Source organism: Cyanistes caeruleus, chromosome 3, assembly GCF_971803275.1.
Source record: "Cyanistes caeruleus chromosome 3, bCyaCae1.hap1.1, whole genome shotgun sequence".
Classification (NCBI taxonomy): Eukaryota; Metazoa; Chordata; class Aves; order Passeriformes; family Paridae; genus Cyanistes; species Cyanistes caeruleus.
In genome coordinates this window covers 9,510,512-9,640,995 of record NC_141703.1, presented here as the reverse complement: position 1 = coordinate 9,640,995, position 130,484 = coordinate 9,510,512, and the positions used below count along the sequence as shown (strand labels likewise).

The 130,484-nt window shown below is 39.4% G+C and overlaps 1 protein-coding gene and 1 long non-coding RNA gene across 2 annotated transcripts; both read right to left on the bottom strand.

Moving 5' to 3' along the window:
• Nucleotides 1–29,804: 29,804 nt before the first annotated feature.
• Nucleotides 29,805–32,084, bottom strand: LOC147653942 (uncharacterized). Its single transcript, XR_015284095.1, has 2 exons — nucleotides 31,954–32,084; nucleotides 29,805–31,876 (listed from the first exon to the last, which is right to left on the bottom strand). It is a non-coding gene; the product is annotated as an uncharacterized LOC147653942 (long non-coding RNA).
• Nucleotides 32,085–55,681: 23,597 nt separating this feature from the next.
• Nucleotides 55,682–78,842, bottom strand: TMEM47 (transmembrane protein 47). The gene is made up of 3 exons (XM_086879779.1): nucleotides 78,367–78,842; nucleotides 65,234–65,374; nucleotides 55,682–59,494 (listed from the first exon to the last, which is right to left on the bottom strand). The coding sequence occupies exons 1-3, from the start codon at nucleotides 78,590–78,592 to the stop codon at nucleotides 59,316–59,318; spliced, it is 546 nt and encodes a 181-aa protein (XP_086735905.1). The 5' UTR covers nucleotides 78,593–78,842; the 3' UTR covers nucleotides 55,682–59,315.
• Between the last annotated feature and the right edge of the window lie 51,642 nt (nucleotides 78,843–130,484).

Sequence of the window (130,484 nt, the reverse complement as noted above, 5' to 3'; positions counted from 1 at the left end):
TGCCATGCTCTTTATAGGCTTACTAATTTAAATACAGTGCCACAATACATGTTTGGAGCAGAGTTTTCACCACCCAGCCTAAAAGATGAGTAAAGAAAACTTGTATCTGCTACAAAATATCTGCTACTAGATATATATTTTAATGGCATCTGTGTACACAATGCTAACTCTAATGTAACTTTTTGTCTACTAGATTACTATTCTGACTTGGAAGAGACAGGAGAGGAAGATGGCATCAGAGAACAAATGAAGTGTTATTCATGGAAAATAACATATAACTCAGTTTCTCTTAAGAGAAGATGGAAAATTCTTGAGCTGAGTAGGTGGAACACCTTCAACTCATTAAAGCCACTGGCATTTTGTGAGGGTGATTCTCTCATTTCTTTCTAATCATCTCTTCTCCCAACACCTCCATCAGCAGCAGAGCTGATTCACAGCTCAACAGCTCCATGTGAAGCATGATTGGCTCCTCAGGAGCCCACTGGAAATAGGGGTCAGCTTGGGGTCTTCAGAGGAATATCTCTTGAAAAGAAAATTGCATCAAATGATTTATTGTCAGTATCCATGTTAAAAGCCAACGGAACAAAAATCACTTTTAAATAAGAAAAGGCTCCAGACTACAAATTCAACTAGATCCTTACTCACAGCTTCAGTGTGTGATTTCAGTAAGCATACAGCAGATCTCTAAAAGACATCTCTTAGTAGGACATGCAGGGTACAATTTTAAAGCTGGTTCTACAAAGAAAAGCACAGCTCCTGAGAGGGAACAGATTTTGCAACCACAGAAGTACTTTCTCTGTCTTTAATGAAAAAGAAGACAAGAATGTAGGACAGTAGCTTTCCATTAAATACAAATTTTAAAAATATTTCTTTCTCTGAGCAGCAACAGCAATTAAACATTACTCTAGCCTCACTTGAACTCACTGTTCATATATCTTACTTTTCAATGCATTAGGAGCTTCTTTCCCTCACTGTCTTGACAGCACAGAGCCTAATGAAGTTTTAGCCCATGACCTAGGCTCCTGGATACTACCTGCTGATGACTCAGCTAGGTGTGTATTTCTATCCAGAAGAATATTTTAATAAACACAGTGTTCCAGTTTAAGAATATGGGCAGAAAAACTGAAACTTATAATCTGAAACAGTTCATAAAAAAGGTTGTTGTGAAGATGAAGAACCTAAAAGTTGCATATTAGTATTTGTTACTAAGTTACTAGAGGAATCTTCAATAGGTGGCTTTACTTACTAGATTAAAGTTGTGATATGAGGGCATGACAAAGAAAGAGGGGCAAATGGATTTTTAGTTAAATGGTAAGAACCAGCTGAAAATGATCCTTTGAATAGGACTGGAAAGAGTCCACAGTTTCTTGGGCTGACTAAACAGTGCTCTTATCTCTGTCGGTTACCATTCCTACGAGAATTTTTCCATTTTTCAAATAAATCCATCCCAAATATTTCAGATCTGTTTTCTAACTGTGGACTGTAGCTCTTTGACTGGGTAGAGCTTTGCTGAAGCCCTGACCTTGTCCTGCTGTGCACTGCACAGTGCTGGTTTTCACCCCACCCACTTACCTGGAGATCCTCTGCTTTTTCCAGCTCTCTTAGGAAATAAGATGTAGACACTTATTCAGCACTACTTTTTATCCTATGCTTTGTTCCACCTTCTTATCACCCATTGTTTCTTTCTTCCTTTAGCTTTTTTGTCTGGGGTTTTTTGAACACAAAGAAATACTTGTAGATGCAACAAAATACCAAATGTACCCAGAACAGCCAAAAGGTTGGAGAGTCAATATAACTAAATTTTGGCCAATCAAAACTCATTGCTGCAAATTTGAACTACCTGTACAGACTTTATTGCTCTGTTTAGAGTCTGTGAGAGGTATTTGACAAGGAAGGGTGCTCAGACAGCTATTCCCTCCTCTTTTTCCTGTTCCTCTGAAAGTGGCTTTAATAGATTTCTCAAAACAGCACTGGTGTCAGGCACCCACTCACCATTTATCTTCCCAAGCAATTAATCACAATCATGTGCAGTTTAAAGCAGTTCCTGGTCTTTTTCCCTGAAAGAGTCACTCTTTTCATGGATATTATTGGTCATGAATCACAGTGGTTTCCAGCCATGCCATCAATTCTAAACGCAGCTAATTGAAGTGCCGATAAAGGTGCCTCTCTTCAGTGAGACTTCTGCCGTGAATTTCACTGGCCATCAATCACTGTATCATCAAAGAAGAGACTCCCCTTCACTCTCCTCCACTGACCTAAGGCCAAGGCACCAGTATTGGCTCCCTGAAGTTACCAGGCTGTGTGATGTCATAAATACACATCTAATCAGTTGCCCAGGTAAAATGCTGCCTCTCTCTGTGCCTATATCGCTTTCAAATCTCAGATCAGGTTGTCAGATCTTTGCGTTAAACTGGCATCATCAGGGAAATCAGCAGAGCTTCCTCTCCAGCCTTAAGATCTCATGTCAAGTCAATATTCTCCACATTTTTTTAAAGGGGAGGGACACAGATTCAGCTGTCTAAAATGTGATTCTGTTTTCTCTCCTCAGACACACAAAAAGTGCTGCCTCCAAGCTGCTGGTGAGTGCTTTTGGGATGTACACTGCTGCACAAATACTAGGTAGAAGCCAAAATCTATCACTTGTTTTTTAGTGATAGAATTCATGGGAAATGAATCTTGTGCTGGACTGTGAGCAAGGAAGAGGAAGACTGGAATTTGAATTGTTCCTAACAAAAGAACAAGAAAATGAATTGCCTCTTCTGCCTGTAACTTTAAGCACAAAGCAGTGTGAAAGCACAGAATTCAGTAATTCTTCTGGATGTTGGGTAAGGGAAACCACAGGGAAAAAACAAGAAGCTGAATTATTTTCCTCTTTAGATGGTGAAGTATCAATCTTCAAGTGACAGAGGAAATCTGCACTAATGTGAATGAATTCATCAGCTCTTACAACACCCACTTGTCACCCACACAAACACATTAATTGCAATGCAACAAATTTTACTTTCATAAATTGTGTTGATACACAATCAGCCTGTCACTTTCAGAACCAAGACTACCCAATAATGTCACTTCCTACCCAGTTCACTGCTTCTGGTAGCTAGTCACTTCCATCACTTTCAGCTGTGATCTTCAGCCAGGTGTGCATGATCCTTTCCCTGCTTTCAGGTGCCATTGATTGTTCCAAACAAAACCAGCTATCAGCATCTCTGTTAACCACCAAAGCATGACCTTTACTCTTCACCTCTGGTTTTCATTGCCCAAGAATTCTTCCTCATGACATTACCATTGATTCCTTCAACTACTCCAGTTCTCTTAATCATTCCTTCAATAGCTGGAAGTCTGAGGCTTGGCCCTCATCCATCTAGGATATCTAGTCCTTACAGGTACCACAGGACTGCAAGACACCTGTGGTGCATCTTTAATGTCAGGTCTGCAGGGTGAGACATGGCATGAGTGATCTGGCAAAGCCAGGCCCCTGGTGTCTGAAAGATGCTTGGAGATGCACCTGCTAAAGAGCCATCTCACCAGGGACTCCTTTGAGGTAGACAACACTAATTACAGATTTTAACAAAGCTGGAGTAGCTGGTTTATACAGGCAGCTGCAGAGCTGTCTACAGCATGATGATTTTGTCCTGACTTTAGAGACCTCACTTCTTCTCCTTCAAAGCTCATCCAAACACAGTTTACTTCTGGTCCTGAGTGTTCTACTTTTTAAACTTGGACTTGTCTGGTCCAATTAATCCCTGTACCAGCCCAATGACTCACAAATTATATTCTAACTGCAGACCCTATCAACTAGCAGAGCAAGTGGTCTCAGCTGAGTTAACCACAACAGTCAGCAACTAACAAAATTCTGACTTTTCCTACTGCAGTAGACCCCCAGAGCAGCATGAGAGCACTTCTCTCTATACTATCAGTACCTCGTGCTTTTTGGTTGGCATTATTTGGGGAAGGGGACAGGAAGGAGATTTGACAAAAATAATCTTGGAGCCATTTTCTTGGGTGAATGAGAATAATTATCTAATGTGAACTTGGAAGATGATCAGGCAAGAAGTACAAGTCCACTGCACATGCATGTAAGAAACACTCTGTACTGACAGGACAAAAAATGCCAGTATTTCCAGTAAGTTGAGCAGAGTGAGTTATGACCATCCATTATGAACAAAAGGACCTCTGGTCAGCTAAAACATTTTCCAGTGCCTAACTTAACCAATTTCCATACCTTCAAAAGTGATTGAGACAAAATTGTTCACTTTCCCCAGAGAAGTTCATGGGAGGCACTGTAACTATATCAGAATACAGATTCAGAAATGACAATTCATGTGACCTTTTCCTCCATTTGCCTTGTGAATAAATATCCATTAGTTTAACAATAATGCAGATGATCACAGACTATTGCTTGTTTTCAATTCTTCTGAAGCATTAAGCTTACTGGAAAAAAATACTCTGAATATTTTTATATATGAGATATGAAAGAAAGAAATCATTATTAGTCTAGGGATAACCTAAGTACCATATCTGACATATTTTGTATTTTGCTAAAGAAAGAACTCTTGACTCAGCCTCAACAAAGGGTGAATGACCTTATCCTTAATTTCAAATAGATAAGGTCCGTCAAGATTAGAATAAGATTACTGAATGTCTCCTTTCTTTTTCCTTGAATTGATATAGTACATCCCATGACACAAAATCAATAGTGTCTAAAAAATGAAGACTGAACAGTCTCCAAGAAAATAAGAGCACGAGGAATTATGAATGCATCACACGAAAGTCCCAGTACACACAATTTAGAAGTAAGAGACAATGTGCTTTGGTGCAGAGGTCATCACCAGACAGAACCCAGTGGATTACATTCCTCTGGTGGTGAAAGCAGCAAAATATTGGACAATAACAACTTCACTGAGAAACTGGGAAGGGGAAGCAGTGGGACCTCTCTTCCCAATGTTATTGCTCTCACATGTAGTGCCTGTCCCCCTAAGTCTCATCTGCAGTAATCCCCAAAAGTAACACTATTTCTCCACTATCCACCTGCTGCAAGGTTTTAACACATGAAAATTAATAATAAATGTTAGACAATGGACACTCATATGGAGGTAAAGAAGACCTTGTCCAATCTGCTTGAGTCTATACAGAAAATTTTCAATGATTACTTAGAATATATAGATTTATTTAAATTATAAACATACACAGAAAATCTCCTCTGTAGAAGTGCAATGAAAGGATGCATAGCTTTGAGAGTGACAGACTAAAATCTTATGTCCTGAACCTATTTTTGGTGCTACCAAGTTAAATATCCTGTCACATTCGTTCTGATGGATGCAGATTCCATGTTTGGGAACTACAAGCTGAAATTACTGTTCTGTTACTTTCTGTTTCTTTTCCTCTTTGTACACATGTGCACTTTATTTCCTTTGCTCATCAAATTATTTTAGAAAAAGGATTATGCAATCAGAGCTGATTTAATGTGGAGACTAGTGGTTTAAAACTTTAAAAAAGTGGTCTGTATTATATTGAGTCTGATCACTGCTCAGTAGGTGTGCCATAACAACATATCTACACTCATAAAGAAATCCTCTGTCTCCAGCTAGGTCCTGGGCCCTTCTGAGTTACTGATGATGCCAGACCATGATTAAGCTTTGATTTAGTATTTATTTTTCACTTGTTACTGCTCTCCCCTGTTCCCTTTGGCTTAGTTCACCCACCCAGGAAATCCAGAACCATCAAAGACATTTCCTTGCCTCCTACTAACCAGGCAGGTCTCATTACATGGCTTTAAGCTTTTCTGAGCTTTTGGTTACACATTTGAGTCAGGCAAGGGCCCTTTTGTGGGTAAGACAGCCTGCACAATAGGCTGTGATCCTGGCCTGCAGCTCCTCACAGCGCTCTAAGGTGGATAAATAATAGTGGTGTGAGTCACAGCACACAGGTACCTTCCAAACAAAGAAAAAATTCACAGAAGACTGCATTCCTTGCTGATTATTTGAATGATTTAGCAGCTGATTTCCCTTTACAGCAAGAAATGGCATATAACAGAGAGGCAGCTGTAGAAAAAAAACTTCATTTACTATATGCAGCACTGGAGCTTGTTGCAGATGTACATTTTTAGAAAATTATGTTCATAGCATTCCTATTTTTGTGGGTGTTTGTATAAGGAGTATTGTGTTCTAATTTATTTTTAATGTGCAACTTACCCCTCACTACCAGCCATTCTTTGAATGAAATGTTGATTCTTCATGAGTATTTCTGCATAAATATTTTACAACTGAACTAAATAAAAAATCACCCTATAACTACTTGAGGTTAAACTGCCAAAAAAGTGCAACCATTCCACTTTCACATTTATTCATTTATTCACATTTAACATAACATTATATGTTATTTTGTAAGGAAATCTCATTGAGGCAAGCTTTCAGTTTTACTCCAGTTTGCATTAAATGACAAGACAATAAGTTCATTTTCAACATGAATTTGAATGAAACCAATCTGTTACTGATACAGGGCACCTGTGTTATAATTTAAATTATGGAGTAATGGCTGCAGGTCTATTTAAACCTGGTATTAAAAAAAAACCCAAACAGCTTTCTACACCACACAGACTTTCTATTTCCTAAGTCCCTTTGAAATGAGGGTGTGCTAAACAAACAAACACATAGAATATTTTTATTTTTAATGCAAGAAAAATTACCAGCATGGAAGATGATCAAGAATCCATTTTATGACCAAACTGAAAGCTGCTTCAACACACTGTGAAAAAAAAAAATCAATTTTGCATCAGTAGTGTGTATCTGTATTTGGTTTTAAACATATATTTGGAAAGTGGGTCACTTACCATCTGAAATCTTGTTATATCAATACAAAGGAAGAAAAAGAAAATTATGAAGATGCAGAGGTGTTTAGGGAATACACCTGTGAGGGCTCTGTTCCTCATTTATATATCTTTATTACTGAGAAAGTCTAAATAAAATTATTTCTATAAAATTAGTAAGAGAATAGGGACTTTTAAAAAAGTTTCATTACAGATCATAAACAAACTCTGGAAACACAAGCATGTAAAATGTCATCAGTATAACAGCACAAAAGAAAAAAGATAATTGCTTCTAATCACAACTAATGCCAGTTGAGGAAGTCAGTTGCCACTGCTGAACAAGATCCTTTTTCTTCATCTATCACCAGAATCAAAATTCCGTAACTAATGTCTTTAATCACAAAGTGTAAATGTCTCAAGGGTCTACACAGCAATTCCTTTTAACAGGAAAGAGTTACTAGAAGTGTGATTAAATAGAACTGAAATATATTTGTTTTGCTCCTAACTATAGGATGAGAACACCATCCTCTTCAGAAGCCAGGAGAATCTGGGCCTCAGCCTCTGTAGACAAGGTCAACTACATTTCGTGATAAATAATTATAACAAACTCAGGGTACTTTGGCAAATTTGCAGAAGGAAAAATCTGCTTAATGTATAAAATCCACTTATGAAGAAAAGTCAGTAAAGATCATCATGAGCTCACTGTCTTGAGGAATACAAATCTCTCTAATCAGAGCAGAAAGCCTAACTGGCATGATGAAGACTTCCAGTATAGTTTGGAGTGCTACTTAATATTATGCAGACACACAAACACTGAAATGAAGCAGCTTTTCTTCGCTGTCTGCCTTGTTAATGAGCATGTTCCTCCATCTTGAATAATAACTACAGCTCCTTCCAGGTCTTGGATGACCTGGGTCTGAATTCAATGTGTCTTCCCTGAAATGCTAAACATCTCTCAAGGGAAACAGAAAATCATGGAATGTCTTTAGAAAGTGCCAAGCTAAGTAGGTGGGCAATGAATTGCACTGCATCCTTCCAACTAGTGGGTAACATGGGCTTAACCAGGCAGGAAAGGAGCTTTGCTCCTCAAAGGGAGAAAAATCCCCGACAGGAAAGCAGTGTGCCCCCATCAGACTAAACAGGTGTGGATTAATCCCCTTTCCTTGTTACAGGAAAGAGTATTTGCTGTGTGTCCGCCCAAGCACGTTTCACCCTGAAGCTGAATTGACAATTGCCAATGCCAGCTTGGGCTTCTGGGCAGGGAGGCCTCACTGGATTTAAAATGGACTTGACCACACTCAAACTGAAAGTATTTACTCCACTGACTCCTTCTGACAACTCCTGTCCTTGCTAGGTGTCCTCATTGCAATTCCTTCCACTGGTTCCTCATGTGAGGCCCTTTCCACAAGTTATTTCTGCTTCTCTGTCTATCCCTGTTGCCCCCTTGCTGCCTGTGCTGCTGTGATGGGATACTGAGTTTTCAAGGCAAGTGCAGCAATCCACAGATTCTTTTGTCATGTGAACTCTCTTTTGTCATCTTCACAAGGAGTTAGCAAGCCTTAGATTAACTGTTTAGCCCAGGCTCTCCAGGAATAGTTGGGTTTAATCAGTGTTTTGCCACAGCAAGAATAGTTCATCCAAAGTTTTAACTTTCTTTAAGAGCACAATAGTTCTGTGTGAAATGCAAATGAAATGTCTTTAGTTTAGCTAATTATTCTTAATTTTCTTCATGTTCCTTTACTCCAACCACATATCCCTAGCATGTGGACTGCCTCTCTGTGGGATTTTTCTAGTGTTCTTTTTAATCCTGAAACATAAAAACATACATGAACAGCTGCAACAAATAATGTTAAAATGCAACCTTATAGGCAGCAGTGTTAGCACAGCAAAACACAGGGTAACCCGGGGTGTGGGAGCTGCAATGTGTAGCCAGTGAGGAAAACAATGAGGCCCTCACAAAACAGCTTTCCCAAAGAAAAAATTGCTTGAAGCTACACTCTCCATATTCTGTACCTGAGTGTTTCAGAAATAGCCCTGAACTCATGGCACCACTAGGAAATTACAGCCATAAAGTAGTTTCCAGACAACTTTCCAGACCTGAACATGCTTTGAATTTATCTCCAGACCTTTACACATACTTTGGAAACATTTTGGAGAGGAGGTGCTCAGCAGTGGGTCTTTTCCATAAATAATCTCCTGGACATTGTGGATATACAGAATCTTAACACTCACTAAATTGCTTTCATGTGTAGCTGCAAGGATTACGGGGCAGACACTAACAGAAGCACCACTGGCACAGGTGAAGCTGTCAGGCTTCAGAGTAGCTGGAAACCCCAGAACTAACTGAGCAGGATTAGCACAAATCTAGATGTTAACAGACTTGAAAGACAAGGCTCATTTGCTGGCCCTTCGGGCCCCCAGAGTTTCTCTTTGGAGAGGAGGAGCTTGTGCAATGAGGCTTGCACTTCTGAGGAAAATATATCCATAGGCTGCTGCACTGAGGAAAGCAGAAATTAACTCAGCAGCTGTAGAGCTGTTTAGAACTGTAGGTGCTGGAACAGCTTGTGATGCTACTGGCACTTGAATGGAGGTTTTCACACAGCAGTTTCAAAGCACCTGCTCGGTTCTGTGTGCCCGAGTTTCTGCTCTGAATGGCTCAGAGATGCCAGTGTCCCTCCAGTCACTGCAGAGACTTGTCTGGGTACAGCTCTAGGTACTGCACTGTTACAGCCAGGAACTCTCAGGTTCAGGTCTAGGTCTTCACTCCTGATCAGTCACACCACTGCACTGGTCTGGCTTCATTTTGGCACTTCAGCTGGTCCTCTGGGTGGAGGGAAAGGACATGGCTGCTGAGTGCAAGTCCAGCTGCAATGTGGATGCACCTGCACTGTGCCAGTGTCCAGCTGGCTGCCCAAGGTACCTGAGCACATCACTAAGCTAAACAAAGCTGTCACATGTACCCTCTGAACCAAATTCAGCTCTGTGCCACCCTTGCCATCCCAACACAAGCTGTACCTGACATGCTGAAAGCAGCCTTTTCATTTCATAAATTACTCACTGTGTCCTATGTATAGAGCAGAGTTAATGAAATATATATAAAGCAAACACTCTGCTGTGCAGTGCACATATCTGAGAAACTCTGCAGACTGCTCTTCTGTATGGCCACATCCCTTCCCAGCCCCACCAGTAACATGTTGCCTTTCACACAGAAAAAACTTCTTCACACAGCTTCTCCTCACTATATTGAAATGACAAAAGGTTTCTACTCTTCTCCGTTAGTCTAATGAGTGAGCTGATCATTTGGGTATATTTCAGAGCAATGTCATTTCTTTCACAGTCCTGAACAGACTCTTTTAGAGTTCTTGAAATAGCTGATTGGTCATCTGCTTCCAAACAATGTTTTGGGAACTCATTTTACGAAGTAGGTTTTCAGTCCATTTTTTGTCTTAGCCTAGTTAATCCATGATTTGAAACACATCTAATAAAGGTAACGTTTGATTCATATTTTGGGGGCACTGAGTTTTTTTCTTCTCTCTTTTTCTGAAGTACTTAGTGTTTCAGTTTGCTTCTGATTAATTGTTGTTCCCAGCTGTGTTTCTCTTTCATTCAGGCTTTGTAATAAATAGGAAGGTGGTGTAGTCATCAGGAGGAAAATCACCAAACAGCATAAGGAAGGCTTTGAGACATATTTTGTCAGAGGCATACCTAATCCAGAGGTCCAGTAGGAGCCTCTTAGTAAGTGTTTGTGTTCCCAGGATTTAGGTCAGCTCTCTGGCTTGAAATCAACTCATATGCTGTGGAGAAATTTGGAAGAAAGGAGAAGTGACTTAATCAAGGGCACTGTGGGCAATCCCCTCTATTCTGGTGTTTTACAAGTCTTTGGTCATTCTGAATGTGATCTGTCTATTGGCTGCCTGTGGCCCTTGTCAAAAACCTGTTAGCTGACAGTGAGCCAGTGGTCATGAGCTTGAAACTACTCAAATGAAATATAGACTATTTTAGGTTAAAAAACCTCTAATATCATCAAGTCCAATAATTAACCCATCAGCACTGTGTTCACTAAAGCACCTCTCTGGATGTCACATCTGCATGTCATTTGAACACCTGCAGGGCTGGTCACCACCACTTCCATGGGCAGCCTGCTCCAAAGCCTGACCACCTTTTCAGTGAAGACGTTTTTCCTAATGTCCAATCTGAACCTCACCTGGCACAACTTGAGGCTATTTCCTCTTGCTCTATCTCTTGTTACCTGGGAGGAAAGATTCCTTTGATGAAGCCTCCTTTCAGGGAGTTGTAGAGAGCAATAAGGACTTTCCTGAGCCTCCTCTTCCCCAGACTGAACAGTCCCAGCTCCCTCAGCTGCTCCTCCTCAGGGTTGTGCTCAAGACCCTTCCCAGCCCTGTTGCCTTTCTCTGGACACGCTCCAGCCTCTGATGGTTTTTTTAATAATGACAGGCCCTAAACTGAGCACAGGATTTGAGGTGGGGTCTCAGCAGTGCCCAGCACAGAGGGACAATCACTGCTCTGGTATGTGCTGCCTGACTGATCAACTCCACATCCAGGTTGGTGCCAAGAGCAATAGTGACTTGCCTTATGTTAATACACATTACCAAAATAAAAGAACTTTAAAGGCTATTTAAATACAGAATATTTAATCACTGAACAAGTGAAAGTTATCTGAAGTTTAATGTAAATCTCAAAATCTTTTTCCTACCTACTTTTTACTTTCTCAAACTTCAATATTTTGTCAAACCAGAAGGTATTCTTTGAGAGCTGGAAGTTGGCACAGAAAAGTGATACAGACAATTTTGCTGTAAGGCAGATCTGAAATGTAGTGCAATAAATTTAAAGGAAAAAAAAAATCCTCACTAGAGACTGTCTGCCCCTCCTTTTCAATTGTAGCCATGCTATAGAGCAGAGAAAGAATAAAATTCATTCTACTGCTGTCTCGAGGAGCTCCAATGCTCAAGGCACACCAAAAAAGAATTTAAAAAACAAAAGAAAAAATATTTCCTTTTTTTCTTGCCATTGTCTCCCATGCTTTTCTCCAGCTAACTGGTGCTTTTCTTTCTTCCTGAATAGTAGCATAAATATATATATTAGCATTTTATACATATATATTAGAAGAAATATTTTTCCATAAGGCAACTTTGTTTAAACCAGAGTTTTCTCCCAGATTTTGAAGCAAAGTGAGTGTCAGCCATCATCCAGAGCTCTTCAGTACCTCCTCAGTACTGCTAGCACTGCAGCTTGCTCTACTTTGCAGAGTTTCACTTGGTCACAGAGTGCACCAAATTGTTGCTGAAGTTCCCTTCTTGAAGTAAACAACTGTCTTAGTGCCTGGATTGACATTAAATTTACCTAGGCATGAAAAAGCAAACCACAACCTATCCTTCTCCCCCTCAAGGAACATTCCCTACTTCAATCCAGGCCCTTTGCAGGCTCCTTTGGGCAGCAGGAGTCCCCTGCCTGCTGCCTGATCCCACAATTTTCCTGGTGCTGCTTCTTCATCCATTCCCCAGATAGGGATGCATTTTCAGTGGGCAACAAGCATGTTCAAAAGAAGTACATTTAATTTCTTTTTGCTAGTTAAATCTCCCTATCTGAAATGATTTCTTAATCCTGGAATAAAGTATGATTTATGTGGCAGTGTAGTTTTAGAGTTTTGCTTCAAATTAACCCAGGAAACCTATACATACCAGTGATAATTATGTATATTAGCTGCTGCTTACACTGGTACAAGCTAAACCCAAATAAATTCTATCTTAGCTACTCCAGAAGTTTCCAAACGAGTGGACACATTTGTTTAGTTTTTTTAAGCAAGCGCAAAAATATAAATCATCTTAACTGGTAGCATTCTTGTTTACACAAAGAAAGTAAAAATATAAAGCAGATATGTGTAGTCTTTTATCAACAAAAACAAATAAATTGCAAAAAAACCTTCTTCAGTCTTTGATACAGATTCTCTTTTACTCAGGTTTTACCATGCCACCAGAACATTGCCTACTAAGAGATTAGGAAGAGCTGGAAAACAAAATTACAAAACAAGCTGGATGATTGCAGAATTCCCAGAGTATGCTAGCAGCCATCTTTTCCCTTGAACTGGACTGAAAATTATTTTTGATACATATTTCAGGGCATATTTCACGAAATACTGTAGATCCTGGAAGGAAATTCAGAAAGCCTGTCTTGATTCCCTTAAACAATTCAAAAAGCAGATAATATTTTTTATAGGATACCATATAAAATGATCACATTCATGATAAATTATCCATTGAACCTTCCTTACAGAAGAAAAAGGAACCGCTTAATGCGGTATGAGGTTAAATTTTACCCTGCACAATGTCAAAAATGTCAAAAATATTGAAAGCAAAGGAATCCAGTTATAAAGAGGATTATTTGTGCTATGAGCCCAGCACTAATAATAAACAACTACAACTATGTCAACTCCAGCTCTTTTAGAGGATCAGTCCTTGACTTTTGCTGAGCCATAGCTCGACCCTGGAGCAGAGAGCCAGCTTCGTACAGGACTGAATCTGACACTATGACCAGATAAAAGCAGTGCTCTGGATATTGACACTGCATTCAAAAGGTTAATTCACAGCATAATTTACCATCAGAGGAATAGATACATGTGCCAGCCCTGTTATCAGAAAGACAGCTTCCAGACTAAACCGACCTCAAATAAAAAATTAAGAATTGTAAATATGAATCTTATTTCCAGCAAAGATGATTTTCATTTGAGTGACAGTGCAAGAGCATTCAAGTGGGTATGAAATACATTTCCTACACTTTGAAAGCTTTTCATCTTGTCAAAATGGTATTAAGAAATTTCCATATAAGTATGGATCCAATATCTTAGCCAAGCACCCTGCCTAACTGGGTCACTTGATTTTTTTTCCTAATCGAGTGATACAAGAATGAGAAGGTCCAAATAGCTGCTTTATTGCCTCTAAAATGAATATTGTCAAATGTTTTCTTTTCCTTTTTGTCCATCCTTCTGTGAGAGAGGGAAGAAGGAAGGAGAGGACCATGTTCTAGTGCATTAAATAGAGTAATAACTTTCTGCACCCAAGGTTTGCTGCTGGAGCCACTGCAGTTATTCTCCTTTCTTAGCAAGGGTCAAACTGCATTTTTATTTTCTTCATAATCAACCAAATTAAACCGCTTTAAAAAACATTCAGGAAGCAAATGGTTCCAATGACACCTTTAGGGGTGTGGGGACTGTCTGACCTCAGGCTGTCTGGCCCAATAGCACAGAAAGGAGAGAGGTCCTTTGAAGATCTTGTCTGTGGGTTTTCTCAGGAAAGAGGCACAAGAGGCTGTTTGGAAAGACCTGATTTCCCAGCACTGCCAAAGTGGAACTGCCAGGCTGAGTCTCCACCTTGGTACTGCTGCTTTTTAAAGGTAGAAAATTTGCATACACATTTGGTTGACTGAACTTTATATGGGGTATTTACCTTAAAAAGAACTAAAGCTTATGTCTACAAAGATTGAATATTTTCAAATACTTACATGCATGCATATTTAAAATTGTGTTTGAAGTCAATTGCGCTGCTTCTGTGCATACTGCTGAGTGTGTATCCATGTATTTGCAGTTATACAAGCATTTATCAGTAGAGAGCAATATATTTGACAATATTTCTCATGAATCATATAGATCTGCTTTAGCTATTTCTTGGGAAAGGCAGTATACTGCTTATTTTAAGATAATCTTTCTCCTAATTACAGTTCCAGGCATACTGCCCTTATCAGAAGAGCAGCAAGTGGAAGCTCTATGAAGACACATAATTTTTAGAAGGTCACTTAAGTAACAAGAAGGCAAAACAGTCCTCTGCAGTTTCAGTAACTTATTATTCAGTTATCTCTTAAGGGAAAAAAAGAGAGTACACTTTATCCTTTCATATCCCCAAATATGCAAGCTTCATAATTCTCCTAAGGTTGAAAGACTTATTAATTATTTTTATTTCTAGTTCACAGAATTTTTTTGCCCTGAGACACCTCATCACCAGAATGACAGGCAATCCCAAGAGTGCTGCAGGGCAGTCAGTCTGTTTTGTCTGCTAACCAGACTGATTGGCACTAAAGCAGTGCCCCAGCACCAGAGTATTAGGATAGAACCACAGAAATATAGAATATCCTGAGTTGGAGCAGACTCCAAGGATCATTGACTCCAGCTCCTGGCCCTGCATAGGACAATCCCACGTGCTTGAAAGGATGTGTGAGAACACAAATGCAAAAAGGATGAGGGACAAAATACCTTGCCAGAGGTACCGAGTTAGTGGTGAGGTACTTGTTTTAACCATGGCCCCTCTTCAGCAGCATTATCCACACCTTTCCAGACTGAGAGCAAGATCTGCAGACCTAGATGGAGAGAGAAAACAGTGTATTAGTTCCCCATGTCCTCTTACAGGAATGGCAGCTATTCCTGTTTTCTATTCCTCTTGCACATTAGGCAAGATGTCTTAGCTGGCCATCAGCAAAACGTCTCAGAAAATGTCCTCATGCACCACACTTGCATGGTGCAAAAACAAAAATGTACTGTTTTTACAACACCTGGATGATGTAAACTATGTATGAAAGGGTGGTAAGGCTCAATATTTCTAGCAAGAGATTCAGGAAATTTGAAGTTTAGATTTCCCCACACCTGCAGAAACTAAAGACTGCACATACCTTTTGTGCATTTCAGCAGCACTGCCCTCTTGCATAAAAATCACGTTTTGAATGAATGAATGAATAATATCTGCAAAAACAAAGTAGAATTTGGACATAAAATTCTTGCAAATTTTGCCAAATGCTATCATGAGTTTTAAAGTTTAAGTTAAAGTCTGGCATTAAGTCTAGCATTACATAAAGTTTAGTTTTTTTGCCTACTTTTTGTCTGCAGTTGCACTTGTCATAGGCTCCCGTCACCACTTTGGCTTAAGTCAAAATGCTGACTGTGGAACAGCATTTGTTCTTTCCAGGAGGAAAATGAAGGAGTTAGCAATATTCTGAGAAGCATGTCACTGCTGATGACACACTACATAAGCTTACACAAAACAAAACCAGGATTGGAGGTAACAAGGCTCCTTCCAAATAATCACTAGCTAGCCATTGCCATCCTACAGGAGTGATGCATTGCTCCACTGTGAAACAAATGGGAGTTAACAGAGTCAGGAGAACAGGATCTATCTTCTGAGATAATGTAATGTATCTGCTGAGATAATGTCTCTTGAGTGAAATGAACTATCCCACATAATTTCCTGCATTTCTTATCACATGGCTACTCTTGAAATGTTAATTTCCATTTAACCACTTGCTTTTACTGCAGTGAAGCAAATAGCAGGTAAATCTGTGGCATGTTGAAGAGTCTAAATTCCTTTAGAAAGTGTAGTGAATGTTGTCTTATTGCTTGCAGAGATATCACAAAAGAAATGTAACTTCCTCAGAGCTTGTTTATCATTTGAAATTAGTCAGCAGTTTAGATAAACTACTTGTATGAGTTTGCCAAATGAATAGTGCTGGAATTTTTGATATTCCCAAGGACAAAATCTAAGATTGTAAAAACATTTTGATTCATCCAACTAGAAAAGATGGTAAGCTATTGGTGAGAAATTTTCTTTTAAACATTTGAAAAGGGAAAATTGGAGGTTTTTTTTACAAAATTGCTCAATTTTCATTAATCAAAGAAAAATTTTGAAAGAAATTCTTTCATTTTTGAGAGAAAAGTTTGAACTTGTTTCTTTTGGAAGCCTAATATGCCATGTTGTTCCCCAAAAACCAAAATGAAACTATGTTAAAGAGCCAAGAGTGACTGGAAGATTTGTAAACAACTGATATGAAGACCAAAGAGCTTCCGTGCAGGGGCTACTCACAGTTTCCAAAACAATTTAAGGAAAAGTTACCATGTCAAATCAGTACATTAGTCCAAAAGTTTATGTTCTGGGATTTTCAAAGCTTGAACAGCCTGGAAGAGGGAGTGAAACAGATATTTTTTCCAGTTTGACTAACTTAAGCCAAGAATTTGTTTTTTACTAGGGAAGTTGCTCTGAAGATCAATTGCTGAAGTTTTCTGCTGAGATTCACCCCCTAAGGAACTTTTATTACTATTATAGTATATTCTATTTTCTATATTCTACATTCTATAGTGTAGCCCCTGTGGCTACACTAAACAGATATCTCTTTAGCTGGAATTCATGTTGAATACCTCTTTCTAAGGTTCCTATGAAAAAATTATGTTCACTGTAAAATGTTGTTTACTTGTATTTGCACTTTAAAAGTTAAAACAAGCCCCCAAAGATTTGGTGCTAATGATGTGGTGGAAAAGTTCCTTAGATTTTAAATCAGAGCAAAATATTTGAGGAATAATGAGACTGAATGGTTTTGTTGAGTTTTCTTGTTGTTGTTATTTTTAATCTATTCACCTGTTGTCTTAACACTTCAAATTTGCATTTGTTTGATCTTATATACAGTATTTCAGTAGAAATTAACATAGTACTATTACTGTCACGATTTCTTTTGCCTTTTGAGTTTTGTTCCTTCCTTTTACTTTTGAACCAGTGAGCATAAAATAATCATTTTCTGTGTAGCCAGAGAAAGTGGAAAAGGGGGATGAGTAAGGCTATTTTTGTAAAGCTTCTTTTCTAAGAACACAGTAAATAATTTAAAAACCTCTTACATGAACACTGAATTCACAACTTCTGGAAAAAAAAAAAATGGGGCTTTTATTGCTTTCTGCAACCAGTGTTCTGTTACTTTTTTATTATTTACCTTATTTTAATGTGTGATGTAAAACTGATAAAATAGCTTATAATTTACCTTATACATATTTATCCTTCAATAATAGTGTGCAAGAGAAAAGAGATATATATATAACATAATGTTTTCCAGCATTTTTCTGGATTCACCCTTATCTTGTGGATTGCCAACAGGGAAAAAAACAACCAAACAAACAATAAACTTGTTCAGTTCTATTGGCTTTATGTGAAAAATAATTTTTTTACCTTTCTGGTAAAAATAGTGCCATTTTCCTGGTTAAACATATGCAAATTTATCTTTTTTTTATTTTTTCCATTTAGCCAATGTCAATATTTTCTGTTGGGCTTTCATACATTTCTTCAACAGTAAACTGTCTGCATAACATGAAATGCAGCATTATATTTCTACACATTCATTCTTGGAAGGACTATTACAAACATTTTAATTGTTATTAAAAATCAGCATATGAAACAGCAAATGGTGAGCATGATTAGTCAGGGAAAGCTACTGTGAAACTTATCCATGTGTGAGTTGATACATTTTCATTTCCTTCTCACTCTTAGTAGGAAAGTGGAGTCTTAGGGAGCATGTCTTACCTGAAAGCTGATTAATATTTTCCAGTCATTGCTGAACATCTGTCAGAAGACAGAAAAAGGAAAGGAGAATGAGGAATTATAATCAGATTTTTTTTCCTTCCAGAAGAGTCTCAGTTCAGTAGTTTTAGCTTTGAAAGAATTTGATGTTGTTTAATGAACATGAGCATTTAAATTTGAGGACTGCACACCTGTCTTACAGTTCTTTTGTTGTCAAGGGTGGAACTGGATGCTTTTCTTTTTTCATACTATTTCTACATGAATATAATATAGCAAAAAGCAGAAGTCTATGACCAGTTCTCATTTTCTTCCATGCAAAACAGTTACTAAGTGTTGTAAAGGACCCAGTTGTGCCATAGGAGGAAAGGCAAAATATTTTCATTACAGAAAAACTGTGGGTAGCAATTCCTGGTACTTTCTCCTGTTCCTAATAAAAAAAGACATACCAAAGTATCCCTTACAAATATTTAGTATCTTTATACTAAAGCATGACTGATTTAAATTTTGACAGTGTGTTCATGCTACCTGTAATATCATATTTTTTAAGACTTCAAAGCTATGAGTAAATCCTTGCATACTCAGAAATATGAAGGATACTGAGGGCTAAAGAATCTGTGTATGCCCCTCCTATCAGCTCTGTCCTTGGATGTGCTTTGAACAATCTTTAGCAAGAGCTTCAGAGGTAGACTCCTATGGCTTATTCGCTTTTTTTTTTTGCCAGAAAACAAGTGATGGATTTTTTACAGTGAGACAAAGCAAATAACAGTCTTCTCTTACATTTTTAAGTGCATTTTTGGCATTTATTAATTATTTGAATAAAGGTGAAAGGAGCATGGAAAAAACCAGTTATGAAACTGAGTCCTGCTTCACAGTAAGTTCAAGATAGGTAATGCCTTCCTGAAACTCTTTATGGTGAGATAATACATGCATGCATTTTTTAAATTTATGATTATGTAACAGTATGTACTGTTTGATATTACAATCATACATGTGTATTAATATTCCTACCAGAACTGACATATTTTGATTGTATACCTTCTATAAAGATGGACAGGCAGTATTTAGAGGACTAGATAAGCAAGTAGGCTCCAGGTAGGAGCAGGATGCCTCTTCTTTCAGCAGCAGAAATGATACACAGAAAGGGTATTAAGGGTAATTTCTCTTACCTTGCAGTCCAGGCTACAAATAGAAGTCTGTTTATTCCCTGATACTCCCAGATGTCCCAACAGAAAAATTATTAAAACAGCTGAAGACATGATTTTGAAATCAAATTACCCAAACAGTATGTTAACATACAATATATGTTAATTATACTAAAGATAGGGTGGAGAGTCAGTTTAACCATTACCTCTTACATTTTAGGAAACTGTGTGCAATTAAATGCACATAAGCCATGCAGGTATACTACAGGTAAGTATTTTTCTTAAGATCTATATAAAAGTTTTTGCATCAGTTAAAAAGCAACAAGATATTGGATGTGAAATTGGGAAATCTTTTTAATAAAAGACAGGGTTCATGGGTTTGAAAAATTTCATTACAGATAGATTTGACAGGCAGCATTAAGTATTTGGCCCTTTTTTAAGTCAAACAAGCAAGGTAACATGGTCTTTTTCAACTCATTTTAAAGCTATTGTAAGCTATTTGGACAAATTTTTCCATAATTCAGGTTTGTTAGGTCATAAATTGGACTCCATGGTCCCAAAAGTCTTTTCCAACCTAGCTAATTTTCTGATTCTGTGATTCTGAGTAAGAAAATTTCCACATAACTGGTTAGACAGACACACTAATATTGCTAAGATTTGGAAGGAGGCATATGAAGACAAAGGAAGAGCAATTACAGTCTGGTCAGAGAGACTCCTGCAAAGCCATGAGGGAACTGGAGACACTGAAATGGCAGAAGTCTCTTCAGCAGAGATTGTGAACTACCCATTGATGGGGTTGGCAGAGTTACCCTGTGCTGGTGGGAATCCCAAAATGGCACCAAAAAGTTGTGTAATGGGTGTGTGGGCTACACCCTGACCAGAGGAATCACAGCTGTCCAGCTCAGCCTGCAGTTACACCGATTTCAGTGCAAAGTAGAACTGAAATGTTTTGTAGCTGTCATTACCACAGCGTCTCTAACCTTCACTTGCTTGAAGTGTAAATTTTCTCAGTGTTCCCATGAGATGGAGAAAGGTCAGTTCTGTTTCATGAGAGGAGAATTGGGGCACAAAGCATTTTCCCTAACTCTCAGCTCCTAAGAGTCCAATAAAATACGCTGCAGCCAAAAAGGAGTCTACTGGTAAAGCAATATCTGTGAGCACTCCTATTGCAAATGCAGCCTCTACTGACACAGGACATTACAGTTCCCCAAATAAACAATACATAGCAGTAGAATTTTCCACTTTTTGGTATCACTGTGTTGATATAAAAATAATAGTTGAAAAAACACTCTAAATAGAAGCACGATGAATGCGTAGTTTTAGTCACCTGGTGCTGATATAGCCTCTGCCTATCTTGTGAATCACAACCCCCACTTTCCCATATTCTTTGTGTACATATTCCCATCACCTGCTCTGTGCCACACCCCATCACCCCACACCCTGAGGGCACCAGCCCATTTCACAGACCTGGCTTAGAAGAACCCAGTGTTCCTGTCCCCAGCTTTCACCTGGCCCTGTCGTGGCAGCAGGAGGAGAGCCACGGGGTGAACGGGCAGGGACGATGCAAAGGGAGGGTGACTTTTTAAAAAACAGTAAAAGCTTAGATCTTAAACTGTCATATAACAGCATCACTACTTTCACAGCACAAGGTGTTTGATTAGCCTCATCCTTCTGAATACAGCAGCTGGCAAGTCTACTGTATACACTTTTGACTTTCCCTCCAGAGAAATAAAACACCTTGTCCAAGGTCCCATAGGACACCTGTGGAAAAGCTACAAACAGAATGGAATCTTTTCCACTTTAATGATTGAGACATGCTCTGCAGAGGCCTTAAACTTCTTATGCTGTATGTGAAACATTTATCACCCCGCACTGCAGTGTGTAGAACATTTTGGTAGGGGTTTTTTAGGATGTTTGTCTGTGAACAGATCTATTTGTAGCAAAAAATACAGCTGGGGAACTCCAATGACACATCTCCATCACACTCCTTACTGAAATACTGCCAGCTCTCTGGTGATAACTTTTGGGTTTACTGGTACTCTGACCTAATTTTGATGCTTAATAATTTTTTTAATTATAAGTTTTTTAATTGCTAGAAGGTTGAATGGCAAACAGGAAACTCATTCAGCTACTGTGTAATGTAGGATGTAGGATTTCTCACATGTGGTAATGAATCTCTTAGGGGAAGAACAGCTGCATATGACTCCTCTAACATAATGAACAAAGGGTTCATCGATTCCAGGTGCAACAACTTACAGTGTTAATATGTAATAGAACAGAGAGCTGATTTTGATTATCAAGGACTCCCTGAATTGCCTAGAAGGAGAATAAGTGGCAACAGAATTAGGAATTTATTTTTGAAACCAGCTGACCAAGGAAGTCCATATTGCTCTGTAAATTACATGGCTTCTCAGACAGCAGAGTGCTCCATGTGTAATCACCCCCTTTACTAAAAATGCACCATGGCCTTTCTTTTAATCTTGTGCTCAGTGAGTATGGAGCTAAAATGTTTTCCATCTGCTCCTATTTTCCTCAGATAACGTCAATGAAGTTTCACAGATGGAGGTACAGACAGCAGGCAAAATTTACTTGGGCAAAGTAATAAAACCAACCCATTACCAACAAGTTTGAGAAGAAAACAATGGTAGAACTATGAATATTTATTTATGACTTCTTAGTTCAGATGCTAACAGTCACTGTAATGTATCATATAGAACAATTAAGGTTGGAAAAGACCTCCAGGATCGTCAGGTCCAACCATTAACCCAGCCATGTTCTCCAGGTGTCATTATTTTTCCAGCAATAGTGACTTTTTTATTCCTTAGATTTTGCTTTTCTTCAAAGTAATTTCTAGGACTTATGATATATAGTAAACACACTGTGATAGAAAGAAGTGAGCTTGAGAAGATGTGTAACATCTGTGACCATACAAACAAATTTCCTTCACTATACTTAAAATGTGAAAAATCACAGGAAGAAAACAATTAATCACCATTTAAGAGCAAATACTGCCAGCAGTAATTGCTGAAAGAACTGCAGTTGAGGCAACTGGTGCCCAAGTCTCTTGATAGCAACTGAGGCTGGATTTTAAAATAAAAGAGCACTCAAAAGATGCTTTGAGTTAGAAGGATGGCACATAACTCCACAAGATACCAACTTTCTCTCCTACTATGGCTTGACAGCCCAAAGAAGATGAGGCTGTGCAGTCAGAAGTTGGCACACTGGGCTGATATGGGGGAAATGTGGGTTCAGATATCCTCAGAAACGGCTCCTGCCGAGTGCAAACCCCAGTGGTAGTGTTTGGGGCAAGGAGACAACCATCAGCTCTTCCTTTTCTGATGTGTACTGTAAAAGAAGAACATCTTTTAAACATTCAGAGTTCAGCAGAACAGAAAGCTTTTTTTTTTTTTTCATTGCTGCTGCTATTCTTGGCTCCTACAGCTGCAGAGAAGAGTTTTGGGTATCTTTCAGATTAAGACTTAAAACTTCAGTTTCTGGGACAAAAATAGACAAGGTATTTTAACACTGTAATTCCATGTAACAAATGCTCTTGGTGGAAGCTAATGGCACTGTAAAAAGTGAGAAGCAATCTACTTTGTATGAGGTGACCATAACTTTATGCCTTCCAAATGATAACTTGAATTGATAATAATAAATGCTAATTTGAATTGATGTCTGTGGATCTGATGGATCACATGCAGTTCCAGACAGCACCTAGATCACACAGGAGGAAGGGGTAGCAGCTCAATGTGCTGGCACCTGTGAATGAGAGGGAGCAGCATCGGTGGTGGAGCTGCAGGTTGTCTTCCCAACAGAGCATCCTGCGAAGCTGGAAAAGGCTGGCTGCTCTACTGGAATAGCCATCACTGTTTGTCCACAAGGAGATTCTGAAAAAAACAGGGTTGTTTTTTTTTTGTTTGGGTTTTTTTGCCTAGCAGCAGTAGAAAAGCACCCACCAGTCCTGCCTCTGACTCCCCCCACTGCACTGGAAAGCAGGTCAGGAGCACTGGGCACCAGCCCAGGCTGGGCTGTGTGGGCTGTGGCGTGGGCTCATGGCTGGGGATGCTCCACTCTCCACTCTAGTCAGAGGGCTGCAGACTAGCCCAGGAAGGACTTATACCGTTAAAGTGTACCTTTTTAAACTCAAAACCCAAGACATTTTGTAGTGATATTTTTAAGGCTTGATGATCATCACTTTTCCCCATTTCTGCTGGCGAATCTCCCCTTCATCACCCTACAGCAAATGCAAACGAGCACTGAGCAGCTGCACTCGTGTCTCTCCTCACTTCATGTCTGCTTTGGTGTGACTGACTGGTAAAGAAGGTGGGTAAACAAACTACATTCCAGCTGAAATTTCCCTTTCATCAGGAACACTCCCAGCTGGACAGATGCTGCCAGAGGCTGACTCTTTTATGCTTCCTAAGCAAAGAAATGGAACTGATTCAGTGGAAAGGATATTGCCCTACATACTTGCTATTTAAATAGCTTGCAAATTTAAAAGCAGTCTCTTGATAATTTTTAAAGTGCTCAGTGGATATGAAGTAAGTAATGCAAAAATAATTTCATCTTATTAGGGGATTTCAGTGTGCACCAGGGATAGTAGGCATATAGTAAATTCACTTGGCAAAGAACATTCAAAACCAAGACAAATAATAAAATACAGTGTCTGCAATTCCCAGATTTCACTCTAAGACACTGTTTTGATAAACAATAGTGCTTAGGTAAACTATTGTCTGTTTTAAGTTCAATATATAGCCATAATAGAAGTCATTACTGGTAGATATTCAATTTTATAGGGTTGTTTGTTTTTTTTTTGTTGTTTAAAAAAGAAGAGAGGGCAGTATTGGATAGAATGGAATGCTTTATGGGAACATCTAATGTTCAGACTGTTAAAGAATAAAAGCAGTTTTATGGTTATATTTTTACATAAACTTTCAGGTCCCAACTTTTATATTGATTTTAACAAAATTTAATAGATCAGTTATCCTGATTATAATTGAAAAATTCCACAGCTATCTCTGTCCACTTGTTATTCAGCAAGTTTGCAATAACTAAGATGAATTTTAAAGCCAACCTCCCAAAGCACAACATATGAACATTCTCAGTACCTGGAACTCAGTTTTTATTAGTGCATCTTTTCTCAATGTGGTAGCAAATCACACCTTCCACAGCTTCTTTGCAAGTACATTGATATAAAAACTTGAATTTGAATTTATCTATCATGTCCTGAAATTAGTAAATGTCTGTTTTGAAGCAGCCTAAGCAATGGCATCACTTACAACATGTAGAAGATAGAATTCAGCACAAATGAGTCTATGAGAAATTTTACGAGAAAAAAAGACAAGCATGAATTGAACAGTGTTTAGACAAAGAGTTGGAGAGAAGATGGAGCTATAACCTAAATATTTATATTAAATAGAAAACACTGATTTTAACTTCTGACCTGAATTTTCTTCTGAAAAGCTATCCACAAGGGTAGGGACACCACAAGGGAGAGATATGTAATACCAAGAGGAAGCAACATGGGGGAAAAGGGAAAAAAGTTTCATTCCAGGATAATTGAACGTTGTGTAATCAAAGGGAAAAGCCCAGTATATTTATCTTTGGCAAGGAACATATCTTGTGTTTCCAAGGCAGGACTTTGCTCAGTGCCTTTCACCACACAGACCCTCTTCTCTTCCACAAGCAAGAGGGGAACAAGCCACCACACCTCACACCTCCCCTCTGCTTGCAGCCAAGCCACCTCCATTCAGCTGGGAGCTGCGAGCACACCTCGCAGATAAATTCAAATTCAGCTGGCTGCAGTGGCTGCTTCAGGCACACCTCAGCACTGCCCCAGCTCGTGTGTGTCCCCTGGCTGCTCCTGTGACAGTGGCTGCAGCCCTGTCCCCTGCAGCTGCCCAGCCATCAGCCAGCACTGCCAGCACAGCCCAGCACAGGGCTCCTGGCACAGCCCTGGCACTGGGGCCAGCGTGGGGGACACAGGCACTGCCCTGCTCCTTCTGCAGTGCTCTGAATGCACATCCTCCCTGAGCCACCTCAAGTGCCAGCCACAGCTCTCATGTGCCAGCCACAGCTCTCATGTGCCAGCCACAGCTCTCATGTGCCAGCCACAGCTCTCATGTGTCTTCCAGCCCTCTCTGAGACACAAGCAGCCCCAGGCTCACTCTGCTTCCACAGGCAATTTAATTCATGAAAAAGGTGAGTCCTACTATACTAAAAGAAATAGGAAATAAATAGGAACAGTGCCTCTAATGGTCCACATGAGTGATGAATTCGTTGCTTAGCTCAATTTTAGGTGCTTCCTTTACCATTCTCACATCTCAAGCACATCTTAGTTTATTTCTTACCTCATTGATCCTTTAGTTAACTGCACTTTGCAGGTATTCCCTAACACACTGAGGCATAAGGAAGTGGTTCACTGCAATCAAGTATGATTACCTACAGAAATCAGGACACTCAGAAAATGTGAATTTGCTTGTTTTTTTAAAGGATGGAAATAGAATTGAATAGTATTATTGAAGTAGAATAACATGGATTGAAAGTGACCTCAAAAGATAACTGGTCCAACCTTTTGTGGAAAAGTGAGCCTAGCTGAGCTTATCTAGCACTTTGTTCATTTGTCCCTTGAACAATCCCACCATGTCACATGGGGTTATTCTGAATTATTGTTGTCAATGTAAAAAAAATCTCTTCTATGGAGATGAAACTTCTCCCATCTCAACTTGCACCCACTCTCCCTTGTCTTCTCCAAGTGACTTATGGTGAAGGGAGAGCCTCAGTACTCCTTGAAGTACTGGAAAACTGTGATAAAGACCCCTGAGAACAACCTTCGCTTCTCCAGAGTGAAAAGACCTTTCGCCTTCCCTTATTACCCCCAGGGCAGGTCCTCCAGTCCATCTTTGGACCCTTTCCAGTCTGTCCACCTCTTTCTGAATTGTGAGGAGCTGAACTGGACACAGCTCTCCAGGGGCAGCCTGACACCTGCTGAGTGTGAGGATCCCATCTCTATCTCAGCCAGCCGTGCCCCCGTGGGTGCAGCCCAGGATCTGATTTTCCTCATTGCTGCAGCCCTGCTCTGCTGGCTCAGGGTCACCATGTGGAGCACCAGGCACACAATTCCTGTGCTGGGCTCTTTGGTTGTGTCAGCCAGTGCAGGAGCTGCCACTTGCCTTTGTTACACCTGATGCTGTTATTGCTGGCCCACTTTCCAGCCTGTGCAGGTCTCCAGGGAATAGGAGGCTCAGCACTGAGAACAGACAGGTTGCTCTGAATTCCAGCACTAGAGGCATGGAGTTGAGCTGGGATCAAGCTGTCAGGGTAGCACAGCTTTTTAGAGTAGCCCATGTTTAACACTGAGATCAAGCAGCAAAACGAATGGTTGGTGCCCTCCCTCCATGAACCCCGCTGGCATCTGGTGTGTTTACAGCATCGGTCCACAGAATGGGAAAAAGATTAATTCATTAAATTTAAAAGAAGTGTAAATCAATTCCTGTATTGTTTTAATTCCTTTCACACTCTGTGATCTCCAAAGGAAGGATCTGGAACTTCTCTAGTGTGTTGAGCTCTGTTTGACAGATGTTTTGCAGGAAATTTAAGAGGTAAGTCATCTTGCTGCTGTTTTAACTGAAGCATAAACAAAAAAGAAGAAATCTGATGTACCTAATGCAAATAAAGTAACTTAGTCACAACATTTTAAAACTTCTCTGCTCCTATCAAAGCATAGCAGGATCAAAAAAACCCCAAAGTTTCAGACTCTGTAAAATGAAATTCATGGCTTGTTTAATGGCATATAAAACTTATCAGTTTTATGCTTTAAGTCAGAATTTAGAAAGAATAATGAACCCACGAACCTACACCATCCCCAGAAATAGTATTATTCTTACTTGTCCTAAAAACTGGCAGGGTGTCATCTCATTTTTCCATTCTGGTACAAGCAGACAGAGGATTAAAACAAGGCAAAAACCAATCTTAAGTAAAACAGACATGGCTCAGGGCTCAAACCAGAGACAGATCAGTTATCTTGTGACTCCATGCTCCAAAAGCCTGGTAAACAGAATCACTGTTTATTGCACAAACCTTGGGCTTGCAAAAACCCTTTTCAAAGATTTATATTTTAGCCTTTTATTTTCCTTATAACATAATTCATGCTATTCTTATCTTTTTTTAGGTGTATGAAACCAAATAAATAGCTTTAAAAAATTTACAGTGCATCAAGGTAATCAATATCCTTCATCATCAGTTTATGTTCATGCACCCCTTCCATCTCAACTAAGAAGGATAAACTTTTCACAGTTATTCAAATGGTTTGCAAGCACTGACATCCTGTTCACTGTTCAAGTCAGTTCAGATGCAGCTCTGAATTTTAGGATTAAATGCGTCCATTACAGAGGTTGCTATGGCAACAACTATACTTTATAACTGAAATGTTAGTTTCATTACAGACTCCCTTTTCTTTTCCTGGTCATAGCCAGTAACCAGCTCATCATGCCAAGTGTTTGGGATATGCCAAGTCAACTGATTTAATTTTGGTCGTTTGCACAGCATCCACCCAAGCATCCCTGAATTCTGTGTTTTGTTTTGAACACAATGCAATACACCCCTGGCCTGTGCATACCAACCTCATCTGTGTTATATATTTTGATTCAATATTTAACGCAGGGTCCAAAATTTAAGCTCAGGTTGTTTTATAGGTCCCAATTCAAGCAGAAAGCTTGGAAAACTTTGAAAAAGAAGGACCATACAATTCTGAACCAATTTTTCTTCTGACTTTAGTGTTTCATCTGTTTCAGAGGCCTCTGAGAAAATGAGATAGGCAGATACTGCTTGGACTTCAAGCACTACTGATTATCTCTGCATCATAATTCAGTGCTTTTGCTGCTTGACAATCTCATGATATTATTTGCACTCACATGGTTCCCTTTTCCCTCCCAAATCAGTAGAACTCAAACAAATGTCCTTGGTTTCCAGCTGCTAAATGAAATGGTTTGTCTAGGGTGGTTAACTGAGAATTGCAGTGTTTAGTAGAGTTTGTGGCATTTAAAACTGGCAAAATCCTGGTGAAGAAAACTGCAGCAGCTCCCTCAGACCTTCCAAGTAAAGGCTGGTGCAGGCAGTCCATGGTGTACCAGAAGGATTTGGCTGTAACCCATCATCCTCTCTACATTTAGCTGTTCCCATTCTCTCTTTCCATTCCCTTCCCTCTCCCCTGTCCCCTGTCCCCTCTCTGGCTGTCAGGAATGCACTATCTCAGGTCAGCACAACCAGTTCTGCAGCTGCTGCAGCTCCTGGGAGCGTTGCAGGGCCAGCCAAGGTTTGGCACCCAGCTAGCAGCAAAGAGGCAACGCCTGCTGCATCCCAAGAGCCTGGCCAGCTCCATCTGGGAGCTCCTGGGATCCCTCTGCCAGCACATCTCTGCCAGCACTGCTGCTGTCAGCACCTGGGAAGAGACAGAGCCAATGACATCCTCTGCTGTGTCCCCCTGAGCAGCACCACCGTCATTAATTCCTTGGCAATGAGACAATCCTTAGGAAAAAAATCATCACACCTATCTTAATTAATTTGCCAATCTTTGTATTAAATTTTTAATCATACTTATTCCAAGCGCCTTTTGTTTCAGATTGAGTGCTGTTTTTAAAATGCTCACATTCTGCTGATAAAAATAATACAATGTGTTTCTTCAAGATGATTGGCTATGGCAATTCTATTAATAACTTCTTAATGAAGTGCAAGGTTTTTAATATGTCTTAATCTAAGCTGTGCTAACATTTCAGTGTAAGGGGAATTAATTCAGGAACTTCAGATATGGTTTTCATTTAAACAAGATTCAGTGAGTGATCCAAGATTCATGCATCCTCACAGTTTTCTACCTAAAAAGGAATTTTACAAGAGAAGGCTTCTATTTTATTGTTTATTTACTTTGAAGAAACAAAAGCTATCCATTAAAAGGATAAATTCATATTTTTTGTCAGGAGCTTGAACACAATGTTCTCACTCTTCCTTTTCCTTCCCCCAAACAATGTTCTAGACATTGCTGATACACAGCCATGGCATTCACAAGCATATTAAAGTTATTTACAAAATTGTTGGAGGCAGGGAAAGTCTCGAGTACATGTCCCAGAACACATTGCCTTCAGAAACTCTAGTTATAAAGTCATTTCCTCTAGTTCAATCAGAGTCCTGAAATGCTTCAAATGGCACTGTATAAACAAAGCAAAATATTAAACAACATCCTCCCTGTTTCCCTCAGCAAGTGAATAACTCTGTATTTCCCAAGGCTTCATAAGACCTGGAAGAAAATGAAGCTCAAAGATTAAACTAGGACCTTGAGAGAATAACTGCAGAATATTGCCACACTACATTTCAGCTTCAACTAAAAACCAAAAAATTAAATTTATGGCTCACAGATGAGTGCTTGCAACTTAAAAATACTGCTGCATCTCATTTTGACTTGTTCAATGGAAATATTATCAGCACTGTCTATTAATTCATATATCTGATCTGTTCTGTGACAGGAAAAACCAGTTTTCTTTCTCTTTGTAAGCTGGTTTTATTAGATGATAGAGGAAATGCCAAGGGAAGAAAAGAAAACTCTACAGATAAATAGAAGAGCTCATGTGTAAAAATAGTTTCAGGAAAAGCAAACCCCACAGGTTTCAGTTCTGTTCAATGGATCCAGCCTGAAACACACTCACATCAATCCAAACAAAAGAAAGAAAAAAATAAAAAAGAACAAAACAAAAAACAACCAATGGCCCCCCAACAAACAAACCCAAACCCTTCCCCCAAACCACACAATAACAAATAAGCAACAAAAGGCTTCAGCTCAGGTGTGACCCATACCATAAATTCAGATTTTATGCAACCAGGATAGTTCCAAAGACATTTTTCTCATTAAGCAAATCCTGAGTATGTTACTTCCATATTCTTGAGCATAATTCAAATGTGTGTCAAAAATAGAAGGGAAATGGCCACACAGTGCAGCATAGATGACATTAGTGAAGCCTCTTAATGTTTACTTTGTTTTTCCTTTTATCTTAAATTATTTTTTATCTGAAGAGATCTTCTGCCAGAAGACTACAAGGAAAATTGCAAAGGGAAGTTATCATTTGCCTTATCCTTTGCCAAAATATATCTCTTCTTGTGGCTGTGAATGAATTTTCAACAGTTAAGTGGGAAAATAAAGGTAAAACAAAAAACCTCAATTCCTTGCTCTTTTTGGTATTCCTTGCATTTCTTCTTCATGGCAGAGACAACTGAATTTTTTCATATTAAATTAAAATTAAGTTTACTTTTAGAGAAGGGTAAGTAAGTCAGTGCCAAAGCAGAAAGCCACAGCTTCACAACCACTGATCTCAGCCAGCAGTCTCGACTTGGTCAGTGAGATTTTGTTCTCACCAAAAGTCAGCCAGGAAGTTGCAGTACACATAAAAGATGAAGAAGCTCAGATGCAAAACCAGAGCTTTCTGATGGGACATAATTTTCACCCACAACTACTATTATTTATATTATTATATTACTATTATTATTACCCACAACTGCTGACTATAATTATTAGCACTGCACATGTGCTCAAAGCTGAGCTATATAGTTATGCTTTTACATCCCACCTAAGGATGTGTAAATGCAATGTAATTATTTATATACTAATTTATTAAATGGTGTTTTTTGGTGGGGGGAATAGGAAATAGTCACCTTTTGCAGTAAACCTGAAAAGAAAAACTATTTAAAATGGGGAAATGATAGCTATATCTCTAAAAAAAAGTGCCAATTCCATAATCCAAGATAATCTGGATGTGAGGAAGTGTAACAGTTTGAATAACTTCACATCCAGAGCTCAGTAGGATGAACCTGTTCACTGCTTTCCTTAGAGGCAGCTGGGGGGAGTCCCTGGAAAAGGGGTCCCGCCGTGCTCCTTGGGGTTCAGGGCAGCCTTAAGCAGATGGGGCAGGATGGGACGGCCTCAACTCCAGCATTCCATCGAGTTTTGGTCTCCACAATATAACAAGGATATTTAGCTCTTAGAGAGCATCCAGAGCAGAGTAACAAAGATGGTGAAAGTCCTTGAGGAGAAGCTGTGTGAGGAGGGGCTGAGGGCACTGGGTCTGTTCAGCCTGGAGGAGACTGAGGGGAGACCTCACTGCAGGTACAGCTTCATCGTGTGGGGAACAGGAGGGGCAGGCACTGATCTCTGCTCTGTGGTGACAGTGACAGAGCCCAGGGAATGGCCTGAAGTTGTGTCAGGGCAGGTTTGGGTTGGATATCAGAAAAAGGTTCTTTCCCCAGAGGGTGGTTGGGCACTGAACAGGCTCCCCAGGGCAGTAGTCACAGCACCAGCCCGACAGAGCTCAGGGAATGCTCAGACATCACCCCTCAGGTACATGGTGTGACTCCTGGGGTTATTATGCAATGCCAGGACTTGGACCTGAAAATCCTTGTGGTTCCCTTCCACTCTATGATTTTATGATTCAGGCATGCACATTAAATAAACTCAATTTTTCAAAGGGAATAACTCTGAATGGTTTCTTCTGAACACAAGTAGGCACTCAAGGAACAGAAAGAAGAATCTGTGTTGCAGACTCCCGTTTCAGACAGCCCTGGAGAGATAAGGAAAAGTTCACTTTTTATGTAATTTAAATAAAAATTAGCTGGGATTCTATAGAGAAAAGCTTACCTCCCCTGCTCCATCTCCCATTCACATCTGCAGAGGCACCAGTGACTCACACTGCTGCTCCCTACACAGTGCAGAGCACCTCACCAAATCCTTTAGGCCAGTTACAGGAGAAACTGTTGTCTTCCTGCTGTCTAAAGAGAGGATAACTCATTTCAATATATTTGCACCTATAAAAGACCCTTTCTCTGCTGTCATCTAGCAAAAAGCTTCTGTCTAGTGACAGTGACATGGTAAATCTTGTAAAGCGACTGCCTGCACATCCACAAACAGGTAACACAAGGCATCACTAAGCGGTTTTTACTCAGATAAACCTTTTTATATGGGTTTCCAGGAAGCTTACTGTGTGAAAGTGAAATCTGTCTATGCCCTGACAGATATTTTCTGGGCTTGGGGCAGCAAGATGTGGGACAGATGTGAGCAGGGCCACACTCAGGATTAATGAGCTGCCTCAGAAGCTGCGCAGCGATGGGTGACTCATTCAGTACTTCGGTGTTCACAGGTGGGATGCATCAAATTAAATGTAGAGCTTTTAGGGCATGAGTTTTCAAGTAAGAGCCTGAAGTAAATGACAGAAATTGGCCCCCAAAATTATCATTTATTTCCTTTCACTGGAAAGATGATCTATTTTGTAAAGCTCTTAAATAAGTCAGATGAACCCTGGGTGATTGCAGTAAGAATATGCAGGAGGGAGAGGGGCTTGGAGTACCTCTATTTTTATGATCTCACACTTGTCTTTACAGATGACCTGACTGTGATGTTTAGCTGCCTCTGGATATCACTGATTGAGTACTGGAGAAAGAGCATCTTCATTAACCTTGCCCCCTACCAGAGATAATCAGCCCAGGTGATTAAAAAACACAAACTATAAAGATAGCCTTCATGTCAGCAGTTTCAGTGGCTGTTTCAGAATCTCTCATGCAAATAAGAATTTCATAAATGTGGTCTTGAAGCCATTTTAAATCCTTCTGGTTACTGCTAGAGTCAAATATTAACTTTATTAATACAATTACTGGAAGGGATAAGGGGAAATTGTAGCTGCTTTTAGTAAAACACAACGAGCCAATTTTTATTAATGTTTTGTGTGTGAAATTATGACAATGTTGAAATGATCTTCAGCCTGCCTTTGAGGATAACAAAAAGCACAGCAGCAAATGCTGAGTACTTGAGATATTCTCTCTCTGCTCTGTGATTTTTCATTTCACAGACACTTATGAATTACCACAGTTATTTCACAGCCTCAGTACCTGTTCTCAACAGCATTATGGAAGAAATATAATTTCAACCCCTCTGGTATGGTGGATGTGCACTTAGCATGAAGAGCATTTTAGGTATTCCTTAATATATTTGTATAGGGTTAACTTGAAGTGCAAAAGAGTCTGAGAAACCACTGGAGTGCGACAATGCAGCAACAGTAGAGGATGTCCTTCCATCAGAAGTGGGCAAGTGTCAGATCTAACACAGAAACACCACGATCTTCTCAAATCAACCCAGACAACCAGGTCACTTCAGCATTCTGGTGAAACTCTCAGCTGGAATAAATGGGCAGGATCTACCACAACCTACTTCTGTTTTTTGCCCTCAGCAGTGGGGTAGAGCCTTGACTCTAAATCAGTGTTGTATAATGTAATCAAATCTGTTGTATGAGTTAATCCTTTACCCAGAGGGAATGCATAAATCTCTGTCACAAGGAGAAAACAAGTTTGTCCCATAACATCTCAAGCAGAATACCAGCATCCCTGCACTGGGACCAGGAGGGAGCACACAGCAGGGCAAGATACATAAAAAGGAGGAATATTGCTAGGATGAGATTTCTGCCTGGGATCCACTTCTGCTGGATGACTCTATTGCAGCAAAACAGGAAAAAAGGTTCACTCATGTATTTACAGGAATTTCTTTTTAATCTGTGGTCAGAAAGTCAATGGTCAAGTACCTTTCCACTGTCTGTGTGATGGGTTTTGGTAGCTGTGAAATTACACACTGTCAGAGGTGAGGGAGGAGAACAGGATCTGTTCACCACTGCTGGTTAAATGAAAACCCAAGAGCACACTCTAGCTCACACTATGAAGTTTGCTTGTGGAGCTACACTTTTTTATCTTGGACATCAGTAAAACTTCACACAGTCTGACTCAGAAGCCTTACTAATGTTTGGAAGCTGGTTTCTCTGATGAACCCAGTATTCAAGAAAATATATATTGCAACACCATGGAATATGAAACTTCTAATTTCAAAATCCTTAAATGTTTTTTTTTTCTTTTTTTGGTGAAGCAGGCTTCTTCTTTTAGCTTCTCAGTATTGATCCTGTTACCAATAATGGAACAGATCTATAGTTAAATCTTTTTAACAAGGTTCATTCTTAATTAGTTTTCTCTTAAATTTAACATAGAGGCATTAAGGTAGTCATTTCCTTTGAAGTTAAACAAAAATATTTATAACTGTTTTCTCCAGAGCTCACAGTAATTATATTGAATTTTTTATTTGGTGAGAAATAGTTGCAGGAATTTGATAACTTAAGGCACAATCTTATGTCTTCATTTATCCAGCTCTGGTTAGCATAACTCTTGCTTCCATCACCTCAGACAATCTCTGATTTCAGAGCTACAACTGGCCAAAAAATGTCTGCAGAAACTGTTTGTAGATGACTGCTTTGATGGTACTTTTCTAAGAGACAGTGGAACTTCACAGTTGTGTAAAAATGATAAGAGAAAAGAAAAATATTCACAGAAGTCAGGGAAACTCAGAAACTCAGCAAACTCTCAGAATGTCCTAAATGAGCCTAGTTGTACAGAACCAAAAAAAATATTTTTCACTTTTCAAGAATGAGAAATTTACAAATTACAAAACCTAAGAAAAGAGGCAAAAAATGCCTAAAACAAACAGTAAAATTGATAAAGGAATTAAAGCTTTCCACCTATGCCAAATTATAGGCCAAGTTGAGAGAATAAGATCTTATTAGATATTGTTTGCAATATGGAAAAATGGGCACCCTGGAGCCAGTCAGTGGATTTTAGTCAATTAATTGGAGCAATTCCCAAACAGCATTTCTTATTTCCTGAGATTTAGGAAAATATTTCTGAACAAAAAATCTTCATACAGCATAACAAATTCAACTTCAGTAGGTATTGCCTGAGAATGGGCCGCTTGAGAAACATTACTTCACATTTAAATGAAGCTCAGGAGAACTTTTGTTCATTAAAAGCCCAATTAATTTCTTAAAATATGACATTTGTTTCAAAAGCACAACTAGCACTGGAATCAACAAGCTGGCAATTAAGTACTTACACCTTTTTCAGTACAATGATAAATCATAGTTTATTTTACTAACAAAGGGATATTTTCAATAAACATGAAAAAAAATCATGCCAAGTGCCATGAGAAAAACATAATTCTGGAGATTAGTTGATAGCTAATCATCAATGCTGATTTTGTTTCCCAAACATGAGCTCCACATACATTTCTTGTTTCAAGAAGGTAACTGATTTGTACCAAAGCCTGACAATTTTGAAAGTTAATGTCTTTTGATGATGTAAAAACTTTCCAAATCAAAGGCCTAGGATGATTTCCTATTGCAAAAAACTGGACCATATTCATTTCCTAAAACACTAAGTTAGAAATGGAGCTGTTGCAGATTTGAAGCATATTAAAACAAATTCCACTGAAAGGGGACAGGGGAGGATGTATTCCTCCTCATCATCATCCTTCATACCAACATCACTTTCTGAGCCTCTCACACCACAGAAAAAAATGTCATCAGGGAAGCCCCTGTGAGCAGCTAGCAAATTAAAGAGCAATTATTATATGAATTATGGACCCCAGCTACATCTCTAACACCAACCATTAATTGCCAAAAAACCCATCGTGTAACAGATACAGAGAGGGGAAAAATCAAAATGTCTAGTTTTTTGCTGGTTTTCCTTACAAAGTGCATAGGTTAACCACCTTTTTAGTAGTCTCATAAAGAAAACATCAAATTGTCTGCACTAAGGTAGACTCAATGCCATATTTAGTGCATTTAAATTACAGCAGCAAAGATGTCTGGTTTGTCACTGGCAAGTATTTTGTTCAACAGAAAGCTGCACACAAGGACATCTGCTAGCCAAAATCTGGCATCAGTAAGTGACCCTTGCAGACATGCAAAGACATGCAAATGACAGATGAAGCAAAGAAATGATGGTGGGAATTGGCACCACTTCGTGGCAGTGGCACTGCTCATTTTAGGGTGAGAAGTAGCAGTCTGCTGCAGCAGCCAAACAGATCCATTTTTCTCCCTTTGCATGAAGTCAAAATGACCACGCTCCCATGGGGAACAGGAGATGTGCCAAAACAGGGGGGAGATAAAGGGCAACAAGTCTGACATTTTTGCCTCCAGACAACCTCAGGCAGACAAGAAGCAGCAAATTAGGGAGACATCCTGGGGTGCAGCAGCAGCAGCAGGTCCCAGGTGACAGCACCTCGCAGCGATGCTTCTCGGGGTCCTGCAGAAGCTGGCAGTCTCAGGCCTGTCACACAGTGTCACCTGCTGCTTCTTTTGTCTTTCTTTTGTCTTCACAATACTTGGTCACCCCAGATCAGCCAGCATTTCCACTGCTATTTGTTGGCCTGGCTACAAGAAGGCTTTGTGCTTAGCAGATGAGAACAAGTCTTGTGCCAAGTCAGATCCCAAACCACAAGACAGACTCCTAGCTTTGGAACAATGTGTCACTTTTGGAATAATGGGTGTAATATGTCTCACGTCAAATCCATGTCAACGTCTAAGTCATGCTAGCCAAACTTCCAAAATTCACTAGTGATTTTTCAAGATTTATAATAAATCCAAGCTCAGTGCCAACAACAGCCAACAGTAATTGTTTGAAAAATATGTGACTGGGGAAGGGTAAAACAGAAATTACTCTTGTTACTAAATAAGGGAACTTCTCATGTTATAATTTGAATAATTCAGTGCTGTGACAGAAGTCTAATGTAAAGATGGGGGGAAATTCTCTCTTTTCTTTCACCCTCACTAGACTGAATTGCCAGTCCTCCTCTTGTTTTGTACCCCAAATGACATAAGCAGGGCAGGTGAATAAAAGTGAAGTATCTGCAGCAGAAAAAAGTTGGCTTGGATGGTTTTAGGCCTAAAATAATTATTTAACAGTGACTCAACACATCTCTTCCCTGAGAAGGAGTAGTGCAGCAATTACAATAGGTAGTAGCTTTTTTTATTTTTGCATAGAGAAAAAAAATCCTGATTAAGATAATGTTCTGGTTTTAGCTGGGATGGAGCTAATTTTCTTTACTGTAGCCAGTTTGGGGTTGTATTTTGGATTTGTGCTGCAAACAGTGCTGACAACACAGGGTTGTTTTCATAACAGATAAACAAGTAAGAAACAAAGTTACTGCTTACTTCCAAAGCTATAAACAACATCTGAAAATTAACATCTACTGACAATGTCCCTTGAAGATACTTTGAGTTGGCTTTTACTATACCATTTAAAATTAAATATATTCTACTGCAGTCAAGAATACAAAAGGATTAATAGCAATATCTTTCCTTGTTTCCTCATGTCATATTTGTATTTCTGGGTAAGACAGAGTATGGATATCCCATTTAATATTTATTATGTTGTAGAAAAATAATGGTTAATCTCAAAAGTTATTTTGAATTTTTTATTGCTTACCCCCCATAATGCTGAGGCTGAAGACAGAATAGCAAAGGATACAGATACTCCAACACAAGTCATTCCTTTTTCTAAGTTAAGTTAAATTGGAAGAATTTAATATCACTAAGAGTTATGGAGGGTTTTAACCATGGATAACACATTGTTTCTTGTATGACCAATTATTCCCTGGGTACTCAGATACAGCACTTGGCTTTCCATACCTAGAATTTATATGAGATTTAAAAATCCTTAAAAATGGACAAAGCTGCTTCTGTTATATCATTTGCTTCAAGACAAAAGCAAAAAATCTCAAACATTGGCTTTGAATTTTTTAATTGTGTAACACAGGCACAGGACAGTGAAATGAGAAATCCAATGATTACAGAGTGCCAAGTAAGGAACTTGCCTGAGCTGACACATTTTGCACTGTGGTAGTTTCTTTCTGTAGATCAGGTGTTCAAGCAAGGTGTAGCTAAGTAGGAGAGCCTGTTTCTGCTCTAACCTCAGAGGGTATTCAGATGAATTCATGTGGAGGTGCAAAAACAGTGGAACATATTTAGGAACATTTGCTGAAGGGTTCCCAAAGTTTTTGAGAAGAGCCAGATGATAGCAAGACTCAGATATTTTGTACTCCCACCTGGCCCCAGCTGCAGACACACAGAATTCGCTCCTGTTCATGGGAACAAAATGGCAAAGAGGAAAATGCAGAGTTGGGAAGTGCCCACATCCTCCATCACCCTTCAGGAGTGCCATTTCATTGTGACAGGTTATGTAAACATATTCAAAAAAACACATCTTTTTCATGATAAACCTATGTCCTAAAAAGCCAAGATAAAGACAGGAAGAATAAAAAAAATGCAGAGTGAGGTGAAATGATTTACACAAGGAATTAGGAACAGTGTTATTCCCACCATATTTCAAACTTTCTGGTTTTGTTTTTGACCTGAGAAACCCTTTCATGCTCAAGGTTGTCTCTTTTCTGGTTTAATAAAATCGGATTTTGTACATGTATGCAGACTTTTCCATGTAAATTTTGCACTAACCAATTAGATAAAACAATCCAGTAATATCAGGCAGGGATCAAAAAGTTTTTGGGGCACATTCTAACACTTTATCCATATTTCCCCATATTAATCATGTGTCTTTTAAGACAGTGAAGAGATATTTCTGAGGGATGAATTTACAGTGTTATTTGGACCACTTTTTCCAACTAACTGTTCAGGGGACTCTGGGTATGGGGGTGAAGGTTGTTAACAACTGTTAGTGTCTGAATTGTAGTGAATTGTATACCTAAAGCTACCAAAATGGAAGGATTCAGCTCAAAATGTGAGGACAGCAGACAGAGCAGAGCTAAGCTCTCACATGAGAGACAAATACATGAGTATGACACGTTCAAAGCAGGCAGGGATTACACCTGTTTGCAGCCCATGCTTTCTTGCTGTAGCACAAGGTGATCCTGCACCTTGTCAGAAACCTTCAAGGAGCTCAAGATCAGCTCTCAAATGCCTGGTGTGCTGCAAAAAAAAAAAAACCCAAACCAAAACAAATTAGGACCCAAATAAAATTCCTAGCTGGATTTTATGGAATTTGTTTAAAGTGAAACAGAATCAGCCCCCAAAACTGTCATGCAGGACAACAATAAACTGAAATATCAGAAGAGTTGAACCATCCAGACAGAAACTATGGCACAGTACAGAAAAGTCAAGGGTTAAACCAATGAATCAAAAACTTCATGGGTTACTTTGCACAGGCTAAAAAAATCAGAACAAAATGGGGAAATCACTATGTTTAATTTTAAAGCAATACTTGGGGAGGTGAGCTAGGTATCCATAATTAGGCAAGCGTTTGAAGTAATTGCCCATTAAGGCTTGCAAAAGAAAGACAAGACTGATAACAGTGAAATCTGCAGAATTTCTGTATAAAAACCAAAGGCAAAAGGGATTCCCAAAGAAAATGTGTTTTTTGGGGGATCTTTTTTCATTATTGTTGTGTTTTAAGTGCAGAAGAACCAACACACATCAGTGAAAAAGATGCCTATTAGGTGATCATAGCAAGAGCCACTGGCTTGGAGGACATCATTGTATTGATATGCTGCAGATCACCTGTTTTAAAAGGCAGTTTAAAAAAGCTTTGCACAATATGCTTTAGGATCTACACTGAATTAGGATTGATTTCTTTAATGGCCACAGTGGAGCAAGAGAAAAAGAATGACTCAGACAAATGTGGGTCCACACAACCAGAATTATATTTTATTAAACCACTCTGTACCTGCAGAGTACTCCAACTTGCAGGCAAAGCCAGTATTAGGTATCAATTGATTTTTATATGCTGAAATGCAACTTCTAAGGGCACCCCACTGCACTGTAGCAGACTGAGATTTTGTAACCCTCCCAATTAAGTGAACTGTACTGCATAGGAAACCCTGAGAAGTCATCATAAATCAATAAACCAAACCATAACTAAAAAAATTCTTAAATAGTAAAGATCAAGATAATTCACTATGATGCATTAGTTTATAATAAGTCATAATTCTAATAAAATTAATGAACAAACATTCATTAGGGGAAAATAACTCAATCAGACAAGACAAAAAAAATCCTACACCATATTTCCATAATTATTATTCCATAATTATTATTCACATTTCCTCATCCTCTTAAATCCCATTAAGTGTATACATTTTACAGGAGAACTCTAATATCAAAATATTCAAGGGCATGCAATGAAACAATTATTTTTTAACAGAGAGTGGCAGAAAAAAAATTGTATTGTAAAAGAAGAGTTAAGGAAAAAGGAAGCTGAAAAACTGAGTATGCCTTATTGTGTTCACAGTAACTGGTTGCAGTCCTTTAACCTCATCTCCCCCATCTGGGAATTAAAAGGAGGAAAAAGCAAGCAAGTGCATTTCTCCCAGGCAGTGGTGTTTGTTCAGCATTTAGAAAGACTGCATAAGATTGGATCTGGCTTCTATAGATCCAAATGAAACTTTATCCCAGCAACCACATGGCAAAGGGGAAAAATAAATATGTCAAAAATAAAATGTGCCCTTAAAAACCAAACCTGCCTGGGGATCTTGCTTGAGACAATGAAAGCTTTTTCAGAATCCCAGAACCACAAAACATTCTGAGCTGGAAGGGCCCCACTGGTGCTTTCAGGGGAGCCAGAAGCAAGATGTTCTGTCAGGGAAGAGGGATCTGTACTACTCTGAGAACTCACTGGAAAGCCACAATCAACACATTTCCTTCAACAGAGGTGACACAGAGCATGCTGGAGCCATTGTAAGGGCTGCAGTGGAGAAAAGCACAGGGAGGAGATGTAATAGAGGAGAGTATAAATAGAAATCACACATAAAGATATTCACAATGGGTATTTATAGTAACTAGCGAAGCTTTCTCTACATCTATGTCACTCTGTTCACCTTAAAAAGAAACAAAACAAACAACAAAAAAACCAAAACAAAACCCAAAAACAAACAAACAGACAAACAAGAGCTTTAGATTAGGCATTTAAATAAATTTACATAGAGTACTTAATCAGGTTGCTTAATTAGAAGCTACCCAGTTTTGTTTGAGGTTTTAATCTGATTGCCCAGACAACCCCCATCCTTCTAGCAGCTCGTGGAAGTGTGCCTTACATAGCTGTGATGTCTCCAAATGACCACGAGACCTCTGCCTCCAGTCATAAATATAATGAAAGCTTGTGGCATCTGTGAAAAACTTTACTTGATATATTGAGAAACTCCTAATGAATAATGGCCATTTGCTTCCATTTTCAGCTCATTAGAGGAGCTGTCCACGCTAGAGCTTTGCTATTTATTTGTCAAGCCAGAGTGTTATTCCTGGATATTACTTCAACAGCAGCCCTTCTATATATCACCACTTCCATAAAATGCTTTACATCACAACAAAGAGTTTCCACAGTGACTGGTCCTAATACTCTTGAGCTATATTTGATACTCAGCTTGAGGTCAGTCAGAGGTTTTCATGGGAAGCCATATGTCACTTTCTAAAGAATGGTGTTTCTTCAGATCTCTTCAGGTGGAAGATCTCTTCAGCTTTCTTCAGCTTTCTTCAGATCTCTCCAGCTTTTATACATGGAGCCACTTAGGAAAAACTGTTATCCCAGATTTTTAATAATGGCTACCTACAGAAAGAATGTCCCCGTATTAACAGACCTACATGACCAGATCTAGGACCTATGTTAATTCCTTGGACACGAGGAAAATTCACTGTCCTACAGGTGCAGAACATCACAGCAGCTGACATGGCTTAACAGAAACACCAAGAAACCCCAAGAAACCCCCCCTGCACTTCTGATGGGAAGGTTCATGGCCCACAGTTCTGGACTACTCTCCTTCTGAAATACCTCTTATTTCATCCAAAGAAAGGGAGGGAAAAGTAAGGATTTGTACTCATGGCAATATTTGATTAGTTTAACACCTGTTCACTGGAAATTAGAAAGTAGATGGATTTTTTTTATTGAGACTGCTGCATGGCCATCTGAACATAAAGATTTTTACCACTTCTGACTTGAGTCTGGTATAAACAGCTGTCCTAGAACAGAATGACTCCACTTTACATTAACACACCTTTGCCTCATGCCTGGATTTCCTTTTTGTAAGGTTTTCTACCTGGAGGTGCTTAGAGAGGCAGCAGAAGAGTTACTTTTACTTAAGAGAGATTCAAAAAATATATCAGGAAATACATTGAAAAAAAAAAGAAACAACAATCTAAAAGAAAAGTCATTTTCCAATAGTAAAGCTAAACAAGTGCTCCCTAACTACTAACTGCACATGCTGCTCTCATGAAAGAACAGTGAGACCATTTGCTGCTATTTCCTAGGTAACAATCGTACATATGGAAATAAATCCCACTGAATTCTTGTGAATTAGCCTTAAAAAATAGATTACACATGAATACAATCCATAGTATAAGTCATGCTGTGCAAAAGCTGAAGGAATTAGTAAGGTATTCTTAGTTCTTTTGATAAGGTGCAGCAGCAGCCTGTGCCACCTTAGTGACTTAGAGGGAAAGGAAGGGTTTTTCAAATACACTTATTGTAGAAAGGGGGATTTGTTAACCTTATAACACTTACATTTTAAAAATACAGATAATTATAAACAAGGTGAGAAAACCTTACCAAATGGGTTTAAGTGGGATATTTATAAGGTCTCTTTTTTATTTTTTTTTCTTAGCAGCTAAATATGTACTACACAACTTTAATGAGGCAGCACAAACAGGAACTATCTCAAAAGACATTCACCCAGAGATAACACAATCCAATTTCTGTTTGGCTCAGAATTTAACTCACAGTAGCAAACACTTATCCTGTTTAATTAAAAGAAACATTCATATAAGGAACATGAAGTTCTCGAATATGGATTTAAATGTAACAGCCTAAGAAAGCAGTTAAGATTAAGAATGGACTACAATTACAAATTAAATTATGTGCAATCCTTACACATCAGAAAATTCAATAGCTGAACAAATATTATAATCTTTGAATATGAGGTATCAGATCTCACCCAATGCAATCTGTTCAGATCAGTAGATAGTATGACTCTGGATCTGTGTATAAGGAGCCTAAAATTATTCATACTGGAGTCTGAAAATTCTTCAAATCCTTCAGTAACATCTGTGGTTATATGACTCCTTCCACCACAAAGCAAAATATGGTTCTATTCTGAAATATCTAAGTAGGTTTGTTCTGTCAATGTTTAGCCAGATTCTGCCACTTTGGTACCAGTTTCTTAGATTTCACTAAAGCTAAGGCATAAACCTTAAATTTTTCTTTCCTTCCAGGCATATCAAGAACTTTGATAACTTTGTCTGGGAACAACCAGACAAAGTTATCAGGAATGAATCATACTTCACCAGCCTGATTGCCTTCTACCAGTCACCTGCCAGCTGGGATGACTGGCAGCGTGGATGATGGGAGAACTGTGGATGTTATTTATCTTGGATTTATTAAGGTCTGTGATGTATTTTCCTACAGCAACCCTAGAGCAAAATTAGAGAGATATAGACTAGGAGAACAGATAATAAATAGGCTTGAAAATTGGCTGGACAGCCAAGCTCAAAAATTCATCTCCAGACTTCAAAGTCCATCTAGCGGCCAGTAATAAGACAAACTAATTCTCCAGGAGCCAGAACTGGAACCAATCATGTCCAGGAGTTTTCATTAATTACCTGGATTATAGGACAGAAGGCGCTCTCAGAAAGATTGCAGATGACACAAATCTGGGGAGAATGGTAAAATACAGTGGGGAGCAAGGCTTCAATTCAGAAGGACCTCAGTAAGGTAGAGAATCTCACTAAATTCAGCAAAATCAGAAAGAGATCCTGGGCTGCACCTGGGATGGGACAGCCCAATGCACAAGATACAGGATAGGAATGATTGATCAGGGAGTAGCTTTACCAAAAAAAGCCTTTGAGTCCTGGTGGACAAATTCAACATGACCCAGAAATGGGCCCTTGAAGTACCCTGGGCTAGTGGAAGTGCAACCAGGAGTTCCAGGAGGGTGGTCCTTCACCTCTGCTCAACACTTGTGAGAGAACATCTGGAGCTCTGTGCAGTTTTGGGCTCCCCAGTACATGGAAGACAGGGACATCCCAGAGCAAGCCCAGTGCAGGCCAGGGTGGTCCAGGGGATGGAGCACTTGGCAGAAGGGACCAGCTGAGAGATGGGAGTTTGTTAAGCCCAGATAGGAGACAGGTCAAGGGACCCACTGCACTCTAAAGTTAATTAATGGCAGGATGTGAAGACAGACAATTCTCAAAGATGAGCAGTGGAAAGATGTAAGACACTCTGGGCATGTTGGAATACATAAATTAGGCACAAGGAAAATGGGTAGTCAGACACTGGAGCAGAGATCCAGAACTCCATCCTTGAAGGTATTCAAATTTCAGCAGGGCAGCCTTGTCTAGCTGGCTCTTTTATGAGTAAGAACTGGACCAGTAGGCTTCCAGAAGCCCCTCCAAGACCCATGATGACCATTTGATTCTTGCTCTGGATTCAGCAAACAAAAGGGCTCAATCAGGTATATTTCAGTGTATCAGCACCTTGGTGTTTCTACCTAAACTGACAACAGAATTGCTTTCTAAAATTCTGCTTTGTGTTACCCTGAAAAATGGGCTCTGTCTGCTGAAATGATCATTGCCCCCTGTTTACTGTACTTATCTGATCATGTGTGTCCTCTTCCTGCTGCATCCTAAACTAATTAATTAAAAAGGTACCAAACCACCACAAGAATGAGGAAGACAAATGTGAAAAGATCCAGAGATGCTCACAGAACCACACAAAAACTTTTGGGGAAATCTTAGAATTCCACATATGTTCCCTGAATCTTTAGTGTAACCCCAAACTTTCAGGTGTTCTTTCTTCTTCAGGAGGTGGACATAATTTTGCAAAGGTAAAGCAGTTTCTGAAAATCCACAGGTCTCTCAAATTACCCAAAAAGAAGGCAATTTAGTGGCAGGTTATTGTAAGTGACATTGTGTGACTTCCATGGCCAGGGTGTAGGACTAGAAAATGAAGGTAGGAATGAAAGTAATGCAAAAGCAAAGTGGAAGAAGCACCACAGGACACTGCACATACAGCAGGTCCCCATCATATACTTTTATAGAATTTCCAGAGTCCAGTCTCATTTTAAGCTTTGTATTTTGAACCAGCCAACCACTCAAGGGTGCTCATAGTCTGAGTGCATCTGTTTTAAAACAGAATCCATGGGTTTTGACTCTGCCTTTCAAAGGGGTGACTGGCCCAGCCAAATGAATGTGTAGCCCCATCCCTTCCACAACACCAGGTAATGTGAAAGGCTCTTTCAGGTAAGCTTGCAGCTGTTAGCTAGCAGTGATAAATGCCTTGAGTGCATTACTGTGAATATATTATCCTCACCCTCTGATTCCCACAATAAATTAAAAACTGGATCTGTTCAAATTGTATGTGTGTGGGGAGGAAGTTCAAAATCAGCAAGGTGTGACTGTATTTTAAAGTTAAATTTGTAGGTAGTTCTCATTTAAAGTTTTATGGGCTTGCAAAGATTGGATAATATGTCAGAATAGTTAGGAGAGGATTGGGAATCCTATTTGCAGTTCTCCAGCAGTCCTCAGGCTGATCTGCTAATAAAGGCAACCCTTGGACCATGGAAGAACTACTGAAGCAAAGCAAGGTGTAATGGCCAGATGCAGTATTAATACTAATTGTGAATTACATATTATTTAGGCCAAGCAGTGCTATAAAAAAGGATATTTCCAGTGCTAGCAAAATGAGGAGAGAGAAGTGGAAACTGCTGACTTTAAACATGACTTGGTATGCTTGGTTTCTCTGTCTATGAACAACAGGAAAAAATATACATTTCTCACTTAAACTTCTTGATATGAAAGAAGCAGGCCAGCATCTCAATAAATGTAATTGTAATACATGAAAGACTGCTTAATTGCTTCAAAAAAGATGAAATACTACTAGGAATTCAGTTAGAGCAAGGCAAAGAATGGTGGGAACTGAAGCCAGGACAATGAGGAGGAAGCTTAGAACTGAATTATCACTCAAATACCTGTAGTATCTGTACTATGATGTACTCAATATATGTGGCATTAAGGTTAATCATCAGCGTGGGGGCTTGTAATGAATCCCTTGGCACTCATAGAGGGTCATTGGAGCGTATCTGTGGTTGGAGACAAAGGAAACATCCTTAACCAAGGCAATTCACCTCAGTGTACTCTGGTATTTCACTCCACCAAGGAAACAGAAGGCTCCCCTAAACGATGGGGTCTGTGTACTTATTGTATAGTAAACTTTTAAGATTCTTCCTGTGCACAAAAAGGAATTTGCACCAGACTTCTATGAAAAAATATTCCCAGCTCTAAGCAAGCAAGATAGGAGAAATGCTATGGGATAAAGATTTGAAACAGTGCACAAAGCACCAAAGCTATAAAATCCTAGTTAATATACATGAGAAAATAATTAGTATGCATTGAAGCCTTGGGAAGAAAGCAGATGCACAAGCATTTTTACTGTAGATAAACACAGTGTGGCTGCTGCTGAGTGCAAAATAGAGAAGATAACTTTTTTTCTTCTTATTCCTCGTCATGCTTGATGATCTTGCAGCAGTTTGGGATGGTAATTAAGTAACAAACTCATGGAAATTAATGTTTTACCTAGTCCATTTAATCTCATTCCCAGGATGTGAATGTATGGGATGAAATCAAGTATCCCTGTGGTGTCCCTGTGGTCTGAAAGATACTGTTGCTCTATGCTGAGAAAAGATGCAGATATAAAGATTCTCCACATTTAGGATATGAAAAATTTCTGTGGAGGGTGTGGAGAGGTTCTGTACTAAAGATCTGTAATAAACTCTGGGAGTCTTCAGCACTGTTATAAAAGGTAATAAGAGGTAATAATTTTAATGAAAAGTAAGAACAATAGTAATTTCCTTTGCTCTCTCTGCTTTCCTTGCTTTTACTCCATTGTTCACATTGTTCATTAGTGGCCTTTTGAGGGTGGTTTAAGACCATCCTCACAGACTTCCAGCCTTTTGAAGGAAAAGTGGATAAATCACTCTAGCCCCAAAAAAACCTATGGAGAGAGCAATTTTCTTTACCTTTTCCAGAAAATTAATGTGCAGACTACACCAGGAATAGATTCTCTGAGAAGCTGCTGTTATCTTGGTATTTGAGCTTACTATAGACATTGACAACCTATGGGATCCATAACTAAAAAGGGGTTCAGCCATAGTAGCTGCCTTCTCATCTGGCACTTACAGAACATGCTAAGCAGAAGCAGGATCTGACTTGTTTCAAGACTTGAAGTGCAAGAAAGTCATTGTTTGCCGTAGTAGTGGGAAATTTTAAAAATAGAGATCAAAAGATGCAGCCTATGGTACATTGAAATAATTAAGAAGTATGGAAAAGCAAAAAAGGGAATTCAAAGTTTGGTCTATTCTCTGTCATTGTTGAAGATAAATCAAAGAGAAAGGAAATTTAGGGTCAGACTGTAGCTTACACTGAGAATTAAGGTGATTGATTTTATATCATTTGCAAGTGCTCGTTTGAAACCCAAATTAAGTCTTGAGGTCAGGAGCCTCCATCGACTCTCCTCTTGTCTGATGAGGCTGCCCAACATCCAACACACCCAGAGTCAGTTCCCCCCACTCATGGCTGGTGGCAGGCACTGGAAGAAAGGTACAAACCAGCAGAGACAAAGGGCTTTTGTGTGGAAAAAAGAAAGAGATAAAATGTGATTCTTTGAGAGATTGTATAAATCTGACCATATCTCTAATTTCTTAGCAGCACTGGGAAGGGGAGCAGCATCAGAGTCTGAATAGAAGATATTGCCCAGTCTCCTGTGAAAAGCTTTGCCTGTGCCACCCACAGTCCTGCTGAAAACCAGCTCTGAAATGCAATCATTCTTCTTGCCAAAAGCATTCTCTTCCCCACACTAGTCCAAACCTTCCTTCTCTCTCCCCTTCTCATTAAGCAAACATTACAAACCCATTCAGCACTTTCTATTGTTGCCAGAAGAGCATTTCTGCTACAGACTTAGGCAGCAGAAGAGGTACAAGTAGCCACATGTTCATCAGACACCTTAATTTACACTCCTTCCAAAGCCAGCACATATCTGAGAGCTCATCCATTTTTAAAACAAATTACACATCACTTATGACTTCTACCAAAACTGAAGCAAAGCTCAGCAGGACTGATCAATTCTCAGCAAGGACTAAATAGCATGGTGAGAGATTTCTAATGCCTGTTTAAAGGGCTTTTTAAAAATATACATATGGATACCTTTAGCTAGAACATTTCATCATGAGTATCTAAAGACAAACTGCAGTTGTCAAAATCAGAGGACAAAGGACTTTTTTGTGATTTTTATTGTTTTGTGATAAATTTGTCACTTGCACACAGAGTATCATATCTATCTTATTTTACTGATATTTCAGGGCACATTGTACCATATAGGAGCTGAATTCCACATTCTTTGTGCCCCTTCAAATATCAAGACAAATTTGTCCTGCTGCTCTGGGGTACAAAGAATTTTCCAATATCTTGAAATAAAAATGGAAAAAAAAAACAGGTGAAAGAGGAAAAGAGCTATCTCATGGTCTTTGTGTATGTATTACAAAGAAGAATCCACAATTTTGATTCAAGTTGCTGTTAGATGCAACTGGAATTGAAGTTCAGTAACTCTTCCAAATATTACCTAATGTGCATTTCCTCTGAGGAAACATCTACCTCAAAATATCAGTGGAACAAAAAAGTAATAGCACACATATATTTAAAATCAATGTCTCTGCAGACAGCATCCACTCCCCATTGTCTGCACTTGGGCTTGGGAAGTCTCTATTTTCCTCAGCCCTACCCTGTAGAGGGTAGGAAATTGCTACAGTTGATTTGGGACAGAGAAAGAATTTTCTTCACTTTGTTCCAGTTTTGTGTAACCAGTTTATGTGGACTGGGAAACTCAAACTTCACAGATGTTTGCTGCTCTAAACCCCCCAAAACCAAAAGAAATCTTTTCATTGACTTCAGTGGTTTTGTATCCAGTTCATACTCTACAGTGCAATCTGTATTTCCCACTCAGATCAATAAAACACAAAGCAAAATATTCACTATGTCGTGTAATCCATCCTGTTCCAGCTCTGTAACAGACAAATGAGATGTCCTTTATTGAAGCTCACAATGAATAAATGAGACTTTCTGCAAGTTTTATATGTTCATCAATGTTCATTACTTCTCAATTGATTTTCTAAGGTCTGAGATATTCTTCTACCTGCATTTAATATATGCCCTTAGTTTAGTTTTTTTGACTGCAGTTGAAAATCTCCTGGCTCTGATTCCAGGCTGAAAGTTCCCTATTTTTTTATGAGCAAGATTAAATAGTATTAACTGCATCCTTCACTAAAGAAGAGTGGATACCTTGTAACTCATCACAATTTTATAGGCAAATTAATGAGCTTACTGAACAGAATATCTCTACCAGTAAAAAAATTCAAATTAATAAACAGAATATTCACAGAAAACAAAAATTGAATCCTCCCATAGGGTTGAAATTGAGAAATCCTTTTTTATTAATCATGTGGTTGAATCAGGGAACAAAAATGGTGATACTATGAGTGACACAGATAATTTAATTGTCTTAAAATTTCAAAGCCAAACATTCATGATGGCATTTTTCAGATCAAAAGTTGCAAGAATTATTAATTAACTATTTTTAAATATAAGTTAATTTCTACATTTTTTACCCACTGTACTGTTTTTCGAGGTCACTGATGCAAATGCATATCAGCAAGAAAAATGACAGGTTTCTATACAAAGTGAACCTTTAGGGAAGTATCTAGTGGCCTGTTGGGTCAGACTCTACCAGAATATCTGAGTCTTGTTTCAGACTCTCTGATTTAACATTTTTTAACATTTTCCTGAGCTTCTGTTCCATCTGCCCTGGGAAAGAGATCTTACCTGGGACTTGGAGCAGCAGCAGTGAAGGAATATGTGTTGTCTCAATTCAGAGCAGAGAGGCTGAGGGTGTGACAAGTGCTGCAGGGACAGGGGACCCTTCCCAGCAGTGCAGCTGCTGCCCACCCCTCCTAGTCTGCTGCTGGAATGGCCAGAGCTGAGAACACTCACTTCCCAAAGCTTCACTGTCCAGTGGATCACTGAAATTATTTGAATTTACCATGTAGCCCAGGAAAAAATATTGAATCAGAACAACAGAGGTTGTGGACATGGTAGGGTAGGCAGGAACAAGAAGTCAAAGGAAAATACAGCACTACATTGAAAACAAAATCTTCCCCAAGAAATCAGGAAAGACCAGAGGCACATTTTCAATATTCTCTCTTTTAGCTTGAAAGGAAATGTCAAGTAAATGTCAATAAAGGGGGCTAAAACACTTTTTGGAGCAGCCATTCCTCACACAAGTCACCCTTTTCTCTGCAACCAGCACTGCCCTACTTAGAGAACAAATCTCACTGCCATCTTCATTATGAATTTGACTGGAAACTCCACAGTATAGGAGGGACTGGAAATTTTCAGGGGCTCTCCTTTGGTCTTGGTTAGATTCTAGCACAACAGAGCCTTAGTTTCAGATGGAATGCTTAGCTATGATGAATATACCAGTAGCTAAAAAAATATTAATTTCAGTAATAATAGTACCCTTATTCTGATTGACCTCAATCCAAGAATACAAGTCCCAAAGATACCAGAGGAAAATTAAAACTCTCTTTTTCTAAACAGTGCTGTTTTTTGTCCTGAAAATAGACTCTCACAGATACTATAAATACATTCAGCATAATGGTTAACAGTTTCTAGCACTGCTCTGTGAATCATTTTAGCTATGCTGCTGACTCCTAAAAGTAAAACCAATTTAATTTTAATTTTAATTTTAATTTTAATTTTAATTTTAATTTTAATTTTAATTTTAATTTTAATTTTAATTTTAATTTTAATTTTAATTTTAATTTTAATTTTAATTCATTTTGCTTGGAAAGATTTTTCAACATAGGGTTTGGGGTTGGTGGTTTTATTTGTTCTAGTTTTTATTTTGTTTTGTTTTTTGGTTCTTTTAAGCACTGCTGTTTCAGGTTTTGCTGGCAAATAGTGCTGAACTCATTCAGTCTGCTTGCCAGAGTTAAGGTCACTGCAGCTTTAGTTTTACAAAGAACACCATTTCTCTGTTTCTCTGTTAATCTTGGCCTGAAAAGACCACACAGTACCCTTCCCAACTGAACAGTTTAGCCTTTGTTCTTTTGTTTGGGTTATACTATTAATCTGCTAGGTCGATAGCAAAAACGTGTGAGCTGCTGGTGTGCCAGATGACTGACAGGCAATTAGCAGCTTCTAGAGAACCCTGCTTTGAATTCCCCAGATATGTGACTGTGTTGGGAGGCACAGGCTGCTGATCTGACTTTTCTGTAAACTTTTGCTGCAGCACTAAAAATGGGATCTTTGAAAGAACCAGTGTAACTATTCTCAGGAGCTTCCACTGCATGAGACCCACAAAACTGAACCTGAGGTGTGAAAAGCTTAACTGTAAGCAAATAATTAACCTGTATCTATTCAGATTTCTCAGAAAATAAGGTTTGCAAAGCAGCATTAGGTTTAATCTTTGCCTAAAGAGCAAGTAAAATTCCTCATTAAGACACAAATCTGAGAAAACATTCTTCTCCAGCTGGCATTTTGTGGGAAAAGGTGTGTAGCCCATGAACAATGAGACTTTTACTTTTGCTAGTTGTTTGTGAAGTTCTCATTTTTTTTCTTCCAGTTGCTAATTTCTTACTAAGATGATTACTTACTTCATGTTCTGTTAAGCTCTGCTGAAAACTAATAGTGTGATCAACATTCTAGAATAGCATTTTTATACTCTCCACTGATAAATATTCTGATTTTTCTAAGTTTATACATCTGAATGCATGTAGATATGTTCAATGATAGCCCATTTCTCTGTATGTAGAATAAGCCTAAGACATAAGAGTTACATATCCTTCTCTGCCAATATTATAAAATACTTTATTTCCTCAGATTTTTCATTTGTATAAAGCTTCATCAACTGAAGAGTGTACGTCATTACTTACAGACACATGTGCCCCTGAGAATTGCCCAGAGACAATTTCATCATTTTTTAACGGGGTTTGGACTTGGTCAGCCACCACCAGAGCAGCTGGTTACACCTTTTCCAATTCACATTTGATGTGCACAAATCTCCACCGACTCAAGCAGGGGCAAATCTGACAATCTGTGAGAGCTGCTGGCCAAAGCTCTCCAGGAGCAGCGGTGCTGGATCACACCCTGCTCTCGCTTGGAGAGCAGTCCCACAGACATGCACAGCTCTGCAAATTACTGCAGGGACACAGTGAGAATTTGTGAGAAAATTGGGATGGCTCCCTCCCAACCTCCCCTCCCACATCTGCTGCAAAGGCTGCTTTAGCACAGACACACAACAGCCAAACTCCCAGGGGTTCAGCTTTAGTCCATGAGACTCGAGAGTCAGAAGCTGCAAAGAGCATCAAATCTGCTTTGCCAGGATGAAGGCAGGAGCTTGAGGGAAGTTTGGATTTGCATCTTTGGTTCCCAAGTGAAATGACAATTTAAAACCTGAGGCCTAAACCAACACATTGTTACACTTACAGCTTTAAACAGCCATGAAAATAAGCTGTGTTAGAATTACAAGATGTTTGGGAGTGTAATGGCACTGCATTTCTGTCAGGTAAGGGTTGTTTTCAAACAAATGGAGCAGTCTGTTCACATTTAGCTTCTCAGAATATCTTTGCCTGTTCCTTTTGCAAGCTGCATGATATTTTATGTTAAAATGGCCATGTGTTAAAAGACTCAGAAAAACTCAGCAGTGTTTCTTTTAATCCAACATCTGCAAACCTTTTCAGATGTTCCACAGTGAAAATAATTTTCTCCAGCTAGAACTTTCTATTTCATTACATGAATCCCTTTTGGCTTTCCCTCAAGCAAATTTTATTGATGTAATAATTTAAGTTGTTTCCAATTAGGCCTTGGAAATTAGGTATTCTAAACATTTCCATTAGAAATTCTTGATATTAGTTTAACAACTACTTTGTTATACAGCTTTCCAGCAAGCACACTTACTTCAAAAGATAACCAGGACAAATCCTGAAATAAATTCTTCTTTTCTTGTAGCATCAAGAGAAGAAATGGGAACAGATAGAAAAAGAGTGTGTGTGTTTAGGAAAGAGAGGCCTTTTTTCTCAGCTGCTATTCATTTCACCTTTTTTTCAGACATTTTTATTACAGAGCTATCTACTGATAGAGCTGAAATTAGTTCCCCCACACTCCTGTTATTCAAAGATAAGTATGATGTTCAGCCTTGCCCTCCTATTCTCTTAACTTCCAAGTGGCTCAAATGTTTCAGCTTTCTTTTTCTGATTGATGTGAAAAATAGATAAGTAGTAGAAAGGGAAAAAAGAACCCAAAACCTAAAACAGATGTACCAGCCAGGAAATTATTTTAGAAGAGATGAAGTGTCACAACCTGAATAAATCTAAGTATTTTAAATAATTCCAATAACATTAAATTTCCTGAGAAAAAAACGTGACTTGCTCTCAATGAATAAACTTTAAGAAAATGGCTCTGATTCTGCCTCCTGTGACACCAACCTGAAGACAAAGTTATTTTAAGCCCACAGCAGCTCTGAGTCAGAAAGTACTCCTCAATATGAGGAGGGCATTTATGAATCCATTCATCATTGTTATATACCAAGGCTTGTCTGCGGCTGCAGAAATTCCTTTGTACCTCATGGTACCGTTACAATTTATCTCACTTACAGCTGGTTTTGTACTCACCAAGAGACACACCTGTCTGCATCCTGCTCTGTGGCAGGGCTGAGGAGCACCCCAGACCCCTCCACGCCCTGCCCACGCTCAGTGTCACAGCACAGTGGGTGATGTCGCCTCAGGACAGGCTTTTTCAGCTGCACAGTGCAGTGTAGAGATGCTCAGAGGGCCCACAGTGACCAAAGGCACCTGCAAGGGCAAGAGCACCACAGAAAGCTCACACTCAGTGGGAAAGCAGTAAGGGTTTGAGCTCACAAAAGCCTCCAAAGCTGTTTTGCCATCTAGTTCCTCTCAGGGGATTGAAACTAAGATCTTTTGTGTGTCTTTGTCACCCTTGAGGCTTAGCTCTACAGGCAGGAAGGTCACTTATTTCTCTCGGGTCTCTTACCTTAACCCGACACAGTGGGCCCCTGTTTAACGCTCACTTGTGCTCCCTCTGTTCCTTGTACCCTGAACTCCAAAACCTTATCTGTGCCTGGCTGCCTGCAGGGAAGGGCAGTCTCCTGCCAGGATTAGATCCTTTCCAGAGTGCAGAAGGTAAAAAGACAACTTCTGTCCCTGGTGCCCTATTTTAGAGACCCTTTAGTGTGACATAACATATATGGTACCACAAAATAACCACAAACAGTTGCCAAAACAGTTCAGCTGCCTGTCCCAATACTCTCACTCCAGTTATTTTCAGTTATACCACTGTTCAGCACCTTTGACAAAAAAGTGCTGAATTATTACCTCTCCTCTCACTGGAGAGAGGGAAGAAGCTGCAAGCCCTTGTGCCAACATGTAGGAACACAAATGACCTAAAATTTGGGCATTAAAACAAGGTCAAACCCTTAGGTAATGTAACCCCTAAAGCCATGACTACAAGAATTTTAATGCAGATTTCAAGAAATATGCCTTCCATATCTTGAGGACTTGATCCCTCAATTCCAGGGGATTCATAGCTCCCTATGAATGCAGTGAAAATGAGTGAACACATGCATCCTCTCTCAATGCATTTCAAAATAAAGCAAAGCTTCAGACACCTCCCATCCTTGTTAACCCCCACCATGCTTGCTCCCTGCTCCAAGCTCCTTCTCTGTGATTTGGTTTCTACTCTGTGCACCCCATCCTTCTGCCTGTATTCACTCAGCACTCGTCTGCTGAAGCCAGGCAAGGCTTTTGCCTCCCATTCCCCTCCTGGTTTCTGCTGGAAGCCTCAGGTTGCTGCCCACCCACTTGGGGGATATCCAGCCATGCAGTGAACACATGACCCAATAGAAAAGACACAGTATCATGTCTTCAGTGCTTTAAATGTGCTTTTCCTTTTTTGCAACACCAGGTTCAAAGCATCTATTTTTTTTTTCACAACGAAGAGTAACACAGCTTTCATAATGAAAATAGACAAAAGTACTAGTTATTGGAAATTGTATATAATGAATATATATATATATATATAATTGTATATAATGAATAAATTCCCCCACTGGAACAAAGTGCTCAGTACAGATTCCCATTTCAACACACGACCTTGTTATTTACATTTAAAGCATCTGGTTTTCTGATGTTACACTACCTGCATCTTAATAAAGGCAGTGTGAGATTCAGAAACTCATCCTGTGCTACTGCTGTATGGCCAGGTGAGATACAGGAACCTGCCAATGTCAACCCTCCCTCTCTCCCCCTGTGTATTTTGATAAGACTGCTTTAGCATGGAATTAATTGAGTACCAGGAATATTCATTAGCCTAAGGAGCTTGTCACTTCTCAGGAAACCACGTCACCTGAGCTGCATACATCTACTCAAGAGCAAAACAGGCACATTTTCTTAGTGTAACAATTTTTTTTTTTTTTTATTTCAGTTACTTTTTCACATAAAACTTTATGTAAGCTACAAAAATTGTGAAATGCAGAAATGGTATTAAAACTGCAAACTTAAAAGTTTAGATAAAAAAAAAATCAGTCTTTCCCTGCTAACAATGACCATTTAAAACGAACCATATTTTGATGGATTCATTTAATAAACATACCATACACTTCTCAAAAATAAATAAAGAACAACATCAGAAAAACCAATACTATCAACAACATGAAGCATTTAGTCATCTTTTTTTTTTTTTCTTTGAAAGACATAAATGAAATTTCTAGGCACAGTTTTAGGCATTATAGAGGACACAGAGGCAATAGGTTAGTGTGCACTGCGCTGTACAAAAATACAGTCTGAATAAATTACATTGCTAGCCATAAGATTAGACTTCACTTACCAGTCAGTTCATTGCATGTTTAATAATATACAGTTACATGCTAATCCATATATATCATTTATATTTCAAACACATAGGTCTCTCTATATTTGTTTTTTAAATTTACAAAAGCTAAACGAAGTTGTGCAAGAAATCCAGAAGAGATGCTGGGTATTTGTCAGCACCGGACGGTATACTTTAAGCTTAAAAAATACAAATAACTAGCCCTGCTTGCAAGTTTGCTATATATATATATATATATTTATTCATATATATTTGGAAGAAAAAAAAATGTATTTGTTGTGGGAAAGAATCATTCTGCCAGTGAGATAAAGTCAAACAACTAAAATAATGGTGACATGACACAAGCACAACATACAAAATTATTAATTTGTCATACGTACACTCAGGACACAGACTTGCATCTTTTTTGTGGCTAAAAAAAACCCCAAGAATCAGCACAAAGTTGCATTTACCTTTAGTTCTGTTTTAGTTGCCAAAATTTGCAATGGTAAAGAGGAAAAAAAAGACACTGCAGTAGAAACCTAAGCTAAAGGTAGGTACCTAAATCCACATACTAGATGCCCAAACACAAAGGTCCTGAGGAGTCTGAGGTGGGTCCTAGTAGACTGCATCACCTTCAAGAGAAAAAGCAGATGTTGGGACTGAAAATCAGGTCTCTGACTCAACTGTGAATCAAGAACCTTGTCTTTAGGCATTCACATTTGTAAATTGTTTTGCCTGAACACCTTTGACATAAACAGCCAGTGACTTGCAGAGCACACACCATTCATTTGCATTTGCCTTAGGCCTGGCAGTTGCTTTCACTCAAACTCTAAATAAAGAAAACCAATTTGATAAATTAGTGGCTACGATATGGGTTTGGTGTTGTACCTTCTTGTCAGCACAAAGTGCCACAGAGTGCCAGCCCCAAAACACCATCTCCTTAGAAAGGTACAGACATCTCAGCACAGTGGGCTTCTCTGCTCTAATCTAATTCCCATGCCAAAATATAATGTTCTCCATGCTGCTAAATAAAAGCAGAACTACAGAGCTGTTCAGAAAGATACTGAGTTAACTATATAGTGAATATCCGCCTTAAGTCAGTCCCAGGAAACAAAGCAGAGTTACAAATGCTCTTTTGGTGCCTGTGAAATCACTGGATACAAGTTTTCCTCCCATCCTTTTTGTTCTCCAGGCATTGCTATGCAGTCCCTTCCATGTCAAGCTGTCATTTTGCTCCATCTAATCTAATTAATCACTGCTGGTTCCACACAGGCTGCCAATTCAGAATATTCTGCCATGGTAGTAAAGACTGAACTGCAGAGCATCCCAGAGTTTTATAAACCATCTCCACATGCCAGCAATACTTGCACAAGGCCCTCCTAAAGGCAGCCCTGTGGTCCCCTGCTCACTTCAGACCCTCAGCACCCTGCAGATGGTGGCCCAGTAACACAAGAGATGCCATTAAACACCCAGTAATTCAGGAGCCTTTTCCATGGAACCAGAAAAACCTTTTGGATAGAGGTGGATGTGCAACCCCAGCACATCTGCTTGTGCAGGGGTCCACATAGAATATATTTTAAATTTCTCCATTAAAAAAAATAGTTATTTCTAAAGATTACAATTGTATAAAAATATGCTTATAATAAATTGAAAATATCCAAATAAGCAAATTGTAAACAAAAATAAAAGTGATGCAGATTAAATTCACGTGAAGGTTCTCCCTATTTTATCTTGGGTTTCATTTAATGAGTACAGTCTCTGGATGTTTTAAGTGGGAAACATACTAAGCAAGGAGTAATCAGATGTACATAATCATCAAAAAGTCCATTATAAACTCATTTTTTAAAAACAAGAGATTATCTCTTGAAGTGCTAATGTTTTAATATGGACATGATGGGACATGTGTTCAGCTGTACTCCTGATGATCAGGGACACTCACAACCTAACCAGATTTTTAAAAAATGGCAGTTTTTTTAGTTTGAAACACCCTTAGAAAAGAATTTTTAGCAAGTATTATATTACACGTGGAATAGCAAGAAGTTATTTTTGTCCAGTTCTACCTTAACTTGATGTGAACTTTTAAGCATTTCCCATAACACAGAGTCTGTACAAGGACATATACAGAAGACAAACCATTGTGTGTTTATTTTGTAACACCAATCAAAATCGGGCGTACCAATCCAAGACTTTCAAGAATGTGTACAAAGTTAGTATTTTAACCACTGCATCACAGCTCATATTACAATTTTAAGATGAATCATTTCTCTCCCTCTGCATATATATTTGCATTATATATATTCATATATACTAACAAACACCTTTCAAAAATATAACTGAACTAGTTCCATATGCATTCTCTTCATGACAATGTTTGCAAGGTAAATGGGTATTCAGGACAACTGCAATTCATTCATACATTTTAGATGTCTCAGGGACAGAACAGGTCTTTTTCTATTCCCCTTTATCTTTACCCCTCCAGCAAAACACTGAGAGCTGAGACAACTTCCAACTACACAGTCAGAAGCACATGTCTCTGGGTTTGGACTTCCTTCAACAATCTGCTACAGCTGGCGCGGTGATGCCGATTACCAATTCATGAAATCCTGTGTGGGTTGGTGGCTTGTTTGGGTTTTTCTTTTTTTTAATTATTCTCCCAGCAGACTGCTGAATGCAGATATTAGACAAGTCATTAACCAGTTACATTCACTGCCCTCAACACAGTCCCTTGCAACTAATTCCTTAAGAGCGCTTTTGAGCAATTAACAAGGGGCCAACTCAGCCTATTGTACAAGATGCCATTGCCAGCTTATCAGACATCTGAATCCTCTATGATACAGAGAAACTTCTACATGGAGCCCATACCAGCTGCTCCCCTGAAGGCAATAGCAGATGCTGGCATTGCATTCTCATTCCAGCTAGTTTTCTCACAATGATCGCTGTCACGTAGATCCTTTTGCTTGTTGTCAGGAAAAATGAAGTTTATGTATCAGCAGCTTGCAGAATCTGTCTATGTAAGATCAGCAATCCTAGTGTTTGCAGTTCTTCTAAATGGTTGTAAAAGCTGGTTACAGTGTTCACACCCAAAAGGCAAAGGCTATTTTATCAACAGAGCAGACTGTCTGGTGCTCCACAAGTGTTCTAAAAAAACTGTGAGCTAGAAAAGATGGTGTAATCCTTTTTTTTTAATTTTTTTTTTCATTAAATGATTCTAGTAATAGTCTTCATAGTTCTTAGGGTTCAGGCAATAAAGAATGGCACCCCCAAATGAAAATATAGTTGCACCCCATGCCAGGCCATAGCCCCAGTTGAATTCATGGTATATTTTCAAGCTGACCGTTTCGATGAACTTGATTGGGTAAAGGACTAAGCTGCAGACCTGGAGAACAACTGAAAGGGAAAAAAAAATACAAACGTCAGAAGAAGCCTTGTTTTGTTTCTCTAAAACAAAGAAAATGTCAAATAACTGAAATTCACATTTAAAATGCTTTTGGTGATTTTTAGCTTGTAAGTACTGCTCTTTTTAAATCACCTTCATTTCATTCACGGAGAACAGAGCAGCTCTTCCATGCTTCCTCATTGATGAACAAATATTATTGCTGGGATATAATGATGATCCTTCAAATGTCCACAAAATAAACAGTGGGAGTGGTATTTCCCAAATTCTTTTCTGTCTCTCCTTTATATTTTAGTTTGCAGTCATTACTCCTTCCAAAACAGCAAAACTTGTTATATTGCCATTATAAATAAATCAAAATGAGAAGCGAGAACACATATTAAGAAATGTAGCTGAGAATCAAGTAATTCACTTAGCCTAGAAATAATTCATTGTCATAGGTGATATATACTTGTGCTCAGCAGAGACTCAGTGAATCACATGTTTCTTATGCATTACTGTGTTCTGTAATCAGAATTAACGACATTCTCACACAGAATACCAAGGAATCTATAAAATTTGATCAGTCACTAAACTTCAAACCGGCAAACTATTATGAATTTAGGGGGTGGGTCAGAAATACTATGTGATGAAAGAAGATAATAAAATAGATTAAATCCAAGACATTAAAAAGCTTCAAAATAATTATTTCCTATAGCACTGTCTCTGAGATCCACAGACACACATTTCACTTCCCCTCTCACCCTTGTCCAAGTGGCCCCTCTCATTAGCCCTGGAGACAAATGCTAATCTGTCCTGAGGACAGGACTGCTATGGGGAGATCATGTCGCATATTCATCAGAACCTTGGTGACAAAGGGTCTCTAAAACACTCACTGGAAATTTCAGCTCATCTCACCTTAGCCTACAGAGTAGTCTTTGGACCCTTACTTGAGACTGAGAATCTGAATAATGTTTGCACAATGGATTTTCTGATGTGGATATCAAAATCCACAGGACTCTTTTTTAATTCTACGGTTATTGAAATGTTACTTAATGTTATTCCATTTGAATATAAATTTTTGTCTGTCAGCTTACAAAGTACTGTGCAACATTTGAGAAACTCTGGCAGGGTACACTGGGAAAAGCACCTACTCTTATGAAAGGATTATGCATTCCAGTTCTGTATAATGAGAGCATCTTTACATCCAAAAGCACCTCAACATATGCTCAGCTTTCAGACTAATCTTTAAGACCATTCAAGGTCAGAAAGGATTTCTGAAAATGTGTGGAAATATGTAAGTTTTTCTTTAGTGTCTCCCTGCACTGAGGATGCAGCATCTCTGCTGAGTCAATGCAGAAATTGCTCCATGTGTGTCTGTGTCAAGTGCAAAGCAAGGAAGTCTCCACCTTCCCCAGTGTAACATATGAAGTATGCTTGATTTCAATCTACAGATTGGACTTGTCAAAACACAACCAAAAAAAAAAGTGATTCTCTTGGAAGAGGAACATGTTGCTAAAGCAGCAATACACACAAGAGGGTTTTTTTTGACATTTCCATAGTGAGGGTTCCAGTTTTTCCTACTATTGGTCCAGATGCACTACTGCAGAACTCAAAGGAAGTGCTGGCAGCAAGTGGCTGGTGGGAGCAGCCACCCTACACAGCACTGTCATCACTTTGCACTAATTTTGCCTTCTGTCATTGTTTTTCCCTGTAGAGCAGGAAGGGAGCTGTGTAAGCTAGAAACAGCAGTCAGCAAAGTTATGAGAAATGACCAGCATGACCCCAAAAGATGTTGAAAGCAATGCTTGCAACTACTGATCTGATTCTAATGAATTTAAAGGAACTCCACGCTATGCTGACCTGCTTAAGGGAAGTGTGTACTATCTTTCTTCAGAAGAGCAAGTCCTTTCCTGTAGAAAAAACAGGCTGCAAAGGAAATCTTAAAATATCTGCTCCTCAAATGCTGTTCAGAAAAGACTTTATCTCAAACTTGATTGTTCACTTCAAATATAGACACATTTTTATGAAGCACTGTGCTGCTTGCAATATGGGAACAGGAATACTAGTTTTATTGCATTCACATGAAATATAAGCAATTATACATACTCATCATACTAAACATGAAGAAATTGTAACAAATGCTTTTAAAAGTAGGAAAATATAATTTCAGTCGTATTTTTTTTCCTTTGTTCAAGTGTTTGACTATAAGGTTTGATTTAAAAAAAAAAAGCAACCCACTTATGATGTGGCTTTCTAATTGATATGTAATTATGAAAATGCTAGCTAGTAAGTCCTGTACTTCTGTTCTCTACCTCCTGCTCATTTCAGATGAGTAAAGCACTTCATTAATAAGTGCTGGGTGTTTCAAAGATTACCTGAAAATGTAGTTGTTAACAACATCGGAAAAAAACCCAAAACTGATTGCAGTGCCAGGAAAACTGGCAGTAATGAGAGTGAACACTAATCTCAGAGATTCAGGATAGACATTAAAAAGGAAAAAAATATCACAAGGAGGGTAGTATGGGCCCAGGTCAACTTGGAAAGGATGCAACATCTTCATGCTTGAATTTCTTCAAAGCTGGACTAGACAAAGCTGTCACTGTTAGTGACCATCCTGCCTCAACAATACCTACAGAGTATTTTCTCCAACAATATTTCTTTAATATTAGGATTTTTTTGCTGCCCTGTAGCAACCTGCACTACATTCTCCTGAAGTCAGTCCTGCTTTTTCAGACCATTCCATCAACTTCAGTATATCAAATTCTGGCTTTCAATGCATCCATAATTTTTTCTACTTCCACTGTAAAATTTGACATGTAAGCTTCCATTCTATCCTCCTCATCATTATGAAAGTAGGTTATAGCACAGAACTAAGGGTGCAACACTAAGGTGCTCTCTCTGTCAGAATTAAAAGATACCTCCTTAAGTATTCTCCAATTATTATCTGCCACCATTTTATATTACTCTTACTTTCACGTAGCCACTGTTTTCCCTAGCTTGCATGTAAAAGCATCTTGTGAAATGTGTTAACAGCTTGCTAACATCAACAGGTTATTCTTCCAAACATTGTCACATTTGTTAAAACACAGCACCAAAAGGCAAGCATCTTTAATTTTTCTTTTGTTTCTTTTATGGACTTTCAGCAAGCACACTTTCTGCCCCTAAATTAGACTTGGTTAGCACGTAGTTAAATGGTAAATGCATCATGAAACTCTTGCATGGACAAGCCTGTGAGCCTGCACTTTGAAGGTGCAGTTTTCAAGGCCAGTTTGGTTCATGAGCTCTAAGACACCCAGCAGTTCCATGAGCTGGAAACCTCCTCTAGACCAAAGAGCCACATGAGCCAATGTTTCCTACAGCTGCCTCCCTGTCTGCTCCACATTTTCCATTACCTGAGGTGTTCCTCTACCTCTCAACATTAAAATATGTATTGTCAGCTCTATGAAAACACATTCACAACTTTTCATTACTTGCTGGCTTATTCTCAGCATCTAGGTTGAATTTTGGTTTTTTTTGGTCCCTTTCTTTCTCATCTCTTCCACTCCTAGTCAGTCAATCTTCTCCATCACCTACAGAGTTGCTAAATGAAACCTGAAGCTGAGGAAAAAAAAAATAAATCAAAACTTGAAGGAAAAAAAAAAAATAGCCTGGAGCCAACTGTTTGGACTTTATAAAGTACCTGGAAATAACTTTTTCATTTTGTCCTTTCTTCCACACAGACACTGTTTCTACCCAACACCCACACATCATTAAATGTCTCTGGGAAATTCAAACTGTGCCCTTTTTCCAGAGGCAGCTGATAGACTCCCAACCAGAGTGACACAAAAAATTTGGTCTTGCCAGCACATTCACAGGTCAGGGTGGTGTTTATCTGGAAAGATTTGTGAAATCCACAGATGAAGGCCTGAATCCATGGAAAGCTGCATAAGGCACTAACTGCTACAATCTTAACTTTCCCCCTCTTCAGTGGGGAATTCTTACCATAACTCTTTCAAGATACACCATCTATATTCATCTCTACAAATTGCTGACATCAAAGATAAAATCTGTAGGAAATGTCTTTTAACAATGTAAATGTCAAATCCTGAAAGGATTCTCCTCAGATTTGCTAGATAATGAAGAAGAATGGGGTAGGTTGTCTTGGCCTCATTATCTCTCTTCTCATATGCTTCAGGTTATGGCTGTTCAAAATGCACATGCACACACACAGAGGCAAAGGGAAAATGTGAACACCATCATAAACTAAAGAACCAATTTCATTTCCTCTTAGATTCAAGTAAGCATTAACCCCCTTCACCATCAACCTTTTGTAGTAAAGACTGGAAGCAATTTTATGCAGAGGAGAGCACATGAAAACAAACAGCAGGATTTGAAGAAATCTTTTCTTGTGGAAAGCCATTTCTTTTTTTAGTACAAACTTAACTACTAAATGAGCAACACGGCAAGACAGGCTTGTATGGCTGAATAATTATCAAGTTACTAAACATTATCAGAAATTAAGCCAAAAGCCAAAGAAGAAACCACCACAAAAATTAAATAACCCCATTTCCTTCAAAGTTAACTTCCCAGCATATCTTATAAACCTCAAAATTAACACGAAATTTAAAACAATGGCACCAGTACCTATATTCATTTAACCTAGCAAGCAATGCAACACATAGAACAAAACCAGATGATCTCCACTCAGGGAATCTGATCCTAGGTTGCTTTAATTTCCTAAAAACAAATGAAATGTAATCTAGGAATACGTCTTGAGCACATAAAAGAGCATCTTGAAGAGCTCGGTTCCATCAAGGCAATGTTATCAGCAGGGGGCAGCAGGAGCCTTCCCAGAGCTGTGCTTAATCCCAAACTCCTTCCAACCCCACACTCTCATCCTCTCCTATGCTCCAAAGTGGCTTTTTTTTATACATCCCAAAGGTTCTGTCATCCTCTTTATTATGGGTTATCAGAAGGGGCTTAAGCTGCTGGCTCCAATGCAGATGTGAGTGACAGGATGAAGGCAAACCACGGTTGGTGAGTCTCAGGAGAATCTGAAACATCCATGCTGACAAAGCCCCAAAGCACCAGAATATATAAAAAGAGATTATTTGATATTGTAATTGTACCTCACTGGACCAGTCTTACAGAAGACTGTATTCAGATTCTTAGGTCTCCCTTAAGATTTTGTGATAGTTTATATAAACTGTTCCATTTTTGTGTTTTTAAAACCAAACAGGGACTACACTGTGACAGCTTGTTAAATTAATAACCAAGCGAGATGACACAACAAAATTAATTCCTTATGGCACAGGGGCATATATAAACACCTTGCAAGATAATCCTATTTATTTTCACATGTAGAGCTTCCAGGGTTCACCTTTGGGTATTAATTTCCCTGTTTTAAAATTGCAAAAGAGAGAACATTAAAATAAAAATGGCTTTGCAAGAAGAATAAAAATGGGGACATCAAGCGGCACAAAGTCACCGATTAAAAATGGTATTTTGAGATTTATCCTCTGTAGTTTCCCCTGCTGCACATACTTCACAAAACAATAAATATAATGCAAATAAATAATTGTTTATGAACTAATAATAGTGCAACTGCAAAAATGATTAACACCGTGCAGAACTTACGGCCTGAAAGACCTCATTGGAGTTAACACCGAAGTAACCAAACACCTCTGAATTAGCATGCAGAACAAGGCATACTCCCCTCCATGAAAGTTCAGCTGCTCTCAGGAAATCTTTTTAATGATGCCAGTGCTTACCTGCAGCAAAGAGCATGACTGCAACCGGTCTGTAGAACCGCCTCCGAGATCCCACGCAGATGGAGATCAACCCAACCAGGAAAGCTATGAGAATAATGGCAGCACCACCCAGCAGCAGAGCCAGAGTAGCTATCTGCCAGTCTAGGGGGAAAAAGAAACAAAGAGAGGAAAAAAAAAATAATACAATTTCAGTAAAACGAGCCCATAGACCTGCCAGAAACAACAGAATATGAGGAACACAGAGGCTGCATCAAGGCTTGGGTAAATAAACAGCTGTGCCTTCAATTTCTTTTCCCCTAATTAGTGAATCACCTTCATGAAACAGATGTAACTCTGAAGCAAAGTGCCACAACCTCCCACGCTTACTCAAGCCTTAGTTGGCCTCGGTGGGATTTTGTCTCAAGTAAAACTGAGTAATTTGGTCTCTTGGTTTTTATCCAATTTAGAATGAGAAATTGAGGCTGGCTCTGGATTAGCTGGTGTTGTGTTACCTGACCCTCAGTCTGCTGTAACTTTCTCACAAAAGACAGCGAAAGTCAAAGCTCTGCTTGAGCTGAACAGGATGACACAGCAAGGGAAATGCACGGAGCCTCATCATACACACCTGATCCTTGGGAAGCACCAAGGCCACACAGTATCAGTAACAAAACTGAGGAGATGCTCAAAGGTTTCAAATATATATCTATATATATATACATATATATTCAACACTAAAAGATAACTGGAAGTCAAGACTTTCTAAAGGCAGTAACAATCATTAACTGCAGACCCAGTCAAATCTCAAGCCCATTTTAAAACGTCAGTTATCCTCAAGTGCCTGTTTTTCTTCCCCCAAAAGCAACCTCTGCACTTGGCTCAGGGTATTTTCTAGTTATTCTCATATATAATGGATGCAGTTATAAACAGCATATTTTCAGTCTTAAATCACATAAATCAAAATCCATTTGTAAGCTGATGACCATGATTCATGTATACAACATCCAAGATCTAACTTAGGAGCTTCTGTGGGATTTTAGAAAGGCACAGGCTTTGGACTGTCTGTTTTCCCAAAAGAATATCTAAGACCTTTCCTCTCTCCAGTAGCAGGCATCAAGAAAAAGAATCAGATCACTGTTTACTGCTTATCACTACTATTTACCAGGTCAAGGAAGATGATATAAATTCAGCTCATGGGAAAAGGACCTATGTATCCTTTTCATCTCACTACTTTGAAAACACTAGTAGTCATATGATACTCAGATTAAAATGTCCAAATGCATTACACAGTTCAAAGAAAATAAAATTATTATTTCCAAATTAAATTAGATACCTTAACGTTACTAAAACAACAACAACAATGAACATCCTCTTTTGGGAATAAGTAAAAAGCACTGTTTTAAATAAACAATGGATCCAGTTTCAAGAGGAATCTAATCTGCTGAAGATACAGACAGTGCAGCTGTGGAGTTTGGGAATGGAATGCTGGCAGCTATTAGCACCAAAAACCCTCCACACATTACATGAAAAAGGATGAAGGAGATTAAAAGAAGTGGGTAGAAAAACTAAAAAAGCATTGCTTAAAAAGAAAGTGGTTTTAAAGATGTGTTTGTGCAAGTACACACATTTATTTTCATTCTTTTCAGAAATCCAGGAATGTCATTTACTAATAATTTAATTACTAAGCACTCAACCTTCCAAGCTATTTTAGTCCTTATTTTCTTACTGGACTAAACCCCAAGGCTGGGAACAATCTTTCTTTCTATCACCAGCATGCAATCTCTAAAGTCAGTTTGCTGTGTGTCCCACTGCTACACTATCATTATTTGGATGGAAATATGATTTTAGTACTGGACAGCGATGTTTCAGCAAGTGGTTTTTAATATTAACGTGAGCCTTCTGAAACACCAAGAGATTAGTCTACTGATTTTTCCAATATCAGAGTGCATAACAGATATAGAAATCAGAAATAAATAAACAGAATGGACCACTTTGGAACAATATGAAAGAAATCCTTGCACTAGAAAATTACACAGATGCAAAGACCAGCCACAGAAATCCATATCACACCAAAGTTAAAAGGCACATAAAATTGATTAAATAAATAAAAGGGCCAGACAGGAAAGCTCAGAAACTAAAATTTTTGAAAGTCACCACAAATAATAAAATATTAAATGTTATCTTTGTATTGATCAGGTGCCAAACTCTAATGCAAAGGGAATGTGTACAACAATGGAGTAGCAGCTAAATGGAAAAAAGGTTGAGCATCCTATTGCTTTCCAAAACCACACTGGATAAAAACACCAAACAACTGATAATAAATTAGGTAAAGATGATATAAATGTAGGGTTAGAATATAGTTTAACTTCCAGGACAAATATACATAAACAGATTTTAGAAAGGTTAAAAAATAAACAAACTACCTTACTATAGTACTGATGTGGGAGGCAAAAGGACAAATGAGTGTTGGGAGACACCTACACTCCCAACTAAAAAAGAACTGACTTGGATAAACAAAATTAATTTTTTGAGTAAGACAACCTACTCAGCGATGCTGACAGCAGGACAAAACCAAAGCTCTTACTGTTCCTCACTACCAGCTGGGGACCAGGTATAGACTGTTGTGCTCCAGATGTGGGCCACATTTGGAATTGCCTATTTCTTTTAGTGCCTTTCAAAGGAGCATACAATGCTACCAGCCTTGAGCTGCAGGGACTTTGGTTGAAGAACATTGTGAAGGTCAAACATTAGTCAGACAAAGAATACAGGACTAAACTTTCCTATACTGGCTACCATAGTAACTACATGTTTAAATCTCCTTGTCATCTTGGAAAAATGTTAACTTTCAATTCTAAAAGCTATTTGATTTGGTGACAAAATAAAGCTTATGGTGGATTAAGAAAGTAAAATCTTCTGTATGGGTCTTCTACTTAACTGGTTTTTTTATTATTATTTTTTTTTATTATAAACCAGGCCATTGGAATTTACACAAAATAAAATAAAGATCCTAAGAAAATAGAACCACTACCTCTGAAGGCAGAGCACCCTGTAAATCAGATAGCTACAATATAAACACACAGAGCAAACACAGTTTTTCTACAATAAAGATCTGTAGTGTTTCTCAGACTACCCAAGAGTGACTTACAGCACAGCACCAAAACGGGATCAGGAAATAGTTCTGTTACACAGTGCTACTGGTACACAGAACATAAACATCATAAACCTACTTTAGAGTATCCAAAATATGCTTGTACCTCTTCTAGGCAAGCACAAACATTGCAAACAAGTTACTAATAAGAACTGTTAAGGTCAGGAACTTCAGCAGTTCATTGAGACTGCTTGTTCTCACAGAGAACAGATGCAAAACAGAGAAAAATAGGCAAAAACACAAGTAAAATGGGGCCTTATAGATGATAATTATTACTTTTCTGCATTCAAAACACAATTGGTTACACTTGAAGAGTACACATCAGTCTTTCTCACTGTACACCACTACAGCTTTTTAAACTACTTTTAAACTACAGTTTTTTAAACTAGTAGTTTTTGAAACTAGTTTTTTAAACTAATCCATTATCTAAGAAAAATATAAGCAATTAGAAAATAAACTAGTAAAACTCACAGAAATGTTAATAAACTTTGACTTCAGAAAAGCACTGTGACCTGTCATGTCCAAGTAAGATTTCCTTTGTTGTTTTTAGATAAGTAGATTTTTTCAGTGTTCCAACATTTTAGTCATACATTAAGAACTACGCTAATAGTGCCACCTATCCCATCCAAAGTGGAATTAAGCCATTTTTTACAATTGTTAAGTAACTCAAGAGATTTCCTAAGAAAACGATCACTTAACACATCCTATTTTTAGGTCTGAAAATCCCCAAGAAGGAGCCCAATGTCTATAACCATGACAAATATATACTGCATTTCTGACAGTTATTACAGTGTTTGCATATTTTTAACTATAACAATCTGCCCATTAGTTTGAGGACGTAGGCTTCAGTATTTGGAAATATATATAAATATGAACCTAGGCACTTAACACATATTTTCAATACATATTTGGTGAAAAATTTATTAAAATTACCATCTTCAGTTAAAAAAAAAAGGAAAAAAAGCCCCCAAACCATGATGGTACTGTTTCTTTTCAGTTAGGTCCTCACACAACAGTCAGTGCCTTTCTGAGGGATAACTTGGTCTCCTTGCTATTTGGAAATTCTGCCTGTTTCTTAGTGACCCAGAGGCACAGTGTCACTGTACTCTGACATTTCTAACACTCCTCCCTTCTTTCCCCAAAAGAAATGACCCAAGGCCTTAAGCTGTATAGCAATTTTTAATTAAGAGCAGCACTATTTCCTCAATTTCTTGGACAAAATAATATTTCACTACTAGGAAAAAACCAGGGAAAGCCATAAAAAAAAGAAGAAAACATATCAGAGTTCTGAAATGTATATTTTAATAACTAGGTCCTTTTTTTAACACAAGAAAGACCATGCAAAAGGCTAGTATAGATGTCATGTTTTCAGTAAGGTACCCCAAAATTAAATATTTTTTTTTCAATATGGTATTCTACCATGTAAAAGAAGTAGAATTGGTGGCCATAGAAACATACTGTGGAATATGGAAAGCATTTGTGTATAGAGCTCTTTCAGACAGTGCATGTGAACAGAATTAATTTCTTAAGAAACAATCAAATATTCCTTTCTTCCAGACAATGGCTCTTCACCAAGTCTTCTCCTCATAAAGGCTGAAGTACCAAATGCATGCAGCTGTTACATGATGAAGGAAATGCCTGACCTTCTAGCGCAAAACAAAATCTTGGTAAGAAACAAAAACACAACACTCAACTAAGTTTTTCTGATTCAGTGCAATGCTTCCACTTATCAAGTAGCTTCCCTCAGACAATAAATACTCTAATAAATAAATAAATACTCTACACTATTGCAATACAGCATTTAAAATCAAGAATAATGATTTTGAAAGAATGTGTGAAGCAGAGAAACTTGAGGCACCCACACATAAGGAATTAAATATCACTGAGTACCATAAAAATCAACTAAATACATAGGATACATAGAGATATTCCTAATTGCTTCATATTCAGATATAAAATAGCCAACAAAAGTTTAAGAAGTGTAGTGTATATATAAAAATATAAGGGTAAACTCTAGTTCCTGAAAGTGCTTTGGTTGCATGATCAATGAGATTTCTTTCTTCAGCAGGATCATGAGCAGAGGCCTCTGTCGGAGGTGAAGGTGCACTGAGTTCTGTGGAAAAACTGAGGAACAACAGGGGCCATTAAGTTCTCCCATCAAATTACTCCACAGAGGTCACCTTTGGAACCTCAGCCTGAGGCAGAATGATGGTTTTCAAAGAGCTGCTCAGAAGAATTCTGCCCTCAGTGAAGGGGATATTAGCTAAAGCTGGGAAGCCCAGTGCCTGTGAGTTACTGGGTCCACACTGCCTGCACGTACAGTCCTCTGGGATCCCACAATGGACACTTCTGCACACTGCAGGCAGAAGTGCTTTCTGGCAAGATCCATACCAAACCTCCAGAAATTGCCATAGCCACAGCTTTTCACAGTGGAGCCTTGTACAAAAATGCCAATAATGAAGTATTTTCTGCTTGTTGATTAGTATAGTATGTTTACTAGTACTGGATGCTGCACATACTCTGGCTTTTCATTTTATGGATTGATAATAAGATTTTTCTGAAGCAGTTAAATTTCTTGTGCATGTGGCTACTCAAGTCACTCAGACACTTAAGCATTACCAGAGCAACAGGAACCAGCCAGCTCTGGCTGAAAACATAATTTCTTAAAGAGGTAACTCACTTTACACCAAGGCTTTCTTCTAAAAGCCATAAATTTAAACAAATTAAATAGCTACGTTAAATCACAGATATGTTAAAATGAAGCTGTTTGTGGACATCACATTTTCACTAGGAATTTTGTCTTCATCCACACAGAGCAGCACATGGGACAAAGCCCTCGATAACCCAAATGCTGCACAACACCCGTGGGATTAACAGGAAGACTTTCCCATAGCTCTAACTCACTAGGACACTGACAACACCCAAAGAGAAATTTAAGCATTTTATGCTGGGATCCAAAATCCCTAAGTGCCTCCTAAGGATAATTCAGAGGCTCCACATAAGGCATCAGTCATTTTGCATTTTCTGTACAAGAGGCTTGTAGGATGATTTAGGGCTCCTGATGCGGAGTGGAGAGTCACTTAGAATCAGTCAAAGAAAAAGAGAACAAGCAGAGACACATCCAAAAAACAGCTTTCTGCTGCAGACCCTGTGTCTAACAGAGGTGCAGCATGCTAATGGACAACAAGGACAGGCAACAAGTGAAGGAGGAAAGGCAGATGCCCCCTTAGTTGCCATACACCAGGGGCTAGAGAGCTTCTCAGAAGTTGAAAAGTCTTTGCTTCCCAGTGCTGGCTCCATACTCCAACCTCACACCTCTGGTCCAGTGGGGTTTCTTGACTGCTAGGGTAGGTTGTAACTGCCCTCCTTCATCTGCCAGAAAAAGATTTATGAGGTCCATGAACAAACAGGTGCAAGGGAATCCAAATCTGAGTCTTCAGAGAGCTTCTTACCTAACTGGTCCCTTCCGACACTCCATTGCTGTTTATGCACCTTTTCCCTGATGCACAAGAATGGTGACCATTACTGGATGGCAGTCCAGACTCAGGGCTTATGGAAAAAGGCCTTAGCAGCCCCCTATAGAGCTGCAACCCTCTCACTTGGGTTCCTCCTACGGCTTTCCTCTTCTCCAAGAGCAAGATAAGTGAGATGAGAAAGAGTTGACTATTCCAGATAACAGCCCAGTGGCAGGATGCTCCAGGCAGAAGGTGCTCTCCCAGCTACCCTCCTCAGCCTGGAAAGGACATGCTTTGTCTGGGGGAGTAACTAGGCAGCCACTATGCAACCTGCTCACCTCTCCATAGAAAGCAGTGCCCCCCACCTTCCACCCAGAGATGCCATTGGGAGTGCAGGGGACACTTGGGCTGTATATGTAAAAATGTGTTAAGCAACTCTACTGCTGTGAAAAAGAGACAGCAAGACAACAAAATGGTCTAAATGCCTGGGGAGGTTGCAGATGCATGAGCAACTTGAAACGCAGCAGGTGCTTGCTCATCTGCCCACAGACACATACCTCTCCTGAAGAACAAAGCTTGCATTCTGTATTTATATGAAATATATACACTTTGCAGAGGTGTGAGTTGGGGTGAGGTGTGTTGTATGTCTGCTCTGTGGCCCACCTTTATTTCTAAAATCACACGTCCTTTAAACACAGCAAAACTTCAAATAAAGAATTAAATGGTGCCATTATATAGATCTTTATTTTACAATTTATAAGCAACATGCATTCCACATCGCTTTTGCCAGCAGAGAACTTCAAGACAAGCACAGCATTACAGAAAATCATGTAATCTATAATTCATTCACAGAATAGTACAGCATGTACTCAGGCATTTCCTCTATTGGATACAAAGCATTCTTCTGAGATTAGCTTGCTACTATGTCATTTTAATTATTGGATATTCATACATTCAATAAAAGTAATAAAAAACCCTCAAACAACTGCACACACACACAACTTTGAGAACTTCACAAAAACCTGGAACTCTTAGAACTCTGCCGCTAGGAAAGAAGTGTGGGAGATGTGTTATACAAGCTTTTCACAGTAAGCTCACTATTTCTGACCTCTTCTATGAAAGCTACTACTTGTTAGCAATCTGAAGTACTATGCTTTGCATTGGAATGTAACTATTTTCCACAGTTATCAATGTTCTTCTGTCTGGCACGTAACATTCTTCCAGAAAACTGGCAATCTTCTGCAACTTTTAAAACTCATTCACTGTTCCTTGAGAAAAACAAATAGCATTTAAAAGAGTTTGAGGTGTACTTCCAATCAGAACAATGGCTTTAAGTGGAACAAGTGAAATACATGAAGCAATACAGCTGGATGGACTTTACCACTCCTCCTGTTACCCTGAATCTTATGTGGTCATCTTGGGCCACAAAAATCAATAGCAGAGGCAAGGCCACTCTCTATGCAATTCTAAATTTAAAAACCTAATCAAATATTAAAACTTCTTGCATGATCCCTAACTCCAGGGACATCATATTCATAAACAAAACTGAAAGCAATGGGATACATTACTGATTTTAAAATTGCAATGAATAACAGCACTAGCAACAACCCTACAGCTACAAGTTTTTGTTTGTTTGTTTTTTTTTTTTTTTTTAAGAGCATTATCACTGATAAGGTGTATGGTGCTCTTGCCCTGATCAGATGAACTCACACAAACATCACAGATGTGCTCTAACCATGTCTCTTACTGGTTGTAAAAGGGTGGCTACAATGATAACCTCCACCATACTAAAAGGTCCAGACTGCTGAGCAGGATCCGCTGCTCCCGTGGCCTTGGGAAGTCTGAGGCTAAAATAACTGTTCCATTTGTAAGAGAATGAGCATACCTTAAAACAGTCTGTCAGGAGCTGCTGTGAGGGGTAGTTAAGCCAATTGAAGGCATTCTGCAGTTTGAAGAAGCCAGATAGACATCAGGCGTAACAGAGTGTCAGTCATCACAGAATCACAAGAATAATTTAGGTTGGGAAGGACCTCTGGAAGTCACCCAGTTCAGCTCCCCATGGAAGGTAGAGCCAACCTTCAAGTCAGACACAACTTCAAAGTTGGATCAGCCTGCTCAGAGTCTTAAGACATTGAGTTTGAAATAGTATGGCTTTTGATTTAATATCCATCTTCAGATAAAATGCTGGGGATGATTACTAGAGTTAATACAGAAAATGACAGACCACCATATTCAAAACTAGAAGAATGTTTTATTAATTCTTCCTAAGACTGTATGAGCCACTTTTCTCAGGTTAGTAAAAGTACATTCGTTCTTCTGTTATTTTATCTCAAACTACCAGCTTTGCTGAGCTTTTTACAAATACACGTCAACATCAAATCTGAGCAATGACACAGACTTTCTAATGAGGAAGCTGCTTTTGAATTATCAATTTCCCCCTGGAACAGCTCCTTAGATTCTGAACAAGGAGGTACCACCCAAGACTATTCTGGCATAGCAATTCAGATATCTGCATCTAATGTGTAATTAAGGTTAAGCCCCTTGAAGCGCTACTGAATGAACAGCCTCTGATGCTGTTTTTATTTTGAGAACAAATCAGAACAAAATTAAAAGCATAAAACTAGACTCAAGTTGTTTACTGAACTATGCTATAGGCTAAGCTGACCTTCATCATTTGCTCATCACAAAGTTTAACACACATTCAGAGACTCTGCTGTATGTATTTCCTGGAGAATGTTTTGTCTTTCCAACATGCATGGGCACAGTTCTAAAAGAGCATAATATTTTTTAAGAAAACTGAGTGTTGCAGAAATCCACAGGTTGTCAAGTAACAAAGCCATATACCCCCACATTCAGAATGAATACAGGTAATCAAAACCTTTCAAATGTACTTTTATATATGCTCTTTCCACAATAAACTGAAAGGCTGCAAAGGAGCCATTGTTTTCTATGAATAGCATATACATGTATTTAAGTCAAAATAGACAATATTCACCTGCAGGTCAGATTCTATGGAGCCCTTTATTTCTTCTACATTACATCTGTGTATCTTTGATTTAAAGAGCTGTAATGGCTGCAGTCTATTGCATAAAATCAAATTTACTGTTATTAATCTGCAGGAAGCAGACAAGTACCTGTGCAGGTATAGATACACCAGGTAGTTTTACACACGATGCATTTAATTTTAATGCTGTTACAGGAATAAATATTCATATATAATTCTTGATAAATCTGTAAATGAACCATCACAAACTAGATATAATGCATATCAAACAAGGTCTAAAAAAAGAAATTTGTTTAAAAACACACAAGTTAAAAATACAGTTGGTCTAAAGACAACTTGTGCATTAGCCAAGGTAAGCTTTGATCACCAAAATGAGCTATATGCTCGGACAATTGGTGAAACTTCAGAGCTTTACAACTGCATTTATGAATTTCAAAATTTTATAACAAAGCTTTCCACACTGGCAACTTTGTTAGTTTTTCATCTCACAAAGTTGCTGCTAGTGGGAGATTTACACAGACTCTAAAGACTGAAAAAAAAAAAAAGCATATTAAGCTATTTTTTAATTTTCAGATATCAAAAAAATTAATTTGACTCACTATTTTACATACTTGGACCATAATTATTATGAAGTACTTACACAAGTTTAAAAGTAGTATGTGAGCAAACAATAGCTTGCAAGTTCCAAAAAACCATTGGAACAGTGAAAGAATGAATGTGAACACATTCTCCAAGCACTAGCAATGCTCAAGGAAAAATGAGATTACTCCCTGCTACAACAGCCAATGCAACCATGCTCTGTGCATTTCCTTCTGCTCTCCACTACTACACTGCCCTTCTGACAGCAGTCAGGGGTCCTACATCTAATTACAACAAAAGTTTTTAATTAAACCTCGAATATGCTTTAACAGCTTCTAGTATGAGCTTGCCCTTGATGGTGCCACTTGAGGTGCTCTTCTTCAAGGGATGACAAAGTAAATCTCTTAAAACCATGGGTGAAGATGCCTTTTTTTCCTGTGTGTGCTGCTGCTTTTCACAGCTAACTGCAAAGCTGCCTGCACCAGTATCAAGCTAAAAGAGCTTTCCCTGTGGGAGCTCTCCACTATCTCCAAAATACTGCTTGCTGGCTTCACAATGTAGGAGGAAAGTGCACCTAAAATATTAATGCCAGCACACAAAATGGTCTCAAATACCAACCCAAATCCAACTTGTGAACTTAGTGGGAGCTCTCCTATTGGTTTTAATGGCAATTGTACCACACTAGCAGAAGGCAAGAGGAAAACAGTGCAGTTTCTCATATTTCAGGTCTGGTCAGAATGCAGCACACTCTGCAGAACATGAGGAAAGTGAAGGGTTTATCCCAGTCACCTCAAGTAAAACAATCATTCACTTCTCCCACAGTAGCTTGTGAAACTTGGCTCTACTAGACTGGAAAGTATTTGAGGAAAATGGGTAAAGCTCATTCAAGGAACCTGAATAAAACCAGATAGGCAGGAATTTGTGCACATGATAGAAAGCACCAGCAGAGGACAGATCAGATTTTCAACACACAGCATCCAATGAAAACTACATCTCATTCCTATCCATCCTCACCCATTCATCTTCCACATCCCCACAGACAGACAGGTGACCAGTAGAGGAACAAGAGAGATTAGTGCCCTTTTATGCTGTTCCATAAGCTGTCGTGCTTCTCTCCCACCCCACTTTTGTGTGTATGTGTGTGTACACACGCATGCGTGACGGGGAGACGGATCGAGGGGGGAACCCAGTAAAGTGTGTGGAGCTGGGGGGGATTTGAAGCAGGTTCTCATTCAAGCCATCTGAAAAGTCTGTGATCAAGGGGATACTATTTCAGGAGACAGGGAGAAGGGGCAAAGGATTCACGTTGCTAAGGAGACACGTAGAAGCTGACATTCCTACATAAATTTCCATTTATACCAGGGAAGGAAAAGAAAGCACTCCAAACTTTGTGCAGATACCCTGGTATCTGACTGAAACCAGCATTTCTTTACAATTCGTTTAATTTTATTTAAAACAAAATCTCAAGCAACATTTAAATTTTCAAATATTACTGCACATGACAGAAAAAAAATAAAAAAATAAGCACAGCAGCAAAGAAACCCATGTAATTCCAACTCAAACTGAGATCAGTTATTTCATGGAACCTATAGGACTTCAGAGAATAGAGGAAAACAAAACACACCAAGAACGTAGTCAGTCCCTTGCTTTCCTTCCCAAACACACATCTTGCCCCTGCACGATTTACCCAACCAAAGAGCACAGCAATCCAAACAGATGATTTATCAATGCAAGTGTGTGCGTGTGGACAGGAATGGGGTTAAAAACGATGTGGGGGGAGGCTGGCTGCATTTGTCAGTGTTTCTGTTGGAGCTCCAGAAGTTGCTATCAGGAATAAAGTAAATAAAACCACCCATGAAAACCAAAACAATTATCGTACTACAAAAGAATTTACTGAAAAAATTCAACAGGCAGCTTGTTTTTATCATTCACAACCGCTTTTGAAGTACTCCAAGCAATCGTGAAATGACGTTAAAAAAAATAACAATTCGTGATCAAAGACCTAAAAAGGTGAAGAACGAAAGAACATCAAGAAATCACAACGGGGAGTGTGGCATGAAGGCAAAGGAGCGTGAAAGACGATGGGGAGATCAGTACGTGCTAGAGAAAGACACACAAGCACACCCGGCATGATGGAGAAAGTCCGAGCCCAGGCATCCCCACTCTGGACAAAGTAGCAACCGGTTTTTGTTTAGGAAGCCCCAACTTTCCAAAACCAGACACTTCTCAGATGGGGGCGGAGGGGAATTATAGGACACTCGATCCCAAACAGTTTCTCACTGTATAGGGAAGCCGCCACACGGAAAAAAAAAACCAAACAACCAAACTACTTCAAACTCGGGATCTTTTGTGAGAATACCACGGCATATTCGGAGCCAGTGACCGGTTTCGCTCACTGAAGCCTCACACCTCCCGCACCCTGGGCACGATCCGAGCACGGGCGCTCGGTGCTGCCCCTCCCGCATCGCCGCTCGCTGGGAGCGCCGCCGCCTCCGCCCCAGCCCGACCGCCGGCGAGATGCGGGGTCGGGAGCCTGGCGGGAGGACGGGGAGGAGGAGGAGGAGGATGGGGACGGGTGAACAGGCTCGGGAAGGGAAGGGGTGCGGAGGGCGGGCGGACAAAGGTGCAGGGGACTCTTCCCGGCGGCGGCCGGCGCGGGGAGACGGGCGGGGACCAGGGGCAGCAGCGGGCGAGGCGGGGAACCAGCAGGGGCAGCGGGGCACGGCCCCGGGCACTGCTCCGGACCGGGGGGGCTGGCCCCGGGAACGGGGGATTGTATCCCGAAGCAGACAAGGGTGAAGGGAGAGGCAGGTCGAGGGCTGCTGGTGGGTCAGCCAGGGCACGGCGAGGAGAAGGAATCCTCAGCGCCCGAGGTGCGGCCAAAGGAGCGGGAGGCGGACGAGGAGGGGGAAAGCAGCGGGGGCCGGCGGCGGAGGGGAGCGGAGCGGGACCGGGGGCAGCCGAATCTCACCGCTGTGCAGCGTCGACTCGCAGAGCCAGCTGTCCAAGTTGCCGGGCTTGCGGCAGGACTCCCAGAGGGACAGGTAGTACTGGTGGTCCGCCGTCACCCAGGCGGGGCTCAGCACGGCTCCCAGGTCCAGGCACAGCGCCAGAAAGATGCACACCAGCCCCACCAGCTTCAGCGGGGTCAGCACCGAGACGCGCACCTCCTCCATGCCGCTGCCGGCCGAAGCCATGGGGCCCAGGGGATGCGAGGAGGAGGACGCGCTGCCGCCGGCCCCGAGGGGAACAGGAGCGAGAGCCCGGCTCCGCGCAGAAGGGGCGGGCGGAGGGAGAAGCGGCGAGACCAGCGCTGTCTAACGGCGGCGAGAGGCGTTCGCAGGCGGCGGCAGCGCCGCTCCCTCCCGCCCTCCTCCGCCGCGCTCCCGCCCCGGTGTATCAGGTGCAGCAGCTCCCCCGGCCCTCCGGCGCCGCCCGGCCCGGCCCGGCCCGGCGCGCTCCTCCCCGGGCCCGCCCCTGCCGGGGGAGGCCGGGCCGCGCTCCGCGGGGAAGGGGCGGGGGCGCGGCCCCTGCCGGCCCCGCTCCGCCCCGCCGGGAGCGACTTCGGGGAACTTTCCGCGGCCGCAGGCGGCGCCCGGAGCCGCTCTCCTCGCCTCGCATCGATTCCCGCTGCCCCCGAGCGGCCTCCCCGGCCCCTAGGGGCCTCTGCCGCGCCGGGAGAGGCCCCGCTGTGTCCCGGCGGCCCCGCGATCGCCGCAGCCCCGCGGGTGGGGCCCTGAGGGGCGCTGAGGGGGTCCCGGGCCGGCGCCCCCGGGCCCGCCGCGGCATCGCTACGGAGAGCAGCCGGGCCAAAGGAGAGACCGCCTCGGATGCAGGATTAGCCGTGCCTCACCTTGATTCTTCTTCTGGAGTGACCTTTAAATCACAAGTTATTAGTGGAGGGTTTAAAGAGATAATTTAGCGTTTCATTATTCGCGTGTGGACTTACCTGCGGTTCGCGCTTCCCTCTCCCGTAAGCGGCGTTGCTGATCCCAAATTAAGTCTTTGAGGACGGATAAGTGCATTGCCCGGTTTCCATTTAGTCTCTGTTTATTTTGTTTAATTAGCTCTGAGGTGCTGAGAATGTCAAGGGCAAATGTTTAGGTTAGTTATTAAACAAAGTACTAGTATAATTCACTGTCTGAAGCAGCTCTTCCTCAAGATACAAACACAGGCACGAAGGTGGAGTGTAATGTCCATGAAGCATTATTAAAATAAGAAAAGCAGGAAGATTCAACCTGCGGATTTTAAAGTGAATGTTGCTACTTACATTTGAGGGAGAACTATAGAGTGGGAGGAGAAAAAATTAAGCCAGAAAAGCCATTTTCTAGTGAAGAAACAGGGACAATCTTGTTCATAAATGCTTATTATTATATCCATATTAATAGTATTTAGAGTTTTTGGAAGGGGGTTTACCTTTTAACTATAGGAATGTTCACATTAATTTCAAAAGGTGCAGGATTAAACCCTAGTGGTTTGTACAACTTCATTCCAAGTTTAATGTCGTTCTGTTCACAGTTTAAGGCTGAAACAGAAAGGAAAAACATTATTTACATGGCAAACTTCTCAAAGCACAAACAGCTTTGCTCCTACAGCTGCTTGTAGGAGTTGGCATATGAGGTTTAGTCCTGGTTTCCCAGTGGTGTTAAGTCAGGGAACACTTACAGCATGTTGCAACAATTTCTCCTTTTCATTTAGATGTGTCCTCTGCCAGAAGCACAACCACCAAAGCTCAGTGCCCTGATACCATAGCACAGTGTATCACAGTATAAGAACTATGTATAAGAACTATGACGTTAGCAGAAGTTGGCCATAGGTATCTGAGAATTCAGCTATCACCAGTCTATCACTAATCCTGATAAAGAAATGCATTTCCTTGAGCTGTTGCTTCCAGAACTTGAAAATAAATTAGAAAATTTGGAGGTGGAATTTGTGTTTTTGGGATTTTTTTTTTTAATGTGTGGTCTTACTTCAGTTGGTATGTACCAGACACTAATATGTTAACCAATTTGTTTGTTTGAGTCATGTTTGTATTGCCTCCCAAATATAAAGTGTTAAAGATTAGAAGAACATAGAAAAATATTAATATATATATATATATATATATAAAGGAATTAAACAATAATTGATGAAGAACATGGACATGCCAAGCTAAAGACTTCAAAACCACATGAAATTCAGAATCATGGTTCTGACTTAGAATTTCAAATAAAAGAGGGAGAAAAAAATAAACAGTTTGGTAGAATATGTGAAAACTTGTGATATTATATGCAGAAATAACACTGGCACTTAATGTTTCTGGTACTTTCTGGCAGCAAAAACTCAGTTTTTACTTTATGAAACATTTGTTGTTTGTGCTAGAGTTGCTTCTTCAAGATACCTGCTTCAAGTTGATTTTTTTTTTTGTTTAAGAGTTACAGCTAAAGTTTAGTCATATGTAGTCTGAAAAATAGACTTTTTCACCATGTTATAATATATATATATATCCCAAAGATTTCAACCTTTTACTCAGTATGAAGCAGAAGGCTGATATACAGCTTTCCCCAAAAACAAACCCAAGCACAGCCTGCACACCTCAGTGTGCACATTGTGCTGTGCTTGAGAGAAATGCTTTGGTATCTTACAGTCTCCAAAGAATTAATCTGTGGTGAGTGTGTTGCATCCATTTACAGCTTCTCTGTCTAAATGAACGATATATCAGCAAGTGGATGCTTGGGCAGGCTTCAGCCTCCACCTTCTGGCCACCCACTGCTCCCAAAATACCTCAGAGAGGCTGCTGGAGCCCACTCTGGCAGTGAAAAGGAGCAGGAACATGTCAGCCCATCTCAAATATACTCTGCTCACAGAGCTTATCAGAAACAGTCCACATGTACCATTTGTCCTAAGTCACCATCCAACACTGGGAGTTCAAGGGTTGGGAACGCCTGGGTTTCACAAAGGGCAAGGAGGACTGGAAAGAAGGCAGAGACAATAGAAATGTGCCAGGAAGATTAAGTAAATCGAGGCAAAATGGGAAAAGACAGCGAGAAAGCCAAAGTAGCAGAGTTCATAACAAAGTAGCAAGTACCATTGCCTCAGAAATCTCTCTTTGACTTCAGTATTGCGACTATCTCTTTTTCTATGGTGAACAGATGTGAAATCGACTGCAAAAGCCTGCCCTGCATCCCTGGGCAGTCAGTCCAGAGAAGGAACACCCACTGAAACTTAGTTCAAGTGATAAGGATCTCCTCTGTGTCCCCAGGAAGATCTGACCTTTGCTGATGACACAAGTTGTGGTTCAGTGCAATTTCACACAATGTGCCTTTTGTCTGTACAAAAAAGTAATTGTTTGAAATGTCTGAATGACTTACCTGGTTTCATGTTCAGAGCTCAAACTGGAAAATGAAATCAATGGCAAGGATGTTTCTAACATGTAAGACATTAAAAGCTTGTTGAATATTTCCAAATACCGAGTGCAAATCACTGCCCACTCTTACCGTCAGTGGGCAGTTCCAATGAATCTTGGTAAGTCTGTACATAAAATCTCTCTCAGGGAAAAATACGCCATCTCTAAATCTAACAGAGATGTTCATTACTGTTTATGAGAAGCCATATGCTAAAGTCACAAGGACCATAAAAGTATTTCAAGAGAATTAATACCATTATATTCAATAAAAAGTCAGTACAGAGATAAAATGCAATGAATAAATACTTGAGGTTATAAGACCTACTATCTGCCTGCTTCATTTCCTTGGAGAGGCAGGGATCCTCAAGAAACATAGCTCATGCTCATGTATTAATTAGTGTGCCACCATTTATGTTAGTCAGGGCACATGTAGAAGCAGCTGAATTAAATCCATCTAAATCTTGTCATTCCCACACTCGTAAGTGCCACACTTTGGAGCAACAATATCTTTTGGAGTACAATTATTCTGCATATAACTTGAAATGGAAAAATTCTAATTTAAAGCATTTCTAATGAGTATTATTTTCTCAAGATACATAAAGATATTATAAAAGTGAGGTGCTACTACTGCTGTTGTACTAGTTCATGTGTCTGGCACCACCAGTTTTGTATCTTCAGGTCAGGAAACAGTCAGATCTTCTTAAGCCTTTACTTCTTTCTCCAGGCTCAACAATCCCACCTCATCTTCTCTTATGTAGAGTGCTCTGACCATCCTCACTGCCATCTGCAGGACTCACTCAGCATGACTGTACCTTTCCTGCACTGGGCAGCCAAAATTCTGGATAGAGCACACCAGAAGTGTCCTTACAAATCCTGAAGTGTTGAATCAGCCTCCTGGACTTGCTGGTTGCGTTTTTACCAAGGCAACCCAGGATGCTGTTGGCCTTTGCTGCAAGGGCATGCTGGTGATGCTTGTTCACCAGGTCATTTTTATTCACAGCTAATTCCCAGCCTGTAGTACTGTGTGGTATAATCCTCTCTAAGGTGCAAGGTTTGCATTTGCATCCTTGACCTTTGTGAGGTTCCTGCCAGACCTTTACTGCACCCGAGCAGTTCCTTCAGAATCCCAGCCCTGCCCTCCAGTGCACTGGCTGCTCCTCCTCTGGCTCAGGGCCACCTGCAAATTTGTGGAGAGTCACTCTTCATGTGTCCTAAGTCACAGCTGCAACAACCACATACCTTGCCAAGGGTCCTTCCAAGTCAAAGAGCTGAAGGAATTGGCCTGAATATGATGGACTCTGCATAAGGAAAAGAGGCATTCAAGCCTTTTCCCACTTCTGTCATGAGCAGGACTCCTACAGGAAAGCAGTAGAAAGCAGTCAAAGCCCAGTCCCACAGCTGCCTCTAATATCAATTTTTTGTAGATTCAATAAGAAAAGCTGTGTGACAGAGGTCCCCTGAGAAGGTTCCAGCCTTGCAACCTTTAAACAAGGATCCAAGCAAGAAAAGATGTTGGTTCCTGTGGGACTTCTATTTCTCATGCTATCTTAGCACCAGACCCTGTGATAATATCAGAAGGACTGAGGCAGCAGTTCAGTTATTTTTCTCTGAAGTGGGGTAGGGTCTGAATTATGCATTGGCTGAGGTCACTGCTGCTAACATGCTTGGTTTTAAATTAGACTCTAAAGCCAAATAGCACCCAAACTAGGAAGTACAGCACCACCTAAGAACTGCTGCATTTCCCTTATCCACAGTGAACCTGTCACCACACAGCAGAAGGAGACCTTGGCTGGTTTGGTACTGGCTGTGACACAAAGTGCACAGTTACTGTGAAAAAAATGAGGCAGATACTGAAAAAGCATGTGAAAAGTTTATCTTAGTAGGAATGGAAAATAGTGTTATGTCCATGAAAGAAAACAAAATGTGTTTTGAAAACTGTGATGAAATGGAATATGACATATCAAAGAAAATAAAAAAGGTGAATAGAAACTACTCTTTGCACCAGGTGGTACACTCATACCAAGGGGAAATATATAGTTAAGCTAGTGACAAACAGAAAATTCAATGTGACTGATTCATCCAAAACTAAAAAGAGGAGCATCATTGCTACAAATTTTAATATCCTTTTTATTTCCTTTTTTTTTTTTTTTTCCTTTTCTGCAGAGACTGGGATTGTAGGAACATTATCTTCTGATGTATTGTCACCTCATATGGCCAAATGAGCTACTGTGCAACCTCCCAGACATCATATCTGGGAAAGTATATTTGTTCTGCTTGTTGATGTCTGTTGGAATTTCTTTCACAATGTTTTGAATCTTTTCCCAAATCGTTGTCATTTGTACATCTGACTGAGTGCATTTCCTCACTCATATATTTTAACACTTTTCATATGCCCTCGAGCATCAACAGAAATGTATTTTTCATTGGCTGAATTGATGTTTCTGCTTTTTCATTGCATTTGTAATGTGACATTCATTTTTGTTTTGTTTTGTTTTGTGCTTTATTTTTTTCTCCTAGTACTCCACTTTAAATGACAAAATATTTAAAGAGAGCAAACTGGTTCATTTTATTCTGCTGTATTAAGAGAATGCTTCTAACTTCAATGTTAGAGCTAATCTAATTAAAATTAATGACAAAACTCAGCATTTGAAAAAGGGATATATTCCTGTGGTTTTTGGTTAACATGAAGGTCACCTAGAAAACCATTCCCCCCTAGCATCCATCCTGTGGTTCTAGCTCTGCTGCTAGTGGGAAGGACAGCCAAGCCTGGAAGTTTTGCTGCTGTTCCAGGTGTGACCCATCCCAGTTCTGTGCTCCCTCAGGCTTTTTATTTTACCTTCCTGTGGTCCACTGGCATTTGACAAAGGCACCAGCTGTCCTGTCCTGTCCTCCACCAGCAGTACTGCAGTTCCCTCTGCCTAAACTCCAGCCCTTTTGTCCCCTTGCATTTCCTCTCTTTCTGTATTGCCCTTAGTAGAGATGCAGATGAGGAAGGGGAAGGCTGATTGTGGTGAACAATCCTATTACTAATCTAGCAAGGCTATATTGTATTATTATTATATGTCAGAATTTCAGTCATAGTCTTTGTGCTGACTTCAAGCAAATTGTTCAAATCTTTCTCCTAAAGGAGGGAAAGGACAGTCATCTGGCTGGGGTGGTTTTTTAAACCCTGACACTTTTTTTTTTATACCCTTAGAATATTTAAAAAGTGTTTTACATCCATTTCTTGTAATCTCCTCTTCCATCAGACTAACTTCATGTATATTTAACGTTTAAGAAAAAGAAAATGGAGACCCAGCAGTTCCCTTATCTCCTGCTCCCTCCTCCACACTGTACACTCACCACTTGTTTTTAGCCAAGAAGTGGTGCTTCACAGCTCCAGTTGCTTTGTTATTCATATTAAGACTGCCAGTAAAAGAGATTCATTTGGCTTTTGTCAGTCACACAAGAAGTAGTGAAAATAAAAGTGAAGGGAAGCTTGCAATCAGAAGCACAGCCCAGAAAGTTGTGCATTGAGAAGTCTCAAAAACTTCATTTCTTAACAGAATCAAAAGCAAAGTAAATAAGGTGATCCATTTTTAGAAGATTGAGAAAATAATGTATATTTATTAAGACTTTTCTCTAGATCTAAGTTTTTTTTTCACAAAATGCTTTGTTTTCATATGGAAAAAAAAATACACAGAAAATCAAGATTCAGAAGGAAACCAGAAAAATTATTTTGACTTAAAAAATCAGTTTTAGACAAAGAAAATAATTGAAAACTCTCTCATGGAAGGTGACTTACATTTTCCTTCAACATGGGTGTGTCTCCACCAGCTGGCCAGGTAAATTGCTCAATCCCCTAGTCCATTTAATTTTGACAGTGAAATTCCACTCTTAAAATCACTGAAGAAATAGTGACTCACTTTTCATAAGTCTGTTTACCACAGTCCTGTGTTTCTTCCTTTCCACATTAAGAAATATGGAGAATGAAAGAGACTGTCATGATCTATTGAGAGATGTCAAGGCACCTTTGATGTTTTCAGGATTCTTGTTCTCTTGAAGTAAAGCATTAGTTATGAAATGATGGACTGAAGAGCTGGTGAAGAATGTGAAATTAGCAGAAACAATAATACAATACATCTTACAAAAATTAAATTTGTCATTCAAAAGACAAAAATAGCTCATTCTGATGTCCAGTGTATTAAATCTACCTTCATTGGAGCACAAAGCATGTACCAGTCAATTACTGATTAAGGGAAAAACCATATGTCAAATACAGTATATGATAGATTGAAGAAAAATCATTTTGACTAGCATGAAAATTAAACCCAGTCCCAGATTCTTTGCATACCCCAATCTCTTGCTGAGTTGAGTAGATGAATACATTAGGAATGCACGCTACTTTATTTAGAACAAGAGGTGGTAATAAACAACCCATACCCTTCTGCTGTATCAGTTCATTCCCTGTTCTCCCCTCTCATCCCATCCCAGGGGGACACATTTGAGTTTTGGTGTTGCTTTTTATAAATCTGTACATTTTTAAAAATTCAACTTGCTTTTTAGTTTCAGAAGTGCAGCAAGAAGTTGCACCGAGGTTTTCCCTTTCCATTTGTCACTTAGAGAAACATTACATAATCCCCACAGCTCTCTGTCCTAATGGGACCACAGTGGGATGGCAGCCAGCTGCTGGCAGCGGCGTGGCTGGTGTCACCCTGCTGCTGGAGCCTTGGCTGTGAGCAGGCACACACAGAACAGATGTCTGTGGCACGCTGCTCACTTGGAGATGAACCATTACAGACCTTTCACACTGCTCGTCCCCGCGTCTCCAAAGTGTGGGCTGGAAATTGCCTCTCTGTTTGGAGTGGGACCCATCTGTGTGAAGAGCCCCATTGGTGCTGACAATGAAGGGACTGATTCACAAACAGATGCAGCCTGAATGTACAAGGAGCATCAGGAAGCCAGGCAGCCAAGTGCTGTGGGCTTGCCTCCGCCTGAAGGCAGCTGCAGGTTGGCAGTGCAGGTCTGAGAAAAGGCTCCATGGCCTTTTTACATCACATGTCTAGCTCTCTAAAAATGGCATTTGGGATCTAAAACCCAACTGGAAACAGTGACACGATACTGAAAACAAATTGATTCCCACCACTGTGAAATAAGGGTATGAGATGGGAGTTGGTTGGAAGAGTTAGATCTTCTTTTCAGCCTACATCACACCTACCCTCCTCCCCACTGAAATAGCGTGCCTGACAGGGAATTCTCTGTGGGAATGCAAATGATTTTACATCAGTGCTGGGTCACCCTCTCATCTATAGCAATTCACTTTGTTTTGGTAGGGAAAAAAATACTGTCTAGCCTCTTTCTGTGCTTTATAGCACCAATTCCCACTCTGGAAGGAGTACTCACATCCTTTGGGTTAGACATGTCTTCAGTGCCCCAGCAGACGGAGGCAGATGCTTGCCTCCTTGTGCTCCATCTGCCAGGAGAACAGGGCTGGAACCAGTCTCAGGCTGCCAAAAGAAAGCTAGCAGAGAGCAGAAACTCCTAAATGCTGCAGATCTTCCCCTGACTATTACCAAAGAAAACAGAAATTAATTTCAGAGTATTTTCCCATAAATCTCCATTCCTTGTTATTTTAAGCAAGCCACACTGGTTTGTTGTGTATGACCACACAAGATTTTACATTTATGGGGTTGATTTTTATTTTGTTTTGTTTTTTTTTTTAAATAAGTTTCAGCTTTATGGAAATTGTGTGACATCCTTGAAGGCTGGGATCAGATCCAAACTGTCTGTGCCATAATTATTTTTAAAACTTGCTGATTTTTGTGTCAACTTTAACTCAACGCCAATATTTCTGTTTCACACAAAAGCATCAGATGGTGCTGTGTGTGAACAAGTGCATGTGGACATGATAAACTAGCACCTCCATAATGACTTGGAGTGACTCCATTTCCCTGGCTTCAAAAATATGCAAATTTGGGTTTGTCATAGTGAATTTTTCTCTTCTTCCCACTCCAAGATAGAAGCAAGAAGAATGTGAATTTCAAAATGTAGTAGCAAAATGTGTTGTTTTTTACTAATGACTACTTAATTAAATGGATGGATTCTATGGCATGAAAAATACTTCCCAGTGCAGGGAGGTCACAAAGGACTGTGTTGAGAACTAGAAACAGACATGCAATTTGGAGACAATAATTTCTGTCCAATATTCAAGAGTCTTACTAGCTCACATCCCTTTGAAATGATGACTCTGACTCTAACTCTATGCATTGGTTTATTTTTTTTACTAACGAGCCATATGGATTTGTTCATGCTTTTGCTAGCTGTTATATTAGCATTTGGGAACTCTAAAAAACAACCTAATGTGTAGCAGGAGCTTAATAAGGTTTTATGAAATCTCCTGGACCAGGCTGACCTTTCCTAATCAGGTGTCTGGGAATTCTGTCTTTTTTCCATGCTTCAGAACTATGTGGTTTTCCTTTGGAAAGAGACTACAAAGAAATTAAAAGAAAATACAACAGCCTTCCAAATCTCTTTGCACTGCTAGCTATGAGGAAAGCTGATGAAATGTTGGGGAGGTAATAGGGAGAAATGCAACGAAAAGTTAAGAAGGCTGGAGTACAAGCTGAGAATGGGTGGGGACTAAATGTCAAGGACACTAGCCAGAAATTGTAAAAATGAAAAAAAATAGCGCACCAGAAATACCTTCAAAATGATGAAAAGAATTATTATGTTCAAGGAGGTGTTCAGACTGTGCAAGAAGTGGCATCAAGGTTGAAGTGCTAACATGAAACTGCAGAAATGTCACTGCAGTACAATGGGATTTATAATCTCTATCACAGTGGTAAGAGTAGTCACTTGTGGAAACTCAGATAAACACAGATGTTACTGAGTTCAAAGGTTTGGGCACCTGAAAGTCTGTATGCTCTCTATCAATGACATGGAAAATAAGGATTACTCACAAAGATGCAAAAAGTAGTTCTCATTTAATAGGTATATCATATTCAAAATGTAGTGTTCAAGTGAGAATGGAATGAGCAAAAAACCCACGTGTTTTGTTTTGTTTTGTTTAATGCAGTTCACAGTGAGATCAAACTGAGATCAAACTGAGTCCAGGGCTTTAAGAAGAATATGGGCTAGGATAGATAAGAGATGAAAGGCATCCTAAGTTGTCAAAGTCTAATACTAGTGAAAGCTATAATTCAATTGAAAGTATAAAATAAACCAAAACAACATAAAAATGCAGCGCTGGATTGTATATGGGACCATCAGAGGAGATACCACATCTGATAACAGTGAGGCTGTAAATTTGAGGATGACAGAACTGAGAGAAGCAATGGGCTAAGCTCATATCAAGGCAATGAAAAGCCATAAAGTGGGAGGGTAAAGAATATTTATGGGAGGAAGGACATTGAAAACTGCCAAAGATATGGGAAGACACCAGCCTATATTTTAAATAATAGATATGTCATGCAGAAGAGGCAGAATGAAGGAGATGAAATACTGTGCAATAACACATCCGGGTCATCTAGAAATCCACAGAGCTGTTGTGAATTAAATGCTGTCACTGGGGGATTATTCCATATTTCTTTACATGGTACCAGCAACAAAGAATGACAAAAATGAGTCTGCATTTAGGTAAAGATGATTAAATTTGATTTAAAATATAAAATTGCAATCTGAACAGCTGTTAGCCACTATCAAAAATACCAGCACACAAGGAGGAAAATATGTAAAACCCCTGTGTGACTATTCACTAGCCCATTAACAAATTAATTTTTTTGTCAAGCTTTCAGAATACAAGACAATGTGGCATTGTCTATAAACTTATCAGTCATATAAATTCTTCATATATCCCCTGAAGAATCTACAAGACAATATAAAGCAAAATATCTAAGTGATGTATGTGCAAATATTTCAAGAAAGAAGTGAAAAAAGAAAGGTGATGCTATCAGCACTGTCTTTACTTTAAGCTTCCTTGATTTCTATAATAAAGGTGCTTAGAATAGCATTTTAGTAGTAAGAAAAAAAATAGCCTTTAAATTATTTTATTAAAAATTGAAAATTTTGTATTCCATTTGCATAACTGAGGAACTAAAAGAAGAGGTAAAAATGTTTGTAGAATTAAAATGAAATTATAAAATTAAAGGGTCTTCAAGTCCTTGGAAGATAATTTAGGATTGACAGACATTGATAGAGTGAGGGACAGGAAGGAACCTTTTACAAAAATAGGAAGTTTCTTTCTCAGGGGAAGAAGAGCTACAGACTATTCCCAGTAACTTCTTATCTTGCGAGAATGAGGCCAAGAAATAAGGACTAACCTCTTACCAGAAGACTCATCTCTCTGAAGCAGCCAAAGAAGACAAAAAGGGAGCAGAATAATAGGAAGTGAGAAAAATTGCTATTGGTTGCATATGCCAAATTTCTGGAAGGCACATTTAGGCTCCCTCTCTATATGCTGAAGAGATCAATGTAATGAATACTTGATTTCCTTTCAGAGGGACTATGAAGTCTAAATGACATTTTTAGCCATCCTATATCTCTAGGTCATAAAGCTTCTGACAATAGCTATCTGGAAGATGATGAATTGATAGATTCCAAAATATTGTAATTGAAATTATATACATCCTATAGAACCAGAGAAGAAGATAATGCAGCAGGAGCTTTTAATTAGATTTGGGTTTATTGCATTAATAACTTGTTTAAGGAACTATTGGTTCTTATATTTCATAAAATGAGACCTCTGTATTATCAATATCATGCTGTATTTAAGAGTGATCATACAGAGGCAAAAACCAGTGCTACTTTGTTAGTCCAAAGTCTTTCTACAGCAGAAAATGATCCACCCTTCCTAAGAGCTGAATGTTGACTCTTCTCTGAAAACAGACTTGCAAAAGCTCTCAGTAAATAAGTATTTCTTCTATTGACTCTATGCCCTAAGAAGCTTGTGTTTGCTATTTACTGGTACCTGCATACAGAATAATTACACTTAATGAATTCCTTCCTGCTATGCTTTTCTCAGATGGTTGGATAAGATTAGTCACAGCAGAAAGTACCTTCATCCTTTTAAAAAGGCAATCTATTTTTTTTCCAGAAACACAGGCATTTATTTAGATGAGAGAACTGCCTTATAATTTATTTTAAATTACAGTGGGTTTTTTAATCACATTTTCACATACTTATTGTTGTGAAAAACAGTGTAAACAAATGGAAAATTTCATATTTCATGGTTTTACTTTAATTTTTAATGTATGTATGCTCATGCATATAAAATACAACATATATGTAATATTCTTATAAACTGCCTATAAATACGTATCTATACACTTTTTCATTGGAGGAAGAGTCAGAAATTCATGTTCTTCTGTCTTGGTTAAAGCCCCAGATGTATGCATAATGTAGAAATAATTTAAATAGCATTGATGCCCACTATTCCTTTCAATTTACTTCATTGTGGTTGAGACTCCAACATTTAATTTAAGCCCTGGTAAGAATGAATGTCTGCACTTCAGCAGGGAGGTTCTAACAGAGCAATGTGTACCCAGCAGCGGGACCTGCTAAAGGTTCCTCTTTAACTACATGTCAATTTTTGGTAATTGAATTCATAGGCAATGAGATTTAGTATAGTTTTATTATCTTGATATAGTTCCAGATAAACAAATCAAAAGATACGTGCCTGTAAAAGGCAGAAATTTTCACAGTTGACCATTAATTTTGTAACTTTGTGCATTTTTATGGAACTCCTAAAACAAGGTCAGATATCTTAGGGTATCTAAAAAAGCTCACTTGGAATGACAGTAAACTTCAGGGTTCTTAAAAGTGGGATTATTATTGAGTAGCTACTATCCTTGTGCATTTGAAAGGTGTGGGATGGAAGGCACATCCCACAGGACAAACTGAGAGGAACTTTAGTCCCTTAAATGAATCATTAACATATCTTCTTGTGAGCACCCTGGTGCTCTAGTCCCACTCAGATACGTTTAGCCACAGGAAGTACAGCTATTAGCAGGGATCCTGGTATTGTTATCTTCTATCAGAATTTGTCTGTCAGCCAAAGTTCTTTTATAATAGTTGAACTAATAATTTTAGACCTGAACATTGTGCATAGATTGCTATCAAATGGTTACAATGAAGAAATAGATTGCAGTGCTTAGATATGATACTTGGCGTAGCAAAAATTAATCATCATTTCTGCTAAGTGTCAGTCTCTAAAACAGCTGTGGCCCTCAGATCAGGGTCCTTTCTAAGTGATTTTCCCCATGTAGAATGCAGTATGCCAGAGAAATAACAAAAAGTACTTTGATCGCAGGTAAAGAGGGTCACAACATTGGTGGGTCAGAACTTTATTTTTAATGGCAGTAATTTTGTGCAGGTAAGAAAATATGCATATATTCTTATGGTATATAGTGGTAGTCATACATACTGCCAGTGGTAGGCTCATTAATGCTTCTCTTTTCAAGATTTTAATGTTCTAAATCTTTTTGCAGCTTCACACATCTTCTAGTTAATTAAAAACAGCCACTTAGCAGAAACTTGGAAGGACTCTGGGTATCTCACTTTAAAAACATTTGTTTGGGTGTCAGATATTTATATAGTTGGAGAGGCTTAAGGATATTATTTTTTTGATGCTTTCTTGTAGATATGTACAATCAGACTCATCCTGATTAGGGGTCTAAGTCTGTTAATTTTAAAGGCAAAACCCCAGTTAAAATCCCTGGAAAGAATACCCAGTCCTGGTGGCTTTACTACAGCTTATGTATATACACACAGAAATTGCTTTCATCCATCACTGATGCTCAATTGTCACTGTCTGTCTAGAGCTGGCATCATCACCAGTAAAACAGGGTTTTATTATTTTGCTTTAAGAACAATCCCCAGACTTCTTGATGGATTAGTGGTTGCTGTATTATTTCCAGTGTTATAATGTCTTTAAGTGTACATCTTCCAATTTGAGATATGATACTTTCTCCCAAAAAACCCACAAACAAAACAAAACAACAACAAAACTAAAATAAAATTAACCTCTTTTGGAAAAAGGATGTGGTTTTTTTTCACTATATAAAAATAAATGCAAAGAAAGTAACCATATCTGATTATGTGAGTACTAACTCTGGCAGGCAAATGCTCTATCTAGTTCCCCATAGAATGAGGATAAAAAGAATTTGCACTGAGCATCATCTACATATTGGAATTCTCCTTAAACAGTGCAAGAAACAATTCTCCAACAACCCTCTCAGCAGCTTTAAAATTATGGGTTAGGTTTGTATTGAAGGGAAAGGGGAAAACTGGCCCAGAAATACTGCTGGGTGAAGCCGTCCCCACCCAGCCATGCAGAAAGGAGGAGATGCAGATGCTGGAGATGGAGCTGGTGGCTGTGGCTGCAGCTCTGCTGAGGCTCACATGTGTGAAGGAAGCAGAAATCCACTTTGCACTTGCTGGTGACAGCTCTTTTTTGGAGGGACAGAGCATTTTGGCACAGCAGGAATACAACAGCACATCTCCCCAGAGAGGAGCCCCCATGTACAAGCTCCAGCTCGGGGCTCTCAGACAAACACACCCCAGCTCCTGAAGGCAGCTCCTGGGGACACATCCAGCAGCACATGGGGAGCAGCACTGAACCCCTCACAGCAGCAGGCAGAGCTTTCACTCCTGGGAAAGGAAGATCTGTTTTATAAATCCAACTGTGACCAAAACAAAAGGGCTGTTTCTCTGTAATCACTTGTCTGTTGTCTCAGTTCTCATGTTGCAGCATTTACTCTGTGTTTTTTCTTTTTTGTTGTGTAATAATTATCCTTCATCTGAAAATTAGAAACAAGCTTCTTAAGCTCTTAACCTCAGCTCTACAGGATTAGATATTATCATTCAGTTTTCTGATATCTGTTTCAGATGTTTCCTTTTTTTTTTTTTTTTTAAAAGTTTTCTTCTTTGAAACCAAAGGAGACATTCTTGACTTCATTTTCTCCTCCACTAAATGAGAGTAATACAGCCTGTTAGGTCAGGCAGAGCAGCCAACATTCCCATGACTTTGGACACCAGATGGTCTCTAGGAAAGTGTTGTGACTTAAAGGCACATTTCAGTCCTAACTGTAATGAGTTTAGAGCAAATAGTGTGATATAAGCCTGGGACCTAAAAGGAGAGCTGAGCAGAGTATAAACAAACACACTGGCAGCTGACATCAGGCAGTGCTCGTAATCACTCACTGAGATGGGAATTTGTAGTGTTCTACAGCAGAAAACCTTCATTTCCTGCCTATCATTTAAAAGCTTTCCTGCAAAAGTTGTATCACAATGAAAACCAGTCATAAAAGACGCTTATTATTTCCTGATTTGATATCGTCTTTAATTTGCAGCTTGCAACACACATTTCAAAGGCACAGCTCAGGACTTGAATTAGAGGTTGGTTATGCATTTTCTAATTCCTGCTTTTGTGAATTCTAATAGTTACAGGGAGAATTCAAATGAATTTGATGGCTTATCACAGGATTTTGTGTTAATAAATTTAATTTAGCAGCATGTTCTTCAGTGCAAATACATAATTGAGATTTCCAATATTTGGTTTGCCAGAGTATTTTGAAAGCACCTGCTCAGCTCTAACAAAAAATACAAATAAACAAAGCTACTAACAAAAACTATGTATCCCTCACTTCAGCAGAAATTGCATCATTTTTAAAAGGTTGGATTTGGTTTCTATGTCTATTATTTTCATTTTGACTACTTGGGAGATCTTTCTTTAAAGTAAATACCTATCCAGATTGCTTGTTTTTTTGGGGTTTTTTTTGGCTCAATTAAATCTCAGCCATGGCAAAGGTCATTATCATATATCAAGGAGCTGGAGCACTAAGCTGGCATCACTTAATAGCCTTTGAAGCTATTTACCACTTCCTTACATCTGAAGAGAAAGCTAAAGGAACAACTGCCTGCTTTCTTTTTAGAAATCAAATCAGAATTAGCTGTTTAAAAACAAAAGGTCAGAATTAGATAAAAAGAAATATTTCTTATCAGATGAGCAATTAGATGATGGAAAAATGCTTTCTACTGATGAACCTGAGTCACTTTCACTAATGCTGTTCAGAAATAAGTTAGGTACGTTTCTTGTTGGCTTTCTGTACAGGAACACTGTGCTCCACACAGGAGGTTGTACCGTGTGATCTGAGAGATCTTCTCCAGCTCAATAATCAAAGCTTTTGCAAGAAACAGGAATCATTACAGATCAGTGAGTTTTCTTCATTTTTGTTCAGCTGGAATATAGTGATTTCCCACAAATACTACTTGATATAATCTCAGCATCTGTCGTTTGGCTTAAAAACTTTTGCAGTCCTTCTATATGAATTCACTGCTTTCAGCTGAATTCCTGACATAAATTTAGGGGTCATAACCTGTGGTATGTGTATAGCACTAGTGGCACAGAGCTGATTAGCTGATTCAGGAATGGAATAAGGCCTAACATGAAAACCCTCACCACGCTGCATGCTGCCTGCTGCCATCGCTACTTCTAATGGTGAGAGTTTGCAAAAAAAAACATAGGTAAAGAAGTTGGAAATTAATATGCTAGTGTGTTGATTTTGGCTGGGGTAGAGTGAATTTTCTTCCCAGGGGCTGGTCTAGGGTAGTGTTTTTGATCTGGATTGAACACAGCATTGATAATGTGGAGATATTTTTGTTATTGCTGAACAGGGCTCACACAGAGCCAAGGCCTTTGTGGCTTTTCACACTGTCACACTGGTGAGGAAGCTGGCAGTGAACGGGAATCTGGGAGGAGACACGGCTGGGACAGGTGACCCAAGTGACCAAAGGGATATTCCAGACCGTGTGACATCAGGATCAGTGTAAAACGTGGGACCTGATCTGCGTTCAGAATGCGGGGTCTGGAACTGGCCAGCCAGTGGTGAGCAGGTGTATTGTGCATCACTTGTTTCTCCCCTTTTTCATCATTCTTATTATCATTTACCATTATTACTGTATTTGACTTTGTTTCTGATTATTAAACTCTTCTTAACTTAATGTAAAAGTTTTACTTTGATTTTCCTCCCATTCCAGTGGCTCAGGGGAAGAGATGGTGGTTGAGCAAGCAGCTGACTGTAGTTTAGTTTCCAGCAGGGCTTAAACCATGACAGCTGACAAGTTCTGTCATTGGCATCTCCTACATTGTAAAAAGTACATTATAAATGTGGTATTTTCTAATATCCTGTACATTTAGAATTTGAAAAAATGAAGTATTGAAGACTCAAGAAGTTCCTCTAATCTTTTTGTTAACTTGTGTTCTACACTAGTGGCTTAAAGGCTGCCTGTCAGGAAGAGTGATAGAATGAAACAGAATAACATTTCTTTGTGATAATTCTGTCACTGGGTTTTTTTTTTTGGTGCTAAAGTAATACAACAGAGTTACATTTCTAAAATGTTACATATCTGCTTTTCTTTCCTCAGCCTTTTGTATTTATAATTTTACAGCCAGGTATTGTGCTTAGAAAAATGAATTGTGTCTACTAGCCTGGTTACTTAATCTTATTTGCTCCTTGTAAGAAAGAATTCAGACTTGGACTCCTATGTGAACATGAAATTTTTGTCCTTGGATCAGAGGGAATAATTTTTACACACTTTCCTCTGGTACTGGGTGTTTATTTAAATCCAGATGTATTTGCAAAAATATGAACATTTCTCCGGTATTTTATAAGATATCAAGCATGTGATTTTGCATGAAATTTCTAATTTTCTCATGTTCACTTATTCTATGTGGTAAGTTACAACTCCATTAACTCTTACATTAGATACAACGTGAGTACACAGAAAAATAAGAGATATAGATTTAAGTTTTCACTGAAAACAGGACTATGAATTTAGCAACTCAAGGAAAAAACAGCAGCCTTCCTCAGTTTATATTTTTAAATGAAAGATTGTGTTCCTGGATTTATCTGCTTTTGTGAAATGCAGGAGAGTAGGATATATAGAGAGTTAGATATAGATACAGATATTTTCACTTCTGCATAACTGTGGACTGGAAGACTTGTCCCATTTGAAAATTGAGAAAGTGCACTGAAGCTTCAAAGAGCTTTCATTTCTTCTTCATAAAAAAATTTTTGTCTGAAACACAGTATCCACTGCTGGAACTGAGCAGCCAGTTCCAACTGAACTGAACAGAAAGTCAAGGCACCGAAAGGAAACTCAAGACAAAGGGAAAGACTGAATTTACTCAGCAGGGAAATCAGTTCTAGGGAAATCACAAAATCGAAGGAGACTTGGAGCCTCCTCTGGCTGCCAGCACAGGTGGGAGACAGGGCCCTGCTGCCGTGGCACTCGTCCCTCTCCAAAGTGCAGCATCCCCTACTCTGCTCCACATTCAGCCTCTCCCCTCTCAGCACAACCACAGCTCCTTGCTGAGGGAAGGCTGCTGCCCCAGGCCATGGTCTGGCAGTAGAAGTCTCTTTCCTTTCCCTAGATCAGCCCCACGTTAAGAAGTTGCTCAAGGCAATGAACCCCATTGGATGGATATTCTGTGCCTCCTGTGCAGGTACCTGCAGTTCACCCCCACATTTTGTTTGCACAGCACAGGAAATGGCACCAAAATACAAAATCAATGTTGTTTAGTTGCTCATAAAGTGTGGCTTCTTGTTAATGCACATATAACATTTTTATAGGCAAATGTATTATTTACATGGCTCTGAGAGTGAGCTGTATTATTTGATCTATACCATGCACAATGCCTTGCAATATCTGGAGTTGCAGACACTTTAGCAGCTCTGCCAAATCTGTACTTGAACATAGCTGCTTCTGCTTTCTTTTCAATCTGAGGAAGATTTTAGGATAGGAATTACACATGATTTCTTCAGCTGGAGTAGCAGTTCCCCCTAGTCAGCCCTAGAAAACAGACACAAACTGTGCAGCCTTTAAAGCTGAAAGCTTAAAACAGAATAGCTCAACAAGCAAACATTCCAAATAAAAAGCAAAATCAAAAACCACAAGAAACCAAACCAGTCTGAACAATATGTGCTGGTTTGGGCTGGTTTTACCTGTGTGAATATAATTCACGATTTGAGTGGAGTGTTCTGAAATTCTAAAGCAGGAAGGCTAGGAGCAGAGGGAGGAGTTAATTGTAATGTTAAACCCTACAGCCTGCCCCAAAACGATCAGGGGTGGAGATTGGGTTGGAAATGCCTTTAAATTGTTGGATACTGTAGAGTGTGAGCATGACATAAATGGTACAGAATAAGGGGTGGAGAACTTTACTCAAACCAAAAGCAGCACAACACATTTCCTGAGCCAAAATCTATTAAGCTAGCTTTGTCTTCAAGTACAAGTGCGAATTATTTCCTGCTAAGCACATATAACAATGTTTTTTAGATTTCTTTCACCCAGATTATGCTAGGGCAGGATTATAAAATCAAACAAAAACACTATTCATATACACATGGGGAAGATTAATCTCTGAATACAAATCTTTAACTCCATATTTAGAATAGAATCAACGTTTTCAGGTTTTCTTCATATGCATATATACAGATACACAGCCATGTGTACACACGTGCATGCACACAATTAGCACCCATAAATATTTAAGAGTTTCTATATTTAGATGAGGATTTTTCATATAACACACTTTGCAAGCCATGTTTATAGAATTACATCTACAATGTAACCTGCAGCAGGACTGCTAATCAAGCAGGAGAAGAAACCATCTAATATTTGGTGATGAAAATTGCTTTAGAGTGACTGATTGTGCTAATCAATCTTCGCCAAGTAAATCACCACTAAAAGATAGTCGATAATTATAGGATCTTTCCCTGTAACTGGGTAAGAAGAGGAGTAAAAATAAACTTGCACAGGAAAGCTGTCCTCTTCAGCAAACACAGTAGTTTGCTTTGCTTCCAACATGTTGGAAAGAAATTTGGAAAATGTGTCCAAGTTGTCTTAGCTTTCAGAAATATAATTCTTGTGCTGATTGAGCTAACAGTGGTAAAATTGGCCATTAAAAATAATGTATGCAATGATCCACATGAGACATCTACAAACGGGTTGAAGTCTTGCTAATTTCTTCATGATTCACAAAACTTTGACACTTTTTATAAAAATGAAGCCACTGGTGGCATTTTACAGTTTAAAAGAAAGATTTTTTCCTTTCTCCACCGTTCAGAAAATGCTTAGATAAAAGTAATTGTTGGAGGACAGTTCCAGTAAAAATAAAATACTTTTTAAAAAATTATTATGCAGATTAAGATTAATAAGTATATATAAATAAAGCCATGAGGTGATAAGCTCAGAAAAAACAAATTCACAGGCTTCAGCCACAAAAGATGTCCCAAGGAAAATAATTAATTGGATTGCCTTTAAAAGTACAGGACACCAACAAATTGTAAGAACCTATACAGAGCAGAGCAGAACCTCATGTGGGCAGGACAGAAGCACTAAGAGGTGCAACAGGGCAATGGTCTGAAGGAATTGTGCCTGAGCTCTGTGAATGGTGAGAGTTATGCTGGGCTCTGGGACCCTCTTACACTTAGCACAGACAAAAGTCTCCTGGCTCAGGCACCTGGGAATGCCCCACAGACCCCCGCTGGTGTCCGTGCCCCAGAACCAGAAGTTCCAGTCTGGGTGGTGGCATTCACCACATCAGGGATGGCAATGGAAGGAAGCTGGTACGTGGCACATTAATTATCCAGGAGGGCTGCTGTGTTGATTGCTCTCTGAGCTTCCTGCAGATTTCTAATGCCAGCATAAGGTTCACTTTTAACACCTTCAGCAAGGCAGGGTCAAACTAACCAAGTCTTTGACCATAACGTGTGGAGGTGGTTGCAATCTTGTGGGAAAGGTTACACTAAAGAGCCTGTTTCAAAGTATTCAAGAGAGGAAAATGTTATTATTTCAGCTGAAATATGTAGTTGATAAATGAACTTCCAGACTAACAATGACATTCAGGGTGTGCTACAGGATTCTCTTTGGAGCAGCTTTCTCACCATTGTTAAGCTAATGGGAGATGGAGAAGAGTAAAAATGCCATGTTTACCCAAAGCAAAACCTGCTAAACTGGGAAGTAGCCTCCCAGTAGCATGAATCTATACATATATATATATGTATGCATATATAGTTACCCAGAGAATGTCACAGAAACTCTAGGAAAAGAAAAAGCTCAGAGAAACCTGCAGGTTTTATTGGCCCAAGCTCATGGAAGTGTCACTACCCAATACTCTAACAGGTCTGACTTTATCACATAGTCAGCCATCACACTGAAGCACCAAAACTTCCAAAACTTATTTTCTTAAACCAGCTTCAAAGGTGGCTACCACCCATAACATTAAAATGCAGATAACATTTTTCTGGATGAATAGCTCACACTGCACTTTTGTGTAGCTCCATTAGCCCACTTCACTTATCTATCATTCCTGGAGATGACAGGAAGGACATAGATCTTATTCCCAGCTTCAGAACAAATGCTGCCTTGGCATCTTTGGACATTTCCTGTCTCCCCTTGTAATTTCTAGCTCCTGAATTCCACTGTGGAGATACCACCTTGCTATGTGAGGGAAAATTCCACGGGAGAACCATGTGTGGTGAAAATCTTGAAGATCATGGTCCCCTTCAGCCATTTGAACATTTTGAAGTGTATTGAACATGATAGAGCATGTGTCTAATTCTCTTAAATTAAAGAGCTATTTTAATAGGTGGGTGCAAAAATTTGTGCCAGTTTATTTCTAAGAAAACTACTTTATTGCTCTTTCAAGTTTCCATTTGTGAACATGAGGGAAAAAAAAAACACATTTATTCTTTTATTTTGCTGGAGTTGAAAGCCTGTACTTTCCCTTCAAAAAGTAGTTGCATTTCCCATTTCTGTTCATCTTGAGGTATGAGCAATGATGCATATTTCCCCTTTGTCCTTGTGGAACAAGCCAAACATCATGTTTAAAAGCAATTCCAGTGCTGACAAGACTTTTTTCCCATACTGCCTTTTCAATTGTCATCAGACACAAGATCCTGGTTACTGCTTTTGGATGACAGCACCGACACTTTCTTGGAGGCACCTGCTCTGCACTTGAGTTTCCATTGCTGTTCACTGTCCTTTGTCAAAGCTGCTGCTGAAAACTCTGCTGAAAGCCCTGCAGAAAAGAGAATTTGCCAGAAATTTATAGCTAGATTACAGCTCGGATTTCATTTTCTTCAATGGACCCCTTTTTCCCTCCTTCAGCTAGCCCTTGACAGTGCCTTTAAGTCCAAATTTCATCCCTCAAAGCCAAAATGATTTACATTTTTAGAGATCAAACCCCAAATCTCTGAAGACTCTTTTCTCAGTGTACCCAGTAATAAGTGGTACATTTCCACCTGTGAAAATCAATTACATGCCCTTGTCAATTATCAAGCTCATCCTGCTGATATTGGCAACTAAGTCAAAAAGACTATTAAACAGGGCATCACTGGATGCATTAAAATTAAAATTCTTAATGCACAACAGATGGTTGCTGCTGACTTGTTGTTATTTATGCACCAAAGAAGCACATGAAAAGAGTTTTAAAAGCCTGCTTGACAAAAAAAAACCCAAATAACAGAGATGAAAGAAATTCATAGCTAAGCCTGAGTCTTCCAAATGTGAAACATTCTCCACATAATTCTCCACATACCTCAATTTATTTGCATGATCAGATTTTAATTCCAAGTCTCCAACGTTTTTTGTATCTTGTGTCATGTCCTTATTTTATTGCATAAAATATAATCCCAGGTAAACAGCTTTCCTTGCAGGCAATAAAACAATCACTGCAGAGCAGTCTAAAACATTTCCTTTCTCAAGGGCTGAGCAAAACCTGGAGTGTCCTTAACGAGATCAAGAGACAAAGACCTGTCTCCCTTATGGCTGCTGAGAACAGAAATCATCCAGGCACTAGAAGAATCTTCTAGGTTTTTTATTATGCATCAGATTCAATAAGAGACTATATTTTGCTTTATGAAAGATAACCATATTGCCTCTGAGTTCTTTAGGCCTTTGTCAGGGAATTTACTTCAGCCCTGGTCTTCTCTGTTTTCCGATTGAATTCTATTTTCTCAGGAAAAGCACATAATTCTCAGAAAAATATTTCCATTCGTCCTCTGAATGTTTCCTTGTCTCTTAATATACTGACAGATGAAAATAATTCAAACACTGCAAGTGTGGCAATTAATAAACATTCCAGATCTATTTAAAATCACAATTTAATAACTTATTATACAGTTGTATATTTGAACATATGGAATAAGAAATTTATTTTCTAATTGAAAAGCTGATTAATATCTGAAATCTCTTAATCTTTTCCATTCAGATTAAGAATCTGAAATTAGACTGTCATCTTTCTGCTTAAAAGCAAAGGCAAGAGGTTTTCAAAATCAGTGGTTTATTAGAATTTTCAGTTAAAGTGAGCAAGACATTCATTCACAAGACTATAACAACTTCTGTAGATGGATTCCTGTGCTTGTGAAATGGAAAGAACTGGCTATCTGACAAGGAATTCTAGTCCCTGCAGAGCTGTACACTTTGGCACAATACCCTCTCAACATGACCATTGCTCGACTTGACGGCTGAAAAGGCCACCTTGTGCCCACCCCACGTCAGGTTTATGCCAAGAGACCTGCAGGGTGCCTTTGCAGAGAGGTGGGAGCGTGCAGAGAACACACAAGTTCCCAGCCCACAGCCAGGGAGCAGCTGACACATTCCTGAGAGGGACACCAGAGCCAATGCCAGTGTCCTCCTGGATGTTCATAAATGGTATTTCATCCAGGGATTCCTGCAGCTCTTACTGAACTATCCTGAAATTTATTCCCAAATGTTTTTCTGCTTGATAGACACATCTTTTAATCTGCTTTAATCTGAGAGCTGGGCTGTGCAATACTTCCCTCCAGTTTTGGGATGGGGTGTTTCTGAACTGCAACCATGGCAAAAGTTTATATGGAAGCTGATAGCTCTTAATTTATATGGAAGCTGATAGCTCTTAATGATGAATTAATTTATATTTATCTTATTAATTTATGAATGAAATTACAAATTTAAAAAATATATTCAGTATGGAAAATATACTAGGCTGGCAACAAAATCTAACGTGCTGTGGACCTAATCAAAGCTTGCTTTTATAGATTTAACTGTCTTAATACATTCTACTCTTTCCAAATCCATAGCTTCTGCTGTGCTGTCTCTACTTTCTCATCGTGCTTTTACTCTTCAGTCTAAAAGAAATGAAGGTATCCACCCACCAACAAGCACCCTGCATCTGTGTAGGTATATTTGCATTCTAATAAAAACATGGAGAAATTAATTATATTTTTGCAGCTTCCAGACATGTAATCACAATTTGGTAGAGTGAGGGATATATAATGTGTTAATATGTGACAATAACAGGTTAATTTATTTTGCAGTAAATGTCTGAATTTGCTGGTCTACTGTGTTATCTATCTTTTGGAGTGGAAATCACTTAAATCTAAACAGCCTAATGAGTCTTTTTTTCCTTAAACCTTTTAAATACTCAGACAGCTTAATATCTTATTTACATTTTCAGTTCCAAGGCTTATAGAAATGATATTAATAGTAATAAGTACAGAAAGTAATTAACAGATTCACTAAGTTCATCCAAACACAGATTTTGAGATGTTCTAATTAACTGTTTAAACTATATATATATATATATATATATATATATATACACACCAATGTATAATTTTTTAGAGCTTAGATTTCACCTACCTTGAAATTGTTGTTTGAATGCTAGAGGTCTCTTCTAAATCCACTGAATTAATTCTGAAAAGTTACCAAAAATAGTGCCAAAAGTAGAAGACTACAATTTACACTGGTCAAAATAAGAGACTTGATAGACAGAGCTTACTGCCCTCAGCTTTCAGAGCTCTTTTAGCAATATATCCTTCAAGAGTGGTACCTTTTGTGCATATCATAAATTTGTGTGAAAGCAAAAACCAAGAAAAGACTCCCAAACCCAGTACTTCACCGATAAACACACAATATATTTATTTTTTTTACATGCTGAGAAATGCATGGCTGCTGTTTCAATTTTCAGGCTTCTGCAATAAAGAAAAGCCCTCTCTATGAATTCTGGCTCCCTTAAAACTGTAGGTTTTTACAGGTGCTGATTAAAGACAAATGAGCCCAGAGGCCTGAACCAAACACCTCTGACTAAGGAACTGAAACAAACTATTGCAAACTATCTTTATTACTGTTGTAGTATTTAATATTTATGGATCAGAGCATATCCTAGCCTGGACATTTTCACAGTCTGTACCTGTAACTGTCTATCAACTTGAATATATTTTAAACAAAAAGATGGAATATGAGATTTTGCTATGTTTTGTATAATAATGACTGGATTTTTTCCTCAAAAATATTTACTCTAGCACATATATACTAAAATGAAACAACCAGTAGGGAGATAAGTCAACAAAAATTATTCTGGAACTTTTCAAACCTCTGTGGAAATGGATTAGGACACAGTACAGGAGACAACACCATGGAATAAATACTTTTGTGGTTACAGGATTAAAAAATCTTGACTTTCACTTTCTGCAACAAGATGAATAATAATAATAATACATTAGCTACAACCAACAATAACTAACATGATCTTCTCACTAAACTTGCATGCTATGTGTGTTAGAAAGCAAAATGCTTATTAAAAAAAGGTAAAAAAATGAAAAGCAGCAAAAGAGAGCTGGAGCCAGTAAACAGTGCTGCAGGACAGATATCAGAGCATGAGAAGATGACAGCTACACCCTGCAGTGAGGTACACTTGAAATATGCTTTTGTAATAATTTGTGTATTTCATAGTTTCAATATATCTTAAGGCTTCTTAATAATATCAGAATTGAATACAACCCCAGATTCTTCACATCTAATGCACATGATAAATTGGCCAGTGTTCTACTTGCTTTAGGGGAAAACATAAGACCAGGTTCCAATTTTTTTGAGTTAGGATACATGCAAATAAGCCCTTGCCACATCTCATTTAGGAACCAAAGCTCTTTTAAACTACCTAATTCAGCCAAAGCCCTTAAATGCATGTTTAATTTTCAGTCCATGCAACTCCAGTAGGAAGTAAACACTTATTTAAGCTGATGAAAAGCAGCCTGTATGTGATCCAGTTGCAAAACTATTGGCCAGTTAATGCCTTAGGAAACCATAAGGGAACAGCTGAATTTTATATTTTTCCCCTACTCCAAAAGCACCTGGAAATATGCAAGTAATGTTCACTTTAATGTCACTCATTACTAACAACAAAATGAACAAAAACTAACCCACACCTTTCAATCTAATTTCTCAGTAAACTACTAAAGGCAAAAGCTAATGTTCTATAAACTTGGTGTTATCCCATGTCATGGCTGGCTTCATGCAGATTATTGCTATTGTAAACCATACTCAACTGTTCAAAAAAATCAATAATGTATTAAAAACACCCCCAAAAACCAACAAGCCAAAATCAACGCTGGTATGTCTGGAGCAGCTCCCATGGCAAATTGATTGTTTTTCCAGACACGAAAGGTGGGATTTGTTTAACTTCCTTTTCAGTGTGAAGTTAAATTTTTATATTTTCTTGCTATCAAAATGCCATTAGACACACTGTGAGGTCGTATGCTTTCAGGTAGCAAAATCAGTTTGAAGTAACAGACTTTAGAATAATTGCAGAAAATTACAATAGCAGAAAATTACAATAGCAGAGGCAAATCACAAAAATCTATGTGAAGCATTTTTTTCTAAGAGAGAAATCTGTCCAATGCCAATCAAGGGGAGAAAAATATTGTCAGAAATCTCATGGTTAATCAGAACTCCACGTACTTATTTAATGGAACATTTAGAAAGAGTGCAGAGCTGGGTAGGTTACTAATTATCCAGGGGGGTGTGGGATTTGAATTTTCTTCCCTTGTACTGCTTCAGTTATGAGCTGAAGCATTTTGCTTCTAAGTTGAGTTAAAGTGTGGTCTAAAAGCCATTGCATCTCCTGCCTTCTGTGTTAAAAAAATTATGAGAACTATATTTCACCATCTATCAGTGTAGTTTTTCAGCCAGGCAGATGTGGGAAGCTCAGTACAGGGAAACTTGTCTCTGTTTCTTCCCTCTGTCTTTTTCACCACTCAGGAAACACCAACCAGGCATTGGAGAAGTGCAAAGCACATGCAGCTGGCTCTCACAGACATGATGAAATCTTGGCACTTCTAGAAATTACTAAGCCTTCAACAGTTAAAATTATTTTTTTCTACTGATTCATAAAATGTAAGTACTCCACTAACGAGGGGCAGTGATAACTGAGTGCCTGTGCCCTTACTGGGATTATTATTTATGATGTTCTTTACATGGTTGTCTCAGAGCTGTCAGTTGTGGAAATGCAGGCTCGAAAAATATATAGTAATGATGGTTTCAGTGTGACAATATAAGCTATGTTTTGTCAGAGTACACCAAATCCCTCATCTTCAAAAGAAAATAATGCAATTCCTTTCCTGTCACTAGATATGTAACCAGGAGGTATTCATGAGTGGATGAAATTAGAATAATTGTTCTCTTCCAGTGAACCTGGTCAGTTAATGGCCTTATGAATCTATAAGCATCTATAAATCATGAATTGAAATTGACTATTTGGAAAAATAACACATTACCTGCATGCATGTTATGGTAAACAGATCTGTAGGTGTATCTGAATTTCTACATGTAGTAAATGTGCCCATGTATTTAAAAAGAACACTTTCAGCATCGTATAGCTTGCTTACGTTTCCTTCATAAGTTTTGATTTCTGCCTTTGATAAAAGGTGACAGTAAAATTGGTCTGAGTCAGCTGGAATTGCAACCTTCCCCTAAAACCAGCTGTCTCTGAGGCACATTCACTCACCTGCTCATTCAAGAGGATTCACACGGGAACTTGTGACAGCGACTGATCAAAGAGGCAGGCATGGTGTAATGGCAAATAGCAAACAAAACCTCCTGTGAGTTCTGGGTGCTCGGGGCTGGAACATCTCACTCCGAATCAGGGATGCTCTCAGCACGTACACACCGCTGAGAGCATAAATAACGGGGCTACCACACGGGGAGGGAGAGATGGGAATCAAACAGGGAATCTGCCTGGCTCCCCCAAACTCTGAATTCCCACCCGAGGGAGCAGCTTCACCAGCAGCAGGTGTTGGGGAGGCTGGGAGCGGTGTCCCTGCTCGCCGTGGTGTCACAGCCCTGCAGCCGCAGCTCCGCTCTCCCTGGGAAGGTCAGATGTCAGATCAGAGATCAGGTCAGATGTCAGATCAGAGATCAGGTCAGATGTCAGATCAGAGATCAGAAGGTCAGATGTCAGATCAGAGATCAGAAGGACAGATGTCAGATCAGAGATCAGATCAGATGTCAGATCAGAGATCAGGTCAGATGTCAGATCAGAGATCAGAAGGTCAGATGTCAGATCAGAGATCAGATCAGATGTCAGATCAGAGATCAGGACAGATGTCAGATCAGAGATCAGAAGGTCAGATGTCAGATCAGAGATCAGGACAGATGTCAGATCAGAGATCAGAAGGTCAGATGTCAGATCAGAGATCAGAAGGTCAGATGTCAGATCAGAGATCAGGTCAGATGTCAGATCAGAGATCAGATCAGATGTCAGATCAGAGATCAGAAGGTCAGATGTCAGATCAGAGATCAGAAGGTCAGATGTCAGATCAGAGATCAGATCAGATGTCAGATCAGAGATCAGATCAGATGTCAGATCAGAGATCAGGACAGATGTCAGATCAGAGATCAGAAGGTCAGATGTCAGATCAGAGATCAGGACAGATGTCAGATCAGAGATCAGAAGGTCAGATGTCAGATCAGAGATCAGAAGGTCAGATGTCAGATCAGAGATCAGAAGGTCAGATGTCAGATCAGAGATCAGGACAGATGTCAGATCAGAGATCAGAAGGTCAGATGTCCTCCCCGGCCCCGGGGCTGCCCGCTCGCTTCTCACCCTGCACAGGTGCTTGCAGGTGATGTGGGAACCGCAGCCCTGCTGCAAAGAGAGGTTACAGGGGGAGCTGGGCTCTAAGCAGAGCGGAGGCAGATGGCTCGGGCAGCGCAGGGAGGGAGGGACATCCCGGCGAGAGCTGTGCCATGCCGTGTGCCCCGAGCAGGGACACGCCGAGCATGGATGAGGGTGGCCGAGCTGTGCCAGCCCCTGTCCCCCCTGTCCCCCCTGTCCCCCATGTCCCCCATGTCCCCCATGTCCCCCATGTCCCCCCTGTCCCCCCTGTCCCCCATGTCCCCCCTGTCCCCCATGTCCCCCATGTCCCCCATGTCCCCCATGTCCCCCATGTCCCCCATGTCCCCCCTGTCCCCCATGTCCCCCATGTCCCTGTGCTCCCGGAGCAGCCCGGGTAGGGCCAGCGCTGCTCCCAGCTCCTGCTGACCCCTGTGTCCCAGGCGGAACCCGGCTGGACCACAGCCACAGCCCAAACGGGACCAGACACAGGGTTTGCAGCAGACACAGGGTCTGTGGGTTTCCACAGCGCTGGAAACTGCTCTTTATGCGCCTGTCCACCAGGGGAAAAAACTGGGAGGGTGGGGATGGGAAGGTGATGCAGATATTCCTATTCCAGTCTCTGCATAGAGTTTTGGTGCAAACGCATTTAAGCAACTAAATTTCAAGTGCAGCACATGTTCAGCAGTCATTTGTTCCCTACCTTCATTGGAGACAAATAAATAATCTCAAACTATTTATCAGGTTAACTTGACCAGGAACTTTGCTTTTGGTTTTCATGCCTTTTTGATCAGAACACATCCGTTGACAGGATTGATTTAATCTAATTTACATTTGGTAAAAATGTCATAGCTGTCAAAATACATTGATTTGTCATTTTCTGAAAAGAAAAATTTTGGATTAATTGAAAATCAAATTATCTTTTATTTTGAAGTTTATTTATAGTGAGAATTAAATCAAAGCAGAGAAAATATGACTGAGAGATCCTTATATTTTAAAATAGTAGACATATACTGATCTTGTTTTACGATATTGTTTCGCCATTTGTAGCCCAGAGAGAAAAGTGACAGGTAAAGATGTAAACAGAATCTAATTCATTGATTTTAGTAGGTCACCACTCAGCCCCTTGCATCCTCTTCACTCATTGTACAAATAAGGCTATGTCTGTGCATGGGTCTCTACTAGATAAACATAAACCAGTTTCTAACATAAATAAAAAATACAGATTAGAAACCCACCATCTCCAGATTTCATAAATCTGGTGCTGCAAGGAGTGTTTTTTCAAACCCAGACGTCTGTACCGGCATTGGAGTCCTGGGGTTTGCTCAAGTCGTCTGGATGATTGCTAATTCTTATGAGGTGCAAAAATATATATCAAAAGGCATAAAATCTGAATTTTAAGACTCCTACTATGACTTATGTAAAGTAAGTGAAAAATGATTCATGACTATGCCTTAATGTAATCTCCCCAAAAGAAAAGAGAAGCCCTATTCACTCATTCCCTGAATCGCTGTGTGCGTGCTTAGGCTCAGTAGTTGGTGTTCAGCGCCTGTGGACACAGGGATAACATTCTCTCAGCCCTCCAAACATGTTATGTCAGGTTGCATCATGTCACATGTGAAATGACTTAATGGGATGTGACACAGTGTAGCCCAGCACTGTTCCTGGCCTTGAGAGCTGAGGAGGGAGTGACTCTCAGCCACACCTGTGGTTATTTGAACCCCTGAGTCTGGAGGAAATGCCTGGCTTAAATGTGACATTGATTTTAAGCAGGTATCTCTGCTCATGTCTTATTGTCCTGATGGAAATCCATGGTACTACCTCAAGCTGGTGATGGATATTTGCTCCTTGTGAGCTTGGCCACATCATCTTCTCCACTGCAGAAAGCAGAGAATAAAGGGAAACATCACATCTGTGGCAAAATCTTCTGGGCACAACATTTCACTGCTGGCTGAAGCAGCTGTACTGTAACGCTACCCAGGAAGCTGAAGGTTCTGCCTTGAATGCAGTAGCACCTTACTTGCAACAAAACTGTCGTCATTACTGTTTCAGCAATTTGCAAATGGTGTTCATGGTCTGACTCCAAGGATCTGAGTCGTTCTGCTGCTGCAGAATTAGCTCCCATTTTTGATTAGTACCTATCCGAGTATTTTACCAATCTCTGCTGGAGAAGGGCTAAACTAGAAGTCCATCCCAAGTGCATCAAACAACTTGTTTTTTTCAGATAATATTTAACCAAATGTTAATCTGGCAATAATTTGCAGATTGCTAAAAATAAAATTCACTATCCTCTTCTTCTCAATCCTCCTGCCTTTTTTTTTTTTTTAATATTTTTCACTTGAAATGTTGAACTGTGTATGAACTATGTTGGACTATGCAGTGTCAGCTATGAGATTGGTAATTTTCTCGGCTTCCCTTTTCATTTTTGACCCTTCCACAGAGGATCCAGAAAGAAAGAGAACACATAATCCTCTAAAAAAGCTGTCCTTTTGCTTGGATTACCAGAATTGGGGAAGTTTTTTAAGGTTGAGATGCTGACACATCACTATAGACTTAACAGCACCAATGTACACCAGGAGTCACCTTGGCTGCTCCTGTCACGGAGAGCAGTAGGAAATATAAACTCCCATCTTTTAGCTCCCTAATTAGCTAAATTAGGGATGCATGGCTCTCCCAGTAAAGTGAGGCCAACGTGTTTGGAGACAGCACATCTCCTGCTGCCTGAACAGGGACACTTATCCATGTGTGCTGATTACATAAATGTAAATGGTAACTATTTCAGTGTGCTTCCTCACACATGGCTGCCCAGAAATCTTTAAATTAAGGATACTATCCAGTTTCATAGGTGAAATACAGAAACTGATAGTAACACAATCATCTTCAAAGAGAAAAGAAAAAAAATCCATCTATGTATAACATTTTTTATTTACCACAATCTAAATAATAATATTTAGATAATAATATATATATAGATAACAATATAGAATATTAACATATAAATAATAAAATAAAAATATAAAGTATTCTTAAAAATAAAGTGTATTCAACTATTTTCCATTTCTAGTGGATAATTCTCTGTATATGTACAGTTCTTTTTTCTTTTTTTCTTCCCAAAAGTCTGTTCCCAGGAGTCCAACAAACTGTTGAAGCTTGTGTTCAAAATTACTTACTGAAACTTCTTTCAATGATTAGGGCAATTTATCTTATGCTAACAGTGCTCATGCAAACCTCAAATGAGCTGACTGATACATGAGAGTGATATTGTAGGACTGGCATCTAGGAAACCTGGTTAATAATCAGGGTTGGCATTTTATTCTCTATCCTATTAAAGACAAATAGAAAATCCTAGTTCAGGAGATGGAGACCCTGGAGATGACTAGGATATAGTAAAGGAGTAAAAAAAGCAAAAAAATTGATGGAAATTGAACCTTTCATTTTGCTACTGGTGCATTTCTTACTAACTCTGTTCTGATATTCACCTGTTGGATTTAGGTTCTCTGTGTAAAGCCACTGATCCCAGGCCAGGTGTACAAGTGGGTGCTTCTAAATTTTTATAACGTGAATAATTTGCAGAAAAATTCTTCCTCATTCTGTGGACTATGAAGTATGAAAGCAGTGAATTGCAGATCCCAAAGGTTGGTAATCAGTGACACAGGGTCCAGTTGGAGGCCTGTCACCAGTGGTGGCCCCCAAGGTTCAATACTTGGCCCAGGACTGTTTCACTTATTCATCAATGGCCCGGGTGAGGGCAGATGCCTCCTCAAGTTCTCTGGTAACTCAAGGCTGGGACGAGGGGCCAATACCCCAGAGAGCCCTGCAGCCCTCGGGAACAACCTCAACAGGGTGGAGAGATGGGTAGAGAACCTCCTGAAATCCAGCAAAGGCAAAGGCAGGGTCCTGCACTGGGGAAGAACCCCAGGCACCAGGACAGACTGGGACTGACCTGCTGGGAAGCTGCTCTGGGGAGAAGGACCTGGGGGTCCTGGTGGACAGTGAGCTGTCCCTGAGCCAGCACCGTGTCCCTGTGGCCAAGAAGACCAATGGGATCCTGGGGTGCATTAGGAAGAGCACTGCCAGCAGGTCAGGGATGTGATCCTGCCCCTCTGCTGAGCCCTGTGAGGATCTCCTGCAGTGCTGTGTCCAGCTCGGGGCTCCTCAGGACAGGAGAGACACGGAGCTCCTGGAGCAGATCCAGCAGAGGGTGACAGAAGCTGGAGGGACTGGAGCATCTCAGTGAGGAAAGGCTGAGGGAGCTGGGCCTGTTCAGCCTCGAGAAGAGAGGGCTGAGAGGGGCCCTCATGCCTGTGTGTCAGTGTCTGCAGGGAGGGGACAGGGGATGGAGCAGGCTCTGCTCCCAGCAATGGGACAGGAGGAATGGGCAGGAACTGATGGCCAGGAACTTCCACCTGAACGTGTGGAGTGACTGAGCACTGAACAGATTGTTCAGAGAGGGTGTGGAGCCTCCCTTGCTGGAGATATCCAAGAACTGTCTGGACACAACCCTGTGCCATTTGTTCTAGAATAACCCTGCTTGAGTAGGGAAGCTGGACCAGATGACCCCCCATGGTCCATTCCAACCTGACCCATCCTGTGATTCTTTACAGTCTTAAAGCTCTCATGCTAAGTGGAGGTTTTGAGACAAGATCTTCAGAAAGGAGTATGGTTTCAGCATCAAGACAGAAGTGAGTGAACTCTAGTGCTGACACAGCTGCATTTCCAGCCCTCCCCAGTCCATGACCTCATTTTCAAAAGAAACCATTGATTTATGTTGCTGTTATGTTCCTGTTTTCAGCTTGGAGCCATGCATGTATTTGTCCAGTCAAGCACTCAAAATTGGTGGCTCCTGCTGAATTATTTGTTTTCAGCCTCCTTAAGGCTGAGGTTTCTCCACCTGTTAACCCAGGATTATTTTTAGGCATTTGACCTGGAGTTTGCAAAACTTATTTTACAAGAACTGCTAAAATGCTTGGACGTTCAGGCTCATGTCTACAGTCACCTGTTTTGATTGCTTTGTTTTCTCATTCTGGCCTAAAATTCATTTTCCCAATTAAATTAATCTCTTCATCAGGCCTTCTCGCAGCTGAAAAGAATACACAGAGACAGAAGGTGGGAAAGGCTCCCAAGGCCCATATGTTCTACTGCATGTCTCTTGCATAAATATGTCATGGGTATTTTAGTAACCTGCTGCCTTCTGGCATGAGATGTATTCAGCTTCCATTGTTTGCACAGACACTCAGAGCAGGGGAGGAGAAGGATGAAAATCCACAGAGGGAAGTCTGATACTCTTCTGTCTTGTCAGGTCATGTTCATTTTCTGGAGAAAAACAATCATTCTCCTATTTGCAGGTATTCTTAATAGTATGAGATGCAATCTTACAGCCAGTCATTTACCAGTATATCTCCTGCTGCAAAGCTTGCAAATAAAGCAGAACAAAAGCTGGTATTGTGGCCATTTAAATAGAGGAATCTACTCAAGCTTCTCTCAGTCTTTACTACGTACTCTATTTGTATGCTAAAGAGGAGACTGAATTTAAATGCAAGGCTTTTCTCTTTTTCTTTAGGATGGGTTTTCTGAAACATGAACATCTGAGGAGATAAACATTATTTACAGCTTTGATTTATAATGGTTAACTATCATCTAATCGAGGAATGTAAATTTGTTGTTTGGTTACCTCCAACACTTGTAAATCCTTACTCTTCATCAGAAACCACACGCTTTTAATTTAGTGTGTTAATTTCTATATCTTGCTCAAATCTTATTTAACAAACTGATTTATAAACATTAGACAAAAAGATCCAAATTATAAATGTTAACTTTGCTGTCAGACTTATGCATTCCAACTAAGACAAACTTATTTGTCTTATTTCTTTATTGTCATATTTCTTTGGTTGGTTTACAAATTATAGCATTAATTAGTTCTCTAGTTGACTGATTAGAAAATATCTTCTATCCTGGCCATTAAGTTCTGATTTATCTTTTTGACATATAACTATGCCTCATAATTTGTTTTCACAGGGTTCTGATTTATTAATGCAATGTGCTAAACTTTAAAACATAAATTTTAAAAGCTCTGAAAAAATGTAAAAAACCAAAAAATTCTGGCTAAACAATAATTTTTAGAGCATAGAGTAGACTTTTTTTGCACTTTTGCTTGAAACTTAGGGAAGACATTGAGAGAGTTTTCCAGCAAAATTATCCTCTTTTATTCTTTTTGCATAAAAAGGCTCTGCATTTCAAAGCACTGGCAACTGCTGGAGACAGACTCATAATTCCAGTGTTACAAGTAATGTCATTCCAGTACTGGATCTGACTGAACTGAGACAATTAGAAGCTCAATTTAGGGAACTGGATCACAGTTCAGTTTCGTTATACCAGCACCTCCAGTATTTTCCTTCTTTGGGAGAATAACCAAAGTGTTTTTTGACTTATCAAGAGTTGTGTATTTTTTCCCCAGACACCTGGTGCAGATTTATGTTTATCAGGACCGTGCTCTCACCTACTGAGCACTGAGTTACTCTCTGCTGCCAAAGGCTCTTGGTGCTCTAGGAATCCTGGGCAGTGCTGGAGAGCATTGGGCAGGGATTAGCCACTTTCTAAGCTGTTTTATTTTAATTCTTCTCTTAATTGAAGCTACAAAAAAAATGCTGTTCTTCATTTAAATTTCTTTCTGAAAATTCTGACTTTTAAGAAGATCTAGTGTTCCTATGCTTTTGGTTTTCACACTTGGCAGAGGATGGATTGTGCTGTTTTGTGCATCTGGTATGTGCCTAGATAGAAAATTTTTATGCAAATATTAATATAGACATAAGCATATAAAAATATAACTCCCCATACATGACTAATGGAGACTTTTATAGCTTTGCTACTCCATGATTGGAAAGCTAATGTTGATTCAAGTAGTAGAACAAATTAGCAAGGTCCCAGTTTTATGCTTAAATAACTACACAGTTTCCTATGCTTGAGCTAGCACATTTAGAAAGAATTTGAGGTTTCTGTGGGTATGTCTATATTTCTAAATTAAAGAAAGAGGAGGAAGGCTGAGTACTGCATTTCTATCCTTCAAACTGACCACCCAAAACATGATATAAAGTTTGATAGACTGTTCATTCCCACAACTGATACAAAAGATACTCTTGAGCAGATGATGTTTGGTCCTGTTCACCTAAAAACGTCTTATAAGGTGTCTCCAGGCTTTGTGTCCTTAAACGCACCTATATATCCTTTTGTCATGCCCTACAGCACCCAATTCATACCCTTCTTTACATGTTATAAAGAGAATTCTCCAAAGAGCTGAAGTGGAGCCCAATTCCTTGCAATCCTTTGGGCTGCCATGAGCCACACACAAAATAATCCCTTTGTTTCAGGACCACATGAGTCTCAGATGTGAGGCCTCAGGACAGGTAAAAGACTCAAACTATCTGCTCCAGCAGGATCTGGTCTTGTGGCCACAAGCCAGCCCATGCTACTTGGACCTTGGGAGCCAGAAATCACTCCCTGTTCCTCTTTTATTTGGCAGTGTAGGCAATGTCAAGGTGTGCTATGCAGTGCTGTGGCCACTGCCCTGGGGAGCCTGTTCAGTGCCCAGCCACCCTCTGGGGGAAGAAACTTTTCCAATATCCAACCCAAACCTGCCCTGACACAACCTCAGGCCATTCCCTGGGCTCTGTCACTGTCACCACAGAGCAGAGATCAGTGCCTGCCCCTCCTGTTCCCCACACAATGAAGCTGTACCTGCAGTGAGGTCTCCCCACAGTCTCCTCCAGTGCCCTCAGCCCCTCCTCACACGGCTTCTCCTCCTTAAGGGTCTTTACCATCCTTGTGCAAAGAAAACCACATAAAGGCAGAGAAAGAAAGGCAGGAAGAGGAGGAAGATCAGGTACCCATCAAATGATTTTGTTGAATCCCAGGCTATCACTGATCAGAAACTTAATCAAGGAGAACATTGAATAACTGCTGCTTAGAGAAGAAGCAGTAGGAAAAGAGAGAAGAAGCACACTTGTACTGGAATTGGGGTAGCTGGTAGTTATTTCATGTAGGTCCTTTAAGACACTAGCAAAGCACAACATTTCTCGGCCTAAAATAGATGTTTGAAATAGGTTAAACAAGTACTGTCCTGTACTTTGTTATAAGAGGCTCTTAGAAAACCAGGTAAGACATAGACAGGTGCATTGCCTTTTCTCCTCCTCCCCCCCTACAAAAACCTGGCCACAAAAGCCCAATATAATTTCACTGAGATGAACCCCATTTGTATGGACTACCAAGGAGATGGTTCAGGGCTAAGTCATGGGAAAGATCAACCACAACAGCTTAGAAAGTGTGGGTCGGGAAAGGAGAGATGAGGGAAGTTTCTATCCCCTGGAATATATCACCCCTTGTTGAGACAGAACCAGAGGTTCAGAGTCCCAAGTCTCACCTTTTCTTTGCTGTCCAATAAATGTTTATAAAAAGAACAGGCAAAGCTATTGTGAGCTCACACCAATACTGCTGCTGGCAGTGGTAACTACTTCATTAGCCTAAAATGACACATTCTGCTGCTTTAATGATTCCCAGTCTGCTGCTGACCTATGCAAATATCAATATGAATCCCTGATATGAAAATAGTTTTGAGAAACAAAACACCAAGTAAATTGCACACATGCACAGAAATACATTAATGAACATTATTCATCTCCACAAACTTAATAACGTTCTTTTAATGTTTGTGTGCACAGAAATGGTTTAAATTTCTCTGGCTCTTGAGCATGGAATTATAAGTATCCAAAATAAGATTGGGATTTCAATGAATATCTATCACTTCAAAAACTATATAATGGGATTCAAATCAAAAAACTGAACAGAGCTGCAAAAAATTCATTTTTAGCAACTTTGTAATACTGCTGTGCAAGGTTATAAACTGGTTCCTTCTTCCTGATCTGTCCTCTCTGCCCCTGTGTCCAGGTGGCTTTATGAACAATTTTGTACTGTGCTCCAATCCTTCAGGATGTCCATGTACTCATTAAGGTAACTGTCTTTGCCTGCAAAACCTGCTACATTTTACTTGTCCTCAGCCTCTCCACTCCTTAGTGCCAAAATTGTCTCAAATTCCAATGTGTGTAAGAACAGCAGCTGACTGTCATCCTTCTCCGATGCTAATGGAGCTTTTTAATTCCTTTGTTAACCCTTTGAGAATGCCAAGCAAAGATTTACAATCTCCCTGTCCCTGCAGGGCCTCTGGAGAGGAAACCACCCAGATGGCAAAACTCGGTTCTGCCCAAATCCTCTCCCACAACTGCTGAACGCAGGAATGCGCTCAAGGCACTGAATGCTCAGCACAAGAAATTTCACAACTCATTAGCAACGCCACATCAAAATAATAAAGAACAAAACCCACACTGAAACCCAGCAGGCTGCAATCCCAGGGGTTAGCTGGCAGCAGCCTAGATGAGAATTTGATGTCATGATTTGCACAGATAAGGTTTCTTGACCGCTGTTCCGCACTTCAATGTTACTAGTGTAAACATGCAAAAAAGGCTTCTGAAATTATTGACTCAGTCACCTTTTGAGGATGCAGCAGCTGAAGGATTTAGAACTCCCATGGTATCTTCTTAAGAATTTGAAGCCAAATTATTAGATTCTTTTTTTTCCTAAAATGAGGGTACAGCTGCTTTTGCCACCTTAATTTTAACATTATTCTTCCCTGAAAGAATGCTGGGGGAGTGTGAAACCGATTTTAAACTCCTTTTGGCAAAAAGGAGCAACAACTGAGCCCTGGGAAATCTGAAATTCTTTCCCCTGGAACTCCACTGTAATCTGACCTTTTCTCTATTCAGCACTTAGGACATCATGCTATCCACTGGTTACCCACAACAAACTTGCTTTTTCCACCTCTCTCTCCAGATTTTCTGAAGGGAGAGAAATGAGTACACTTTAAAACAAAACAGAATATTTACCAGTGATCATTTGTATCAACTAGTGCTTCAAACTTCAAATTTCTGAACTGAATTGGTATTGAAGGTGAGTCAATAAATACATTCTGAAAATGTATTTCAGAAAGTAGGCTCTTCAGCTGCTCAGTACAGTCATTTTTTGTAGAATGCATGCAATTATAATTTGACTTTTTTACTAAAGGGTTCGGGGCCCACTCACAAATCACCATCCCTGATGTTTGAGTGATTACAGGGTTGACAGCTGGCCAGTTTCCAGGTATTCATCTGAGCCACTGCATGCCCACAGCTGATTAGCATGAGGCCATGGACTGGCATATCTCCTGGTACCCTCTGATTTATTATTTATTTGATTTGTGAGGTAGCAGCCTTAACTGGCTAACCAATAAAACATTTTTTTGAGCACGAAATGAAGCTATTGGTAGCACAGAAATGCTTGTCTAACAAATTTTAAAACAGTCATTACATAGTGAAGTTTGTATTTACACATTGCTTCCCCTGCTTTCTTGGGGGATTACCTGGGGAAAAGAGAGCACTCCAGGTGCTTTGGAGTGAAGCAGTGGGTGGTTTGCACCATTATGGAATTTACATGGCACTTAACTTGCATGAGTTGAGGATACTGTCACACTTTTCTTGTTTTTCTGCTTTGGTCCCCACCCTCCCCTGGTTCTCTCTGCCCTCCTCTCCTCCTTTGCTGCCTGTCTCCATCCCTGACTCCTTCATTTGCACTTCTGATGCATCCCCAGGATTCCAGCCATCTTTCCCCATTGGCTCTGCCTCTGTTCACTGGCACAGAGATACCATGAGCAGAAGTCAGCTCCTTTTTTATTCTGGAAAGTGTGAGCCCAGGTTACTGGGGATTCCAGTCATTGCAGACTCTATGGCAAACTTCATTATATAAACAAATTGCTAACAAAAATTCTTGGTAGGAACATGGGCTGGTTTGGGCAGGGGTAGAGCTAATTTTCTTCATGGCAGTCTGTATGGAGCTGTGTTTTGGATGTGCTGGAAACAGCACTGATAACACGGGGGTGTTTCTGTTACTCCTTGCACAGCGTGGAAGGATGCTCAAGAAGCTGGGAGGGGACACAGCTGGGACAACAGAACCTAGCTGACCAAAGAGATGCTCCACACCATATGACATTGTGCTTAGAATATAGAGCTGGGGGAAGAATAAGGAAGAGAAAATGTTTGGAGCATTGGTATTTGCCTTCCCAAGTCACTGTCACAGGTGACAGAGCCCTGTTCTCCTTGGGGTGGCTGAACACCTGCCTGTCCATGAGAAGTGGTGAATGAACTACCTGTTTTCCTTTGCTGGCACACAGGATCTTTATTTTACCTGTTAAATTGACTTTATCTCATTCACTATTCCAATCCTCTCACCCATCCTGTCGGGGAGAGTGAATGAGTGGCTTTATGGGACTTAGCTGCTGGATGGGGTTAAACCTTGACAGAGCATCTGAGCTGATTTCCTTGACAGACAAAGGAATACTTCCTGCACTGCACTGTGAAAATCAGCTTCTTACGACTTCTGAGTAAGCCTTCTTGTTATGTGAAAGCTGGCATTTGATTGCTGTCTGCAGTTTCACAGGTCCCTCCTTGGGGAACTCCTAAATTACCCTAATATTTTGGCAGGCATGACAAGGACATCCTTGAGGTAGGGTTTTAATTAGGTCACATAACAGGACCAATAGTAGATTATACAACAGGAGTGCTCCACCTTTTTATGTAGGTATGTGATCATAACGTTAGAGCAAGGACTGTTATTTCCATTATAAATCTTATTTATGTTCAGGGTTGCCATCTTGGCTGCAAGTATTTTCTTCAGACTGAAACCTGACTGACAAACTTACAGCTTGGAAGCAAATATTTACACTGTGTGAAAAAAAAAAAAAAACCTGCAGAAAGGTGCTTTATTGTTTCATTCATTGTATTCACAGACAAAGAAAATCAGCCTCCACTTAAAACAGTGATGTAAAATGATGTCTCTGGGGAAGGAAAGAAAGATATTCATAAAGGTTAACATTAGCCTTGGGAAGAAAGTCTGCTGTATTCCCTTTAAGGCCTAAAGTAATGAAGGCTTCTCCACAGGATGATTTGGAGCAAGAAACTAACTTTGGGAATGTTGAATCCAGCCCCCTGCAGTAATCTCCTTCTCTGCTGCCTGTAGGCACTTGTAGGCTGCAGAGAGCCTCTCTGAATGTGCTTCTTAATGTTCTAATAATGCACTAAGAAAAGGCAGCATCCGCTGTTGGAAGAATTAAGCCATTGCAGCTTTTGTAAGGGTTTAAGCAATCAACAACAACAAAATATAAAAATTACCCTTTTTTCTTCCTTGGTCTCAGGTGTGGGCTGAGGACCTGCCTCACACAGCTCTTGCCATGCTCTTACTCCCAACAGCTCAGACAGTGAGGACTTGCCAGGTTATTGATCCTCAAACACCTGTCTCCATTAACAAGCTGGAAATCTGGGGGAGAGGGAATAGATCCCAAAATTAACCAGGTCTGCCAGCTTTCTTGCCTATAAAACCTGAAATGACAGTAAGGTGGCTCAATTTTTAGTATTCTTAAAGGAAGAGCAAGATCCCAGAGGACTGCAGCTTATCATGACAGCACACACTGAGGTCCTTTTGAGGAAATGCCCTGAAAGCTCTTTCTAAGCAGGCTTAGGGAGTGTAACTAGTATTAATTCATGGGGATGTTTTGTTCAAGAGAAGTATCTATTCAAGGAACTCTGTACTTCAGAGGCAAGAGCAGACTAAGCTTCCTTCAAAGCACTCTGCTGGGCTGTAGAACATAACAGCAGGGCTTGTGACACACGTGCATTTTCAATTCCAATCTCATAATTGTAGGAAAGGACTTGCTTTTAATTCTTTGAAGGCAAAGCAGAACAGAGCCCAACCCATGTATTTTCCAGCTTCAAGGTACTTAAGAGCTTCCTCTTTCTCATGTATTGTTTTTGTTACTGAAACCATCAATTCTCCCTTAGCCCTAAGCCACTGATGCTTTGTGCTTTGAATGTAAAATAAGGGAAACTCATGAAATTATTTTGACTGGTTGATCAAAATTACATTTCCCTGAGTCCTGAAGTCTTTTCCTCACATTAAATTGCATATAAAAAAGATTATAATATCCCTCATTTTCAGATAGTTACACAAATAATTTTAGATTAATGCAGATGGTAAACAAATGCTACAAATAATAAGATCTTAAACCATTTCATGAGATTACTGTTTCTTTAACAAGGCAGAACACAAGTCTTCCACAGCACTAACAAGTAAAGCTGAAGGATGTAATCAAAGGTTCTGGACTATAATTGAGGATTTGGGCAAAAGAGGATTCACACATATTTGTCTGCTGAGTTGCAGAGGCAGTTGCAGCTCTTCTGAGGGAACTGCTCCAAATGGTGACTGGAGGTTTCTCCAGACCTATGGAGAGCTGTAGGATTTCATGACACCTTAGCTACACTGAAACTGTGAAAATCCAAGGGAAAGCAGACTTCACATGACTTTTATTTTTTCTCTGCAGCTTTCTCAAATCTCCAGTGAGAGAATGCTGATAGTACTGGGTCATGCAGAAGATCTGCCCTGGATCAGACTCGAGGTCACACCTGGCTCTGTTTCCAACAATATACATGCAGATTTCTGGGAGACAATAAAAGCATATTTTGCTATTTCCCCATTGTAGTCTCACAGTTTCAAGTTCAGGTTTTCAGCTCAAAAGTGGTTTGTATTTTTTTTTTTTTTAATTCAGATGTGCATTCCAGGTGCTCAGTAAGACTGGAAAAGTTGTCTAGACTCCTTGACTTCATTTAAACATTTGGGGTTTCTTTGGTAGTGAGGCCACAGGTATGGTTACAGATTATACTTGTGTGAGAAAAAACTTTGTTACTCAGCTTAGATCTCTTCATTACCTTATGCAGGCATTGGCATCCCTTCATTGACCACTTAACTGATGTCCCAATCTGACTTTGGCACCTGTAGTTAAAAGCATAAAAACAGGCTGAAGTTTGTAGTGTGAGTACCCACTTTGTGTGGAAACAAAACTAATTTGTGTGAAAATAAAACTAGGAGTTTAATTTATTTTCCCTTGAGGTGTGTCAGGAAGGGAGATTTGGAAGGTAAAGGAAGATGACTAAATTAATTTCTCGGAGGTAAGGTGTGCTAACCCCAGGTGAAATGCTCTGCACAAGGTGTGCAAAGCCTGGGAGAGCAGCTCCCCCAGCCCAAGCCTCATTAGCAGCAATATCCATCCCTGGCTGGCCTCTCAGCACTTGGGCTCAGGAGTTCACCTCTTCCTGGATGCTGGTGACAACAAGGACATTTCTGGCCTAGCACCATAGTCACAGGCCAAATTCTGTGCTGGAATCTATGCTGCAGAACATGTTCCTCCTAACAGTTACTTAGGAAGGGAAGGGCAAAGAGATTATCTTTCTTTTTTTTGTAGGAACTGAAGGTATCTGAAGAGTTGACATTATTGCCTGGAGTTACTGGTTTTACAAGTAACTGTGAACAGACCTTATTAATTTTTATATTTTACTTTCTATATTTTATGATGAAGTGAGATGTATTTGTTGGAGAAAACATACTTTGTAAATATACATAGGCCTTAATCAGATCTTTCTCAGTCTGGTTTTTTTCAGTAAAAAACAGTGAATCCATAAAAATAAACTTAGAAACATCCTTTAATTTTATTTTCCAAGTAAAAAAGAATATATATTCCTACTATACCAAAAAAAGAAAGGAGCATGCACCACATCTAAATCTAATCTTGTTGCAGTGAAATCAATTCCACAAACCACATTTAGATCGTTCCTTTAGTTTGCGGATTTAAATTGCTTCTAAAATCTCATTAACCAAACCTCTGTATGGAAAGATTCTGGCTTTGCTATGACAATAGGAGGCTGTTCCCGACCCATATACACCCTTCACAATCATTTTCACACCTCATGCTGCAGAGATACAAATGCCCTATTTTTGGCAGACATGATCTGAACATTGTGATGACCTTAAATTTTAGGACAGCTTTAAAATTAGAACATCGAGTTGCAATTTTACATTAAATAAAGTATACTAGAATCACAAAATTATGTATGCAAGTGATTTATTTAGGATTACTGTTAAATTTTCAGGAATTCCTCTATGTGGATTGATTCTACTTGTGTGTTTCTTACCTTGAAGATTTCTCTTGTGGCTCCTTTACAATTTCAGTGTTGGATTCTGTGTTTTTAACTTGTCTGAGATATTAAAATTATGGGAAATTTTATATAAACCTTGCACTTTTAAAATTAGCATATCCTCATTCTAATTGTAGAAGGCAATCAAAATCCAAAAACCTTCATACACGTAACCAGTAAATTTCTAAAGTATTGCAGAAATTCTCTTTAGGAGAGCAATTATTTTCTGTTGTTGTTTTCCCCGCCCACCCCCCCACCAACCCCCAAAGAATTATTTGCCACATGAAAGTGTCAGATTTAAAATATAAGTAATTTGGAAGATTCAGTCAGATTCAAACCAAATATTTGCTTTTTCTTGTTTTGCTTCTGTTGGATTTGTATGATTGCCCAGACAGTCACAGTGTCTTTCCTGATGGTTTGTTACCTTTGCTATTTATTCCTGTGTTGACATGATTTTAAATTGCTGAGGAACAACCAGGTGCCTTATGCCTAGATTGAGCAAATCTGTAAACCTGAAACCTGAGATATTATCATCATGTCTTAAGATTCTACACTTAGAAACACCAACAAGAAAGAATAGTTACCTTTAGAATAGCAGTACTGAGTTAGAAATATGTGATTTCTAATAACTTTTTTCCTAAAAGGTAAGAGATAATATTTGTACTTTAGAAAAATATAACCCTGGACCTTCCTATAAATATATTGAAAGTTCTGTGCTTATAATGATAGTTTACCCATGATTCATATAATTAAAATTGTTTAAATAGTAATAGAGCATGCAGAGGTATATTTGGGGAGAAGATATCAAGAACTAAAGCAGAGGCAGAAGAGCTCTTGTCTGTGATCTCTGCAGGAGTAGTATGTCAGAACTGAAATGACTATTTAATGAATTCCATAAAGTATTTTTAGTCTTTAAAATATTGCTTTGATAAATGAATGCAGCTCACTATAGGTGTGCACCAAGAAATAGGTTCCATTCATCTGCTCTTTCATCTTTTCTCTCAGGTGTTCACAGCCTCCTGTACGTTTCACAGGCCAGGTCCATGCAGCATTTCAACATAAATTAACTCAGTGTTGCCTGACAGCCTCTCTTGTGTTGCTGCTGGGCTGCATCTTCCCATTCTTCTCTGGAAGCTGCTAATCTCAGCTCTCTTCTCACACTCCTGTCACTCTGGGTCAGTGTGGATCTCAGCTGTCAGGTTCTGCCTTGTCCTTCCTTGAATATTCCCTCCCAGAAGGAAGCCATGGGCATTGAGTTTCTTAAGGACTCTGGTCCTAGCCCTTCCTACAAGATTTCTCATCCTACTGCAAAGTCTGATCCTGCCTCTGACCTAAGAAACAGTCAGATGTAAATCTGTCTTAGCATTATTGATGAACTATCAACAAAGATGATGGATCCTGTAACACCGCCTCCAAAAAATGGCTTCACATAGCAGAACCAGTGGTGATGGGCTGCATTTCAAAGCAGCATGAGTGTCTACACTGGAATTTTAGAACTCGAGGAAGTTTCAAATGTTGTCAGAATGATTTTTGGCATTGGGATCAGGGGTTACAAAGCTCACTGAGTTAAAATCCTGTGCAGGGCAAGGAGTTGGACTGGATGATTTCTCTGTGTCCCTTCTAATTTCAGAGATTCTGTGAACAGTTAACAAAAGGATGGTGAGCAATTGTGAGGGCTGTTCTTTCTGTCCCCTCTCTCTGCTCAAGAACTGGATCCTGAATATGTGCCCTGATGAAACCACACGGCTCTGATGACAGAGGCGGTGAGAGACAAATCTCTGGGAAACATCCAGGAGTGGTCAAATGATCTCCAGGTGTAACACAGGTGTCTGGTAATCCTGCAGGTTATTGCATGAACTACAGGCTCAATCTGAGCATGGGAAAGCTGTAACACAACTCTACAAGCAGCAGAAATTAGATAAAATGTGGTAAATTATAATGGGGAAAAATTGAGAGAAACAGTCAAAATAATTTCCCAACGCACTGGCTGAAGACCTACAGGTTTAAACATAGTGAGATAAAATATATAAATTTAAAAACAGTTTCCACAGTCTCTCACAGGTTCCTTCTGCTGGGTTCTCCTACCATTCTGATCCTTCCCTCTGTTCCTCTTCTATCCCTAAACCCACTGCATGCTCTCACTTGTTATTTGAAAACCCTCCAATGAATACTAAGTACCAGCACTGCCATATTTTGTTTCTTTTGTCCTCTTTTCCAGAATGGGGAGATCTCTTGTAATTTATGCCCTTTCCATCTAAAACTAATGACTTGTAACATTCTTATTTTTTTCCTAGGTTTGAAAATGCAAAATATGAAGGATGTTATTTTTTTCTCATTTTACATAAACACATACATATTTATTAGGACAAAAGTGAACCAAAAGATCAAATAAATGAGAAAACAGAAGAAGAAGAAGAAGAAGAAGGAGGAGGAACAATTGTTCTATTACACTGACATATGCTTTCTGCAGCCACACTCTTAGCAATTGCTGTAATAAGAATCTCTCTGCCTGTACACAGGCCTTACTCTGGTAGATGTAAAAACATGAAAAACCTCAGAGAACAGGATTCTCAGGATGATGTCCCAAATAAATAACTAGTTTCAGATATCTGAAATGGAGTTTTTCTTCTTTTAGGACTTTCAGATCTCTACATCTATTTGAGTTAAGTCATATTGATGGTTCCACATTTTCTTTCCACTGCCTAAATGAGATTTTCTACTGATATAACATTCAGAGAAGCTCATTTTAACTGTGCATATAGAATCTCTTTTGCATTTGAAAAACTGTGCTAATGTGCACAGGATGTATTATTCATATCACGCCTGCGGTAATTTACATACCTCAGGAAAAAGTATTCACGTTCTCGGTTTTCATTTGTTGCACAGACAATGCTGATAATGCTCACCAGACTTGTGTGGCTGTCTTAAAGTACAGTTGTTGGTCACCATGGAAATTCAGTGTAACTAAATAATCTTAACACACAGTTCACATGTCTTTATACATTAGTATAGTATTCCTTATACTTAGCAGCAATATTTCCTGAGCATTTGGCAAACACTGTGGTAATGGTATTCACTTGCTCAGAAAACAGAACAAAAGGGTACCATTTTAACAGCAGACACTTGCAGGTACTGTAGGGCTCCATACATATTTCCATAATGGATCACAGTTTGAAAGCAAAAGATTATTTGCCTTCTATCTTCCTAATTATGAATTCCGCAAACTAAATCTGAAATTTGAAATTCAAGATGACTGTTTCCTGCTTTGATTATGAAAAGTTGTGCCACAAGAACTTTATTTTTTCACAAGAACTACAAGACAATACACTTCCATAGCCTTAATGTAGTTCCACTAGAAATAATAAAAATTACAAGACTCACTTTTTATCTTTTAAAGTAAGTGAAGGCCAAGCAGAGGCTCAAACATAACAAATGAAAAATTGTTATCACAAACTGAAATGGAAACCAAGAGAAAATATTTTGGGCCAGAAATAATCTTCCACTTTGCATATATATATATATATATATATATATATATAATTTAATATATATATAAAATTTAATATATATAAAATTTAATATATATCATTTAATATAATATACAATAAATTATAATAATATATAATTATATATTATATGTAACTATATATTATTATATAAATTTTGTATATTTTATATATTCACTATATATAAGAATATTATCTATATAATATATATATCAATAAATACATAAATAAATCTGTTTATATATATTAAAAAATTTGAAAGGAGAAAGTCATGGCTCTTCCTCTTCCTTCTCTTTTAATTAGTGAAGAGTACAAAGCTGCCCTTGGGCCTTCAAGTTCTCTATAGGAAGATACTGGGACTCATGACAAGAGAGAACTAAGGTATTCCTCACCAGAAAGGTTCCTTTGCCATCATGTTTCTCCTTTCCAGTGCTGAGGTAGCTCTGAAATGCTGCAGCAGACAAGGAGCTCTCTCTGTAGGCTTAGCTCAAGCCACAGATGATGCATTCCTCTCCTACATCTCACCAGATACCTTCAGGTCAGACCCTTCCCTGGAAGTTTGTAGCAACTCCTGCTCTCTCAGAGGTGTGGATTCGCTGCTTCTGCCTCTTCTTACACACAACTCCTGCTGTCCCTCTCGGGGTGAGGTTTGCCTTTTCTGCCCCTTGACAGACTGACAGACACACTCCTTCTCCTCAAGGCATGTTCATTAAAGAGGCTCCAGGCCTGTTCCAGCTGCTTCTCAGCAGCTCTGGGGCTTACACTCTGCTCTGCTCATCCCAGCCTTCCTCATCCCTGCCTTCCATGCCCCTCTTCCCCATTTCCTTCCCTGCACCCATCCTGGCTCTGGCTGATATTCTGGAGTCTGATTTTGAGCTGTACACTTATATTTTTTCAAGAAGTATGAAGCAGAGAAGCTCTGAACTCACCCCTTTATGTGAATGCAAACTAAGCCCAAAAATCCATCTCACAGGCTGCATATCTGTCACCCAAGCTGCTGCTGCTGCTTGCTGAACACTCCTCTGTTGTCTTTGTTATTTTATAAGACCTCAGAAACAATCTGGTCACTATCAATCAAATGCACTTTAAGTGCAGATTTTGCTGTTCTGCTTTAGAAAACCAACTAGTATCTTTAATACCATTTGAGGCTTATCTCGTTTGCCTGAATTCCCTCTGTATTTGATGAGAGCTAGATGAGATCTGAGATCCCTGTTTCCTGATACTATTCTTGGCTCAATAGATTCTCTTTTTGCCAGGACCTGTAAGTGTGAAACCAGATGTTGCCTGACTAGAAACTAATTCTTTTAGCAGGAATTGTTTCAGGCAGTGATATCTAAAAAAGTGAGGAGCAAAATGTTCTTTTGCAAAGACCTTTAAACAAGAACTCATCTATAGTCAGAAATCCTTCCTCTTAACCACCCTGGCCCTACTCACTTGAAAAAGTTTTTCTTTTCCATGCAGTTTTTAAGGTATCATTTATGTCATTTAAGAGTTTTCAAAGATCAGGCACTGAGTGCTGTCCTTAATAAATGTTGACACTGAAGACAGTGGATACAGACTGTTCTTGCAGCTTCCTGTGGCTGCACAGCTCTGTGGGGAAGGAGCCCTTGGTCAGAAAGCAGGTTCTTGTCATTTTCCAGCTTCTTCTTCATTTAGGGCATGAGCAAGCTACAAAACAAATCCAGCTGTAAATTTAAATCTATGCATACTGACAAATATGAATACAGCCTTATAGCAAGTACTTGCCAAATTTGTGCTCTGAAAGAATATGTAGAACTGTCTCCCATCATTTGTTAATCTGGCATAAATAATTATGGATATTTGTGAGTTGTTTTCAATACCCAATTTATTTAGAGGAAAAACTTTCACAGTTTAAGTGAAAGAAAATATAGACCTCATGTGAGTTTCATTCATTGTACTGCAGAAGAGTTTATTGCAATAGGGTCTTCTTGCTTTGCACCAATGACTGGAGTCTACTAATAAACTATTTAAAACTAATACCTAAATAGCATCAATAGAGCCTTTTAATGAACCTGCTCAGATTACATTTTTTCCAGTTATCTTGACAGGTGAGTTGAGCTGGAGCAATTTACACAATGTAATACTATAAAGGAAATGTGCTGCAGCATATCTTGTAGGACTAACAATCTCAGTAAGATCAACCTTCCCTAAGCACACTGCTGTCAAATATATGCTGCTATTTTTAAAGTGTGTTTCCACATTACAGAAGAAACATGTTAAAGAGAAACATCCAAATTTCCACTTTACAGAAGATGACCTAGGAAATTCTATAGCAATAAACAAATATTGCTCCCATTGATATAATCAAGTTCCTCTCAGTGCAATCATGTTATTCCAGTTTTATACCTGTTTAGCCAAAATGGGAATTGGTCTATTTGTCTTCTCCAGGCTAATATTCCTGCAAACTGCACTATGCCCATGTGTAAAGCTGGGATATTCATAGCAATTTTCATAAACACTCACTACACTAAATCTTACAAATCCTTAGGAAAGTGCTGGTGTCAACTTGTATTTACAGTTAATGCTTGTGTCACTGAAGTGCACATTTTTTTCTAATCATTACTGTAAAACTGGTGAGCCAATGAAGAACCCATATAATCAGTTGTTTCCACATCATACTTTTCCCACTGCCTATTTAAGGCTTGAGGAATATTTTTGCTACAACCCCTGAATGCTTCTAAGCAACATTAAAATGAGGGTTTAAAAGTGATTGCTCCAAAGTCCTGTACATTCATCAGAGAAATGGTGAATACACAACTTTTTTAGGGTCACTAGTTTTAGTGACAATGTGATGGCAAAAAAAGGAAAAGAAACTTAGACGAAAAAAAAATCACATAAAGGAAATGTGGATTTATTTCTCAAACTACCCACAAGTTCTGCCATACAGAGGCCTTGGAAGGAGCACACAGTCTTGGGAATTTGAACTTAAATTATAGGAAATAGGGAAAGGTACATCCCTTGCATCTTAAGTCCATTAGCAACATCTATCCTGCCTTTCTGATCCACTGTAGGTACTAGCTCCTATTTTGCAGGGAAGCTGGTACAGGCTCTCATGCCACATTTCCATCACTGTTTATTTATGCAGATAAACCCTAATACTAAAGGGGAAAAAATTATGTCAGCTTCAACTTTTTATAAAAAAGCCTGAATAACAAGCTGTTTTTATTTGTTACTTATTTTGAATTCCTGCAGCTCTGCTGAAAGACATATTGCCATGACACATGAGGAGACAAACACTGTGGAGTAGCAGAAGGAACAAAAGCAATGAGACCTCACAGTATCATTCATACAACTTGGTGACAGCAACCTGAGGACTGACCCATTCCAAGTTATGCCAGGGACCAGGAGAAGCAGGTGGCTCAGAATGGGCTCTCAACAGACACTGTCATGGAGTTTAACAACAGATTTATCTCATGGACAGGGGTTTCTGATCACCTCTAGAAGCATCTATGTTTGTCCTGTTTTCCTGGCAGAAATTTATCAAAGCATTACTTCACATGCTCCTCAAAAGGCTTTGTATCATCCTGAAAGAATTCCCAAATACCAAAGCATTAGTTCAGAATGGAAAATTGACTATGATAAATGCTTCTGCAACAAAGTAGTAATGACTTGCAGTGCACTGCAGTAACAGTTTAGGTGCCTTATCTCTTTGATTAATCTGAAATTGGGAACTGAACTAACCACTACTAATTTGTGTTGTATCCTTGTGGATGTCATGTACAATCTCACGAGACTTCTACTGCAGCTAAACAGTAATTTAACTGATCATTAGAAAAAGTATCTTAGCCTAGTGAAATAATTTCATATTCATCATAATAATATAGATCATAATGAATTCATGTGATATTACTGTCACTGTCATATGTATTGGCACAAAAATTCCATTGAAATTTTGTTATATCTTAACATTATAATAAATTATCAGTAGTAGGAGGGCGAGGTGGCATTGCAAATATGTAGGACATTGTATTTTCATACAGTATCTTTACAGCCTGAAAAAGCATAGAAGTGCTTATTTTTGAGAACATCAGCTGTAAAGCCACACCTATAGGTAAACTTTTTGCTTAAATAGGGTCTGTATTACACTGAGATTAAATCTGAGAAAGAACAAGATTTACCTTTGTTTCATTTTTGCTGAAGGAGAAATAAATAGAGTGTGTGGAGAAATTA

What these genes read in the sequence shown, in the direction of transcription:
- TMEM47 (XM_086879779.1), bottom strand. Translation starts at nt 78,592, where the DNA reads ATGGCTTCGGCCGGCAGCGGCATGGAGGAGGTGCGCGTCTCGGTGCTG. An exon ending in CGAGTCGACGCTGCACAGCG is followed by an intron (nt 65,375 to 78,366) that starts GTGAGATTCGGC and finishes TTTTCCCCCTAG; the next exon opens with ACTGGCAGATAGCTACTCTG. An exon ending in AGTCATGCTCTTTGCTGCAG is followed by an intron (nt 59,495 to 65,233) that starts GTAAGCACTGGC and finishes TTTCCCTTTCAG; the next exon opens with TTGTTCTCCAGGTCTGCAGC.